The sequence below is a fragment of the Melitaea cinxia genome, chromosome 29 (assembly GCF_905220565.1).
Source record: "Melitaea cinxia chromosome 29, ilMelCinx1.1, whole genome shotgun sequence".
Taxonomy (NCBI): Eukaryota; Metazoa; Arthropoda; class Insecta; order Lepidoptera; family Nymphalidae; genus Melitaea; species Melitaea cinxia.
In genome coordinates this window covers 8,845,589-8,989,767 of record NC_059422.1, presented here as the reverse complement: position 1 = coordinate 8,989,767, position 144,179 = coordinate 8,845,589, and the positions used below count along the sequence as shown (strand labels likewise).

At 38.4% G+C, this 144,179-nt stretch overlaps 7 protein-coding genes across 7 annotated transcripts; 3 read left to right on the top strand and 4 right to left on the bottom strand.

Moving 5' to 3' along the window:
• The first annotated feature begins 3,014 nt into the window (after nucleotides 1-3,014).
• LOC123667811 lies at nucleotides 3,015-4,916 on the top strand. Its single transcript, XM_045601649.1, has 2 exons — nucleotides 3,015-3,483; nucleotides 4,474-4,916. Exons 1-2 carry the CDS (start codon nucleotides 3,015-3,017, stop codon nucleotides 4,914-4,916), a joined length of 912 nt encoding a protein of 303 aa, XP_045457605.1.
• Nucleotides 4,917-11,626: 6,710 nt separating this feature from the next.
• On the bottom strand, nucleotides 11,627-34,168 carry LOC123667964 (F-box/LRR-repeat protein 20). Its single transcript, XM_045601792.1, has 13 exons — nucleotides 33,783-34,168; nucleotides 30,134-30,247; nucleotides 29,177-29,260; nucleotides 27,165-27,272; nucleotides 26,258-26,355; nucleotides 25,484-25,550; nucleotides 23,374-23,476; nucleotides 22,608-22,693; nucleotides 20,165-20,347; nucleotides 16,575-16,676; nucleotides 14,293-14,380; nucleotides 13,212-13,336; nucleotides 11,627-12,098 (listed from the first exon to the last, which is right to left on the bottom strand). Exons 1-13 carry the CDS (start codon nucleotides 33,810-33,812, stop codon nucleotides 11,991-11,993), a joined length of 1,296 nt encoding a protein of 431 aa, XP_045457748.1. The 5' UTR covers nucleotides 33,813-34,168; the 3' UTR covers nucleotides 11,627-11,990.
• An 8,168-nt stretch (nucleotides 34,169-42,336) lies between these two features.
• Nucleotides 42,337-52,074, bottom strand: LOC123667810 (aldo-keto reductase AKR2E4-like). Its single transcript, XM_045601648.1, has 8 exons — nucleotides 52,071-52,074; nucleotides 51,789-51,907; nucleotides 50,752-50,934; nucleotides 49,760-49,876; nucleotides 48,649-48,816; nucleotides 47,151-47,248; nucleotides 46,456-46,558; nucleotides 42,337-42,558 (listed from the first exon to the last, which is right to left on the bottom strand). Exons 1-8 carry the CDS (start codon nucleotides 52,072-52,074, stop codon nucleotides 42,337-42,339), a joined length of 1,014 nt encoding a protein of 337 aa, XP_045457604.1.
• Nucleotides 52,075-65,759: 13,685 nt separating this feature from the next.
• On the top strand, nucleotides 65,760-77,456 carry LOC123667809. The gene is made up of 14 exons (XM_045601647.1): nucleotides 65,760-65,841; nucleotides 66,174-66,294; nucleotides 68,298-68,393; nucleotides 68,791-68,925; nucleotides 69,932-70,076; nucleotides 70,588-70,652; nucleotides 71,424-71,523; nucleotides 72,836-72,901; nucleotides 73,532-73,603; nucleotides 74,238-74,392; nucleotides 75,313-75,408; nucleotides 76,209-76,353; nucleotides 77,061-77,177; nucleotides 77,340-77,456. Exons 1-14 carry the CDS (start codon nucleotides 65,760-65,762, stop codon nucleotides 77,454-77,456), a joined length of 1,512 nt encoding a protein of 503 aa, XP_045457603.1.
• A 7,553-nt stretch (nucleotides 77,457-85,009) lies between these two features.
• LOC123667947 (LYR motif-containing protein 4B) lies at nucleotides 85,010-92,422 on the bottom strand. Its single transcript, XM_045601776.1, has 3 exons — nucleotides 92,173-92,422; nucleotides 91,850-91,970; nucleotides 85,010-85,546 (listed from the first exon to the last, which is right to left on the bottom strand). Exons 1-3 carry the CDS (start codon nucleotides 92,259-92,261, stop codon nucleotides 85,493-85,495), a joined length of 264 nt encoding a protein of 87 aa, XP_045457732.1. The 5' UTR covers nucleotides 92,262-92,422; the 3' UTR covers nucleotides 85,010-85,492.
• Nucleotides 92,423-92,794: 372 nt separating this feature from the next.
• Nucleotides 92,795-116,709, top strand: LOC123667946. Its single transcript, XM_045601774.1, has 9 exons — nucleotides 92,795-92,844; nucleotides 102,414-102,505; nucleotides 108,677-108,843; nucleotides 110,260-111,108; nucleotides 112,285-112,364; nucleotides 113,160-113,254; nucleotides 114,003-114,151; nucleotides 115,164-115,341; nucleotides 116,392-116,709. Exons 2-9 carry the CDS (start codon nucleotides 102,423-102,425, stop codon nucleotides 116,480-116,482), a joined length of 1,692 nt encoding a protein of 563 aa, XP_045457730.1. The 5' UTR covers nucleotides 92,795-92,844; nucleotides 102,414-102,422; the 3' UTR covers nucleotides 116,483-116,709.
• Nucleotides 116,710-130,020: 13,311 nt separating this feature from the next.
• LOC123667808 (fibrohexamerin-like) lies at nucleotides 130,021-135,183 on the bottom strand. Its single transcript, XM_045601646.1, has 6 exons — nucleotides 135,132-135,183; nucleotides 133,905-134,124; nucleotides 132,960-133,096; nucleotides 132,070-132,180; nucleotides 131,343-131,471; nucleotides 130,021-130,055 (listed from the first exon to the last, which is right to left on the bottom strand). The coding sequence occupies exons 1-6, from the start codon at nucleotides 135,181-135,183 to the stop codon at nucleotides 130,021-130,023; spliced, it is 684 nt and encodes a 227-aa protein (XP_045457602.1).
• Nucleotides 135,184-144,179: the final 8,996 nt, after the last annotated feature.

Sequence of the window (144,179 nt, the reverse complement as noted above, 5' to 3'; positions counted from 1 at the left end):
TTCAAAGTGAAAACTAGTGATCAAGAGTGGTACCAGCGAAACCTACGACATTGGCTACGACATAGGACATTGTTAGTGCTTAGTGTTTGAACCTAGTGCTTTGTGTTGGACCTAGTGCTAGTGAATAAAGTCTTGAAAAGAGTCAGTAGGTCTTTTTCTCCAAATCCTTCGAACCCTAACACGTAACAACTGGTGTCGGAAGTGAGATTTGGAGATGCCATTGACTCCGAGAGAAGACTTCAAGGACTTCAAGGGCGTCAGGACAAGGGCACAACGAGTTACGGAGGCCACACCTACTGGGGACCAAGCTCCGCCCACCGTGGACCAAGCCCCGCCCGCTGACCCCGTAGCTTCTACAGACTCTCAAGTGGCTCTTCAATTAGCAAGTTTAATTAAATTAATGGAGCTGCAAAAGGCTTGCAAATTCGTGGTGCTTTGCAAGAATCACAAGAGCAACAAAAGGCTGAAATTCGTGCTTAGTAAGAATCTAATGAAGTAACATTAAAGCTAACAAGAACAAGTCCTTTGGGTATCTGGGAGAGTGATGCTATGAGGGAAGCTCAAGAAAGAGATGACGACCTTCGGCACATCATCACATGGAAGAAACGGGGTGATGTAAAACCAATCTGGAGTGAGGTTGCACCCACTGGCGCTGTCACTAAGGCGTACTGGGCTCAATGGGACAGTCTGATACTTCAAAACGGAATACTCTACCGGAAATGGGAGAAGACTAGCGGCAGAGAGTTCCACCTTCAGATAATTGTCCCAAGAACGAGAGTACCAGATGTTCTCCGTGAAATACATGATGGCGTATCAGGAGGTCATCTAGGTGTCAAGAGGACGTTAACAAAAGTGCGAGAACGATTCTACTGGTTGCATTGTCGAGATGATGTACAGGATTGGTGCCGCAAATGTACTACTTGCGCTGCTGTAAAAGGACCACAGACCAGGAGCCGTGGGAATCTGCAGTTGTATAACGTCGGTGCACCGTGGGAACGAATTGCAGTTGACGTAGCGGGGCCATTTCCTGTAACGGAATCGGGAAACAAGTATTTTATGGTCGTCATGGACTACTTCACCAAATGGCCCGAAGTGTTCGCCATACCAAACCAAGAAGCTACAACAGTCGCTTCTAAGTTAGTCGAAGAAGTGATATGTCGCTTTGGCGTGCCTCTAGAAATCCATTCCGATCAGGGCAGGAACTTCGAATCGCAAGTATTCCAGGAAGTATGCAGAATTTTGGGCATGCATAAGACGAGGACCACCGCGTACCATCTGATGGAATGGTTGAGAGATTTAACCAGACCCTTGAGAGGCATTTGGCGAAATTGGTAGACGACAAACAAAAAGATTGGGACAAGTATATACCACTCTTCCTTCTGTCGTACCGAACCGCCGAGCATGAGAGCATAAAAGCTACCCCGGCGTATGTCAATTACGGTAGAGAATTACGAATACCAGTAGACCTATTGACTGGAGGGGCACCGGAGGGACCAAATACCGTACAAGACTATGTCAGCGATTTAAGGGAAAAAATGCGCTATATACACGCCTTGATTCGGGAAAATAGGTTACATTCAAGCGAGAACATGAAAACCAGATACGACCGGAAATCGAACACGAGCGGCTTCAAGGAAGGGTCACTGGTGTGGCTGCATAACCCAACCCGCCGGAAAGGGAAATCGCCAAAGTTGCAGACCAAGTGGGACGGTCCATACAAAGTGGTTACCCGAATGAATGACGTGACTTACAGGATTCAAAAGCAACCAAGAGGGACATTCAAAGTGGTACACATAGACCGTCTAGCGCGTTACCATGGCAGTAACAACGATGCTCGGGACGAGCATCTCTAAGAGGGGAGTAGTGTTAAGGGCACACAAAGAAACTAGCGCCATCTAGCGGCAACCATTGAAACCACGCAAAAACAGAGACCGCATGAAACTCTCTACTCAATACTAGTTGGCGTTAGAGGAACAACTGTGGAACTATATAGAAGTATAGTCTCGAAAACCGGGTACATGCGCGAACTTTCCAGAATGGTCTGGGCCTCGTCTCGGCCGATATAAATAGCCGCAGCGAGGCGAGTGAGCACAGTTAAGTTTGAGCGATCTTCGAGGCGACTTCAAAGTGAAAACTAGTGATCAAGAGTGGTACCAGCGAAACCTACGACATTGGCTACGACATAGGACATTGTTAGTGCTTAGTGTTTGAACCTAGTGCTTTGTGTTGGACCTAGTGCTAGTGAATAAAGTCTTGAAAAGAGTCAGTAGGTCTTTTTCTCCAAATCCTTCGAACCCTAACACGTAACAATACGAACATTTATTGTCCTAACTGGATGTTATGAAAAAATAATACACTTAATTATATATCACATAATTATACAGCGGTTAGACTCAAAAATCGATCGACAAATTTATTTATCAAAATTATTTTTTGTCGAAAAATACATTCGTGTGCAGGAAAATCTTCTAATTTTACAATTTTTAGCGTCTTCATACGTAGACGTACTCCTTACACACCGCGAGTTACGTCAATAGGATAAGGATGCCTATTATGAGATAGGCGCTTAATATGAGATAGCAAGGTATTGGTCAAACTATTCACGTCAGTCATTTGGCGCTAGTGTCGCTCGAATCAACACAGCACCGCCGCTAAACGTCTGCCAGTGCGCGCCGGCCACCAGCGATCAAAGAACGTGTACGTGTAGGTTATTACATTATCGTAAAATCAAATATTTTTCGTCAAATGTTGACAAGGTATGTAACAACTTTATTATTACGTTAAAAGCTCTTAATATATATTTAATTTGTAACTTATATGATCAGTTTTAAGGTGTAAATGCAGTTTCATTGTGTTTTCTTTTTGAAACAAAAAAAGGGCATCCATTTTGTAAAATTGTGTTTTTCCTAATATGAGATATGCTGGGGTTCCTAAAATGAGATATCTCATATTGTGGTACTCAAAAAGAGCAATTATTATAGGTATTGGGTTAAACCCTATATCTTTTGTTTTAGATGCCTCCCATCAAAAGGAAGACCTGGGACCACAATGCCATGATACAAGCTGTGGATGTAGTTCGAAGAAACGAAATGGGATACTTAAGAGCTGCAAAACGATTTGGTGTTCCTAAAGGTACCCTTGAGCGCTATGTAAAAAAGGATGTCCGTGCAGAAGATCTTGTCCAGGTTCGTATGGGTAGACGACCAGCCTTACCCATAGATTTAGAAGCCGAGCTGGAAAGTTATTGCAAAGAAATGGATAGACGATTTTATGGCTTACGCCTACAGGATATCAAATACATGGCGTTTCAATTGGCTATTAAAAACAATCTAAGGCATCCTTTCAGTGTGACTAAAGCCTCTGCTGGTAAAAAATGGTTACGTGGATTTTTGAGGAGACATCCTACATTATCAATTAGGACACCTGAAGCAGTTTCTGCCGCCAGAGTGAAAGGATTTAATCCGGTTGCAGTCGTCAACTTTTTTGATTTATATGAACCTGAACTTGCTAAGATAAAATCCTCTCCACACAGGATCTACAACGTTGATGAGACAGGAATAACAGTAGTTCAACATAAACGTTCCAAAGTTGTCAGTATGAAAGGCAAAAAACAGGTTGGTGCGTTGACATCCCTGGAAAGAGGAAAACTCATGACCATAGTGACCTGTATGAACGCTTGTGGTACCTACGTGCCTCCATTAATAGTTTTTCCAAGGAAAAATATGGCTCAAGAACTAATGGATGGTGCACCAGCAGGTTCAATTGGCGATTGTCATCCCTCAGGCTGGATCCAGTCACATCTATTCACAAAGTGGTTTCAGCATTTTATCAACTTTACAAAACCAAGTAAAGATGATCCAATTTTATTGGTTTTAGATGGTCACTACACACATACACGAAACATCGATGTGATAAATTTAGCTCGAGAGAATAACGTGATAATTATTTGCTTGCCACCACATTGCACACATAAAATGCAGCCAATGGATGTCGCATTTATGAAGCCACTAAAAGCTTATTACTCACAAGAAATTGAGACGTGGCTGCGTAATAATCCGGGACGGACACTATCAAACAAATATGTGGCAAGATTATTTGGTATGGCTTATGAAAAAGCTGCTACCATGACCAACTCTGTAAATGGTTTTCGCAAAACTGGCTTGTTTCCCTGCAATCGACACATTTTTACAGACAAAGACTTTTCAATATTTGATGAAGAGGATCTAGAGCAAGAGATATTCAATGGCGGGAACACAAATCCGGAGAATACAAGTTGTGTGCCTCCTTCGATTGAAAACCAATTAGAGCCAACTGAAGTGTTAACCAATAGCGGAAATTTAGATAAAAATCAGAGAAAGCAAAGCGGTTTAGTAGATGAAAACTTTCCTGATGAGCCTCAAGGATTGGCATCTTCTGAGGCATCACCAAGAGTTAGTGTTTATGATAATCCAATACCTAGTACATCATCATGTGTCTCGCCTTTCGTCCTTAATCCAGTGCCTAGGCTACATAAGAATAATTCTTCTTCTAAGAAAACTGGAGCAGCTTCTATAATTACGGGTTCTCCATATAAGAACTCACTAGTAGAATCCCTTAATAAAAAGCAAGAAAAAGAAAATAAGAAAACACAGAAGAAACGGTCAAATAAAAAACCGCAGACAAGAAAAAGAAAAGATTTGAAAAAGAAAAACGTTACAGAAGTTAGTTCCAGTTCCGAAGACGATGACATACCTGAGCTCGCAGATAGCAGTGGGGATGAATATGATGCTGAATGTCCCTTCTGTAACGGAAACTTTTCACAAGATACAAGAGGAGAAAAATGGGCTAAGTGTCAAGTCTGTTTTCGATGGGCTCATGAGGATTGTGGAGAAGTAGCATCGGATAGTTTTTTGTGTTCTTTATGCTTAGATATGTAAGACATGATAAGACATAGAATATTTTAGAAGAGATTTTGATTTTTATTACTACTTTTATAACTTTTCTTTCGATATTTGTATTAAAAATGCTAAATATGATTACAATAAGTGAGCAAAGCTCAAATCTTTGTTTTAAAGACTGATGCTAGTCTATAGTTTTACTATAGTTTTATGATTAAAGTACCAAAATATAAAGACTGATGTTTGTCTATAATATTTCATTAATAAGTAAAAATAAAAATGTGATTAAAATGACATTAATATTGTTTATTTTGTTTGTTTACCCCTAAAATTTTAAGGAACCTAATATGAGATACTATCTTATATTAGAAACCCCTAATATCTCATAATAGGAGACCATTGGCCTTGGGCTTGTTTTCTGATATTTTTCACTTTTTACAGGATAGCCAGAAAAATATTGTATTTAGCCCTAAATAGCTATTACACATTTAAAGTACATTAAATTTCCTATCTAAAATTATATCTCAGAATGCTTCAAATGTGACAGTTTTGTTTTTACAGTCAAAAATAGAAATGGTATCTCATAATTGGCATCCTTACCCTAGATATTAGGTACTTTCATAGAATATAACTCAATATAATATAGGTAGTAAAGTTTTCAATCTTCAGTGACTTCCCGTGTACACACGGGAACCAATCGTATTGGTATTTACATATAATAATACAATATTATTAATATTACAATTAGTTAAATAGTACTAGTGAACAATGAACACGCGACGTGGTACTTACAACACTAATTCGGACGAAGGCAACTGAAAAAGCATTTTTATTCATCTGTCACAGTGTATAAATATAATATGTATGACTTCGATAGTTTTGATACTTGAAACAAGTTGAACGGTAATTAGAAGTAACAATTGTCAGATGTCATCGTGTCTAGTTATATATTTACATGAATACATACGCATATAAACGCATAATACCTTTATAGACAAAATATCGAGTAAATAAGTCAATATGTTTAACATACTCACACGGTCGTGTGTAATAAGATAGGAAATTTAACTATTTAAATTTTTTTTAGACAAAAAACTAGACACAAACGTTTGTCCCTAGATTTTTGTTCGCCTTTTAATAGCAAAGATAGCTGTTATAACATGCATTTCTTTGTGTGCAACTTAAAGGCTCTCGTCAAATTGTCGGAATGAAAACTGAAAAACATACAGCAATAATAATAAACTAATACAACACTATTACTCATCAGAATAATAATAATTCAAAAAGGCAGTTGAGTTATTTATTATAAGGAAACTATTTGTAACGACCATTTAAAATGTCCATTTGCAAATAGATATAAAGCAATCAACACTATCTGTGTTGACTTCACATCACAGATAAAATAATTCTATTCTAATTATTATATACTAGTGTCACCCAGTGGTCGAAATTCGACCATAACTAATCTATACAAATAAATAAAATTGGAGCGTCTGTTTGTAATATTAAAACAAACCGCTTTTTACTAAATGCATATAGATGTATACGGTACGTATACCAAAATAATATTTTTTACAATTTTGGTTTGTCTGTTTGTTTGTTTCGGCTAATCTCTGAAACGGCTAGACCGATGTTGACGGGACTTTTACTGATGTAATAAGAAGTTATTTAGGCTTTTTCGAGCACAGCTAGTTTAAATTATAAGTTTGAACATTTTTAAGGTTGTGTTGTCAAAGACTATGCTTCTGTAATACAAAAGAGTCCATGTGGTTTAATGCATTTTTTATGAATAATTTTAAAAAAATATTAGCATTCTGCACTCCTTCTCTATATAAACTATAAGTATACGAAATTTTATACGCATCTGTCCGCGCAATTTTCGTAAAAAGGGGTGTAGTTTTTGATTCACGTATTAATATATATAAGTAGATATGGAGCAAAATATATGTAATCAGACTAAATATAAATATAGAATGTAAAGAGGACTCGAGTATTTGTCATATTTGTGGAATACTAGAGTACATCTAAATTTGGTTTACACAAGGATCCGCGCAACAATTAATTTTATTTCTTATTCTGGAGCGATATCTGGTAACACACCCTTCTAATTATACATTTTTTTGATTTATTTTAGGTATTTTTGGTAAGATACATAAGCAGCAGGAGATTGCAGCCGCTTGACTTTTTACTGTTACCTAGATTTGCAAATTTTGATAGAAACAAAATATTTTTATGTTTTATATAGGTATACATACATAAACCTCTTTTTCATATTCAACTTCTTAGATTATAATACACATAATCATCACATAAAAAAAAAAAAAAAAACAAAAAAAACCAATGTAAAGAGATTAAAGGAAAAATATAGAAAGGAAAAAGAAACAAAAAAAAAAAATAATAAAAATATGCATTCTTTATTCAATGCAAGTCTTGTAAACAATATGTATAATAACACACAATTACATAAATTATAAATATTACACGAACATGTTCGTGTCATCGACGAATTTAGAAGTTATCATCACATCTGTGGAGTCTAGACAGCAATAAAATTTTATTTACTTATGTATATAACAAAGTAATAGAAATTTAAATATGTTGAGAATTTTGAACTATTTTAAAGCAAAAATTTCTAATTCTATAAATTAGAAAAAGGAACGACATCGATCGAGCAGTCTGCAAGCAGAGAGGTCACGAACTCACTACTAAATATTTATTTAGGGCCATAAAATTAAATATAAAAAATATTTTCTTTCTGTGGAATAAAAAGACGGAATAAAATATTTTGCTAGCGACACCGTCATGTCACCTCACCCGTGTTTCATAAAATTACTATAAAAAAAAATTCAATTGATGTCCAAACCCCATATTCATTTTAACACAGAAACATAACATTTTTTTTTTAATATAATTAACTGTGTACCAAATTAAAATCACCGTGTCGACATATCGACAACCTCGCGACACTATCTCCTCCCCACCACTGTTATTGTCCGAAGAAAATTATATAAAACCTTATTTTTAATAAAAAAATATGTTCTTTTAGACATTTCAATTATTCTCAGCTTATAAATACACGAGGACGGGTCGAGATGAGGTTTATTAATAGTATAAGAGTCTGTAGCGACATCTATCTTGCAACATACGAACTAAGAACTGACGTATCCTACATTGCGATGTAAAGTAGTAGCCCACCAGACTTAACACCCGTCTGGTCGAAGGATCCTTTTGCGATAGTGGATGAGGAACTTTACATCCTGTCCCTCACAAACGCCACCAAACTGTCACCCCGACGTGATCTTCACACCCCCAAAAGTCTTATGATAATATTCTTGACATTTAATAACTCCCGATGTCAAACAAAATTTCAAAGAAATCAGTTCTTCAATCAGTTACTTTAACTATTATTCCTCATGCGGCGTCTTCTGATTTAATTTTACAGACACTAAATTTGACTCATTAAACAGTACGAATCATTTCGTCAACCTAATGTAGAATGTAGACGACACCAAGGAGATTGATCAGTACTGTCAAGATTACACGAACAATATCATTGTCATGACATGACATGACAATATTATGACATAATTGACATTGTCATGATATGACATTACAATCATTGTGACTCAAATATCAACATTAATGTCGATTAATAAATAAAGTTTATCAAATACTTATTATTAAGAAACCTCACTCGACTCAGGAACTTATACATGTTTATGGCATTTAAATATATAATATTATATCACGGGCTGAAAAAAGCGAAAAATTAACCTACTTATAATAAAAGTTAAAAAAATCAGAAAATACTTGTGTACTTTTATATATACGATGACTTTTTAAAATGTCTCATTTTACATTATGTATATATTTACCAGCGAAGCACGTGTGTACTTATTGTGATCGGTTTTGAAATTGATATTTTAAGCGAATTATAAAACTAAACGTATGCTTAGACCCTTTTTAAATGGGCAATAAAGAGTATCGTAGGCTACAGATCACTTCATTTATACATTGTATAATTATTTATAACTTTTATAAACTAAACGCTGATGTCATGACATGACATGCCATGACACGACATCAGTATTTAGTGTGTCAGTGTATTTAGTACGTCCAATTTCAAAGTCTTTTAAATTAAATTAGTAATAATTGAACTGTTAGTAACGCGTAACATTACAGTTAAAATGCTTATAAAATTAAAACAATTTCACTAATCTAGTAACTAACTTGACTATTCCAATTTTATATTTTGCAAACAACATTTTAATACAGATCAAAATAATTATATTAATACCAATTCAATTATATTCATTTAATAACCAACGAAGGTATGAATTCACTTGATACATATGTAGCTGGAAGACTTATTACTCTTTTAAGGCAAAAAAGCAGGCGCTTGATAGTAGTGTTGAAGTTTTTTGTTATATTTTTACACATCGCCGTTAAATTTTTATCTGGCAGACATATTAATAAGATCCAATTTAAATTGTACGTAAGAGATACACGAGAAGATAGAATTTTGAATGCAATTAAATTTCGTCTGACCAGCAACTCAATCAGGTAGCCTTTACTTAAGCAAGTCCCTAAACATTTAAGGAAAACACTATAAAACAATAATGGAAAGTAAACAAAGTCTTTTCTTATACTTTCCTTTTAATAATTTAGTGTAAATTTTGTTAAACAATTTTTAATGTCATATCAAAAATCGACCGCTCCAGCGGGGATCGAACCTGCATCTCCGACTTACCGTGTCGGTGCTTTAGCCAATTAAGCTATGGAACGATGTAACCGATAGATCGAAATTTTTGATATCATGATTTTATATTCGGTCTAAGCGACCGTGGCGCCGTCTATAGTGAGTCCTTTACAGCACTCATAACTATTCAAATCAAATCAATCAAATTTTGTTATTTGTACTCCTCAAAGAATGAGATTCAAATAGTAATTATTTTAACGGTAAATAAAATATTGTTTACATAATGTACAATTGGAGTTAAGTATATAGATCATAGTTTCTATACGATTACGTCCCGAGAAAACATTTACTTCACCTTGTATATGTAGTTATATCTTTACATTATTCCGTAATACTGACAGCACCTTGACATTTACAATTATACAAAAATATCACAATTATACATGATATAAAAACAGACATTCTAATTTCAAATTTTTTTAAATTACAAAGGCTGTTCTATCAAGACGATTGATATGAGATTATTAAAACTGTGCTATGACAGTTTAATAAGAAGTTTGTCAAACAATTACAAATAAAAAAATCATTCATATATTTATAATACAATACTTTCCATATCGTCCTATACCCAAAGGTTGAAAGAAATCGCTCCTTTAGCGATAAGACCGCCTTTGTACATCTCCCTCTAATTGTACTACTTTTGTTTGTTTCTTTTAATGGTGTGCAATAAAGAATATTATTGTTATTACTTATTTAAAATATACACAATATTCTTAGTAATTTCGTGATAAATAAAAAAGTATACAGCTAGTATTATTAGCAGTAGTTCAGACAAAAAAAGAATAGCTTTACAGCTGAGCTTCAACTACTGCGCCTGTTTGAGTGATGTTTTGTGTTAATGCCATTCGCTTGTACACAGGTATAATATCGAGGTGCTGCCCTCACAGTGATATTGTCACTTAAGCCCTAGACCTCACTAATATCTATATTAAAGCATCGCAGCTATTACGTCGTGTCTCCGTCGAAAGACATTCTTATAAACAATATGTCAGATAAGTGCCCCGACTTTTGTGATGTCAGTGCCCCAACTTTTGTGATGTCAGTGCCCCAAATTTACGAGACTAACTAATTTTATTTTTAATAATAAGGTATGTATAATGTTGCGCAAAGATTGTTACGGGCAATAAGTTATCGTGCTATAAGCACTTTGCAGTTAACATAGAAATCAGTACACATAAAAATATGAAATTAAAACAATGTTTCACTGACCCACTATGAATCGGATTTTTCGTATTAGAGACATCCTTGCGTTACATTTTGTATTTACTACAACATCAAGCTACTACCTCATTCCCTTGATATCTTTAATGAACCATCAATGAAATATGATTGTAAAAACAATTTACATATCATATAATATATACAGTCCTATGACAGTCTTGAAGTCAGAGCTTGATGTTTGGGGCACAATTTGACAAAACAAATATTACACAAGTATGAGTACATTCCCGACATTTCGTGTAAAATTACAACAAAACAATTGTGAACAATCGATCAATCACAAACAACGATTTTCATAATTTTGGTGTACTACGGAATAAGTGATGAAAATATTAAATTATAATTATTACTTGTACTGTATTTGTATAATTATATAGCTGTTTGTTACAATAAACTTACATTCGTTTTGTATTATTAGATTCGTTTACATTTTAATATTTAGTTTCAACTGAGTGAAGACAATTGAAACCGTGTTCACAATTAATCCGCTGTTTATCAAACACCTAGTCTTAGTAATTCCGTCTAAGTCGCTCCAGGTTTAGGGGCGTACATTTTTATTACAATCAATATTTGGTTAAAATAAATAAAGGATATTTGTATCATATTGTAAATAACGAAGGCTCGAGTTTTACACATATTTACTATTACTATGGATGGTATAGCTTTGAAAGAGTGGCGACATAATAAAAAAAATATCCCTAATTTGTTAATAAATCGAGCGCCGCAGTCATTTCACCTCACCTGTAGGGACGACATGCCCCCTTTTCGACAAAATTTTACATTGTATTAAATGTATTGTTGTACACATTCAAGTATTGTTTCGTTGTTTTACTTCGCTCATTCACCTCGTTTGAAACAAACAAGTCCAATCTGCCCCAACTTCTCCGACTCGGGCTTTACTGCCCCAGACCATACGGTATATAAATTTAGAACCTAGATAAGAAAGTCGTTATCACACTCGACCTAAAGTCCCCGAGGCCGAAACAGTTCAGTATACGCACCGTAGGGCCCGCGAGCGTTAGCCCCTGTGGGCCCACTGTGGGCCCACTGTGGGCACGATGCGGGCACACTGTGGGCGGGCTGTGGGCGCACTGTGGGCAGGCTGTGGGCACACTGTGGGCTACTGTGGGCTCTCATATGATGTTGCAGCAGCGGCAGTAACGAGGCCGAGCGCCACCTCCAGTGACAGGCGGCGTGACGGGCGCGAAGTACGCGTGTACTCGGATGTTGGGGAGGTGGTTCTGTGACATATACAGATAATTATAATTACTCTGTTTAATACAGATTTAAGTAGCTAGTTCTCACATTAAATTTTATAAATAAATTATTAAAATAGTGTTAAATTTTATAATTGAGGATCCCACCCATCAAACAAATTGATTTAAATATTAAAGTTCCTAAATATGTCAATAGATGTCACTAAACATAATTAAGTTACAGTAATAAGTTAGTTTCATTTTGACGTCGATAGGTCGCGCAAACGTTTTCTTTAAAGTGTAATAATATATAGGTCGAATTTAATTTCAATAAATCAGTTCCAACAGCAGAGGTGTATATTTAAAGTGAGTGAGTGAAGTGAAGTATTACGCAGCAACAACTCTTATAAATGATTAATAAACATCTTAAGCGTACACACGGTCGTCTGTTCCTACGGTAAGCAACTTAATGTTTGTGTTATAGGTAACCGCTGACTGATATAGCTATATATATATATTTTTTTTCGATAAATACATTTTTGGGTATACAAAATGTGTTAATTTAAAAACAACGTAAATAAACTGACAAATCAAAGTCCAGCGAAAGCTACCATTTTACCCTATCTCTCAGATAATAATAAAATTTTAACATTTTTTATTTATTTATTTCAAAGTGTTCTATTGGTCTGTTAATTCATACTGCATCTTTGGGACAACCATTCATCCTACAGAGCCAAGTCCGATAAACACAGCGGGAATGGAAAAATCTTTCAAATCCCTGTATTTGATGATATGTTCACAAATACCTCAACATGAGTCCGAACGTTATATATAAAAGAAAGTAATTTTATTTTGTCCTGCCTCGTATACTTGACACATTTTTGGTCATATCTAGCTCAAACATCTCAATTGCGATTTGTAACGAATGCCCGTAATTGAATCACCATGTTTTAACAAACAATACCCCTTTGTCCCACGAGATACACAACATTACCTTTAAAACGTGGATTATAGTTATATGATATTGGAGTCGATAACAAAAAATGAATTGCTTAACTTTTTTCTTCTTAGTCGTCATAAAATATCCACTTTCCGTTACAACGAAACAGACAAAACCTTTCTTTTTCGTGTCTCAAGCAGTTCAAGCCCCAATCTCACCCTCAGCTTTCGGATCGCGTTCCTGGTGACCATCTGGCAGTCGTAGAGCTCGATGAGCTGGAGGTTGTGGCACGAGGCCAGGTGTTCCAGCGCGCCGTCCGTCACCAGCGGGCAGTTGTCTAGGCCTGGGGGCAGATTGGAGTTGAGTTTATGTACGCAATATATTAAATAAACTAGCCGACCCGTGCCCACTTCGTTGGGCGTTAATTATAATCTTTGTGATGCAATTAATTATGTTGTGTTTCAATTTCGTCGACGTCTGCTACGACGCATCCTATCGTATAGATGAAAAAACAATAAAACGGTCATGCGATGCGCGGTACATGATGCGCAGTGTCCAATTGTCCCCCCACTTAAATAAATGATATCTTGCTCCCGTGTATTTATTATTTTAAATTACAGAACCAAATAACATACTTTAAAGAACACATTTTATAGCACTTAAATAAATAATATGTTGCTCCAACGCCATCTATCAAAAATCGAGAAAACGTCGTCGATAGACTAAAATAAGACTAAATTAATAACGTCGAAAGACTAATAAATTGTTTTCAATAGATGGCGCTAGCTTATTTACCATTTTGCTATTATATTTTAATCTTTTTCTTATTTACTGAATTTTTTGTTCAATTACAATAAAATATAGCCTATGTCACTCCTGAATAGTGTAGCTTTCTGTTAGTGAAAGAATGTTCATGATCGGATCAGTATTTGCGAATATTACCCCCTACATACAAACAAAGCTATAAACTTTACCTCTTTATAATATTAATATAGATAAACAAACGCTTTACACTCAACTGCCCCAGTAGGACTTTCTCCTGTGTTCCGGGGGGGGGGGGGGGGGGACAATATGTACACACAATACATAAGCACAAACGCCCAGGCCACGACAAACATCTATATGGCCAATACAAAACATAAATAATTGTCAAGTGCGAGGATCGAACCCGCGACCGCTAGAACAATAACCAGTACTATATAACCGCTGCGCCATCGGGTCGTCAATTCGACTCGAATTCGAGTTTTTACGTTAATTTTTTGTCAGTTTGGACGCATAATAAGAAACGTTGAATCTCACCGAGTACTGTAAGGTGCTCAGCGGCACACGGCGACAAGGACAGTTGCTTGATGCCGTAGTCCGTTATTAGTTCGCAGTGGGATAGCGTCTGAAATTATATTTAGCTTGTAACAGACAACACGTAGTACTGTGTGGCTACGGTACTAAGGAATATAGCCACCCCCTCTCTTCCCGTGGGTGTCGTAAGAGGCGGCTTAAAAAACCGACCGGTAGCGGGATAACCATCCAACTGCTGGCTTTGAAATAAACAGGCCGAAGACGGGCAGCGGCGTCTTCGGTGCGACAAAGCCAGCCCTGTGGTCACCAACCCGCCTGCCCAGCGTGGTGACTATGGACAACACACATTAGTTCACGCATTTTTGGTGCGAACTTGTGGAGGCCTATGTCCAGCAGTGGACTGTATAGGCTGTAATGATGATGATGATGACGATGATAAGACAACACGTTCTCATTCAATTCTTGTATTAGGCTGGTCACTTACCGAAAAAAAAAGTAAAATTTTAACAAATGTTTATATGTATAATACAGACTATGTTATTCTTTTTTTTTTTCTTTATACAACTAGGTCGGCAAACAAGCGTACGGCTCATCTGATGGTAAGCGAAACAATAAGGATTTGACCTTTGAAAAAATTCTTGTTTTGTTTTTGTATATTTAGTATTGTTTTAATTGCGATGTCCGTGACTCTTGTGATTTGTCACAACTGTCCGTCTTTCCAAAATATTGAAACAGATTAATTTGGTAAGTTTAACTAAAACATATTAGGTCTTTGTCTATGAAATTGCCGTTTCGTCGTCCTGGCTATGTCAAAAAAAAAAAAAACGCTAAGAACTCGAATTTCAAATTATTTTAAAAATATATATATATATATATATATATATATATATATATATATATATATTTTTTTTTTTTTATAATTAGTCATTTGTCTCATGGTTAGCGTTCTGTTTACACCGCATTTGTACGTTTTTCGTCATCATGGATATGTTAAAAATTCGAATGATTGTGGAGTATGAGTTCCGTCGTGGTAGCAAAGCTGCAAAAGCGGAACGCAACATCAACGACGTTTACGGTACGAACACTACTAACGATGGTACCACCCGTTATTGGTTTGCTCGCTTTCGTTCCGGAAGTTTTGACTTAAGAAATGAACCACGTGGTGGACGAAAATGTTGGTCGACAATGACGAATTAAAGGCGATTGTGGAGGCTGATGATTCTCAAACTACAGCTGAATTAGCAGCAGCTTTCGGAGTTAGCACTAAAACAATATCTGTCGATTTCCGTCAAATTGGCAAGGTAAGGAAACTCGACAAATGGGTGTCTCGCGAATTGAATGAGCGCCAGCGCAAAAATACACGTCGAGACGTGCCTTGCACTGCTGAACAGACACACAAACGAAGACATATTGAATCTCATTGTTACTTGTGACGAAAAATGGATTCGACAATCGTAAGCGCTCGGCTAGTTGGTTAGATCCTGGTTCAGTACCTAAACAATGCCCTAAATGAAAAATGAGCCTTAACAAAATGATGGTAACTGTTTGGTGGTCTAGCGCCGCTGCAATTCATCACAGCTTTTTACCAAACGGCATGAGCATTACTGCAGATGTGTACTGTGAAGAACTAGACACAATAATGGGGAAGCTCGCACGTCTCCAACACCTTTGGTCAATATAGTTATAATAATAGGTTTATAATAATAGGTGCGACCTCATACTGCACAGCAGACGGTCTCCAAGTTACAAGAGCTGGGGTTGGAAGTTCTCCGTCATCCACCGTACTCACCAGATCTTGCCTCTACAGACTTCCACTTTTTTCAGAATTTGGATAACTTTTTGACGGAAAAAAAATTCAATACCCGAGAGGCAGTACAAAATGCCTTTGAAGAGTTTGTTGCCTCCCGTCTAGCAAAGTTTTTCAAGAAAGTCATCAATAAATTACCACTACGTTGGCAAAAATGCGTTGATTCCATGGGTTCCAAATTACTTTGTATAATAAAAATAAAAAATATAGAAAAAAAGTGCGTCAGCTTATTTCATTAAAAACGGCAATTTCATAGGTAAAGACCTATTATTGGCGTACCAGGAATACGTCTAGAATCTTATATCTAGTACTGTAAAGTCTAGATTCCTTTGACTTTATTGCAATATGGCTTAACTGCCAACTGGCTAACTATGGCTTTTGCTACCACAAGTAAGACATTCAGAAGGTGTTCCAGTTCTATTCAAAAGTCACAGATATTATAAATTTGTGTTACAAAGTTAGTAGAAACAAGTCTCACCAATTTCTCTAGCCGCGGACAGCCCATCGCCAGGTGCACGAGCGTTGCGTCCGTTATCAGAACACACTCTTCGAGGTCCATGCGCTCTAACATTCTGCAACTCTGTGAACAAACGAACAGTTATTACAGTATTGGACAAGGGATGATCGAGTAGGATCGATTGTATTGGTGTTCCTTTGGTTAATCCACAGACACGGCCACGGTTAGTTTTGCAAAACTTTGACGTGAAGTCAAAATGATTCCGAGTAGCTCAGCAGCGCGCACTGCGCCAGCTCCAGCGTGGCCAGCGCGGGGCGGCCCACTGCCCACTGCCCACGGCCCACCGCCCACCGCCCACTCACCCGCGCCAGCGCCTGGAAGCCCGCGTCGCTCAGCAGCGCGCACTGCGCCAGCTCCAGCGTGGCCAGCGCGGGGCGGCCCACTGCCCACTGCCCACGGCCCACCGCCCACCGCCCACTCACCCGCGCCAGCGCCTGGAAGCCCGCGTCGCTCAGCAGCGCGCACTGCGCCAGCTCCAGCGTGGCCAGCGCGGGGCGGCCCACTGCCCACTGCCCACGGCCCACCGCCCACCGCCCACTCACCCGCGCCAGCGCCTGGAAGCCCGCGTCGCTCAGCAGCGCGCACTGCGCCAGCTCCAGCGTGGCCAGCGCGGGGCGGCCCACTGCCCACTGCCCACTGCCCACCGCCCACCGCCCACTCACCCGCGCCAGCGCCTGGAAGCCCGCGTCGCTCAGCAGCGCGCACTGCGCCAGCTCCAGCGTGGCCAGCGCGGGGCGGCCCACTGCCCACTGCCCACGGCCCACCGCCCACCGCCCACTCACCCGCGCCAGCGCCTGGAAGCCCGCGTCGCTCAGCAGCGCGCACTGCGCCAGCTCCAGCGTGGCCAGCGCGGGGCGGCCCACTGCCCACCGCCCACTGCCCACCGCCCACTGCCCACGCCCACTCACCCGCGCCAGCGCCTGGAAGCCCGCGTCGCTCAGCAGCGCGCACTGCGCCAGCTCCAGCGTGGCCAGCGCGGGGCGGCCCACTGCCCACTGCCCACGGCCCACCGCCCACCGCCCACTCACCCGCGCCAGCGCCTGGAAGCCCGCGTCGCTCAGCAGCGCGCACTGCGCCAGCTCCAGCGTGGCCAGCGCGGGGCGGCCCACTGCCCACCGCCCACTGCCCACCGCCCACTGCCCACGCCCACTCACCCGCGCCAGCGCCTGGAAGCCCGCGTCGCTCAGCAGCGCGCACTGCGCCAGCTCCAGCGTGGCCAGCGCGGGGCGGCCCACTGCCCACCGCCCACTGCCCACGCCCACTCACCCGCGCCAGCGCCTGGAAGCCCGCGTCGCTCAGCAGCGCGCACTGCGCCAGCTCCAGCGTGGCCAGCGCGGGGCGGCCCACTGCCCACTGCCCACGGCCCACCGCCCACCGCCCACTCACCCGCGCCAGCGCCTGGAAGCCCGCGTCGCTCAGCAGCGCGCACTGCGCCAGCTCCAGCGTGGCCAGCGCGGGGCGGCCCACTGCCCACCGCCCACTGCCCACCGCCCACTGCCCACGCCCACTCACCCGCGCCAGCGCCTGGAAGCCCGCGTCGCTCAGCAGCGCGCACTGCGCCAGCTCCAGCGTGGCCAGCGCGGGGCGGCCCACTGCCCACCGCCCACTGCCCACGCCCACTCACCCGCGCCAGCGCCTGGAAGCCCGCGTCGCTCAGCAGCGCGCACTGCGCCAGCTCCAGCGTGGCCAGCGCGGGGCGGCCCACTGCCCACTGCCCACCGCCCACCGCCCACTCACCCGCGCCAGCGCCTGGAAGCCCGCGTCGCTCAGCAGCGCGCACTGCGCCAGCTCCAGCGTGGCCAGCGCGGGGCGGCCCACTGCCCACTGCCCACGGCCCACCGCCCACCGCCCACTCACCCGCGCCAGCGCCTGGAAGCCCGCGTCGCTCAGCAGCGCGCACTGCGCCAGCTCCAGCGTGGCCAGCGCGGGGCGGCCCACTGCCCACTGCCCACTGCCCACCGCCCACCGCCCACTCACCCGCGCCAGCGCCTGGAAGCCCGCGTCGCTCAGCAGCGCGCACTGCGCCAGCTCCAGCGTGGCCAGCGCGGGGCGGCCCACTGCCCACTGCCCACGGCCCACCGCCCACCGCCCACTCACCCGCGCCAGCGCCTGGAAGCCCGCGTCGCTCAGCAGCGCGCACTGCGCCAGCTCCAGCGTGGCCAGCGCGGGGCGGCCCGCTGCCCACTGCCCACGGCCCACCGCCCACCGCCCACTCACCCGCGCCAGCGCCTGGAAGCCCGCGTCGCTCAGCAGCGCGCACTGCGCCAGCTCCAGCGTGGCCAGCGCGGGGCGGCCCACTGCCCACTGCCCACTGCCCACCGCCCACCGCCCACTCACCCGCGCCAGCGCCTGGAAGCCCGCGTCGCTCAGCAGCGCGCACTGCGCCAGCTCCAGCGTGGCCAGCGCGGGGCGGCCCACTGCCCACCGCCCACGGCCCACCGCCCACCGCCCACTCACCCGCGCCAGCGCCTGGAAGCCCGCGTCGCTCAGCAGCGCGCACTGCGCCAGCTCCAGCGTGGCCAGCGCGGGGCGGCCCACTGCCCACCGCCCACTGCCCACGCCCACTCACCCGCGCCAGCGCCTGGAAGCCCGCGTCGCTCAGCAGCGCGCACTGCGCCAGCTCCAGCGTGGCCAGCGCGGGGCGGCCCACTGCCCACCGCCCACTGCCCACCGCCCACTGCCCACGCCCACTCACCCGCGCCAGCGCCTGGAAGCCCGCGTCGCTCAGCAGCGCGCACTGCGCCAGCTCCAGCGTGGCCAGCGCGGGGCGGCCCACTGCCCACCGCCCACTGCCCACGCCCACTCACCCGCGCCAGCGCCTGGAAGCCCGCGTCGCTCAGCAGCGCGCACTGCGCCAGCTCCAGCGTGGCCAGCGCGGGGCGGCCCACTGCCCACTGCCCACTGCCCACCGCCCACCGCCCACTCACCCGCGCCAGCGCCTGGAAGCCCGCGTCGCTCAGCAGCGCGCACTGCGCCAGCTCCAGCGTGGCCAGCGCGGGGCGGCCCACTGCCCACTGCCCACGGCCCACCGCCCACCGGCCACTCACCCGCGCCAGCGCCTGGAAGCCCGCGTCGCTCAGCAGCGCGCACTGCGCCAGCTCCAGCGTGGCCAGCGCGGGGCGGCCCACTGCCCACCGCCCACTGCCCACCGCCCACTGCCCACGCCCACTCACCCGCGCCAGCGCCTGGAAGCCCGCGTCGCTCAGCAGCGCGCACTGCGCCAGCTCCAGCGTGGCCAGCGCGGGGCGGCCCACTGCCCACCGCCCACTGCCCACCGCCCACTGCCCACGCCCACTCACCCGCGCCAGCGCCTGGAAGCCCGCGTCGCTCAGCAGCGCGCACTGCGCCAGCTCCAGCGTGGCCAGCGCGGGGCGGCCCACTGCCCACCGCCCACTGCCCACCGCCCACTGCCCCCGCCCACTCACCCGCGCCAGCGCCTGGAAGCCCGCGTCGCTCAGCAGCGCGCACTGCGCCAGCTCCAGCGTGGCCAGCGCGGGGCGGCCCACTGCCCACCGCCCACTGCCCACCGCCCACTGCCCACGCCCACTCACCCGCGCCAGCGCCTGGAAGCCCGCGTCGCTCAGCAGCGCGCACTGCGCCAGCTCCAGCGTGGCGAGCGCGGGGCAGTGCGCGGCCAGCGCGGCGAGCGCGGCGTCCGTGAGGCGGCCGCAGCCCGACACGCACAGGCGCCGCAGCGCGCCGCCCAGTCGGCCGATGGACTCGTCCGTGAGGCTCTGGGGACCGGCGACACCGGGTTACCTAACTACTTCTAGCGGCTAATCTGTATGTTTAAGTCATTTTTTTATAAAACTAGGTCGGTAAGCATGCGTACGGCTCACCTGATGGTAAGCGGTTACGGTAGCATATACGCTACCCCTGTACAACTGTCACACCTCGAAATCCCGTGGTTAAATGTTTGAGGTTAGAAGAAGAATTTCGGAGCTTTCACGCATGATTTTCACATTTCACACGCGTTTTTTCACATTTCACACGCTATTTTCACATTTCACACGTTATTTTCACATTTCAGAAGTTATTTTCAAAATAAAAACGACCTTGACTCCAAGATCAACAAATGATACAACTTATGTTACTCATGCTCCGTTCCGTAGTTTTCACATGTTATTTTCACATTTCGCACATGATTTTAACATTTCACACGTTAATTTAACGTTTTCACACGGTTTTTTAACAAACGATACAACTAATGTTTAAAAACTGAGAAATAGATGTTTTAGAAAAAAATGACAGGCCACTTATCGTTTCGCTCCAAAACAATGTAGGCATAAATTCATTGTTTTTGTTTAAATAACTGTAAAGGCAAAGGTCTAAGACCATACAGCCTTGTTTCGTGTTATGTTTTTTAATTAAATATATTTTATTTTTATTTATTTACTGTTATAAAATTACGTCGATAAACGGTGTAATTTTTAAATTAGATACGTTAGGATTTTTTTTGTAACAAAACGATGTCTATAAGCGGTGTAATTTTTAAATTAGATAGGTTAGGGTATTTTTGTAACAAAACTATGCCTATAAACGGTGTAATTTTTAAATTAGATAGGTTAGGATTTTTTTTTTTTTTTTTTGTAACAAAACGATGTCTATAAGCGGTGTAATTTTTAAATTAGATAGGTTAGGGTTTTTTTAGTAACAAATCAATGCCTATAAACGGTGTAATTTTTAAATTAGATAGGTTAGGTATTTTTTTGTAACGGAATTATGCCTATAAACGGTCGGTTTCAGTCAGATAGATTATGGTAATTTTTTTCATGTCATGTTTTTCACTTCATTATATTTTTTTTAATTTATTTATTGTCATATAAAATGAACTAAAATATATGGTATTTTTCGTATATAACAGTAAATAAATAAAAATAAAATATATTTAAGTGAAAAACATAACATGAAACAAGGTTGTATGGTCACCTTTGCCTTTACAATTATTTAAACAAAAACGATGAATTTATGCTTACATTGCTTTGGAGCGAAACGATAAGTGGCCTGTCATTTTTTATTAAAACATCTATTTCTCAGTTGTTAAACATTAGTTGTATCGTTTGTTAAAAAAATCGTGTGAAAACGTTAAATTAACGTGTGAAATGTGAAAATCAAGTGCGAAATGTGAAAATTACATGTGAAAACTACGGAACGCAGCATGAGTAACGTAAGTTGTATCGTTTGTTGATCTTGGAGTCGAGATTGTTTTTATTTTTAAAATAACTTCTGAAACGTGAAAATAACGTGTGAAATGTGAAAATATCGTGAGAAATGTGAAAAAACGCGTGTGAAATGTGAAAATAACGTGAAAGCTGCGAAATTCTTCTTCTAACCTCTAAACTTTAACCATGGATATCTCCGTAACCATGGGGTTTCGAAGTGTGACAGTGGTACCAGGGGTAGCGTCTCCCCCCTTCCCCCCACGGTCCCGAAATTCGGTTTTTCCTAATCTAAAGCCGGCGAACCGGGAATAATGGGGCTGCCGGGATCTGAGGGCCGAAATTTTCGGCGCAAATTGATGGTTTTTTGCCCATAGTCACCACGCTGGGCAGGCGGGTTACTGACCGCAGGGCTGGCTTTGTCACACCAAAGAAGCTGATGCCTATCTTTGGCCTGTGTTAGGAAGTCAGCAGTTGGATGATTATCCCACCAACGGTCGGCTTTAACAGTTCCATGGTGGTAGTGAATCTGTGTTATCCCTTAGTCGCCTCTTACGACACCCCCGGGACGAGAGCGGGTGGCTATATTCTCAGAGTAGTAATAAATTGATATCCACAGTGCGCAACCCAATGGAACCAGTATGTTTGTGATGATCTCAAACAATCCAGCAATGTTGTAGAGCCCTAATAAAGAACCATATTATTCGTTTTCCTACCACATCATCACATCACATATAAAGTAACCACATGGTTCATCCTACACACACAACACAAACACAAGGACGGTCCCCTCATTCTCCGTAGTCAGTAAATGTATGGGCAGTGTAGTACTTACATCGCAGCCCTGCACGTTGAGTACCTCGAGGTCCGGGCAGTAGGTGGCGAGGCAGGACACCGCCTTGTCGTTCACGTTCTTGCACCCTGCAGGAGTTTTAATCATTCGTTTAGATCCAGCCAGTAACATCCCACTGCTGGGCATACAACAAAATATTCCCACTGCTGGGCATACAACAAAATATTCCCATTTCCAATGAAAAATTCAAGATTTTTATAATAGAAAATCGTGACACAGCATGTGTGACTGTGTGTGTCATACATTTATTTCAATACACTAGTTTTAATATTAATATTCTTCATTTGTAAATCTCTTTATCCAGAATTATTATAGACCATTATTGTAGTTTTTTCTTTTTTTTTATAAAGATATGTCCACAGGCTTATAATGTCCGTGCTTTTGTTATTCCAATTTTTATTTTTATCAAAATCAATTTATAATTTATATTATTATTATTTAGTGATCGTTATTTGGTACACTACTGCAGCTTACATTAAGAAAACCAATTATTCTAACTTAAGTGTCCCTCATGCAGACATAAGTCTACCGACCAAAATTACGCTAACTTAATTGATATCTTACATACAGAAAGATATAGATTTTTTTAATTTTTTTTTAATTTTCATTTTTTTTGTTTTTTTTTTTAATTTTCATTTTTTTTTTGTTTTTTTTTTATTTTATGTTACGCCTTACCTTAATTATTATTACAATTGTAGTTAGCAACACCAAATCTTAGATTAAATTAAATTTAAAAGTGCCGTCATACCTCTGCATATAAAGCTCTTAAGCTTGGGGCAACCCCTCGCGAGTGCCTCCACTCCGTTCTCAGTGATGGACTGACACCACGACACGTTCACGTGGGTTAGCAGCTGGAAATTGTGATTGTTTCAATATTTTTTTTTTAATTTATTTATCAAATAAACAATATTGTACATATTTAATATAAATAGCATTAAAAACCACGCAGGTTTATGACAATGCTATTTAGTAACCAATGAACTAAATATATATATAAAATAATTACATAATTATCCACCCTCCTATTAGAAGCAAGCTGGCAAACTCAAATAAAAAAATGCACACCACTAAATATGTCAAGTCACAATAGTATCAAGAAAGTAATTTTTAAGTTTATTTTTTAAGTTAATTGGTGTAATACTTTCAATCAATTTTGATGGTAAGTCATTTATTAGTCTAGGCACTAAATAAGCGGTAGTTCGCTCACCATATGTGTTGTGTATGCGCCTAGTAGTCCATAACCGGTTTTTTGCGATAGCACGGGTGTAAGTAGGGTGTTTAACATGTTGCCAGAATTTTTTATTTCAATAATTTTCCTTTAACATTATATACTTAAATTGAATATTAACTGGTAAGATATTACAATGTTTAAAAAAATTTAGGTCATCATCACAGTGTTTATGTCTATCCTTAAAATTTAAAATAGCTTCACACTTATAATTCACACTTATTATACAACATTAAATGAAAATACACCGCCGCGTTGGCGCAACGGTCATAGCCATGGATTATGCCTGTTGCGGGTTCGATCCCCGCACATGAGAAACATTTGTATTGGCCATACAGGTCTTTGCTGTGGTCCGGGTGTTTGTGCAGTCCTTGTGGGTCTCCCCACCGTGTCTCGGAGAGCACGTTAAGCTGTCGGTCCCGGTTGTTATCATTTACACCTTATAGCGATCATTACTCATAGTGGGGAATATATCGGCCAACTCGCATTGGAGCAGCGTGGTGGATTAAGCTCTGATCCTTCTCCTACGTGGGGAAAGAGGCCTATGCCCAGTAGTGGGATATTACAGGCTGAAGCGAGATGAAAATACATTAAAATAATTAACATATTTGGAGATAGGGGAAAGAATCTCTTGTACAATATGATACAAAAACAATATTTAAATTATTTTTACCAATAAAAGAGTAATTATACAACTTATACAAAATTATACTTACAAGTATTAATATTTCAGCAATAAAAATATGATATACTAATAAAAACACACTAACAAAAATTATTATTTAATTTATACACCGTACGGTACGGCTGATGGTAAGTGGTTACCGTAGCTTACAGACGTCTGCAACACAAGAAGCCCCATCTCCCCAATTCTCTCCAAAGCTCTGGCCACCTCACTCACCAACAGGAACACAATACTGCTTGAAAGCAGTATTATTTAGCTGTGATCTTCTGTAAGGTCGAGGTACTACCCCAGTCGGGCTGCTCCAGATTTTGAGCAGGATATTTCCCGCCGTACCCTACCTCAGTTAACTATCAGTTAGCTATCTGATTTTCATTACTCTGGACTCTCGTGTCAATGACCTTTTAATTTAAGTAGCTATAGCCTTGAATTGAATATTTTATAATGAACTGTACTAAGTTGTTACACAATTTTCATCTTTATCTACCACATTACCATTAAATAAAATCATTTTTACTTCTTTTAATGAAATGTAATTTTATTATGTATAATTAAGGTTTAGAAGTGCTTTTTGAAGCCGATTTGAATAAAGTAAATTTTGATTTTATTTAAACAAATATAAAAAAATTTGATACACTTACTTTTTCAGTTTTTTGTTTTATTTATTTATTTATTAAACTTTATTGCACACACAAAAAAGAAGATACATTTTAGAACGATTTGATACCAAAACAAATAATGTATGCAAAAGCGGCCTTATCGCTTATAACGATCTCTTCCAGGCAACCTTTAATAAAAGTAGTATAAGAAAAAATATGTCGGTAGTAGTGCGCTATCAACAACGCAAGTTTAGTACATATAATTAAATTAATTTACAATACATTTAAGCGGTATATACCTACAAAAACAATTTAAATTGTAAAAGTTAAGTAAATACAATGAACTCACCGGACATCCGTCCGACAGAGCTTTCAGTGAAATGTCTGTGACGCTGGGGCACGAGTCGAGGTTGATTCTGTAATTGTATTAAAAGAATAACATTAATTTTATATTATTGTTCCCTTAAAAGCTACTTTTATTTACAATTATGCTGCAGCTATATCAACGTAGACCAATGCTTGTATGTCACCTTTCGTCTGTTCCTATGGTAAGCAACTTAATGCTTCTGTTATAGGTAACAGTCGACTAATTATAACTAAATATTATTTTAATAAATATACATAGAAATAAAACGTATATAATTACATAGATAAATATAAATATTACACCCAGTTTCAAGCGGGATTCGAACTCACAACTCCTGGAGCAGAAAGCAGGGTCACTACAAACTGCAACGGACTAGTCAAACTACTAGAACTATGAGTAACGATCGCTATCAGGCGTTTATGATAACAAACGGAATCGACAGGACAGCAATATCCTATAGATGTAAGTGTATTTTTTTTTATACAACTAGGTTATCAAACAAGCGTACGGCTCACTTGATGGTAAGAGATTACCGTAGCTTATAGATACCTGCAACACCAAAAGCCAGCGTTGCCAAACCTTATCCCCAATTCCCCCATGAGCTCTGGCCACCTTAGTCACCATAGCGACACAATACTGCTCGAAAGCAGTATTATTTAGCTGTGATCTTCAGTATGGTCGAGGTACTTCCATATTTTGAGCAGGATATTTCCAGCTGTACCCTGCCTCAGTTATATTCTACTAGACAGTACGTACTTCTGCAACTTGGAGCACCGGCGGCCGATCGCCTGAACCGCCACGTCCGACACCTTCTTGCACTTGTTCAGGTTCAGGTCCTCGATGTTGGGGCACGACTGAAACACGATTTTTTTCAGCCTGTAACATCCCACTACTGGGCATAGGACACTGTGCCGCCGCCGATTTGATTAAAATTTTGTAGGTATATTTCAATGGGTTTGTAGTGTGTAAGTAAATGTTATATTGATGTTATATGTAGTAGTAGCGTAAGAGTGCCTTAATAAGTACTTATATAAGAACACTTGGGCAGCTAAGACGAACCTAACGATACCTCAATTATGTAAATCCGTTCAGTGGTTCTGGAAATATGAGGTAGTAAAGAATATTACATACATACAAGATACGCGCGAAAAACATAACCCTTCCTTAGCAGTCGGGTAATAATGTGTAATGTTTGCGATTGAGAGCAGTAATAAATCAGATTAGAATAGATCCAGTCGTTTCATATCTCCGATGACATAACCTTACAGGTTCATGTACTACTGTCGGTATGTCAGCGATCAAATGTGGTATCTCTGTTCCGGACAAGACAAAGTCTGCCGGTTACAATAGTTATAACTATAATCATCTTAGCATTTTAATCATTAACCACTTCCGGTCTCTTATTATTATTATTGTTAAACCTTTATTGCGGATATAGTTAACAAAGTTTCTTACAATTCATGTTGATCGACAATATTACAAAAAGGGTACATGCTAACGTATATCTGCGTGTCTTTGGGACACAAAGGCCTCCTCCAACTCCTTCCACTTCTCTCGGGACAATGCAGCCCTCTGCTATAATGGGCCTGCAACCCTTCTGATCTCATCTGACCATCGCTTCATTTAGAGACTTCCGGTCTCTAAAAGTATTATATACAAGTACCTGCGCTAAAGTCTTAATGGAACCATCGGCGATGCTCTCGCAGCCTCTCAGCGACAGTTGCCGGAGAAAGCCACCGCAGCGGAGTGAGATGTTCTCTATGACCGGACCCTGTGGAGTTAATATATGATGTGATGTTAATTGTTATGACGAGTGGAGTTTTTTTTTCGATTCTTATCTATAGAACCTACATTCCGAATCGGTAGTGGCTTCACTCTTAACCGTAATTAATATTTTAATTTTTAAAATGACGATTTCAAGGCTATGAAGCCTATTTAAATGAAGATGATTTTATGACCTGGTGTATATACGATTCAGCCTGTCACATCCCACTGCCGGGCGTTTTTTTTTTTTTATGTCACTAGGTCGGCAAACAAGCGCACGGCTCACCTGATGGTAAGCGATTACCGTAGCTTATAGACACCTGCAACACCAGAAGCATCGCAAGCGCGTTGCCGACCCAATCCCCAATCCCCCAGGAGCTCTGGTCACCTTACTCACCAACAGGAACACAATACTGCTTGAAAACGGTATTATTTTGCTGTGATCTTCTGTAAGGTCGAGGTACTACCCCAGTCGGGCTGCTCCATATTTTGAGCAGGAAATTCCTGCTGTGCCCTACCTCAGTTGGTACTACCCCAGTCGGCGTAGGCTTCTTTCTCCATGTAGATGAAGGATATATGTATATGAGAGTGAGTTATATAAAATAACATATTTAATATTTAAGTTAGTATGGAAAAAATGACACAATTTAGCTTTAAAACATGATCACCTGTGATTTTTTTATCTGTCATTTGTATTTAGAACTAAAGTTGTTTAAATATTAATCAGTAAGTATATAGTACATTTGACAAGTTAGAACAACTTTTCAATTTGTAAACGCCACTGTTATAAATACAAATGTTCTCTATATTTGAGTTACTCTGTACGGAATTGTATTTTTATTTTTTAATTATAATTAATAACCTCTAAGCTGTCCATGCCTCTCATCAAACATCAAGCATTACGCTTTACCTACAGGCGATTTATTACTCAATAAGTCTGTCAGAATAGTTGTTGACACGATTACCGGTCACATGGCTTCACACTTAATCACCGACTATTCATTATGAATGCAACGGACAGCCCTCTTTGCAGGGAATGTCTGGCTGATGAAGAAACAGCCGCCCACGTAATCCTGGAATGCGAGGGAGTGGCCGCACACCGGGCTACCATCTTTAAGGAAATAAGGACGCTCCGAGAAGCCTGTGAAGGCCCCAGGAGGCTTCTGAGCTTCTGAAAGTAGTTGGGCTGGCTGAACTAGTCAGCCATCTTTTCACGCATAACGGACCTTTGTGTCTAAATACGGAAAACCGAGCCCACAACAAAACAAAACAATAATTAAGAAGTCTTGTAACTAGTAAAAGTAGGACGCGGTCCGACGCTGACGGTATTTCACTTTTACAATGTTTTCATTATTTTGAAGTCAAACTTCTTTAGAACCGTTGTGATTCGAAACTCTGTGAAACTCGATGCGTCACGATAAAGACAGAAACACATAAATGTATAGGAGAGAACGAGATGGAATACATTACACTGTATTTTATATTCTCTGTGAAAAACATCTCTCGTAGGCTACGTTTCAGAAGTTCCACTTCTGCCGTGTGTGAATTGCACACGCACACTTTTTTTTGTTCTCGAAGTAAAACTTCTTTACGTACGTTTGACTTGGGGAGTAATGACGTATGACTGGTGAATGCGTGACGAGAGCGTTACGAGGAGTGTAATCGGGCGAGGCGAACGGAAGTTGAGAGGGAGATATAAGTTAGTGAAGATAGAAAGAGTCGGTAGAGAAAGTCTTAAGTCGTGTGGTCTAAAGAACACTTTTTTTATCTGTACATTTTCCTATTTTTTTTTTATTTTTTTCATTTAGTCCAAGTATAAGAATTGTATTATATAGATAACATCCTGCAGATATCAAACACACAAGCGGTATCAACTATCCGTACCTAATTAATAATAGCTAAAGCCCTCACCTCCACGTCCCGCTGGAAATCGAACAGGTCTATCCTCTGCCAGTTGGAGCCGTCCAGCGCGAGGATGTTCCATAGCTTTGACACCTGCAATCAGATTTAACACAAACCTTTAATAAAGATCACTTAACATATCTATATCCTTGTGTGTGTATGTGTGTTTCTGTAGTGATTAAAGTACACAAGTCGATAGTTTGTAATAGTGTTAGTGACATCAAGTCGCCTTTGTTACACTTACGGCACAGTCAGTTATATCAAGCCTGGACTCTTTGCGTCTTTATCCATATAACAGAGTTCAAATTTTGATAGCTTTTCTTTAGTACATTTTATCTAATATATAAAATTCTCGTGTCGCGGTGTTTGTAGTTAAACTCCTCCGAAACGGCTTGACCGATTCTCATGAAATTTTGTTTGCATATTGGGTAGGTCTGAGAATCGAACTACATTTATTTTTCATCCCCCTAAATGTTAAGGGTAGTCCAACCCAAAATATTTTTTTTTTAACTTTTAGATAAATTATATATATATATATATATATTTTTTTTATTATTATAATTTGGCGTTAAAAAATGCATACAACCCTAAATTTTCACCCTTCTACCACCAACTCCTATTTTTAAATAGCGTTTAGCGGCAAGACAACGTTTGCCGAGTCAGCTAGTATACATATAAAAATGCCAGTGACAAGGCATTTTGATACACTTAACACGCAGTCAAATTAAGTGCATGTATACAAATGTACGCATACACAAAACGACGAAAAAATATTATAAACACAAATCAGTACCAGCAATTACATCATTTATAAATTTATATTTAGGTTAGGTGATTGTTAAACATATCATAACGCCAATTGAAAACAATTTGAAACAAGTATTACAAGTGTTCACCTGTTCACAATTTATTGATACAGGTAAAGGTAAAGATACAGGTAAAGATAAAGGTAAAGGTTCAACGCACCTGAGCGCACCTGCACAGCGAGACCACATCGAGGTAGGAGAGTATCCTCAGCAGCAGCTCCTTGGGGAGCTTTTTGTTTATGTGGTTCTCATCGTCGCTCGAAAACCGAGCGATCTGGAACATTACAACAAATTATGTTACACTAGCCGCTCCCCACGGTTCCATACGTATCAATTTGGGGGAAAACTAGTCTAAAGCCTTCCTCGGGAAATACGCCTATTTAAAATAAAACGAATTTGTCAATTCGAACCATTAGTTCCTGAGATTAGCGCATTTAAACAACCGGGTTATAGTGGAGCAGGGTGGTGGATTGTTTCGATCCTTCTCCAACGTGGTGAAAGAGGGGCCTATCAATCAACTAGAGGCCTATCAATCTATAAACCAACATAATAATCTATGTATATATAAAAATTTCGTGTCACGATGTATGTGGGCAATAAACTCCGAAACTACTGAACCAATTTTTATCAAATTTTGTGAGCATCTGTAATTTGGTCCAACTTGGGAGATAGGGTAGTTTTTATCTCAGTTGGACCCGGTAGATGGCGCTGTTATCTGTATGTAAGCTATCAAATTTGGTAGCTGTTTTTCAGGACAACATATAATACCTTGAACACGTTAAAATTTAGTGCTCCCAAAAGCACATCTGTAACGACCAAATAATAAAATTAATAGCAGCCACAATGACCGAAATTAAAACAAAAAATTCATACAATAACAAATGGCGGCATCCACGCCACATACCGCACTTAATTATATACATTCTTAGAAATGAATACACATAAATAGCTGTTTTGTCTCGAATGGTTTAAAATTTACATTTTTTCCTTATAACTAAACGTTTAAATATTTTCATATTTGTGAAGTGAATATTATTTCTTGAGTTGTTTTTTTATTTTGTTATAAATTATGAATTTTTCGGTAGGTATATTATTTTTAACCGATTTCCGAACAATGATAAAGTCCTCAATTCCATCGATTTTTTTTTTATATAGGTACGTTACCTCCTACTTTTGTCTGGGAGGACTAATTTCAATGACTTTTTTTTAATCGAAAATGCGTGTCATGTGGTTCCGTTTAAGTTTAATTAAGATTGAGATCTTAATTAAACTTAACGTACGCACGTACTTTATTATTTATTCGTCGACCTACTTTGATGATTGATGGTTTTGATGATTCTTATTTTATTCAAATCTGATGCTTGTCTTGTGATCCTATTTAAATTTAATGGAGTAATCTTTGATAATGCGTATTTACTTGACTATTTTTTCGCTTACCTACGTTGTATTACTTGTCGATGTAATTGAAGTCGTTATTCTTAACCGATATATGTATGTAAGTACATACATTAAAAAAATACATATACATATATATATATATATATATATATATATATATATATATATATATATATATATATGTATGTATGTTCGGGAATAACAGCGTCGGTTATGAACCGATTTTGATAATTCTTTTTTGTTGGAAAGGAGATATCCATAGTTTGGTACCATGATAAGGAAACCAGGATCCGATGATGGGATCCCACAGAAATCGTGGAAAACTCTTGAAAATCCGCATAACTTTTTACTGAGTGTACCGATTTTGATAATTTTTTATTTAATCGAAAGCCGATGTTTCAGCTAAATAATACTGTTTTCAAGCAGTATTGTGTTCCTGTTGGTGAGTAAGGTGACCCGAGCTCCTGGGAGGGATTGGGGATTGGGTCGGCAACGCGCTTGCGATGCTTCTGGTGTTGTAGGCGTCTACAAGCTACGGTAATCGCTTACCATCAGGTGAGTCGAACGCTTCCCGACCTAGTTATATAAAAAAAACTTACGAAACTGCGCGGATGGAGGAGTATGAAATATCGCACCCTTATATAGAGGAGTGCAGAATGTTTTTTTTTTTTAATAATGCATAAAAAAGTACATTAAATCAATAAAAAAACACACATAATATATACTCTTTTGTTTATTGTTAAAGTCTGTGGTTAAATTATGGTCGAATTTCGGCCACTGGGCGACCACTAGTTACATTAAATCTGATGTACATATGACAAATTTTATCAGTAACTAGCTGTTTCCGCGACTTCGTCTGCGTGGATATTGACAAAAAATATATGGTTTAGTTCGAGGTGTTATAAAATAAATTTCTAAAATAAAAGTATCCTAAGTTACTCCTTATTACATCAGCTATCTGCCAGTGAAAGTCCCATCAAAATCGGTCCAGCCATTTCAGAGATTAGCCGGAACAAACAGACATAAAAATTATTTACTATCCAACATGGATATTGTTACATCACAGCATAATTTGATATGTATATTTATTTATCTCTTATCTTTATGTATTTATGTTTATGTACTGTCGAGTGTATGTTTAAACATCTTCGTATCTATTAATGACACCAATTTAAATAATTATTTTTGTCAAAGACATTCTTTGTCTATGAAGAGAAACTACTATTATAAAGAGGAAAGATTTGATTGTTTGTTTGTTTCTTTGTTTGTTTGCATTGAATAGGAAACTAAAAACTACACAACCGATTTGAAAAATTCTTTCACTCTTGGGAAGCTACACTATCTGCGGATAACATAGGCTATTTTTTAATATTTTAAAAAAATTAGAGAAAAAAAATTATTTTGAAATTTTTGTTAAATACCCATGCGAAACCTGAGCGAAATGCTAGTGTAAGGTATATGTACAATAGTAGCAGCATTTACTGGACCCATACGAGTACAAACAAAAGGCGTGAATTATTTTTTTGATTTGAGAGTATTTATAATTTAATTAATAATAATTTTATTAATTTCATAAAATATTCCCATTTTTAAATAGTAATCGTTGTGAAGGAGTAGACTCCAATGGCGTGTCAGAACTGAGACAAAAGCTTTTTTATTTATCTTATTCATCGCTTCAGCCTGTAATATCCCACTGCTGGGCATAGGCCTCTTTCTCAATGTAGGAGAAGGATATTAGGTCTTATTGATACAAGTTAAAAAAAATACTTAAAATTTACTTTTATAAGTAATTCTATGAAATGCCAATGATTCTTTTCCTGATAAAAATGGATATCTTAATTACGATTTAATGCGTTGTTTATAAATATCACAACGACGGAAATATCGACATTTAAATTACTTTATTGATTATTGATCATTTATTTTAATTAACATTTACGTTATTAAATTTTTATTTTATGATTTAATTAAAAAAAATAATGAGTGTTTCGGTCGTGGGAGACTCGTTATTCTTATTTTTTTCTAAACAATGGTTTCAAGTGAATGAATTTTTAGTGATTCGTCGCATAACGGTATCGCTACATTTCCGAGTTTGTTGAACCTCGGTCGTTACACTTTACAAATAAATTATACCTAATTGATTAATGCGATAAACATCGCCGACCTTAAAACAAAAAACATATCGCGTAAGAAACATTCAGATAAATTAAACACGTATAAAAATAGACGTAGCTCTATCATCGTAACGATCTCTATTTCATCCGTGATTATGGGTATTTGTGATGAGTGTAATATTTTATGATGGTTCTTAAAACGTAATAGAGAACAAAGGAATAGCAACATCGATAGCATGTCAGCTGTTTTTGACCCGATGAAAACACAAACAAAGTGGTCGGAGATCGATGGCTCACCTCGAATTTATTCCTTCCGGAATAAGTCATGCTCGGGAACGGCGTCACCTTAGCCACACTGTTGAATTTTGTACACACTCTAGTTTTCAAATTTAGGCACAGGTAAAATACCGCACAGGCAAATATGGAGGACTTTTTTAATTTTTTTCGCCGACCGATGGTGCGCGGTGTAGTATTTCGCTGTTGCACTTGCAGTGCGTTCTGAAATTTCACTGTTTTGTTTTCCTATCAGCTGTATATTTATTCGTAAAAAATATGTTTTTGATAAAAAATTAACATCAAAATAAACACATACAAAAAATATGATTTCTTTAAATTAAATTAAATTTATTATTTTTTAATTTGTCTACGTCTGAATGTACAAATAATCATTTTAGAACTGAACCATTACTGAACTGTTCTGACAGTACGGTACATGTACGGTAGCTTTTGACAGTTGCAAATTCACAGATTACATATAGACCGCGCTCCACAAAGCGACCGCAACGCCCGCAACGCTTATTCTATCGTTCCACTCCCTATGCTCCATGGTTCCACTTAGGGTCATAATCAAAAATGACCTCACTGTCTGCTACCACATCGCGCCCACGTCATCAAAACGTGGCGGGAATTTTAAAAAAACAACTGTCAATGTGAATATTATCTCTCATTCGATTCGTCAGAAACGCAACGTTAAATTCCTCGGAATCCATGTTGAATTAAGTTTTACTCAATCCATGCGAAATTTTCACTCACAACCCCCACAGCTACATGTTTTCAGTTAACCATGCCACTATATTGCGAGCACACAGCTGACACCCGACACCCAAATATGCGTACCACTTATAAACTTCGCCCACAACACCTGCGACGTATTTTTTACCTTAGTGGAATGACGTGGGTCTTAGGTGGTACGCGTAAAAGTCAATAAATTATTGTGAATAATAAAGAGCTTTTGCAAAGGAATATAAAGTGCATATAAAGTGACCAACTGTGACAAAAATTGTAAAAGCGAAAGTATTTTTATCCGTATGTATCTACCTATCCTCAATCTTTAATTTTTAGCGCTTTATTTGAAATTTACCTTCGTGCTACAGTGGCGTCTTCTATTTAATGACTTTGAACGGACACTTTCTGATATATAAAGATGATGCTCCTTTCTTCTATATGCATCTTACGAAGGCTGTCGATAGAGATAAAAGAGCGCGGGAAATTTAAAAATATTGAGATTTTGAAATTACAGTACTACGAGTATTACACTACAACTTTTACTAACTTATTTCAGTACGCTTCAGCCTGTAACATCCCACTATTGGGCATAGGCCTCTTTCCCGATGTAGGAAAAGGATCAGAGCTTAATCCACCACGCTGCTCCAATGCGGGTTGGCGGATATATTCCCCACTACGAGTAAAACAACTGGAACCGACGGCTTAAGGTGCTCTTCGAGGCACGGTGGGGAGACCCACAAGGACTGCACAAACACCCAGACCACGGCAAACACCTGTATGGCCAATACAAATGTTTGTCATGTGCGGGGATCGAACCCGCAACTGCCAGCGCAACAGGTACAATCCATGGCTGTAACCGTTGCGCCAACGCGGTGTCAACTTATTTCAGTGCATGAAAAATAAATTTAGGTCTATATAATTTTACTTCTCATAGTAATGTTAATAGATTAAATTGGTCAGACATCTGTATAAAACTAAAAAATAAATACTTTAGTGATATTTTTAAAAACTTAAAAATATTACGTACGTAATACGTAAAAAAAAAATGTAAGTTAGTGTGTGTATAAGCACATCATCTGTTAATTTCCGGGTATGTTGGAAGATATCAAGATATCGCTTGTACGGATAATCATATCATTTAAATGTTTGTATGATGCCGTGTTATATATTAATACTGTACGTTTAAATCGTTAAATAAATAAACATATTTTGTATTTATATATCCAAGCAATAAAGGCGAATTTACATGACAAAACCCTTTACGCCTAACAAATTTATATAAACCCGTTAAGGCTCAAAATGGCAATTGGCGTATCTTTTCAACCGTGCAAAATAAAGATATAACTATTTTTCACTTGCAGATTCAGTGGCGTAGCGTGGTTGTCGGCCGCCCGGGGCGGAAGAAAATTTTGCCGCCCCCTTATTTAGGTATTTCAATTTAAAGTATACTAAAACTTACTTAGCTGAGTGGCTACGATATATAGAATTTAGCCACCCCCTTTCATCCCGTGGGTGTCGTAAGAGGTGACTAAGGGATAGAAAAGTTCCAATAATAATAATAATAATGATAAAGCTTTATTTAATTCCATGCAAAATTCATCAATCCTTATCTCAATTTGCCCAAATCAAAATTTCAATCAATTAAATAACAATACAAAATAATTAATAGTACTTATTAGATTTTATTAGATTAGTGATCATTATTAAGACATACTATTTCATGTAAAATAAATAAATTAATCTAATATATAAAATTCTCGTGTCACGGTGTTTGTAGTTAAACTCCTCCGAAAGGCTAGACCGATTCTCATGAAGTTTTGTGTGCATATTGGGTAGGTCTGAGAATCGAACAACATCTATTTTTCATCCCCCTAAATGTTAACTGTAGTCCACCCCTAATTTTTTTATTTTTTTTTTATTTTTAGATGAATTATTTATATTTTTATTTTTTTATGATACATCATTAAAAAATACATACAACCCTAAATTTTCAACCTTCTACGATCAACCCCTATATTTTATTTGTTAATTATAAACTTTATTTTTTTGGCAGGATTTTTATATTTATTTTGTCATGACTTAGAATAAAAAAAAATATATTACTCTTAATTTTCAACCTTTCTACGATCAAGCCCTATTTTTCCATCGCAATTTTTATTTTTTATTATTTTTAATAATTTCCTTTAATTGTGATTTTTTTCTCAATTCAATTTAATCTCCTGCCTTCGCCGGTCGATAACTATCAATCAATCAGTTATCCCCGCTAGAGGTCTACATTACGTTGTCACCTCTCATTCAGCAAACATCACGGGGATGACAATAAAGCCGGTCTCCTGTCTTACTCACTATACTGTTTTCTGCCATTGTTTTTTTTTGGTTTTATTTGTGTACCGATCGTAGTAGTGACTGTTATACGTATTATTTTAATTTTTCTGTGCACTAAATAAAGCATACTTTCATTGTCTACAACGCTTTCGTTTATAAGTAAATCCCCGCACACTTATATTATAGTAGATAGTTTATTGGCAAAACAACCTTTGCCGGGTCAGCTAGTTAATAATATGAAATAGCAAAGTTCCAATACCACTGTGGAACTAGTGAAGCCGACCGATGGCGGTATAGCCATCCTACAGCTAGCTTTTTAAATACACAACCGAAGACGAGCAGCAGCGTCTTCGGTGCGACAAAGCTAGCCCTGCGGTCACTAACCCGCCTGCCCAGCGTAGTGACTATGGGCAAAAACCCTCATGAGTTCGCGGTAGAATTTTAGGCCCTCAGTTCTCGGTAGCCCCACTATTCCCGGCAGCGGCCGCAGTAACGGTGGGGCGGAGGGTGCTGAGGATCACCGGGATACGGGAGACTGCCACTCAAAACTACAGGTACTACGTACCGGTTACGTATAATGGAGGCATGTTACGGCTGGACCACAACCTTACCGAACTGGAAGTAAAATCGAGTCTTAAACTTAAACTTAAGTGAAGTATACTGGGGTTGTCTGAAGTTTGAAGAGAGGGCGAAGACACGATGATCCTGGACTCCGGGCACTTGTTCTGCTTCCGTGAAGGTGATGGGCTTTCCCAAGGTGGCGTCGATTTTCTGGTCCATAAGACTCTCACTAACAACGTTGTGGAAGTCAGCAATGTGTCGAACCGGGTAGCGTACCTTGTACTTAAACTCACTGACAGGTACTCCCTAGAAGTGATACAGCTCTATGCGCTGACCTCAGCACAATCTGACAATGAAGTCGAAGCCTTGTATGACGATATTACTAGGGCCATGCATGGGACTACTTCGGCCTTCTACAACGTTGTTATGGGAGACTTCAACGCTAAAGTGGGAATACAAGACCGCGACGAATCGAGGATCGGACCACACGGGTCGCAGGAGGCAGATGCTCGTCAACTACTACGAGTCAGAGGGGCTCTTCTTGATGAATTCAATTTTTTGAGAAGAAGCCCCAAAGGCGGTGTACCTACATGGCAAAGCCCCAACACTATGATGAGGAACGAGATAGATTCATCATAGCGGATAAAAGGCATATTCAGAGATGTCTCCTTGGTTAATTGGTTTAACACTGGCAGTAACCACCGGCTATTGCGGAGCACTTTAAATATATACCTCCGAAAAGAGCGGGCCCGCTTAGTGAAATCTACTCACCGACGTACGCTGCCCCAATTACTATGTGGCTCCGAGCAGTTTCAATGGGAACTTCAAAACCGATTCGATTCGCTGGAAACTACTGGCAACGTGGAAGAGATTACCGACAACGTGGTGAAGACGGTGTGTACACTAGGTCGTAGGCACTTTCCGCCGACGAAGTCAACAAAGCAGTCCAACTCTCTTCCGAAGCTTCGCAAGAACAGAGGGCTCTTTCCAAGAAGATACGAAAACGTGTACGCCAAGACCTCCACTGCTCAAATACGAGAGAGATTGCTACTCTGATTGAGCAGAATAGGGATGACGTAGTTGGGTCAAACACAAAAACGTTAAAAAAAGTGTTCAGGCTACATAAACTATAGATATTAATTATTTTATCGTGCAGGCATTTTTTAAATTCAAGGCAAAACTTTGGACGATTTGATTTCTAAAGTTTTTCAGATCTGATGACTAAAATATTAATTTAAGGATCTCTTTAGAGCGAAAATGTCCCCTTCTGTGGACTGTTCGGATAAGACGTCCTTCAGTTTGATAGTGATTTAAAAATATTTAAGGATCGATTAGTATCTTATCTGAATTAAAGAAACATTTGGAAACTAAGCAATAATTTAAACATGTGTTCTTTAAAAAATCATCGTCCCTAAATTACGAATAAAAACATATAAACATGTTGTTCTGATATTTATAGTCTTCTTCTGTAGACACGTAAAATAGACAATGTTTTAAAAATTTAGAACCCATCCGATATTTATTTTTTTATCGTATTGGCATTACTGTCTTCTCCAGTAGTCATTTCTTCGTAACTCTGATAAACGATTTTGGTATCGATGAAGAATATTTTTTTAAGGAGTTACACAAGATTTTGGTCGAGTTTGGTGAGTCTTTCCTGTACTGCGTGTATTTTAGTAAGTAGACTCTTTAAAAATAAATGAGACCTAAGCTTCTATGCATATTAAGTAACTGATTTCAAAATCTAAATTGTTTTTATTCTAACTTCAATATGTAACACGCCATCTTTAATATATTTACAATTGTCTTTCCTGTAGACATATTTCCTGTAGATAAATTTTGCACATTTTAAGCGATGGTCCCTTAACTCCGCAACAAGTCTATGTTTTTTTTAACTTGCTACATTATTAAGTAAAGAGTTTTCCGTTACAACTATTAATTGGCATTTTACTAAGCGAGGTCATGGAAAAGGTGCACCTGATGGTGTTGGTGGGTGTATCAAGCGCATTTGTGACAGTCATGTTGCAAAGAGAAATGACGTATCGAATTTAGATGATTTGATGGCATGTTTAAGCTTAAATTGTAGAGGTATATAGAAACTTATAAGATCGAAGAATCGAAGTTTCCTGAAATCGATTAGGTTTTGTATGAGATTGCTACACGTCCTTTTAAAGGAACGCTCGAAATACATCAAGCTTTGTGCTGCAGAACTCAAATATTATCCGTGCTAGATGACTAAGCTGTTTAAACTGCACAGCCCATGAAGAATGTTCGCATTACGAACTAGGATAAATTCAAATACAGTTTAAAGTCCCAAATTCCCTTACTAATTCTGTGTTATCTGAGCCTCATTTGGCCAATTTTTCGCCTGTTTCTTCTCAAGCAGGACCTTCTAATCATCACGATAGTCCTGATGGAGCTCACTCTATTCAGTATTCTGGTAGCCCAGGAACTAGTGAAGCTACTACTGAGTCAATAACACCCGGTTACTTTGAAAGATTAACACCTGATAACTTAATTCAAAACTTAAATTTACCAAGCCGAAGACCCCCAAATAGAGTACGTCGCTTCGTTTCAAAGAGTTCCGATTCTTCCGTAGAAATAAAACCAAAGAAACGACGCCAACCTATCATATCAGACGATTCTGACGATAAAAATATATATTTTTTCTTTAATTTTTACCGGAATTTGTCATTTGTAATGACATGACATGTGATGATTATTCATTATTTTCTAATATATACCAATTTTACAATATTATTTTCTTTACTATGGGCAATGACTTTATTTTGAACATTTGTTTTCAAGCGCATGATAACATTATTATTATGTAACGTTTGGCTTAATAATTCTGTAGAAAATTAGATTTTTCTGTATAATTTCGACAGGAAAGGTGTCCTCTTCTGTGGTTAACTTTTGATTATTTTTTAATATCTAAAATACACGTATTATCAAATGTTAACTATTTAGTGATGATAGCGAATATTGTTTTGAGCACATTTAATTAGACTTTTCAAATGAATCGTAATAATGTAAGTGCTTAAATAAGGTTTATGTTATCAACTGTACACAAGTAAGTCTTTTCTGTGGACAGATAAAAATAAAACTGTGATTCTTAGCGAAAGTGTGTAAAACTGATCTGTATCCATATTATTAACAATGATCAAAGAGTACAATGTAAATAAGGGCTGATTTTCAAAACGAAATTCGATGTTTTAATTTTAGGAAATTATGGATTACGCAATTTGTGTTTGACCCATAGTTTGAGCCATATCTATAAGCTGTTTTCGAGTGTTGTTACGAATCGTCTCGCCAGAAGACTCGACGAATTCCAACTACCGGAGCAGCGGGGATTCGAAATGACTACAGCACTGTAGACCACATCCATACTGTTCGGTAGATTATACAAAAGACAGAAGAATATAATCAGCCGCTGTGTATGGCATTTGTGGACTACGAAAAAGTCTTCGACTATTGCTTCTCAAAATGGAAAAACAAAAAATACTGTTTATCCAAATGTTTTGGATTAAGTTTTAAAATAGCCTAGCAATTAATTTTTTTTTGTATTAATAAGTGAATTTGATGTAAATTTTTTTTATTATTTCACTTTATACGTAGCGAAGCACGTACCGGGCCGCTAGTATTTACTAATTGTTTTTATTAATTAAGTGTTGTTCAATTTTGCCGCCCCCTAAAAAGTGCCGCCCGGGGCGGGCCGCCCCCCCCGCCCCCACTACGCTACGCCACTGTGCAGATTACTTTTATTAGACAAATAAGGAAACGAAGTATAAAAATGTAATTATTTATTCAGTCTTGCGTTTATTGTACAATTATAAATGTGTAATAAAACATTATAGAATTTAAAAATACAATTAAAACCTGCAATATAAAAATAATAAAAAGTTCAATTGTTAAATAAGTATAAAATGTACAGAGTATAAAAATTAAAAATAATTCGTGAACGAAACTTTGCTGGATTTCGTAGTATTCATTTTTTTTTTTAATGTATGATAAAGTAATTAGAATAGTTATTGAAAGATTGTGAAGTTTGAAAAAAAATACATGACATTATTGAATTATTATTACCACATTTTTATTCTTATTTAGGCTCGAAGCATATCAAAGTTTTCAAAGTTTCTGTCAGAAAAATAATAACACAAATCAGACGATAATCTGTAGACCCTGCAGACTATTATAAATCCTCTGAGAAGAAAGTTATTAAAGTAAGATAGAGTTACTTAGATTTAGCCATAAGGAAATTTAAATTGAATTGAAATAATGAAAATAAAGGAATTATATTAGAATTTAGCATTGAATTAAAGAAATACAATCAATAGCCTGTGTATTGTATAAAAAGGTTATAATACATAAAATTAAAAAAAAAAAAAAAAACTTAAGTATACAATTTTTATACGCGCCTGTTTCACCGGTCGTGGGTAAAGTTTATCCTGCAAATAAGTTACCAATAAACTTTAACAGTTTGAGGTTCATTTAATAAATATAAATAGCTTTTAGATTCACATTTGACAAAAGGAATGTCTCATTAATACAGTTCGAATTTAAAATAAAATATAATCAGCAAGTAACTGCGGAGTTTCTTGGCGATTCTTCTCTGCAGAATCTACATTCCGAATCGGTGGTAGCTTTACTTTTACAAAAATAATAATCAATTTAAAATTTTAATTTCTTCTCTTCTTCTTTAAAGACTATGGCTCCATCAGCAAAAATTTTAATTTGTAAAATGACGAAATTTTTTTAATTTTGATTTCGAATATTATATAAAAAAAAACTTTATCTGTTGAATTCCGTCATCTGTCAAATAGCGTTATCCACCACCCGGTGAAACCGGCTATAAAATATAAGTTTTTATTACTATCACAAATATTTCTAAGCAGAAAACATTGACATTTTAATTATTGAATTTCATTTGACAGATTAAAATTTACAGATAATATGTAAATTAGATTTTGGTAAAGGGATCTTCGATGGGATTATCCACCTTGTCGAAGGGGTAGTGGGGGTGATTCTGCCAGAAGGTGGGGGCGGTGAACCGCACGTTCCTGTTGAACTGACTGATCATCTCTATCTCCTCTTCATCTAGTTGGAAGTCGAAGATGTCGATGTTTTCTATTAGTCGGGAGTATCTTATTGTTTTAGGCATGGGAATTATTTTTCTTTCCACCTGCGAATAGAGATAGTTGTTATAAAAAAATGTTTACAAATAAAAATTAATCACCGAAAAGTTTCGATAACAAATTGAATAAATAGCTGTGTTAGATTTGATGTTTATGTCTGGACTCAATTTGTATCGTGCCCGCGATCCCCTCATAGGTGCGTCGGCGGAACACCCCAGAGGTTTTAGCCTGTGGACTAGGTTTGTATAAAAAAAAAAATAGACGTGTTAGCTATTGACGAAAAAAATATGGTTTCCTTGACTAATGTCTTCCGGACTCACTCAGTTCAGCCTATCGCAGTCCACTGCTGGACATAGGCCTCCCCAAGTTCGCGCCAGACATCCCGGTCTTCCGCAATCCTCATCCAGCCGACACCGGCAATCTTACGTATATCGTCGGTCCAACGGGCCGGAGGACATCCCACACTGCGTTTGCCAAGACGCGGTCTCCACTCTAGGACCCGTCTACTCCAACGGCCATCGGTCCTGCGACACAAATGACCAGCCCACTGCCACTTCAACTTGCTAATTCTGTAGGCTACGTCGGTTACTTTCGTTCTCTCGCGGATAGTCTCATTTCTAATCCTATCTTTAAGAGAAACCCCAAGCATAGCCCGTTCCATTGCACGTTGAGCGACCCTAAATTTGTGGACCAGTCCCTTCGTCAGTGTCCACGTCTCAGCTGCGTATGTTAACACAGGCAGGACGCATTGTTCGAAGACTTTTGTTTTCAAGCATTGCGGAATCTTCGAAGTGAAGACTTGACGAAGCCTGCCAGCCGCCCAGCCTAACCGAATCCTCCTATCGGCCTCCCTCTCGAAGTTGTTGCGGCCCAGTTGGATAGTATGGCCTAGGTAAATATAATCCTGAACAACTTCGAGAAGGGTACCATCGACCGATACCGGTATCGGTATGACTTGGTTGTTAAACATGACTTTCGTCTTATCCAAGTTCATACAGAGACCGACACGTCGGGAAGACTCGTTTAGGCCGGCCAGCATTTGGCCTAACTCATCCAGCGTCTCCGACGATGACAATATCGTCGGCGAAACGAAGGTGAGAGATGAATTCACCGTTGACGTTGATGCCTCGTTCCCCCCAATCTAAGGTCTTAAAAACATCCTCTAGCGCAGTGGTAAACAGTTTCGGTGATATTACATCCCCCTGTCTTACCCCGCGCCGGAGGGAAATTGGTCTTGTTCTTTGGTCATTGACATAAACGGTCATCGTCGCCGCGTCGTACATAGATTTCAGTACATCGATATATTGCCAGTCGATATGACATCTCTGCAGAGAGTCCAGGACAGCCCAGGTCTCGACAGAGTCGAAGGCTTTCTCGTAGTCCACAAATGCCATACACAGCGGTTGATTATATTCTTCCGTCTTTTGAATAATCTGCCGAACAGTATGGATGTGGTCTACGGTGCTGTAGCCATTTCGAAACCCAACCTGCTCCGGTGGTTGGAATTCGTCGAATCTTCTAGCGAGACGATTCGTAACAACCCTCGAAAACAGCTTATAGACGTGGCTCAGAAGTGAGATCGGTCTGTAATTCTTTAACAGAGACTTATCGCCTCTCTTAAAGAACAGCACCACCACACTCCTGGACCACGCATCCGGCGTGGTACCTCGGTGGATGACGGCGTTAAATAGTCTTGCCAAGGCTTTCAGGACTGGTCGCCCTGCGGCTTTAAGGAGTTCAGTGGTAACTCCGTCATCCCCCGGGGCCCTCCCGTTTTTAAGCTGCCCGAGCGCTGCACCAATCTCATCCTCTTCGAAATCCGGGATACACTCCGAATAATGGCGCAACAATGGTGCCCGTGGATCTTCGGTATCCCAAGTCGCAGGCTTGCGTGCGCTCAATGAGTACAGCTGTCCATAAAATTTCTCAACCTCTCCTCGGATCTGAGGGCGAGAGCAGACGGTTCTGCCATCCGCTGTTTTTACCTTCGCAAAAAGGCTTCTCCCCAATGGTCTTTGGAAAACTTTGGACCCCCTATTCTGCTCAATCAGAGTAGCAATCTCTCTCGTATTTGAGCAGCGGAGGTCTCGGCGTACAGGCTTCCGTATCCTTTTGGAAAGAGCCCTCTGTTCTGGCGAAGCAGCCGGCAACTCGCGCCTCTGCCACATCAGATCCAAGGCTTCGGGAGAAAGTTTGTTCTGCTTCATTGGTTTTGTTGGTGGAAAGTGCCTGCGACCCAGTGTACACACCGTCTTCACCACGTTGTTGGTTATCTCGTCCACGTCGCTAGTAGTTTCCAGCGAATCGAATCGGTTTTGGAGTTCCAACTGAAACTGCTCGGAGCCACATAGTATTTGGGGCAGCGTAGGTCGGAGAGTAGATTTCATCAAGCGGGTCCGCTCCTTTCGGAGACATATATTCAGAGTGCCCCGTACTAGCCGGTGGTCGCTGCCGGTGTTAAACCTGTTAACCACTGAGACATCTCTGAATATATGCCTTTTATCCGCTATGATGAAATCTATCTCGTTCCTCGTCACAGTATCGGGGCTTTGCCATGTCCACCTCCTTTGGGGCTTCTTCTCAAAAAATGAGTTCATCAAGAAGAGCCCCTCCGATTCGAGGAAGTTGACAAGCGTCTGTCCCCTGTGATTCCTGTGCCCCAATCCGTGTGGTCCGATCCTCGATCCGTCGCAGCCTTGTACTCCCACTTTAGCGTTGAAGTCTTCCATAACAACGCTGTAGAAGGTCGAAGTAGTGCCATGTATGGCCCTTGTAATATCTTCATACAAGGCTTCGACTTCATCGTCAGAGTGTGCCGAGGTCGGCGCATATACCTGTATCACTTTCAGGGAGTACCTGTCGGTGAGCTTAAGTACAAGGTACGCTACCCGGGTCGACACACTACTGACTTCCACAACGTTGTTAGTGAGAGTCTTGTGAACCAGAAAACCGACGCCACCTTGGGAAAGCCCATCACCTTCACACACAGACAACCCCAGTATGCTCCACTTAATGTGACTAAGTTCTACCTCAAGTTCGGTGAGGTGATGGTCCAACCGTAGCGTGCGTCCATTATACGTAGCCAGGAATATTTTTCTATGGCAGCCTCCCCTACCCCGGTGATTCTTGGCACCCTCTACCCCACCGTTACCACGGCCGCTGCCGTAGCCGGGAATAGTGGGGCTGCCGGGAACTGAGGGCTTTATTTTTAAGTTCGAACTCATGGGGGTTTTTGCCCATAGTCACCACGCTGGGCAGGCGGGTTGGTGACCGCAGGGCTGGCTTTGTCGCACCGAAGACGCTGCTGCCCGTCCTCGGTCTGTGCATTTGAGAAGCCAGCAGTTGGATAGTTATCCCGCCATCGGTCGGCTCCCCAAGTTCCAAGATGGTAGCGGAACTGTGTTATCCTTTAGTCGCCTCTTACGACACCCACGGGAAGAGAGGGGGTGGCTAAATTCTTTAGTGCCGTAGCCACACAGCATAGTCTTCCGGACAGCTAAACGGATTTATACAATTAAGATATCGTTAGATTCGTCTTGATGACCCAAGTTTTAGACAGGTGAAGAAAACCAACGTGATTGGACGCTGTACTGTCAACCTTTCTTTTTCTTTTGTTTTGTCTGTCCTTGTTGGTCTAAATACTTTGATTCGGTCGGTATCGGTTGTTAACATATACCCGATAGCAGTGACGTAGCGAACTCGCGCCCGGGGCAGGATACCCTTTTACCCCCTCCCCCCATTCCAAAACCATATAATATGTGCACCAATTTTATGTGTACCGCCCAGTGGATGATGCCCCATCTTGCCCCCCCTCGCTACACCACTGCCTGATGGCAATCGTTAATCGCGAGCAGTGTGGTGGATTAAACTCTGAACCTTATCCTCCATCGAGAAAACCTATGCCCAGCAGTGGTATGTTACAGGCTGAATCAAATCATACTTACAAACCACCTCAAAACAACCTGCGCGGTAGTTTTGTTGTGTCTCTCAGCGATCTGTCTCAGCACGGGGTCGTTGAACCGCAGCCCCGTGTAGTTTACACCGAACCTAAAAAAATGTATTCGTTAATTGACTGTTTCCCTCCACTTTATCATTTACTTTGACTTTTCCATTCTACGTGTAGTATATGTTAGAGTAACATCAATAAGTGATTTTGTTTTATACGACTAGCTACCCCTGTCTCTCTCCAGCAGCTCTGGTCACCTCGCACTAAACGGTTTGCTTCCTCGTTCCTAATACGCACCGCAAAAATTTGGAATGCCCTTCCGGCTTCCGTTTTTCCAACAAACTATAACTTGGGTATCTTTAAATCAAGAGTGAATAGGCATCTTCTAGGCAAGCGCGCACCACCTTAGGCTGCATCTTCACTTGCCATCAGGTGAGATTGCAGTCAAGCGCTAGTCTATATATTAAAAAGAAATACCTTGCTCACCAACAAGAACACAGCACTGCTTGAAAGCAGTATTATTTAGCTGTGATCTTCGGTAAGATCGAGGTACTTCCCCAGTCGGGCTGCTCCAGACTTCAATATATATCCTATTGTGCCTTACCTCAATATAAAGGCCCAGAGCAGAAAATATTGGTGAAGAGTAAGCATGTAATATTAACTCTTCTATTTCCCAATTATTAATTTACTTACCTCGTGACCATGGAGCCGAAGGGACTGAAGCCCATCACTACAATGCCCTGCGACTGCGCGTACTGAACGAGCTCCTCCTGTACCAGCTGAGGGTGTATCTGGTGGAAACAATTGGTCTTTTTTGGTGGTGGTTGGTATGAAGATTTAACTGAGGTAGGGCACAGCAGGAATTTCCTGCTCAAAATATGGAGCAGCCCGACTGGGGGGATACCTCGACCTTACAGAAGATCACAACTAAATAATACTGTTTTCAAGCAGTATTGTGTTCCTGTTGGTGAGTAATGTAACCAGAGCTCCTGGAGGGAACTGGGGATGGGTTCGGTAGCGCGCTTGCGATGCTTCTGGTGTTGCAGACGTCTATAAGCTACGGTAATCGCTTACCATCAAGTGAGCCGTACGCTTGTTTGCCGACCTAGTTGTATAAAAAAAAAATGAGGAATGAAATTGAAGGATAAGTCAAATCATTATCTCTTTGTGCACGTCTCCGACTGCATGTTGCATACAATTTCGAAGGACTACCGTTTTGATATTTTTAAGTGTGTGATTTATTTTGCTGGCTTTGTGTAATTATTGAATTTTTATTCGTTCCAGCCTTTTCAGTTGATTTAATGTTAGTTGTTCTTCACGCAGGTGGTTTTTTGTTTTTCTTTAATTATTATTTTTTAAGTTTGTCTACTGAATTGTATTTACCTATATGCATGCGGTGTTTACCTACATGAGTTGTGCACTTAGATTAAGCATAATGTATGTTCCGTTTCGTAATGAATGTTTTAGTGTAATAACTGCTGGTAAACCAATAAATAAATAAATAAATAATAAATAAATAAATTACACACATACACACACAGAAGATACACGCGAAAAACATAACCCTTCATTTGCAGTCAGGTAAAAAGAATATTCAATTAAATACGCATTATTAGAGACGACTCAAAAACTACTCATCTGATCTCGTTCAAAACACACCAGGAAGCACCAGCTTTCGAATTTCGATTAAAAAAAGAATCATCAAAATCGGTACGCCCAGTGAAAAGTTACGATGTAACACAAATTGAGAGCCTCGTAGTTTCGAATCGTTAAGACTTAATAACATAATGGAGTTCATAAATCGGCAATATAGGTCCCATGCAATAAGCCTAGGCATATACCTAGACATTTACCTGATATGAGCAGAACTTACTCAGCGAACAATATTTCCCCCTCTTTCCGTGGGTGTCGTAAGAGGCGACTAAGGGATAACACAGTTCCACGACCACCTTGGAACTTAAAAAGCCGACCGATGGCGGATTACCATCCAACTGCTGGCTTTGAAATACACAGGCCCGAAGACGGGCAGCAGCGTCTTCGGTGCGACAAAGCCAGTACTGCGGTCACCAACACGCCTGCCCAGCGTGGTGACTATGGGCAAAACACACGAGTTCACGCCACTTTTGGCGCGAAATTAGAGAAGCCTGTGTCCAGCAGCAGTGGACTGCGATAGGCTGAAGTGAATATTTACCTCAATCTGTAAAACAGCGGGTTTGATATTGCCCTCGTCTATGACCCTCTTCAGCTGTTGCTTGTTGAAATTGGATAATCCGATGGACTTGGCGTACCCGGCCTCCACGGCGTCTTCCATAGCGCGCCATGTCTCCATGTAGTCTGTGTTCGTGGGGGTGTAGTCGTCCTGGAAGTTATTTTTTATAATATTAGCGAAACTAGTGTACGGCCCAAATGATGGTAAGCGGTTACCGTAGCTTATAGACGCCAGTGACACCAGAAGCATCGCAAGCGCGTTGCTAACCCTATCCAGAAAGCTCGGGCACCTTACTCACCACAGAAATACAACATTGCTTGAAAGTGGTATTATTTAGCTGTGAGCTGTGATCTTCTGTAAGGACGAGGTACTTCCCCAGACAGACTACTCCTCCTTTGCCCTACCTCAGTACTTTATGTGCATAATATTAAATATTTGTATTTTCCCGTTAAAAAAATAGTGACTCACGTTAATTGGCCAATTAACTTAGCCACGCCCCTTGATAAATTAGATCAAAGTAAAGTAGATAGCTGTGTGGTTACGGCAGTAAAGAATATAGTTATCCCCTCTCTTCCCGTGGTTGGCGTAAGAGGCGATTAAGGGATAACACAATTCCACTACCACCTTGGAACTTAAAAAGGCGACCGATGGCGAGATAACCATCCAAATGCTGGCTTTGAAATACATAGGCCGAAGACAGGCAGCAGCGTCTTCGGCGCGACAAAGTCGCCCTGCGGTCACCAACCCGCCTGCCCAGCGTGGTGACTATGGGCAACACACATGAGTTCACCATGAGTGAGCCATTTTTGGCGCGAACTTGTAGTAGCTTATGTCCAGCAGTGGACTGCGATAGGCTGATATGATTAAAGCAGAAAGAGAGAACGAACGAAATAATTCACTTTCTTATTTACCCAAATAGAACTATTTTAAACTTTCTAATACTTTGTAAAAAGTCCCAAAGGAACAAAATTAAGAAAATTGCGCAGAAAACTTCAGAAAACGTAACCACTAATGTGTTTATCGTGTTTTAGTTCGCAAGTTTTGACGAACTTCGTGGTGTCAGCTAGTAACAAACAGATTACTCAGTACTCACATTGAGTCCAATGGGCCAGTGCATAAGGTACAGGTCAACGTAATCGAGTCCCAACTGACGCAGAGACTCTTCCAAGGCTTTCATCACTTGCCCTTTTCTGTGACGAGTGTTCCAGAGCTGGGATGGAGGAAAAAATGTCAGTAAATTGTCTGTTTCGTTACTGATGGGTAAATCCTCTACTAAGAGAAATGTCTATGATTCAGAAGATAATTAGTAAGCTACCGTTACTCATAGTACGGAACATATATATAGCAGCGTCATCAGTCATCCTTTTCTTAGTTCGACTGACTGAATAATTATAATGACTGAATAATTTTCACTAAACGATTTGCTTCCTCGTTCCTAATACGCACCGCAAAAATTTGGAATGCCCTTCCGGCTTCCGTTTTTCCAACGAACTATAATTTGGGTATCTTTAAATCAAGAGTGAATAGGCATCTTCTAGGCAAGCGCGCACCACCTTAGGCTGCATCTTCACTTGCCATCAGGTGAGATCGCAGTCAAGCGCTAGTCTATATATTTAAAAAAAAATGCGCTGAATCAATCAATCGATCAAAAAGGACTTATATCCATAAAATTTCTGAATGTAGAACCATTGCAAGTCTCTTAAGAAACAAGATAAAAGATTGAATATCGACTGTTACCTAACTAAATATCTTAATAGAAAGTGATTCAAGCAAAACGAGAAGTTCACGTTCAATACAAAAATTTACAAATTACAATTAAAAATGTAAGGTGGATTAAGCTCCAATCACCATTATACTAGAAGCTAACTGTGGGACATTATAGGCTTAACCAATACACAACCAGAACTTATCCACACAATTTCTGAAAGTAGGACTCTTTTTATATAACTAGGTCGGCAAACAAACGTAGGGCTCACCTGATGTTAAACGGTTACCGTACACAATACTTGAAAGCAGTCTTATTTAACTCTAGAATCATAAAAAAAGAGAAAAAAGGCAGGTGTTTACTGTTCCCTACCAACATACCTTGGTAGTGATGAAGACCTCATCTCTGGAGACCGTCTGTTCTGCGACCGTGATACGCACGGCCTCGCCCAGCTCCGCCTCCGTGTTGTACACGGCCGCGGTGTCAAAGTGCCGGTAGCCGAGGTCTATCGCTTGTATCACCACGTCTCTGAGCATTTTGTTCTCTGATTGTGTTACACCATGCTGCAATATTATTACATCGCTGAGTCATAGTTTTGTGAAGCTACAACCTATTCGAAATTCAGATGTTGCTGTTAATAATTAGTTGATATTTCATTCCGAAAAAAACGAATATAATTTTAATTTGTAAGCCCTAATAATAAAAGCTTCACACCCTACAGTCCCAAGTAGGAACATTATACATAAGAACAAACGCCCAGACCAGGACAAAGATTTAAACTTAGCTGTGTGTAGTACCTAGGTGACCGAGCTTAGCTCGGTATTTTTAATAAATCGTGTTTTTTGGAAATCAATTTAAATACGAATTACATATTGATAAAATATAAATAATATTTTCTGATTATACCGGCACAATAATAAAAAAAAAAAATGATCTGGTTATTTGAATAAAAAATCATGAGCGCAATTAGAAAAAACAATCGATCTGACATGGGGATTTGAACCGTGGTCTTCTCGGTCGATCCCGACCGGCCAATTTCCCACCTGATTGAATGAGCTATGACAAATTTATTGACAATTGCGAAATTTACCTTCGTATTCTAACGATATTGTAGCCATTTTTTCATTGCCTAAAAACAGGGATAAAACGACATTTTCTAAAAATGAATCCAAGCTATAACAATTTATCGCCCCCGAAATCCCCAGTATACTAAATTTCATGAAAATCGTGGCCGTTTCCGAGATAGATTATATACCTATATATTACATAACAAATAGCTTTAGTTTATAGGACTATTAAGTTTCAGGCCTTCCGAAGGTTTCCATGACACTGGTAACAAGGGCGTGATTTGAATCTCTTTCGACTTCTGCTGCGCACATTTTTTATATTTCCTTGCAAACTAAATGGTTGAATTCACCTCATCAAACCCGAGAAACGTCCCCAGCGCGATGGCCGGTATCTCTCGTCCATTGTTCATCTTGTACTTCGGCACTTTTGTCAGTACCATAAAATGGGACATCTGCGAAATAAATATAACTTAACGCTTTACATTCACATACAACACATACATTTTTTTTATGTCACTAGGTCGGCAAACAAGCGTACGGCTCACCTGATGGTAAGCGATTACCGTAGCTTATAGACACCTGCAACACCAGAAGCATCGCAAGCGCGTTGCCGACCCAAAATACATACAAACCCATTAAAATGGTTTTCATACAAAATTATCTTTAAATTAAGGCGTTTGATAAAACATTTGGCTGTGCACTGGATACAATATCTAAGTATGTAATGCACCTAATGTCAAAATGTTGCAAGTTTTTGATTGTTAGTTGATTCTGCCGCCATGACCTAGATTCAATATTCAATGTATATACTAGCTGCTCGGCAAACGTTGTCCTGTCCTACCTCGGAGAGCAAGTTAAGCCGTTGGTCCCGGTTGTTATCATTAACACCTGATAACGATCGTTACTCACAGTATGGAACATATTCGCCAACCCGCATTGAAGCAGCGTGGTGGATTAAGCTCTGATCAGCCGTGGGATATTACAGGCTGAAGCGATTACATATATCTACGTAAATGAATAGGCCACACATATAATAGGGTTAAATATTTTATAACATACACACACCCCTATGGAAAGAATCTCATAAAACATGGTCCAATGCAGACCAAATTCTCACACCGAGTTATAAGAATCTATCAGATCTCATGGACTCTCATAACCCAGTATGAGAATTTGGCCTGCATTGGTCCATGTTTTATGTCATTTTTACCATAGAGACGCTCGTCTGTTCCTAAACTAAGCAACTCAATACTTGTGTTATGGGAAACAGGTGAGGAAACAGCTGATACAGCGAAATACTTTTGTTGTTTCGATATATATACATAAACATATGACGTACATATATGAATCTATAAAAACAAATATTACACCCAGACTCAAGCGGGAATCGAACCCGCGACCCGCGGAGCAGAAAGCAGGGCCACTACAAACTGCGCCAACGAGCTAGTCTATACATACACGTAGATATATACGTAGATACAGATGTTTGTCGTGATATAGGCGTTTATACTAGTTGTTTGATTTTGAACCCCCGACACAACCATGATCACGTTTGTGCCTGTAACATCCCACTGCTGGGCATATGCCTCTCTCTGCGTGTAAGAGAAGGATCGAAGCTTAATACTGCTCCACTGCGGGTTGGCTTGATACAATATTTTCATCAATTTTGTCGGTTGAGTGTCGGTCGTTTATTTATATTTACTAGCGATCGATAAGCCAGCAATATTTACATTGTGTATCTTATCTGAGCATATTATTTTTCATTGCCAACTTGGTATCAAGGACTCGTTGCTAGGCAACGTAACTTACTAAATCAAAATGAAAAATAACTTTAATCAAATAAGTTTAAAGGCACATTCGAATCGTCACCTTACAAATTTTTTTTCATCGTTTAAAGTGGAGCTACCACCGATTCTGAATATAGATTTTGCAGATAAAAATCTTGAAGAAACTCCGCAGTTACTCTTTAAAAAAAAACCGTTTCCATGTTACATTGATTTAAAAAAAAAATTTTTTTTCTTTAATATTTTTTGTACCTTTGGGTATTTTTTTATGTGTTACACATAATTTATAACTTGTTACGAGTTATAAATGAGTACTTTATTTTTTACGTATGTTGAGTGTGCGTGTATTTGTGGGTGTGTGTGGGTATTTGTGTATTTGTGTGTATGTGTGTGTGTGTGTATGTGTGTGTTAGTGTGTGTAAGTTCGTGCGAATGTGTTTTAGTTGAATAGTTTTAGTAAAATAGTTCAAACAGATTCATCACTTCATCATCATCATCACTTCAGCCTACTACAGTCCAGTGCTGAGCATAGGCCTCTACAAGTTGGCGCCAAAAATGGCGTGAACTAATGTGTGTTGCCCATAGTCACCACGCTGGGCAGACGGGTTGGTGACCGCAGGGCTGGCTTTATCGCACTGAAGACGTTGCTGTCCGTCTTCGGCATGTGTATTTCAAAGCCAGAAATTGTTTGGTTATTCCGTCATCGGTCGGCTTTATAAATTCCAAGGTGGTAATAGAACTGTGTTATCTTTTAGTCGCCTCTTACAACACCCACGGGAAGAGAGGGGGTAGCTATATTCTTAATACTGTAACCGCACAGAATTCGAACAGATTAAGACTTAAATACTGAAATAATATACTAAAATAATTGTGTTTGCTCGCAAACGAAAAAAAACCGACTTCAATTACATCGACGAGTAATACAACGTAGATCGACGAAAGAATAGTCAAGTAACTACGCGTTATCAAAGATTACTCAAAAAGTAGTCATCAGATCTCGATAAAATTTATATGTGACCACATGATAAACATCAGCTTTCGATTAAATTAAAAATTATCAAAATCGCTACACCCAGTAAAAAGCTATTGCGGATTTTCGAGAGTTTCCCTCGATTTCTCTGGGATCCCATCATCAGATCCCTGGTTTTCTTATCATAGTACCAAACTAGGGATATCCCCTTTCCAACAAAAAAAGAATGATCAAAATCGGTATATCCAGTAGAAAGTTATGCGGTATAATACAACGTAGGTCGACGAAAAAAGCGTCAAGTAAATACGCATTATTATATTAGATATAACTCGAAAAATAGTTGTTAGATCTCAAATAAATTTAAATGGGACCAATTGACACACACCACCTAGTTCCTAGTGATGTAAAGAACTCACAATCATTACAAACATAGAAAAACTTTAAAACATTATATAATAATTGCTGAATATAATTAAAATTATTAGAAATATTAAATATATATAAAATAATAAATTAACTTAAGTGCCCTGAAATGCCATGCCACTTCTGTTCTGTGTTTGATCCATGTATTTTCCACGCATTTTATTGCTGTGTAAACTGAGTGATAGATTTCTACCCTTAGTTTTGTTTTTTTCTTTTATATTGGACTCCCAGTAATACTAATGTTAAAATTACAAATTTTTTATATAGTTAAATTTCTCATGTAATAGAATAAAGTTTCTATTGCCATAAATTCTGTATTTATCCTCGAGGTCTTCTTATATAGAGATAATATTACGTTTTGTTAGCCTGTTCGAGCATATAATTTACAAATAAACAAACATTACATACACACACGGTCGTATGTTCCTACAGGAAGAAACTTATTACTTGTAATCTTTGATCTTGTATTACTTGTGTTATAGGTAACACCCGGCTATGACAACATTTTTTTTTACAGAATAAAATGAATAAAATGTAAGCTGGCGATGTTCAACATATAGCATTCTAATACAAATATGATACATTTATTGTACTAGCAATATCTAGCAACAGACATCAATATTGATATAAAACATAAATATATAACTGGTTCGAAATAAAACAACTGTAGAACAAAAAATTATATTATAAAAATAAGTATCAAAAAGAAAAAAATATTGAAATATAGAATAACAGATTAAAAATAACAATATAACATAAACAACACTAACCTCCTTATAGCTGTGCCTCTATGTTATTTTAGTTAAAAACTTATTTTAATTTATCTTGTCATTAGTTAGCAAATTGTTATCAGCTCTGCGGTCACAAGTGCACTACAAGTTTGTGTATCTTTAATTATTTTATTTAGTTAACACTTTATTTACAAAGATTATATAATCCTTTTTATTATGAACCATAAGAAATAGAAGACAAAATATTAAAGGAAAAACTAAAAAAAAAATACAAAGGAGCGTGTAATAATTGTGATTGCTCGCAAACGAAAAAAAACCGATTACATTACATCGACAAGTAATGCGAGTACAACATAGGTACACGAAAAAATATATTCAAGTAAATACGCGTGATCAAAGATTACTCAAAAAGTAGTCATCAGATCTCGTCAAATTTAAATGGGCCATGACAAGTTGACAAGCATCAGCTATCGATTGAATAAAGAATCATCAAAATCGGCATATACCCAATGAAAAGTTATGCGTTATAATACATTGTAGATCGAAGAAAAAAAAGTCAAATAAATACATACCTACGCATTATTTTAGTTAACTTGATAAGTAATTATTGTTAGATCTCTGTTCTCTGATTCGAATTGAAAAAATATTTTGTGTTCGATAGTTCGTAGCATTGAGGTGAGATAGATTTATTGTATCATTGGTCTATACGCTCTCACTTCACTCACTTCAGCCTATCTCAGTCCACTGCTGGACATAGGCCTCCACAAGTTCGCGCCACAATAGTCACAGCCGCCACAAGGTCTATACTCTATAGTTATAATATTATAATAGATAGTTTACCATTACGGAAGAGTCTTCGCCGAAGACTATATTAGAGAAAAAGTGGTTAAATCGATTTTAATTTATTGGTTTACCAGCGACCCGCCCCGGCTTCGCACGGATGCTGCCGCTTTTTACTAAATTCATATGTATGTATGTATGTATGTGCTTAGTTTTATTTAACAATAAAATATTTTTCAGAAAATTTACTTATATTTAGTTTATAAACTTTTGTGGAAGCGCTGCAGTGGGCGCAAGCGCCGCGGCGTGCGGCAGTTGCTAGGCAACGATCGCGCGGGTAGCGATTGCGTCACGAGGCAAGGCTAGTTACAATAGGGGGGTATCCAATAAATACGTGAGCTATTTTTCGATCACTTTACCCCCCCTCCCGTCCCCTTACACGAGATTGATGCTGAATTTAATAGAGGTTGACGGGAAATAATAAACTGTTCAAGTATAAGTAGTTAATTTATTTAAATTAAATAAAATTCAAAGCAATAACTAAATGATTTTAATAGCCCTAAGATTTATTTTAGCGCGCAAAATGAACACTGAAAATATATTTTTTTAATATCTGTAATATTGTATATTTTTTGAAGTGAGATTTTCGACTATCCCCCTCGTTTAAATGAGATTTGGTGAGATTTCATTGGACCCCTCTCTCCATTCTGAGATCACGTAATTAATGAATATCCCCATATGGAATTTGTGTACCTGCTGTTGTTTACCTAGTAAATGGTACGGAACCCCAAGCGCGAGTCCGACTCGCACTTGGCCGGTTTTTACCCTATAGAGAGAGATAGAGACTTTTTGTACAACAATTAACTTAGGTACATTATTAAATAAACTAAATTGTTACGAAATTACTTAATTTAATAAAATTTTAATATATAATTGTGTGCTTGTTCTCAAATAAATAACATAAGAGTACATTTTACATCAACAAGTAAAAAAAAAAAAATCGTCAATGTAGTCGAAGTTAATTAAATATAATATTGGAGATAAATGATAACTCTAAATTATCATCAAAATCAGTACTCCTGTATAAGTTAACACACAAAAAAAGTGCGTGCGTACAAAGTACACATATCAGAAGTGAAACTTCTTTGGCGAACTAATTTTTAAGTCTCGTTATATTTCTACAAATTTAAAGCTTTAGATTTCCGTTTCAGCGTCATCTAGTTAGTTTGCAATGTAATACTATCGATATTAATGTAACAATCTTTGTAGTTTCTATAGTACACGCTAGGTGGCTCTGTTGTTCGACTAAAACGTTGCACATCTTCGTGACGCTAATATTATTATTATTTCATTTTATCCGTTAAAATTTTACCCTCATGCTCTTATAGAAGTTTTACTTCAAATAAGTCAATTTGAGAATCTTCTTCTTCTTTTTAACCGACTTCCAAAAAAGGAGGAGGTTCTCAATTCGACTGTATTTTTTTTTATGTATGTTACATCAGAACTTACTATAATCCGACCTAAAATCGAGGGAAACTCTCGAAAATCCGCAATAACTTTTTACTGGGTGTACCGATTTTGATAATTTTTAATTTAATCGAAAGCTTATGTTTATCATGTGTTCACATATAAATTTTATCGAGATCTGATAACTATTTTTTGAGTAATCTTTGATAACGCGTAGTTACTTGACTATTTTTTCGTCGATCTACGTTGTATTACTCTTCGATGTAATTGAAGTCGGTTTTTTTCGTTTGCGAGCAAACACAATTATAATGTCAGTTAGAAGTAAAATAAGATTAACAAAATATCATCTAAACATTTTTTGGGGCAATATTTTTAACTACATGTTAAGGCTTTAGCAAAATCTCGTTTTAGAACGAATAAAAATATCTACAGTAACAATTTTAATTTTAAAATTACGATACGAAGGTTCTTTCGAAGCTTATTTTAATAAAGTTATTTTTGATTTTGATTTTGTAAATGTTATTTATTTATAAACAAAAATAAATAAAATATTATACATATTTACAATTGTCGAAATCGGTCCACACGGTCAAAAGTTCTGATGTAATATACATAAAAAAAAAATACAGTCGAATTGATAACCTCCTTTTTTTGGAAGTCGGTTAAAAAATACAGTCGAATTGAGAACCTCCTCCTTTTTTGGAAGTCGGTTAAAAAACTTATATATCTTAATATTTCTTACATGATTGTGTGTTGTTATTTTTACTGTTTTTTTTTTAATATTATCTTTTTTTTAAATTATTTGTTTTGATCTTTTATTTATTTATTTATTAGTTCTAGTAATAATGTCGAGTACTATCGTGATTTAATATGTCATATAATGATCGAAGTTTTTTACTCGTAAAAATCAAAGCACCAACGAGCACGCACAAATGGCTTATCGCAAGGTATTCAAGAATTGCTTAAGAAGCCCTCTAGATCAGACATTTATTGTAAATATTTGGGATATAGATACACGACAACTAAAACTATTGAAATCGACGTATTAATCTATCAAAAAAAAGTATATTTAGAGTAAAACTTCGTATGACAGTCGTGGGTACATTTCAAACATTTTTATTAGAATTAACATCAAATTGTAACGACTAGAGTCATTTGTTTTATTACCTACGTTATAAAAATGATAATGAAAAAACATAATTTAACAAGTTTTAAAATAATATTTTATACGTACTTTGAATATCGAATCTTAAAATTCCGATTTCCGAACTGAATCTCAAAGTATAGAATTCCTTGTACTAAAATATCCCAGTACTTATTTTGTTAAAATTATACACAATGCACAGTCGACACTAATTTTTTAACTAATTTTGTAAAAACTATACATTTTTTGTTGTTTTTTTTTTACTTTTAAGTGATTAAAACTTTGTTAGGCGCGGTATTTAAATTAGAAAAAAATGGCGGTAGATAGAAGTACAATAATAACAGAGACATAGAGTACAGAGGTAAGGAAGACGATGCTCGAGTATAAAAGTGTACGTTGCATTAAAGTTACTAATTTACTATATTATCTCTGCGAATATTAATTTTAAATAAAAAATTATAAAAATAATCTATGAGTAATTAGTAATAATAAACGCAGGTATAGCATATACTGAGTTTGTTGCTAGTAATTTAATAATGTATTTTAAATCTTTCTCATATTAGTAAACATGAAAAGGCTTTTAGAATTTGTTTGTATGTAATATTTGGAACTCATCATCATCATCATCGTTCCCGCGTATCGCAGTCCACTGCTGGACATAGGCCGCCACAAGTTCGCGCCAAAAATGCGTGAACTTATGTGTGTTGCCTATAGTCACCACGCTGGGCAGGCGGGTTGGTGACCGCATGGCTGGCTTTTTCGCACCTAAGACGCTGCTGCCCGTCTTCGGCCTGTGTGTTTCAAAGCCAGTGGTTAGATGGCTATCCCGCCATCGGTCGGCTTCTTAAGTTCCAAGGTGGTAGTGGAACCTTGTTATTTGTTATTGTAATTAGTTCTTTTAGTTTTAATATAATGAAATTATTGCTAAAATCATTTATTTGTATTTGGTATTATTTAGTATTTATGTGATTTTATTAACCGACTTCAAAAAAAGGAGGAGGTTACTCAATTTGACCGTTATATTATGTATGCTCAGAGATAACTCCGTCGTTTATGGACCGATTTCGATAATTCTTTTTTTGTTGGAAAGGAGATATCCCTGGTGTGGTACCATGATAAGCAAACCAGAATCTGATGATGGGATCCCAGAGAAATCGAGGGAAACTCGAAAATCCACATAACTTTTTACTGGGTGTACCGATTTTGATGATTTTTAATTTAATCGAAAGGCGATGTTTATCATGTGGTCACATTAAAATTTCATTGATATCTGATTACAACTTTTGGAGTAATCTTTGATAATGCGTATTTACTTGACTAATTTTTCGTCTTGATATAATTGAAGTCGTTTTTTTTTCGTTTGCTTGCAAACACAATTATAATTTAACAATAATTGAAGTGTGCTGTGTGGCTACGGCACTAAAGAATTTAGCCACCTCTCTCTTCCCGTGGGTGTCGTAAGAGGCGACTAAGGGATAACAAGGTTCCACTACCACCTTGGAACTTAAGAAGCCGACCGATGGCGGGATAACCATCCAACTGCTGGCTTTGAAATACACAGGCCGAAGACGGGCAGCAGCGTCTTCGGTGCGACAAAGCCAGTACTGCGGTCACCAACCCGCCTGCCCAGCGTGGTGACTATGGGCAAAACACATGAGTTCACGTTATTTTTGGCGTAAACTTGTGGAGGCCTATGTCCAGCAGTGGACTGTATAGGCTGTAATGATGATGATGATGATGATGAATAATTGAAGTAATGAATAAAACACTTACCAATGTGACAAGTATGAGGACAACAAGTCGTGCGTCCATTTTGTTAAAGGTTTCGCATCAGACTGGACTAAGGAATTGTCAAGGAGTATTCACAAGGAGTATCTGATATCTTATCAATATATGTAAAAAAGACTAACTTTTTCGCATACCGATTTGTTTGGCGATGGGATATCTTTTTGATATCTGTACAAATAAATAAAATTGAAGTGTCTGTTTGTAATATTAAAATAACCGTGTGTTACTAAATGCATACGGATATAGACACGGTACATATACCAAAATAACATTTTTTTTTTTACTATTATTGTCTGTCTGTTTGTTTGTTCCGGTTAATCTCTGAAACGGCTGGACCGATTTTGACGGGACTTTCACTGGCAGATAGCTGATGTAGTAAGGAGTAGTTTTATTTTCTAAATTTATTTATTTTATAACTTTACAAAATAAAGAATGACTTTTTTGCTAAATTCCACGCAGACGAACTCGCGGTCACAGCGAGTATATATATATATATATATATATATATATATATATATACTTAATATCCAGTTTAATAACATGTATGTGTGTGTACATATGTGGAAGTATGTATCTGTTTCTTTCGCACTAGCTACGCCTTACGACTCGTTGATTTTGCGCACAGACCTTCAAGGTTTTATTTTTTTTCTAAATGTTTGTACGGAACAAAACTATTTTCTGTTTGCGGCCCCTGCACGATGCGCAAAGCGATCCCCACTCTGTCACCGAGCGCTTAATAATCGTGCCAATTATAGTTTTAATTTTTTTTTTATTTTGTATAAAAATGTTATCACTACATAGTATAAAACAAAGTCGCGTTCTCTGTCCCTATGTATGCTTAAATCTTTAAAACTACGCAACGGATTTTGATGCGGTTCTTTATAATATATAGAGTGATTGAAGAGGAAGGTTTATATGCATAATACATGCATATTATAGTAGAGGAATACTGGTAGTTTTTGCAACCGTGCGAAGCCGGGGCGCGTCGCTAGTTATTATAATAACGTTACCCAACCAAAACAGTTTCCGATATCACAACCCTCTAGAAACGACTTCCTTAAGGTTTTGCTACAACTATTTATTCAGCAATAAGTAATTCTATTTCTAGACAGTACACCAGCTTTAAGTTAGTCCAGCATCACGACGGTAAACCGCATCGAATTTCACATTAGAAATTTTGAGTTATGTCGAAAAAAAGTTGTGCGTGTATTTCTGTACACACGTAAGAAGTTATACTTCCATGGCTAGTTAACTTCACGTTGCTAATTTCTTCGTCGACTAGCTAACTTCAGAGTATTTATATAAGTATAACTTCAAAAACAAATTAATATCCTGCTTAGCAAATCAGATCAGTTAATGAATGCTACAAATGCCTGCGTGTTTTGAAGTGACTTCGGTTGACCTTTTTCAACATTGAGTTCCGGTTGCCACTGCGGTTCCATCTCGTCGCTTTGGTAGCGTCGCCAAAGTGAATTGCCCTTAATGACAAGAGCTTCATCTGACTCTATTTTAAATGAGGAACTGCGGAGTTCGTTGCTTCGATGTCCTTGCCTTTGATGCCTACTTACGCAAAGAGATTTCTAGTTTTGATTGTTTCTTTGATTTGTTTTATTTCGTTTTTAACTAATATCAATTGTACTGTAAGTATGTATTGTATTATTTTACCATACATCCAAATTTTCTGTGTCGTTCCGTGACCTCGCCTGGATACAATTATACAGCACCTAAAGAATTTATACTAATTCTACTTTGCTCATTATCGCGCAAACATTTAACAACTGTATATACAGACAGATTACGTACAGTAAACATTCTTGTCGCGATATTGCCTGCAGGTGTTTGAACTCTGAGAATTTATTCATAGTTGTCCATGACTGAGCTGATAAGATATATCGGAAAAGGGGCGAAGTTCAATAATGATTGCTAAGCATATGAAACTTACGATACGATACGATTCGTGTTGTAACATCCCACTGCTGGGCATAGGCCTCTTTCTCCATGCAGGAGAAGGATCATAGCTTAATCCACAACGCTGCTTCACTATGGATTGGCGGATATATCCATATACTATGAGTAACGATCGCTAACATATGATAACGGCAGATACGAAACTTACAGACCAGGAAAACTTAAACAGCCATATATTTTTTCGTGAACATACCAGTCGCAAATACCTACATATAAAATAAAATAAATCAATAAACGCTTCACATTCAACATTCCCCAGTACCTGATGAAAAAGGTACCATCTCCGTTGTGTACCGAATGCGGCATCATTGAAGATGCAGTTCACATTATGGTAGAATGTGTCCGAAATGAAGATATTAGAAATTATATGCTGCAAATAACTCAAAATTTTAAAGAGCTCGGAGGTTGTAATTCAATTTTGGCGTATCCTCTCTCAGAACCGGCTAAACTATTGTACAATATTGTACATATTGTTATACGACGACGACCTCATCAGTTTCATGTATGTAAATGTGTGATGTTCCTATGGAGTGGCGTAGTCCCTATGGACAAAAATTCCTTAAATAAAGAAAAAAAAATTCCCCAGTAGGATTTTCTCCTGTGTCAGGGTCTGGAAACACACACAAGCACGAACGCCCAGACCACGACAAACATCTATATGGCCGATACAAATGTCTGTCGTGAGCGGGGATCGAACCCGTAACAGCCAGCGTAACAGCCAGTTTTGTGACAGCTGCGCCAACGCGTCGTTGAAATAAAATAGGCACAATATAGCCCCAGTCGTCTGTGTTTTAACAAATGTTGGCTGTCGACTGTAGAGATAAAATCTTTAGGCCATTAATTCATAACGAAATCTCAAAGAGAGATCCTAAATAGTCGTAATTTTTTATTCATTTTTTTATTTATTAAGAAATAACTAAATTTTTAACTGAGGTAGGGCACAGCAGGAATTTCCTGCTCAAAATATGGAGCAGCCCGACTGGGGGACGTACCTCGACCTTACAGAAGACCACAGCAAAATAATACTGTTTTCAAGCAGTATTGTGTTCCTGTTGGTGAGTAAGGTGACCAGAGCTCTTGGGGATTGGGGATTGGGTCGGCAACGCGCTTGCGATGCTTCTGTTGTTGCAGGTGTCTATAAGCTACGGTAATCGCTTACCATCAGGTGAGCCGTACGCTTGTTTGCCGACCTAGTGACATAAAAAAAATAAGAAATAAGATAATGATTATACACGAATGTAACCTCTGTTTATGAATATTATAAATTGCTACGGGAGCCAAGTCGCGGGTAACAACTAGTAGCGTTATAAAAGAAATAGTAATTACTCTCACTGTTCGATAACTTACAAGTCTTAGCGAATTGAATTAATCAAAAACTTTTTCGAATTTTATCGCGGTTTATTGAGTTTTTAAAATTCCCGACGTTTCGGATACATCCTCCCGTGACCACGGTTTCTCTAAAGTATCCGAAACGTCGAGCATGTCAAAAACGTAATAAACCGCGTAAAATACGAAAAAGTTGTTTCATTATAATAAAATTGCATTGAATTTATTTTCACGAACTACTTATCTACTCGTACTACTAAGTATTATCTCTAAGTATTATCTCTTAGTATTACTAAATTTAACATTGAATGAAATAAAAATCATCAAATATACACTAAGGTAAGCATCTAACTATAAACGTAAAAAGTCTCCAAAAGATAACAGTAAAGGAACACAATCTCGCGGTGGTATACTTCTCCTCTCCGGATGTGCTCGTGGTTTATTTGTAAACAAAACTTATCGATGTAAACCTGCGGCGTACAATCACGAAGAACAATTTGAAAGTGTTTTAGAATAACTATTATTAATTTTATTGTATTAGATACGTCCCTAATTTTATAATATTGTAAACGTGAATGTAAGTTTGTTTGTTACGCTTTCACGCGAAAATGACTTAACCAATCATCATGAAACTTTGTACACATGTTCTTGGAGGTATTAGAAGTAACATAGGATACTTTTTTCGAAAAAAAACAAATTCAATGCAAGCGAAGCCGCTGCTAAAAGTTAGTAAGACAAAATAATGTTAATCGTTCGATAATGTAAGCCGTGGTAGTGGCCGGTTACTGAGATGTAGGCAAAGGAGGAAATACTCTGCTTAAAATTCTGATTATAAATTAGCCCAACTGAACACTGCTCTAAAATAGTGTTGTGTTCATGTGGTGAGTAAGGTACCAGGTCGTATAAAAAATCATTTATTGCTCTCACTTTAATATATACTACATGTAAAATTACAGCTAAATAGTACGCCTTTCAAGCAGTGCTGTGTCCCTGTGGTGAGTAAGGTGATCGGAACTCCTGGGGGAATTGGGGGAAGGGTCGGCAACGCATTTGCGATGCTTGTAATGTTTCAGACGTCTATAGGCTACGGTAATCACTTACCTACCATCAGGTGAGCCGTACTCTTGTTTGCCGATCTAGTGACATAAAAAAAAAAAAGACTTCAAATAAGCATTATTAGGAATAATTCGGATACTAAAATTCAAGTAAAATCAAAAGTCTGTTATATTTGTCTAAGATCACAACTATTAAGTGTTACAATAACATAATTGTGTTTGCAGGCAAACGAAAAAAAAACCGACTTCAATTATATCGACAGGTAATACAACGTAGGAAATGAAAAAATAGTCAAGTAAATACGCATTATCACAGATTTACTCCAAAAGTTGTAATCAGATCTCGATGAAATTTAAATGTCACTACATGATAAACATTGGCTTTCGATTAAATTAAAAAAAAATTAAAATCGGTACACCCAGTAAAAAGTTTTGCAGATTTTCGAGAGTTTCCCTCGATTTCTCTGGGATCCCATCATCAGATCCTGGTTTCCTTATCATGGTACCACACCGGGGATATCTTCTTTCAAACAAAAAAAGAATTATCAAAATCGGTTCATAAACGACGAAGTTATCCCCGAACATACATATTAAAAAAAAATATATATATATATATATATATATATATATATATATATATATATATATATATATATATATATATGTATATATATATATATATATATAGGTATATATATATATATATATATATATATATAGGTATATACAATATTGCTTAAGTTTGGTTTAAGACTTACGACTTAAACGATTGCCTGCACGACAGTACCGCCATGAACACTCCATTGTCTGAGGACTATCGACATTTACTTATTGCGGAAAAGCACACAGAACTGAGAGCACGGCGACCGCTAAGATCAACACAACATGACGTTGCGGTCTCTAAGGTTTTTGAGTTTGTTGAGTGTCGTGATGGCGGGACCGGCCACCGAGAGCTTTAAGGATCAGTGTAAGTTCTTTTTAAACGTTATAACGTTACGAGATGATTAATAAATTTCAATTGGAAACACAAGCAAAAACGTCCTGATTACGCCAAATATCTGTATGGCTATACAAATGTATGTCATATCCGGGGATTGAATTTGTTACCACCAGCGCAACAGCCATAAGTCTGTGGCCGTTGCGCTAACGCGTCGTCAAATGCAAGTATTTGTCTTAAAAGTCCCCCGCCATAGTGCAATAGACCGTTGCTGTGACTACGCTGGCCTATCATCTAAACACATTCCAATTATATTAATTGCAAAACATATGACATATATCAAGCTAAGCATGTATCCACAGTCTGCACGGACCCCCGGACTATGAAGAAGCATGCGGCTTACACGGAGTGGGCGGACGCTTACTCGTGCTCGAGACACCGCTGCCAGCCTGGCGGCCGCAATCTGGCCATCTACTCTGTAGGGTGAGTGGGTTCTTAACACTAAATCAGACAAAGTAACTATTGACTCAATTTACGCGCTGTCACACATGACAAATAAAGTAACTATTTACTTAATTTAAACGCCGTCAAACAAAAGGAGACTTACAAAAATGTGTAATGTGTATGCACATTAAGAAACTGATGTTTAAACGGCTCGTGCCCTAAGTGATATACTTAGAAAAATTGTATTAAAATAGGGCATAGCAGGAAATATGTTGCTCAAAATTTGGAGCAGCTCGACTGGGGATGCTTCCTTAACCTTTCAGACGATCAGTTGTGGCGTTAGGGTAGGGCGCGATGGTGTTGTATAGTTTTGTTATATATATATGTAATAAAAATAAGCTTAGTGACACACGTTGTAAAGTCACAATAAACAGCGTTAAGCAGTCTGTTTTGAAATTAGTGTCATCCATGCATCATCATATTTTGGCTATTTAAACTCAGAAAACTGATATTCAAATTTCTTATGAGGCTAATCTACCCGAACAGTTTCATTCGGATTGTTTTATAATTAATATCGTTTGTTCTCTAATCAAAAAACGTAGATTCGGTAAATGCAGATAATAACATAACATAACAATACACTTTATTGTACACCAAAACAGAAATAATACATATTATGGACTTAAGAGTATCATCAGGCACAAAGGGCACAGATAATGTGAGTTACAAATATGCCGCACTTTCTTAGAAGGATATAGAAAGCCAAGCTTTAAAAGCGCCAGTTTAACTGCAAAGGAATTAGCAGAAGAACTAAAAATTTTAGCTAGATTTAGCTTGTTAAGTGTCAAGCTGGTAAAATTGTCCTCGATAAGATTAACAGATATAACTTCTTTAGAAAATAATTTATAGTTGAATTTTTAAATTGGTACTTGGACACTATTATTTTCATATAATCGAAGAATTATCAGTTATACAGACAGACAATATCTCAATTTAGATTGATAAGCTTACTAAACAAACTGCTGGGTAAGTAAAATTTTGTGTAAGTTTTCGAAGTTATACTTTTTTCGGCGGGTTAGGGAAAATGATGAGAGTAAATTTTTACGATGCGCGCGCACACCGTCACAAAAAACGGGTACCTTGAAGTTAGCTAGTCAACGAAGTTAAGCAACGTGAAGTTAGCTAGCCAATGAAGTATAGCTTCTTACGTGCGTACATAAGTAACTGAGGTAGGGCACAGCAGGAACCTCGACCTTACAAAAGATCACAGCAAAATAATACTGTTTTCAAGCAGTATTGTGTTCCTGTTGGTGAGTAAGGTGACCAGAGCTCCTGGGGGGATTGGGGATAGGGTCGGCAACGCGCTTGCGATGCTTCTGGTGTTGCAGGCGTCTATAAGCTACGGTAATCGCTTACCATCAGGTGAGCCGTACGCTTGTTTGCCGACCTAGTGACATAAAAAAAAAAATAAGTACACACACACCTTTTATATATAAATGTTTATAAATGTATACGGACCGGTTACATCATCAAATCGGTATATTCTTTACCTTTTTACGTACGGCTCAAATCGCAATTAAGGGGCGCCGTAAAAATCTCTCCCAGGGCGCTGGTAGTGCTAAGTCAGCAGAAACAGAAAATTACATGCAGAATCTACATTCCGAATCGGTGGTAGCTTTAGTTTTACAAAAATAATAGTTTATTTAGAAATTTTTAAAGTTTTAATTTGTAAAATGACGATTCGAAAGTGCTCTTGGGGCCTATTTGGATAAAGCTGTTTTTGATTTTGATTTTGGTTATAATTAAATAGCGCTGCTGTCAAAGTGTTGTGTTCCATGGCAAGTAAAGTGACAACAGCTCCGGGGTGAAGTCAAGGGTAGGGTCACTGCTTCAGTATCGTGCTTGCAATGTTTTTGGTGTTGGAGTAGGCGTCGTTGGCTACTATAGCCGCATACCACCAGGTGGACAGTACACTTGTTTGCCACCCTTACAGTATAAAAGAAAATCAAATAAAAAATAAGTATGCATTATTTTTATTACAGCTGCAAGCGCGTGGAGGCCCCCGAGTCAGCGATAGAGTGCGAGGAGGTCGTGGAGGACACCAACATGCAGTTCCCGTACTGTTGCACACGGCTGAGGTGAGGTCACAGAGCTCTGGCTCACGAGCAGTGACATACGCTTCAGCCTGTAATATCCCACTACTGGGCATTAATCCATGCTGTGACCGTTGCGCCAACGCGGCGCCAGTGACATATCTTAAATTAAACGTATAACTTGGGGCGGCTCATTATAGACTGATTCAATAAATCAAATCAAATATATAGTTTCCTTTTTGAAAAATTATTTACAGTTACATGAATAAAGATTAAGATTAAAATTAATTTACATGACAGGACTTTATTTTATAATTAGTTCCCAAAAAATTATCAGACACTGCACTGGACTTAAAATTAAAAACATTCTCGTAAAATCGGCGTCCAATGCCATGATTAACGATTTATTACAATACATTTGATTAAAAAAAATCCTTATTAGATGTCTGGTGGTGGTGCGAGGCGAGGTTTGGACCAGAGTGCTTGGTCAGCCGTGGGAGACACTACCGGCGGCGCCCTGGAGCCACATGTACAAAATGAAGAAGCCGCCTCCTACTGACGAGCACTTTTCACCGAAGTAAGTCATTTTACTTTATTAGAAAGGACATTATTAATTTCGTATAAATTTATTAGAACAGACTTTATTAATAACAGAAATAAAGTGCGTGCGTACAAAGTACACATATCAGAAGTGAAGTTTCTTTGGCAAACTAATTTTTAAGTCTCCTTTATATTTCTACAAATTTAAAGCTTTAGATTTCCGTTCCAGCGCCATCTAGTTAGTTTGCAATGTAATACTATCGATATTAATGTAACAACCTTTGTAGTTTCTATAGTACACGCTAGGTGGCTCTGTTGTTCGACAAATACGTTTCATCAAAAAGTTGCACATCTACAAACGTTTCATCCGTAAAAATATTACCCTCATGCGGCCTATACAAGTTTCACTTCAAAAACTTTTTTTCTTTAGCAAATCACTCATCGCCTATTCATTTATTTTATCTACAATACTTGTCAACAACTTCATTGCTTGTGTAATGTTTTACTCTTCTACTTAATTTTATACTGACATTGTCTGACATGGCCACTTTTATTTTATATGATTTCTAAAGAACTTAGTCTGGTCTGTCTACTTTTTGAATTTGTCCATCAATGCTAAATAAAAATGCCAGTCAGCTCAGCCTATTGCAATCCACTGCTGGTCGGCCTCCCCAAGTTCGCGCCAGACATCCCGGTTTTCCGCAATCCTCATCCAGCCTACACCGGCCATCTTACGTAGATCGTCGGTTCAATGGCCCGGAGGACGTCTCACAATGCGTTTTCCAAGATGCGGTCTCCACTCCAGGACCCGTCTGCTCCAACGGCCATCGGTCCTGTGACACAGATGACCAGCCCACCGCCACTTCAACTTGCTCATTCTGTGGGCCATCGGTTACTTTCCTTCTCTCGGCCCGTTGGACCGACGGTCTACGTAAGATTGCCGGTGTAGGCTAGATGAGGATTGCGGAAGAGATAAACACTCTCACATAATTTGAAAAACATCGTGATCATGATTATAAGAATTATATAAACCTTGTGATCAGAAACGTCGCAGCGGGCCCCGTGTACGAGATGCAGTCGGAGGCGGAGGACAAGCCGCGCGAGAAGACGCTGAGGACGTCGAAGAGAGCGACGAGCGCGCCCGACTGCGAGCCCGTGTCACGAGCCGCGCCCGCGCCTGACATCGTGGTAACGTATTGTATACTAAAATTGAAAAATAGACACCTCACACTCAACGGCACCACTAGGATTTACTCCGTGTGTATATAGTACTGTGTGGCTACGGTACTAAAGAATATAGCCACCCCCTCTCTTCCCGTGGGTGTCGTAAGAGACGACTAAGAGATAACACAGTTCCGCTACCACATTGGAACTTAAAAAGCCGACTGGTGGCGGGATAACCATCCAACTGCTGGCTTTGAAATACACAGGCCGAAGACGGGCAGCAGCGTCTTCGGTGCGACAAAGCCCGTACTGCGGTCACCAACCCGCCTGCCCAGCGTGGTGACTATGGGCAAAGCACACGAGTTCACGTTATTTTTAGCGTAATCTTGTGGAGGCATATGTCCAGCAGTGGACTGTATAGGCTGTAATGAATGAATTAATGAAAATGCATAATATACTCGTAGTATAACACTGATAATTTTTGCAACCGTGCGAAGCCGGGGCGGGTCGCTAATTATCTTAATGCCTTTCACAGATAGCGTTGTCTACGGGAAACGATGAGAAAGATTCACTGAATCCACAAAAAAATGAAAATACAAGGTAATATTCATACAGTTATATAATAATACATTTTAACTCTTTACTGCCCACTAATAAAAAGTGTATTTATTAAGTCGTATCCTAACGAACTTTATTTATCTTAGAATTTCAAAATTGTAAATTATTTCACAAAAAAAACTTCTATCCAAAATTAGTATTTCATCAGTCAGTTCATCAAGTCTGGATCTCAATTATCAATTAAGATAAAATTGTTCAAAACTTTAAGTTACCTCAACCACACATAGTTTGTCTTAATGTTTAGTAGGCTTTAGATTAAGAACCCTTTTTGAAGTTGAAGAAACTGTCAAATTTTGAGCTTAGATAATTCGACGGTTCTTAATCTAAAGACTTACCCTGCTTGAAAGGCGTATTATGTAGCTGTGATCTTTGTAAGGTCGAGGTTATTCCCCAGTCGGGGTGCTCCATATTTTGAGCAGGATATTTGCTACTGTGGCCTACCTCACTTATAATGTTGTAGTAGTAGTAGTATGTTAAGCCGTCGGTCCCGGTTGTTATCATGTACACCTGATAGCGATCGTTACTAATAGTAGGGAATATATCCGCCAACCCGCATTGGAGCAGCTTTGTGGATTAATCCTTCTCCTACATGGGGAAAGAGGCCTATGCCCGGTAGTAGTAGTATGTAGTTTGATAATTAATCATTCAACCTACTTAATTAGGGTTAATTTTTATATAGTGGTTGTGAGAAAATCGATTATGAGTTGTTTTTTTACTTTGGCCGATTTTTCAATAATTTTTTTTGACCCTCAGACACAAGCACGTCAGAAAGCCCACGTCGAGGTCCGACGTGGCGGACGAGAACCGCGAACACAATGAGGTTGATTTTGAAGAGACCCCCCTGAATGTCAAGGTTAATATCACACTACTTACTTAAACAAATAAAATAAAACTAAAAAATTTAATCCTAATACCAGCGAAATATTGCATAAATTACTTTGCAATATTGGAACGAAGTTCCTTACGGCAGGCTTGACATTTGGCTGGGCGACCGAACTGACATAAATGTAAAACTAAAACCGTTAGAAAAATTTATAACGGAAGTGACGTAATATCAGTCACACGACTGTATAATATGACTTTTGTAAAACTAAAATATTACTAGTAAACTTTTTTTTAAATTATTTATGTAATTTTATACTGTCGACAAAAATAAATAGACATATGTTTTTTTATTTCACTTAATAGTTTGAATTCTTATTATTATTTTGTCTGATTATTATTTTACGGTATTTGTTATTTTCTAAAATACTAAAATTCCTAAATACTGTAATATGTACCTAATAAAAACCAATCAACAAAATTAAAAAAATCAAGAACTAGAAAATATATATAAAATTCAACATTTTTTTTTTCAAATTGTGTTGCCTATACACTATCCGAAGGAACTTCGGACCTGGTGTCCCACGACACCACATAATTTTTAAGAATTATAATGAACACAACTTATTGTAATATTAGATACTATTAATATTCACTGTCGGATTATTGCAAATACTTTGAAATATTTCCTAAACTGAGAATTATTATAAAAGCACCATAATTTAACAGTCAAAACACACCACCCCATTTAGTTAAGAACCATTGAAAAATTGCGGTTAATTTACTACACGACATAATAAGAACTTCTTCTGACATTAAATTTATAATGAAATTTCCTTAAGGTGGTTCTCTTTCCGGAGCAGTATTAACTCTAAATCTGAGTAGAACTTATTAAGATTTAATAAACTGGTCATTGATTACAAGGTTTCGTATGTTCTATCCATGGTCGGCTCATACTTCTCATACCTTTAATATCATACACTTCATCATCACTTCAGCCTATCGCAGTCCACTGCTGGACATTGGCCTTCACAAGTTTGCGCCAAAAATGGCGTAAACTGTGTGTTGTCCATAGTCACCACGCTGGGCGGGTTGGTTGGTGACCGCAGGGCTGGCTTTGTCGCACCGAAGACGCTGCTGCCCACCTTCGGCCTGTGCGTTTCAAAGCAAACAGTTGGATGGTTATGCCGCCATCGGTCGGCTTTGTAAGTTCCAAGGTGGTAGTGGAACTGTTATTCCTTAGTCGCCTCTTATGATATCCACAATCGTTTACCTTCAATATATTGGTACAAAAATAAATATGAAGTCGCACACTTGATAAATGACAATTGGTTGTGGATCAGGTAGCGGAGGTTTCGGAGGAAAAAATGTACGACACTGCATCCGTTACACAAAATGTACTTCCAAAAGTAAGTTTCCTTCATTATTTCTCTTTTCCTCCCATGGACGGACTGTTCATACTCGAACACATTGATACGCTTTGCCTGTAATATCCCACTACTGGGCATAGGCCTCTTTCCCCATGTAGGAGAAGGATCAGAGCTTAATCCACCACGCTGCTCCAATGCGGGTTGACGGATATATTCCCTACTATGAGTCACGATCGCTATCATGTGCAGGACGGCTTAACGTGCTCTCCGAGGTACGGTGGGGAAACCTACAAGGACTGCACAATCACTCAGACCACGGCAAACATCTGTATGGCCAATACAAATGTTTGTCATGTTCGGGGATCGAACCCGCAACCGCTAGCGCAACAGCCACAAATGAGTCCTGTGGCCGTTGCGCCAACAAAAAACTCTAACGAGATTTGTTGGGAATCTGTTTAAAACACGTATACGTATAAAGGATGAGTTTATCCCAAGACCTTCCCTCCTACTTTATCAACTAGAAAAATTTCAAAAAGTTTCATAAACACGTTATTGTCGAATTAGGAAAATAAACCATGTAACTATATACTTAGCACCCATAGCCGTATTTCAAAATATATGTAAAACTGTTTAAATTATATTAATGTTAAGATCAATAAATGCTTTTAGGCAACTTGGACAGACATTCCTCAAAATCTGTGGAACGAACACGATCCTGCGATGGACGTTGACAATTCAAGGGTAAAAACTAATTTTATTATATTATTCTACATTTGTTATAGAGGATAACGCTAATATAACTATAATAGTGTAAATATTTAATAATTTAACATAAAATACAATCATTGGCCTTAATCCGTCTATTGCAGACGATTTAGACAGTGTCTGAAAGACACTGTATTGCCTAGGACACTCTTCAGGAGAATGCCGAGCTACCTAAGCTCTTCGCCACCCTCTCGACCTCACTGGCTAGGCTCACAGGAACGACGAGTCGATACGTGTGGAGCCAGTTCGGCCGCAGGAGTCTTTCGCATTTTAGAGCTATGCCACTAATGCTTGACGGAGAACCCATTCCGGGTTTCAAATGAAGTTTTTCTTCTCCACAACCCTGACGATTTTGAGCCAGGTTTATCCCTCCCTCCCTTAATACAATACTGTAAGGTATAAAGCAAATCTTCGGGATAAAAAAACAAGTTAAAACAATCTATTTTATCATATATCATGAGTTTTAGAATGCAATTAATATGCAAATGCAATAATTTAAAATGAAATTGAGGACCTCCTCCTTTTATTGAAGGCGGTTAAAAACTGCAATAAATTAATCATTTGGTAGTGAGCACCAATATTTCAAGTCGACGTTATTTCTAAATTCCAGAGTCACGACGAAAAGAAAGACAAGCCGACGGGTCTGCAGGCGCTTGTGGACGCGATCGGTAACAGAATGAGGGACATTGAGAATGTGGTCCAGAGGATGAGCGAGAAAGTTCACAACAAGGGAAATGAAAACGAGTTGACCAGTTTAGAGAGACGGTTAGTACGACATTCGGATAAAGAATTATATGTACTGAAGTATAAGTCTGCTGTGTGGCTACGGCACCAAAGAATATAGCCCCCTCTCTTCCCGTGGGTGTCGTAAGAGGCGACTAAAGGATAACAAGGTTCTTGAGAAGCCGACCGGTGGCGGGATAACCATCCAACTGCTAGCTTTGAAACACACAGGCCGAAGACGGGCAGCAGCGTCTTCGGTGCGACAAAGCCAGCCCTACGGTCACCAACCCGCCTGCCCAGCGTGGTGACTATGGGCAACACACATGAGTTCACGCATTTTTGGCGCGAACTTGTGGAGGCCTATGTCCAGCAGTGGACTGCAATAGGCTGGAATGATGATAATGAAGTATAAGTGAGTGTCGTAACGCTTTGGTCAATGTGTCAAAAGCTTTGGAAGGAATGTAGATTAGGACTCTGGAAAGTATACAAGTTTTGAGTAAGTAGACTCTAACAACAGAACTTTTGGTAAATCATCATTACAGCCCATAAAGTCCACTGCTGGACATAGGCCTCCACAAGTTTACGCCAAAAATAACGTGAACTCATGTGTTTTGCCCATAGTCACCACGCTGGGCAGGCGGGTTGGTGACCGCAGTACTGGCTTTGTCGCATGTGTATTTCAAAGCCAGCAGTTGGATGGTTATCCCGCCATCGATCGGCTTCTTAAGTTCCAAGGTGGTTGTGGAACCGTGTTATCCCTTAGTCGCCTCTTACGACACCCACGGGAAGAGAGGGGGTGGCTAAATTCTTTAGTGCCGTAGCCACATAGCACTTTTGGTAAAATTCGCATAGAAAACTCAGTTTCCCAAGAAATGATTTTTGTTATATAATTCTTATTCTACACATAATACTAATATAACGTTTTAAAATAATTTATGATTCATTGTAAATTTAATTTATAGTTCGGACAGTGAAACGTCGAAACAAGGCCATAAAACTGTACAGGACGAATTAGAGAAACCAAAAAAATCAAACCCGGACAATGGGCACTACAAGAGGTGGGTAACTGGGCATTGCCTAACGCTCGCTTCACTTTGTATTCTGAGTGCCTAGTGCGAGTTTTATTCACAGAAACATGAGAGAAACGCGTTTATACGTGAAGATTATTTTGCATAGGAATTTAAACAGTGCAGCCTAGACGATAACGAATAGTATACGATACAATCGATACAGAGCCATCTAGCGGCAAACGCGAGAACTAGGTTGAAATGCCGAATTTCCCATACAAAATGAAGTTAAAATTTACGCCCGTTATTGCGAGACGGATTAAACAAAACTCGCACTAGGCACTCTGTTGTCTAAATAATTGATTTTTATCTCACTATTATATTAAGCACCTAATCTAAAAATCAGTACTTTTTCGGCACATACAAAAGTGATATTTTTTTTTAATATTTTCGATTAATTTGTGGCTCCTCAAAATGATATTTGCCCTCAAGGTAAAACATATCCTATGAAAGCTGTAGCTATTAATAAAAATAAAATAATTACTCCAATTATTCATGTATATTTTAAGTTAAATGATTCGTAATAAATTCCTCGTCCAATATGGAAATAGATACAAACAAAGAATATATACACTACTACATATATTACACCATAAAATTACTTAATTTGAATGATTTTAATTTGTTTTTCACTTTATGAATTTTTGCACTTTACGTATTTGAGTGGAACTTGTTCATTTTGGAATTAATTACTTATCTGTTAATGTTACACTATATAAATTATCTTCCTAGTTATAACAAACACATAGGTATTACTTCAGTTCCACAATAAACCTGTGTTCACGTCCCAGGTTCTCAGTGAAGAACCGCGGCAGCAAGTACCTGCGCGGAAGTGACGTCACGAGCGAGCCACTCTTCGTGGAAGACTCCAACATGAACATGAACGGCTACTTCAGCGACGCCAGTAACAGCGTCAGGAGAGCGAACAAACCCAAGGTAACACGGCACAACGACCAACGTGCCCCACTATTGGGTCAAATACGTATTTATTCGTATTGTAAAAACTGTCTAAAAACTTTTTATTAATTGCCTTTTGTTTTGAGTTATTGTCAACTTGTTTTCACTGGCTCCTTCATAATCAGTATAAAACATTATTATGTAAGGATTTTTCTACATAGACGATAAATTTCTTCAATTTTTATAAGCCTTTTTATATAAAGTAGACGGTAAACTAACTTACATAATAATATAACATAACTATGTTGTGTCTTAAGACGGGCAGCAGCGTCTTCGGTGCGACAAAGTCAGTACTGCGGTCACCAACTCGCCTGCCCAGCCTAGTGACTAGGGCAAAACACATGAGTTCAGCCTGAGAACATGGGGAAGCCTATGTCCAGCTGTGGACTGCGATAGGCTGAAGTGTGATATTGTGAACAATTTTTTAATATCATATCAAAAATCGACCGTTCCAGCGGGGATCGAACCTGCATCTCCGACTTACCGTGTCGGTGCTCTAGCCAACTAAGCTATGGAACGATGTACCCGCTAGATCGAAATTTTCGATTATTTTCAATCATTCAGTCTAAGCGACCGTGGCGCCCTCTATAGTGTCGGCGTCTATGTGATATTGTGCCTTAAAATGTATGTACAAACATTATAATTATGTTCAATCAATAAATAATATAAAATGAATCTATTTTAAGGAACCAGCACCAACATACATGGCTCCTGTAGAAAACCGACGCAAGTCACATGTGCCCGACTCGTCGGCTGAGGGCGAGAAGAAACACAAGAAACACGGACATAAGAAGAAGCGAAAGGTGATCTCATAACTATATATTTTTGCATTACAAAGAAGAATTCCTTCCTTTACAATCATATACAAATACTTTGCAACTTTGCATAATTCCGCAAAGTTGCAAATTACTTCTCTGAGATTGTAAAACTGTAGCATTATTTATAAAGTATTTAAATTATCACAGAACAAGGGCCACAAGAAACACCACGGCAAAGACGATAAGAGAAAACGGTTCAACAAGTTATCTTCTGGAGAGCTGGACAAAAATATCGTTTCTTTGGAAGACAGCAGCAATTTATAAATACTATCTTAATAACAGCTTCACCATGTTCTTCTTCTTTAAAGACTATGGCTCCATCAGCTTTTCGCCGATGATTTTGCCAATGACAGGTGTTGAAAGTGTATTGAAGTCCGGAGACAATCCGTTTTTGACAGTACAATAGTGGGTTAAGCCGCTTAAGCTGCGCTTAATTGAAAATATTTGAAATGATTATTTAATTTTATTTTATGGTAAATCATAGTTTTATATCATTTGTTCTAATAAACTTAGCTAAGACAACACAAAAAGGAGTTGGCACTAAAGTTAGAAGAAAACAAACACTAACCGGCCGCGGAATGTTTTTGGGAAACATATCATATAGTGATGCAGTTAATTTCGGACAATTAAAAAACAAATGACCGAGAGATCCTTCCTCCAAGCCACATTCACATAAGGAACTGTCACGAATGCGCAATTTAGCCAAGAACACAGGTGTATAGGAGAAACCCAATCGTATACGGATAATTATCGACGTAGCTATTTCACCTAGGTCGGAGTATTTAAAAAGCCATGGATTGATAGGAATACACGGCTGGATATTGCCATATTAAACAGCTTCATCGAAATCCGTCCAGAATTTAAACCATGTATCCGTCAAATCTAATATATGAAATTCTTGTGTCGCGGTGTTTGTAGTTAAACTCCTCCGAAACGGCTTGACCGATTCTCATGGAAATTTGTGTGCATTGGTCTGAGAATCGAACAACATCTATTTTTCATACCCCTTAAGTTATAGGGGAGGGGGGGGGGGTTAAGAGGGTTAATTAAATATTATGAAATTTTGTGTACATATTGGGTAGGTCTGAAAATCGGCCAACATCTATTTTTCACTTCCCTAAGTTATAGGGGGAGAGAGATTGAGAAGGTTAAAAAATATATATGTTGGGAATGAAAGTGTTTTTGAAGCCAATAATTAAGAAGTAGAGTTATTTTTATTTAATTTGATTTGATAATGAACTTAATAGTTTTTGTAATATTAGAAGCCCCGTCAATATATTCATGTTTTTGCACTATTATATATTAATATTAAGAACTGACTTTTACCCGCGGCTTCGCTTAAATATCAGTTTGCCAAAAAAGTTTCCATTCTGACATACGTGTACTTTGTACGCACGCACTTTTTTAAATAAATGTATCCTATGTTACGTCTAATACCTCCAAGAATATGTGTACAAAGTTTTGTGAATCATCACAATCGGTTAAGTAGTTTTCACGTGAAAGCGTAACAAACAAACTTACAATCACATTTATAATATTATATTAGGGATAAGGCCAAAATGTTTGTTTGTTTGAACACGCTAATCTCAGGCTGAACTGGTTTGATTTGAAATTTGTTTTTGATGTTGGATAGTCCATTTACCAAGAAAGGGTATAGGATAAATATTTTAGAATGTGTTTTCTTCAAAGAGAAGCGGATGAAACCGGGGTGCACAACTAGTATCAGAGCTTCAACCTGTAATATCCCACTGCATAGGCCTCGTTCCCCATACAGGAGAAGGATCAGAGCTTTATCCCTCACGCTGCTTCAATGCGAGTTACAGGTGTACATGATAACAACCAGGACCGACGGCTTAATGTGCTCTCTGAGGCACGGTGGGGAGACCCACAAGGACTGCATAAGCACCCAAGAACACGGCAAACATCTGTATGGCCAATACAAATGTTTGTCATGTGCGGGGATCGAACCCGCAACTCCAGCGCAACAGCCACAAATCAGTGCTGTGACCGTTGCGCCAACGCATGTCGTGCTAGTTTTAGATATACAATAATTTTCCAGATAGACTAAAAAAATGCTATCTCTATTTTTTGAATTATCATAGATCATATCTTTGTGATATTGTAGGTAATTATAAAGGGGTACGAACCTTTGGGGATATCTAGCCGCCGCAATCTTGGTTTTTTTCAAATCATGATGGCGGCGGCTAGATATGCCAGGCTCCATACAAAAATGTTCGAACCCATTTCAAATAACTATTAGAATAGCTGTTACTGACACAGGTGATATATTTTTATTTATTATGTTTTTGACGAGTGGTTTTATGTTGTTCCATAGTTTATATATTTTCAACTATTAATCACTCGTTGAATTTTGTATTGAAAAATATATTTTGTATAAAAAATACGTACCGTTGTTCCATATTATTGTTTATTTTTTTTTTTTTTTTTTTTTTTTTTTTTTTTTTTCCATAGGCTCTTGAGTGCCCATGCCTTTTTTTTATTTAAATTTTAATTTTCAAGTATTGAGGCGTATTATTTTCAACATTGCATTCGAATTACGAACTAAAGCTTATTTTCTCTATTTCGTAGTGAGTCCAGAACTGACCGTGAGAGATATATATATAATTATATAATAATAATAATTAGAATAATTATTAGAATTAAATTAAATAACAATTACTAGAATAATCACTTACGTCAATTTTTTTTTTGTTTTTTTTTTTTTTTTTTTTTTATTATGTTTTTTTTGTTTTTTGTTTTCTTACATGCTCCATTAATTTTATAATGCACTACATGCTTTATATTTTACATTGTTAATTTACCGCATTGTCGACGGCCACTCTCATTTTTCTAAACCAGCGCCCGCCGCCAGTTTCGCGAGCACATCCTCAATAACATTCGCATCCCTATTATGGATCGCCATTTTGAGGCTGTGCTCGAGAATCTGCCTACGGTTAGCCTCCACCGCCCTTCTGACGAAGTAGCCAATTGCGTCGTCCTTGTCGTCGGTGTAATAGACACAGGTGTTAGTGTGTCTAGTCACCGCGACCACCGCGTGCGAGACACTATCATGGATTCGAAGCCTCTCCGCCCTCGTCTGGATAACAATGACGTTTTCACTCGTCTGTCCCTGCGCCTCATGAATGGTCAGAATTCTCGACCCCTCCCCAGCTCCGTATCCCCGACCTATCAACGCCTTCTTCTCCTCTTGCGTGAAAGTCAGGTACAGGGTCCGGTCCTGTTCTGCTGGTATTCGTGAGTCGGTGAATCCTTCCATGCGCAACGAGTGGATGATCGGGCTCGAGCTGTAGATCCCGTCGTACACCTCACTGATGGCGAAAGCAACGTCTTTTGGGTTTCGATGCGTGCAGTACAGCTCGCATGAGATGCCTACTGTCAGGTAAGGTCTGCTGTACCGCATCTCGAACAGGTTTTCCCTGTCGATGTACGGCAGCTGGTTTACGTCTCCGATGAGGACCACCTCTTCTGCTGCCGATAGCCGGGCAGCCATGACTATGGCTCCGAAATGGTTCATAAGGGCTTCGTCTACCGTTAATCGGCTTATCTTAACGCCCTCACGAAAACCATTTGCCAGTATGGACGCCATTGTGCGCACCTTCGTTTTGGCCTTATTGCCATAGCGGTGCGCCAACTTCTCTTTAAGATCTTTCGCTGCCTCGATCGTGGTTGTGACTACGACTTCGCCGTCCTCATCGAAGTTCCTGACTATGTGAGTTGTCTTGCCGCATCCGGGTACCCCGTTTGTCCATCTCAGTTGCGGTAGCCTCCAAGCCCCGAAAGCGCCTTCGGCGTCCGGGTCACTCATGATGGTTTTAGCCATCCCGAGCACCCTATCACCCAGCATCACTCTCGTGCACTTGGCCACCACCACCAACGGGTCCCCTTTCGGTGTGTGAAAGGTCTGAATTTCGTCGTTCTGTCCCTCGTCCTCGACTGCGTCCACGAAGCCTGACGTGATGTTGTATGCAGCCATATATCTTCCCGACATGTTGCCCTTGAGGACTTGCCGGGTGTCGTTATTATAAATGGCTGCTTCGGCTTCTTCGAGTTCCACCTCCAGCAACTTTTCATGGTTGTACTGGTAGGTCTGCATGATTTTCTTGCATATGGCCAGGCTTACCTCGCGGTTAGCATTTGTTATGGCCAGGAACTCGATCAGCGCATTTTCCGCATGCTGTAGTGGTGTGGATGCTGGTCGAAGTCTGGGTGGTGTTACTTGCCCCATGTCGGCCCTCGTTCGAGTGGCTGATGGTGCTTGAGAGTACCTCGGACTTTCGTCCTTGGTAAATCTGCTTATTGCTTTCATTTGCAGCTCACTCGTTTCCGCCAATTTTGGGGAAAGGTGGGACAGTCGTTTACCTCTTTTGGGGGAGATGGTAGCCTGGACGAACTTTGCTATCGCCACCAGTCGGGGCTTCGCCTTTTGAGTATTGTCTTCGGGGTCGCGTCGTCCCTCCATTATCTTTTTCGCCTCAGCCTTTTGTTGCAGTCGCTCCGAGCCACTGAGAGCAGTCTCCTCGAGAGTCGGCCATGCAGGGGGTGAAAGTGGTTGTGATCTGGGCTTTAAGTAGCCCAGATCCTCCCCCCTGTCCTCATAGGCTATGATTTGGTGGTGTCTTGACGCTAGTAGGCAGCCGTATCTATCCGATACGCCACCTCTACCTACCTACCTACCTACTCACCACCTCTATTATTGTTTATTAATTTATATTTAGTACTGTCAGCTTATAATTTGTATATTCCTAAGTATATTGATATCAATAAAGGTTTTATATTGAAAATGGTTTAACTTTTTTCTAGTGGATTTATTCAAATTTGTAATTTTGCCAAATTTTTATGTAGGTATACCCTTCGTCTGTGGCGTAGCGAGGGGTGGGGGGGGGAATAAATAATTGCTGGGCATATGGTTTGCTGGCTTTGAAATACACAGGCCGAAGACGGGCAGCAGCGTCTTCGGTGCGACAAAGCCAAGTACTGCGGTCACCAACCCGCCTGCCCAGCGTGGTGACTATGGGCAAAACAAATGAGTTAGCGCTATTTTTGGCGTGAACTTGTGGAGGCCTATGTCCAGCAGTGGACTGTATAGGCTGTAATGATGATATTATATGGTTTTGGGAGGTGGGGCTAAAAACATATTGTGCCCCAAGCGCGAGTAAAGTATCTCAATGCCCTTGGTATATATATATGATGATATCTACAATAAAAAATTGCAATTAAATTTTTAACAATAAATAAAACATTCATTCGATGTAATTGCGCTGCTGAAAGTTCCAGATAGATCCAAATAAAAAACGATGATTGATGGGAAGTTATTGTTTTTTTTTTTATATCACTAGTTCGGCAAGCAAGCGTACGGCTCACCTGATGGTAAGAGATTACCGTAGCTTATAGACGCCTGTAACACCAGAAGCATCGCAAGCGCGTTGTTAACCCAATCCCCCCAAGGAGCTCTGGTCACCTTACTCACCACAGGAACACAACACTGCTTGAAAGCAGTATTATTTAGCTGTGGTCTTCTGTAAGGTCGAGGTACTTCCCCAGTCGGGCTGCTCCATATTTTGAGCAGGAAATTCCTGCTGTGCCCTACCTCAGTTAAAAGTGTAAATAAACATAAAATTTGATACGCTAAAATGCCATTTTTATCTGGGTATTTTTCCATACAGATAGATCTATCAGGATCCCCAACGGAACTTAACATTTTATATCGGCGTTTTTCCACGGAGTGCATGTTTCAAAAGCTTATTTGTTTGTAAGAGTTTATCTCAAGAGCTCCTGGAGGAAGTTTCTTATGAAGAATTATGATTTTGTAATGATGCACATCTATAGGTAGGTATCAAAGAATGATAAGCAATAAGAAGGATACTATAAATATTCTTAGTCTAAGACATAAATAAAACTAAATCAAATTGCTTTAACACTATTTATTAAAACATAACAGCATAACGGAACAATACACTATATACACTCATAATGCAAAGTATAATACAATATGATCAATATATTTTAGACATCAACAAACTGCAAAGAGACCATACTTTTTACCGCAGAAAATAAATACTTCAAAATATATGACAGTTAAATTACTAAATAAATGCAGACATATACTGGGTATTACGTGGGTACTATTAGATGCATACTATACAGGCAGCAACTGTTGGAAATAGAGAAAACAATGGTCCGGGAGCCGGGTAAAAATTTGGTCAATTATTTCCGCCCATTCGAATTGGTCATGAAAATCTGTCATTGGCTCTCGGACTAAAACTTGTCCAGAAATTATGACACACATTTAGTATTCACATCAATAAGATGACTGATAGAATAGCGTTGGCTGCAGTGATTTACTGACCATGTTGTTGCAGGTAATTTAAAGGACCTAGAAGATTTAGACAAATTTTTCCTTCTGTAATATAGGAAATATTGTAAATATGGCATTCATTTTATTCTTTTCGAGGATTAATATAGAAATAAATTTTTTATTGATTAAATTTTTTCCAGTAACATCTCACTGCTGGACATTGGCGGATATTACCTAACGTTCTCTCCGAGGCACGGTGGGAAGACCCACAAGGACTGCATAAACACCCAGATCATATCAATCATCTGTATGGCCAACACAAATGTTTGTCATGTGCATGAATCGAACCCGCAACTGCCAGCGCAACGCACAAATTAGTGCTCTGATCGTTGTGCCAACGCGTCGCCGTGTAGGTACTCATAGTAAGTTAGAGGCGTCATAGTAAGTCAGACATGTCGTAGTGAGTCATACGTCGTAAGTTCACCAGACCGGAAAGAAAATAATTGTTCGAAATATTCATTACGAGAGAGATAGAATGCGGAATAGTCGAAACATAGGCGCCTACACCGCACAAGCACAACGCCAGAGCGGTGTCATAGAAATATTTATACAAATAGTATTCGTTTTATTTTCAACAATATCATGTGTCCAAATAAAGTCAACAGAGCTAGAAAACATTCAACCAAATATGCAGATGTTTTTGTTTTTCTGTTTATTTAATATTTTAAGATAATGCTATCGGTTTGTCTTAATAGTTACGTTTGTAGTAAAAATAAAATTAAAATAAACTTCTAAGTTTTCGAAAACAATAATAATCCGTTAAACAAATAACGTACTAATACGTAATAAACGTTTCCTTTCTGGGTCATGGTATTCGCATGTATAATAAAATACCACAAACGATTTTGGAATTGTCTCAACATAAATTTAAAGTTTTTATTAAAAAAAAAATAATAGATAAAGCTTATTACTCGGTGCAGGATTACATAGTTGATAAAGATGTGTGGACTTAGTGTTGCTGTATTTCTTGCAACATGTTTCTAATTTTGTACTAAAACACAGTTTATGTATTATTTTCAAAAGAGTAACTGCGATTCGAAAGTGCTCTTGGAGCCTATTTGAATAAAGCTATTTTTGATTTTGATTTTTTGATGATAACATTATGTACTTATTACAAAGGTGGTATTTTGATACCACAAATGATTTAAGAACATTTTCTTGTTATCTATAATAATATTATAAAGCTGAAGTGTTTGTTGCAACGCGCTAAATTCAAGAGCAAGTGGTCTGGATCGAAAAATGGTTTTTGTGTCGGATAGTCTGTTTTTCTTGCTCAGATAATCGAAGCTCAGAAATCTAAAACAACTTGCTCTTTTCTAAGTTCTCTGTTACATTATGAAACATTTTTTGCTTTGTGCTTGTGATGGTTTTATTTTGCCACATTGTCACAATATATACATATTATGTTATCATGTTGTCACATTGTAATGAAACTTATACAGACATAATGCGGTATATTATCTGTAATATGCAATCCATATTAAATATGTGTTTGAAATATAAATATTAAAATTAAAATATAAAGGATAAATTGTCTTTTATACATTAAATTATTTGCAAAGGTGCAATTTGAGGGCTGTAATATTTACATTAATCTTTTGCGGAATAATGCAAATTAAGATATGCTTGCAAAGTTTATGAACAAATAATAATATTTATTTAATCAGAAAGTATTCTGATGAACTTGCCATACGCGAATTTTCGCAAATTTATATTTTTTTTTTTTTTCAAGTCAAAAAAACAGATCAACAATCTAAAATCATATCTTAAAAATAAATTTTGACAAATGTAAATTTAAATTTTTAACATAAATATTTTATCATTTTATATTAAAACTGATTGTTATCTCATCCAAATGAGATTTGATGTTATTTGCTTTTTACAAATCCTTAGGCATAGGCGTTAGACTTGAACGGTTATTTCATCACAGATTTTCTATTACCAGCTTTTCCGTTCTATACATGTCACCGATTACCACCTGAAATAAGAAAAAAAATTACTATATCTATACTCAATACAAATAAATACACCGCGTTGGCGAAACGGTCACAGCCATGGATTGCATCTGTTGCGCTGGCAGTTGCAGGGTCGATCCCCGCACATGACAAACATTTGTATTGACCATACAGGTGTTTGCCTCCCCACCGTGTTGGGTCTTCCCACCGTGCCTCGAAGAACACGTTAAGCCGTCGGTCCCGGTTGTTATTATGTACACCTGATAGAGATTGTTACTCATAGTAGGGAATATATCCGCCAACCCACATTGGAGCAGCGTGGTGGATTAAGTGCTGATCCTTCTCCTACATGGGGAAAGAGGCCTATGCCCAGTAGTGGGATATTACAGGCTGAAGCGATACAAATAATTAAAATAAGAGTGTCTGTTTGTAATATTAACATAACCGCTTTATACTAAATTCATATGTTTGTATAGACAGTACATATACCAAAATAACATTTTTTATAATTTTTGTCTGTCTGTCTATCTGTCTGTCTGGCTGTTCCGGCTAATCTCTGTTTTTGATGGGACTTTCACTGGTAGATAGCTGATGTAATAAGGAGTAACTTAGGCTACTTTTATTTTAGACATTTATTTATTTTATAACTCTGCAAACTGAACAATATCTATTGTGTTAAATTCTACGTGGACAAAGTCACGGGCACAGCTAATGTTTACATAATACCAATCACTGTCTTCAGTTATGTGTTATTTAGACGTAATTTTAGATGTATTTTTTGATTTGTAACAAATGTCAGTGACAAATGTACGGTAAAATTTTATTCTAAGCTTATGTTGTACCTTAAAATGAAATAAATTTCAAGATACATATCAACCATATTAAAACAAAGTTACAATCAATATTAGGAGCAATCAACAGGATCTCCACTTGTCTACTAAAAAGAATACGAAACATTTTATATAATTCATTAGTAAAATCACATTTAGAATATCTAATACAGGTTTGGGGATCCGCTACTACTTCAAATTTATTTTTTTTTTTTTAATGATAAATTGGCAGGCATTTGACCACAATCTCACCTGATGTTAAGTGACGATGCGGTCGAAGGTGGAGCATGCCTGCCTAATAACAGCCTATTCACTCTGGCCTTGAAGGCACCCAGATTGTATCATTTGGGAAACACAGACGCGGGCAACGAGTTCCATTCCTTAGCTGTGCGCATCAGGAAAGTAGTGCCAAAGCGTTTTGTGCGCGTAGGTGTGTATATCGATGACATAAGGATGGAACGATCGACCGCGCCTAGTGTCCCGATGGCGGAAGGTTGTTGGGGGAATTAGATCGTGCAATTCCTTCGCACACTAACCGAAATATATTCCTTAGAACACCGACAAACGAGCTACCCTACGCCGATGATCGAGACTCTGAAACTTAGTGTCTGTCAGAGTAGGGTCACCTATGAGTCTCTTAGCTCGTTTTTCCACCGAGTCCAAAGTTGCCAGTTGGTCTTTGGCGGATCCATCCATACAACTCCTCTACTAACAACTACTCCATACAAGACCGAACTTGTGCTTGATATAGTTGAAGCAACTGTTCTGGAGTGAAGTAACGCCTGACCTTAGAGAGAATACCTAGTTTTTTTTGCTGCAGTTTTTGCTTTGGACTCGATGTGTTGCCCAAAGTTCAGATTGGACGTTAGCTCTACACCGAGGAGCTGTAGGGATTCGGTAATTTCCACAGAAACATCCCAGAAAGTCGGAACCAGGTGTAAAGGGCTCCGTTTAGAGGAGAACACACACGTCTGTGTTTTTGTAGCGTTGAACGTGACCAGATTGGCATCGCCCCATTCGGAGACTGCCTGGAGGGCGACGTTCAAGCGGCTGACCATATCCTCTCGACAAGACTGGAAAATATCCATACTAGCCCTTGCACTCGAAAAGTATCTGTCTGTTACTGTGCTGTCATCAGCGTACCCAAAGGTACCGGTGATGAGCAGATCGTTAATATGCAGCAGGAATAGGGTAGCGGATAAGACTGATCCCTGAGGAACACCGGCGTCGATAGCCTTTTGGTCCGACGAGTACTCGTCAAGGACAACTTGTATTGAACGTTCGCTCAGGAAGTCAGAAACCCAAGTGCAAAGGCTAGGTGGAATACCATATGAAGAAAGCTTGCTTATAAGGCTCGCGTGCCAAACCCTGTCAAAGGCCTTCGAGATATCGAGAGACACGGCTAGTGCTTCGCCGTGTTTGTCAATGGCCTCACTCCATATATGTGTGGCATACACTAGAAGGTCCCCAGTCGAACGGTGCTGGCGGAAACCGTACTGCCGGTCGCTGAGGAGATCGTTACCTTCTTGTTCTTCTGCACGATAGCAGTCCGCATCAAACCATGGGCGAGCTTTTCCATTCGTCGCTACGTCAGAGTATGGTATAAAATATTCCATACCCTGGCGAATAACCGCGGTAATGGCTTCAGCGCAGCTCGACGGATCATCAGAAGAAAAGCATGCCTCTCGCCAAGGATAGGACGAGAAAAAGTGACGCATCTCATCCAAATCCGCGGCCTTATATCGCCACACCCGTCTTGGGCCACATGGGGATTCTTCGGGTAGGGAACAGACGGATATTGATTTTACCAGACAGTGGTCAGAAGTACCCAGTGGTGCAGAAACTGTTATTGAGTAACTGTCTGGATCAGTTGTTAAAAATAGGTCTAAGCAGTTGGCGGTATGAGAGTCTACGTCTGGTACCCTGGTAGCACAATTTACAAGCTGGGTGAGGTCCAGCGTCAAGGCTAGTTTACGCACTTCTCTCCCAGCATGGTCGGTCACCTGGTACAGCCACTCCTGGTGGTGGGCGTTAAAGTCCCCCAGGATGACTAACTGTGCCGAAGGGTAACGCTCTCGAGCCTTATCCACCGTTAGGGTAAGATGGTCACATAACTGAGTTGTCTCCACGTCTCCACTGTGCGAACGGTAGTCACAGGCATACAGGATTTTCTCCTGTCCTGTGTCCACCAGAACCCATAGGATGGAGTAACTGGATGTCTCAAGGTGCTTAAGACGCTTGATGCAAATGTCATCACGGACGTACACACAGACTCCGGCACGAGGTATGAACCTGTGCTCCAGAGAATACCCGGGGTAGCTGAGGTACGCCGTGTCAGCCGGACATCTGATCTGCGTCTCAGTGAGGAACAGCAGCTGCGGTTTTTCTGTTTCTAGGTGGTGGTGGACAGATTCGAGATTGGAGTGCAGACCTCGGATGTTAGAGAGGTGCACTTTCAGTGGGAGGACATGCAGCCGCTGTGTATACCTTTTTTTATTCTTGTGTGCTTTCATGGGGAGTGAATAGGTGCTGGGGAACGCGAACTGGACGAGGCGGCATCCTACCTATCAGGTGTCAGACTCAACACCGCCGCACGGAGGGAGCCTGACGCGGAGACCGCGGGGACGCCCGAGCCTCCCCAGAATGGCTACCTGGTCTTCCCTTCTGGTCACCAACCGGCAAGGTAGATCATTCTGGGATTTTTCGTCAGGTGGCGGGGCAACCTTTCACAGGTGGCTATCCTGCTACTTGGGCCCCCAACTTCCTACGGTCGGCCAGCGGCGGCACCGTACCTCGAATCCCGCTACCCTTCGAAGCCAGGCACCCGATGCGGCAGTGATGAGCAGACAGAATCGGTCACATAGAGTGCCACAACTACCCAGACACATCCCCCAAATGGCTGCTCTGGGACCCGCTCCCGGAACACGGCGATTACCGTTTGGCAGCGCGACTTTACCCAGAGGGTGGTAATTAAGCCACGGCCGAAGCCTACCACCTCAAGAATTTTGTCGGCTCTTACGACAGGCCTTCTTGCCGGGCCGTAGGAAATCGTATTCTACTGCCCGTCCCTACACGGGGAGAAAAATACTTTACAAAGAATACAAAATAGGATAATTAAAATTCTGTATAACTATCACTATTTTACTCCATCGACACAACTTTATAATAACACATAATTGTGTTTGCTCGCAAACGAAAAAAAAAACCGACTTCAATTACATCGACAAGTAATACAATGTAGATCGACGAAAAAATAGTCAAGCAACAACATCATTATCAAAACACGCAACAACAACACGTTATCAAACAACGCATTATCAAAGATTACTCAAAAAGTAGTGATCAGATCTCGATGAAATTTAAATGTGACCACATGATAAACTTCGGCTTTCGATTCAATTAAAAATCATTAAAATCGGTAAACCTAATAAAAAGTTATTGCGGATTTTCAAGAAGTTCCCTCGATTTCTCTGGGATCCCATCATCAGATCCTCAAACGGGATATTTATCAAGTTCCGTTTGTCTGTCAGCGGGTTTTCGACTCTAATTAATTGAAACTCAGTTTTTTTTTTTTGTAATTGTGTTTGCTCGCAAACGAAAAAAAACCGACTTCAATTACATCGACGAGTAACACAACGTAGATCGACGAAAAAATAGTCAAGTAATTACGCGTTATCAAAGATTACTCAAAAAGTAGTTATCAGATCTCGATAAAATTTATATGTGACCACATGATAAACATCAGCTTTCGATTAAATTAAAAATTATCAAAATCGGTACACCCAGTAAAAAGTTATGCGGATTTTCGAGAGTTTCCTTCGATTTCTCTGGGATCCCATCATCAGATCTTGGTTTCCTTTCCAACAAAAAAAGAATTATCAAAATCGGTACATCCAGTAGAAAGTTATGCAGTATAATACAACGTAGGTCGACGAAAAAAGCGTCAAGTAAAAACGCATTATTAGATATAACTCGAAAAGTAGTTGTTAGATCTCAAATAAATTGAAATGGGACCAATTGGCACACACCACCTTTCGATTAAAAGAAAATTTGTCGAAATCGCTCCACCGAGTCAAAAGTTCTGATGTAACATACATAAAAAAAAAATAAAAAATACAGTCAAATTGAGAACCTCCTCCTTTTTTGGAAGTCGGTTAAAAAATAATGAATATATCACAACTTTACACATACAATACATGCATTCTAATTAAAGAAATTAAATCAGGTTCCGTGCAGTCGGAAATGAGTATTTATGAGAGATCGCTTATTTCGAATTTAAGAAACAAATATAAACTTCATATTGATAATGTAAGAACTAATTATGGTAAAAAAACAATTCTGTTTGAAGGACTACAGCTGTTTAATAACCTACCAGATGTATTAAACTATGTGATAGTATAAACATATTTAAAACCAAACTAAATAATTGTGTTTGCAGGCAAACGAAGAAAAACCGATTTCAATTATATCGACAAGTTATACGACGTAGGTAGATGAAAAAATAGTCAAGTAAATACGAAATATCAAAGATTAGTCCAAAAATTGTATTCAGATATCAATAAAATTTAAATGTGACCACATAATAAACATCGGCTTTCGATTAAATTAACAATCATCAAAATCGGTACATCCCGTAAAAAGTTATGCGAATTTTAGAGAGTTTCCCTCAATTTCTCTGGGATCCCATCATTAGATACTGGTTTCCTTATCATGGTACCAAACTAGGGATATCTACTTTCCAACAAAAAAAGAATTATCAAAATCGGTTCATAAACGACAAAGTTATCCCCGAACATAGATAAAAAAAAACATATATACGGTCGAATTGAGTAACCTCCTCCTTTTTTTGAAGTCGGTTAAAAATCATATTATATCCTCAATATAGTAAATAAGAAAGGATTTCAACGGCCCAGATGTTACAACTGTATTCTTGAAAATGTATAAAAATGTCATTGTATCTCATTTTAAGTGAATGTTAAATTCTTATGAGAAATAAATTTCTTTAAACCTAAACCAAAATATGTACAATATTGTAATTATTTAATGAGTAAATAAAATAAAAATATTATTTAAAAAATAAATAGATCATCATCATCATCATCATTTCAGCCTATCGCAGTCCACTGCTGGACATAGGCCTCCACAAGTTTGTGCCACAAATGGAGTGAACTCATGTGTGTATTTTAGTAAGCATTTCTCTCAAATTAAAGCAGGTGAAATCGCGGGGCACAGCTAATCTTGTAATAAATAAATAAAGTGTTTCAAATAATCGTCATAGCATAAGTTTAAACAGGTGGATGGTACATAGTAACATTCCCTAATACAATACAATACAATACAAAAAGAAATAATATGAATTTAGACTCAATTTTAATTAGTAACTAGACAGCATTTGAAAGATTGCTCAATAAGTATTGTTATGTTGAAATACGTAAAGAAATATGATGAAAATTTTGCCTGTTTGAATATCAAATTGCGAAAAATGGTTGAGTTTACCTGACGTTTGATGATTTCCAGATTATTTTTACCGTACTCAAACTCTTTTTTTATCGATTTCGGATCTGATAACGACTTGTTTTCTTTGAAAGCGTCTCTTACTCTTCTTAAGGCATACGATCTAAAAAATATATGAAATACTTAATTATGTTTTACATCATAAAAAGTATAGTATATCTATATCTATTTAATCAATTAAATTTGTTTTTATAATAATGTGGTTAAATTACAGAGTTGAAACATTCAATAAACACACATAATTAAGAAAAAAATTTAAGGTTATGTAATAAAGATATTTTATTTTTTACATTAAAATAATTTACCTAAAGTTATAGTTTGCAAACTTGTGACTTTCCTTTAAAAGTGATTTATAAAGTGATAGGATTTGAGACTTTGGTATAGTTGCTGCCATTTTTTTTTTGTTTTATTCCGATTTCAGAGTGACTTCTATACTATATGATGAAAAATGTAAATAAATGTACGTTCCTAATTACGTAGTCTAAGTAACTTCATAACTTGAAGTATGCACTTATAGTTGTATTAGGTTTAAAGAATTTATAAATTGATACCAAAAGGAAATATATTCTACTAATTTAATTTATATGATCATCTTAAGTAAGTTATAATTTTTATTATTTCTTGCGTTCTATTTAAACTTCAAGTTCATATTGAGTATACTTCAAACATTACGTTTTAGAAAAGGAGTGTTATTGATGTTACCATAATGAGTAACTTACCCTATTATTGCGTTCCATTTAAGTTTTTAAAACTCTTAAAACTTTTTTAATATTGATCTTGAAATATTTAATTTTTAAATCACGCGAGTTTTATCATATAAAGATGCCACTTAATCAATTACTGCTTATGAAGAAAGTAATTAACACACTGATTACACAAAAACTTTAAAGTGAGGAAATATGGTAGCCCTAAAATGGCCGCAGTGGGCAGCCCTAAAATCTAATATCGTCTTCCTGCAGTCAAAAATTCGATCATCGGTTTGTGGCTGTTGTCAGTTTTCTTGTAAATATTTCTCAATATTTTAAGTTTATAATCAAAATCATATACAAAAGTTATGAATTAAGTACAAGTTAAACTAGTGCGTTATTATATTTTTTTAATCCAGCCAGATAAACGTAAGTATTCTTTAAATTATTATACGTGTTTACGTATATAAGTTTTAAAGTATAAGTTATATGTTACGGTGCCGCGAGAAAGGATGAAATTATCGTCGATTGTGTCAAATATCGTGTAAATAAAGGTGTTTGAGAAGATTTTTACATCTTAAATGTGTTTTATGCAATGTTTCACTCGTCGGTTTCGTCAATAGTTGTGTAAGCAACCGGATAAACGTATGTATTCGTTATTTTTCCATACATCTCGTTGTCCTTGACTTTTTCTCAGAGTTCACGAAGAGATGGCTTAGCTTTGGAGAATAATGGGTCTTTTTTTGAACGCGACAAACCATTGACACATTTTCGTAGTATCTATTCATTAGCATATTATTTTAGCGGTGATCTGCCTCGTTCTCTTTATATTTAGAATTGCGCTCAAATATTACGTCGTTATTATTAAATATTAAATAGACGCTAGATGTCATAATTAGTTATATTGTAGAATGTTCCATGGTATTTTTGTTTTGAGTTTGTTACAAAATAATATTTTTGATTGAAGACATCTTTTAATTTTTTAAGCTAATAGGTACTGGATTCTTGTTTAACTTAAATTTTGATTAAATATGATAAAAAAAAAATAGAATTTTATCACTAGGCAATATAAATACTCAAACAATATTTTATATTTCTATTTTATTCTATTAATTATATTGATGCAAAAGTTTGTGAGGATGGTAGGATGTTTGTTACTCTTTTACTCAAAAACTACTGAAGTCATTGTCATGAAACTTGTACGTAGATTGTTGGAAAGAGAAAGTAATAGGCATAGACATAGCCTACTTTTCGTTCCAACATTCTCATGGGATTGAATGATTGAAAAAACTGCAAAGCACAGCTACTAATATTCTATATAAAATATAAAAATGAATGTTTGTCTGTATGTCCTTTATAGAATCGTAAATTATGCATTTGATCATGTCACGATCTTCAGAAACCAAAAATAAAAGCATAGCAACCTTCGCATGGTCAACTAGTATAAGTATAAAAACAAAATAAAAAAAAGATATCTATTAATATTAAAAGGCTAAAAAGTTTGTTTGTTTAAACGCGCTAATCTCAGGAACTATTCGTTTGATATAAAAAATTTATTTTGCGTTTCATAGTCCCATTTATTGAGGAAGGCTATAGGCAATTTTTCTCCTCAAATTAACGTGTGAGAAGCCACAGTACACACAAAAAAACAAAAATAAATTCATAACCAAATTCATAACCTAAAATCACAAACACACGAACAGCTCAAATTAATACACACACACATCAATACAACATTAATACACACAGTGATTTTCTTAGACTTTTGTCGAAACAATATTTATTCATGTGACTCATAATCAGTAATCAATTACAGCTTCCGTTAATATTTGAGCTGATTACATCACAAACAACCGTAAAATTATTCACTTACAGCTCGTTACTAGTAAACAACATAAAATGTGTGTGTAATCTTTGTGCCATTGTGAGACAGTGAAGCTATATTTTTAAATATTTGTCATATACACATAAATCTTTAAGACAAAATTTTGTAGATACAAATTTATCAAAACATACAATTTATAGAGCAGTGGTACTTATCCTGTTGTTCTGTCTGGGAAAGCAGGATGCAGAGTCAGTCGTTCAAATGAGTCTCACTTGGTTAAATCAACGATGTGTTGGCTCAAGGGTACAGCACTGTGGCGCACCGTTGGTGGCTGTTGTGCTGGTTGCGAGTCTGTTCCCTGCACATGACAAACATTTGTATTGGCCATACAAATGTTTGCCGTGATCTGGGCGTTTATGCTTGTGGATTGTCTGTGTTTCTGGACCCCAACACAGGAGAAAATACCACTGGGCCCTGTTGAGTGTGTATTTTTTTTTAAATTTTTTCTTAAAGCAGGTGAAGCCATATGGCAAAGCTACTGTTACCAAAACAATTCTAAACATATGACGTCATATGAGGCTTATTTATTTAATGCTGTGAAGCCAGTTTGTTACTCAACAGCGCCTTTCGTATTGTTCTGTGTTTTAATCCACTTTGTTTGAACGCATCGCGGCTCACTTTGCTTGTTATGATAATGATTAATGCAACTATTATTAGCTAGGCGAGATTGTTTATATAAATGTTTGTTAACTGACTTCAAAAACGGAGGAGCTTCTCAATTCGACTGTATTTTTTGTAATATGTACGATTTTTATTTTTGTGTTACCCACAATTAGGAATTCTAAACATTTTTTGAATATCATATCAAAAATTGACCGCACGGACACGGTATGTCGAAGACGCGGGTTCGATCCCGCTGGAGCGGTCAATTTTTGATATGATATTCAAAAAATGTATTTTTTGTTTTTGTTACCTTAGTAGAGCTGGCAAGTGTCAAAATATTGTTAGTTTTAACTGAGGTAGGGCACAATGAGAAATTTCCTGCTCAAAATATGGAGCAGCCCGACTGGGATAGTACCTCGACCTTACAGAACCATAGCTTAATAATACTGTTTTCAAGCAGTATTGTTTTCTTGTTGGTGAGTAAGGTGACCAGAGCTCCTGGGGGAATTTTGGGATAGGGTCGGCAACGCGCTTGCGATATTTCTGCAGGCGTCTTTAAGCTACGGTAAACGCTTACCATCAGGTGAGCCGTGCGCTTGTTTGCCGACCTAGTTGTATAAAAAAAAATAAGTATTTTATAATTGCGTTTGTCGTGAAACAATGTATGTATGTACGTAAGAAGTTACACTTAATTAGCTAGCTAACCTCAGGGTGTCGGTGTTTTGTGACAGTGTGCGTGCGAATCGTAAATGTTTACTCTAAACATTTTCTTTAACACGCCAAAAGGAGCAATAACTTCGAAAACTGATTTAAATTTACATCGACAAAAAAATTACAATCGATAAAAATAATTGTGTTTGCTCGCAAACGAAAAAAAACCGACTTCAATTATATCGACGAGTAATACAACGTAGATCGACGAAAAAATAGGCAAGTAACTACGCGTTATCAAAGATTACTCAAAAAGTTGTTATCAGATCTCGATGAAATTTAAATTTGACCACATGATAAACATCAGCTTTCGATTAAATTGAAAATTATCAAAATCGGTACACCCAGTAAAAAGTTATGCGGAATTCCGAGAGCTTCCCTTGATTTCCCTGGGATCCCATCATCAGATCCTGATTTCCTTATCATGGTACTAAACTAGAGATATCCCCTTTCCAACAAAAAAAGAATTATCAAAATCGGTACATCCAGTAGAAAGTTATGCGGCATAATACAACATAGGTCGACGAAAAAAGCGTCAAGTAAAAACGCATTATTAGATATAACTCACCAACCCACCTGCCCAACGTGGTGACTATGGGCAAAACAAGTGAGTTCACGTTATTTTTGGCGTAAACTTGTGGAGGCCTATGTCCAGCAGTGGACTGTATAGGCTGTAATGATAATGATGAGATACAACTCGAAAAATAGTTGTTAGATCTTACATTACATACATACATTACAACCTATGCAGTCCAGTTGTTAGATCTTAAATAAATTTAAATTGGACCGAATGACATACACCACCTTTCGATTAAAAGAAAATTTGTCAAAATCGCTTCACCCAGTCAAAAGTTCTGAAGTAACATAATACAGTCGAATTGAGAACATCCTCCTTTTTTGGAAGTCGGTTAAAAAGTACAGTCGAATTTAACAATCTCCTCCTTTTTTGAAATCGGTTAAAATATTGAAATCGGTTAAAATATGTTTGCTTAGATATGATAATTTTTGAGATTACTTTAAGAACACACACTATATGTACCTATATGTACCTACTTATCAAATCTTGATAGTATGTCAGATGCGTCATAGTAAGTCAGACATGTCCATAGTAAGTTATGCGTCGTAAGTCAACCGTCTTTTGTTTGACCGTCCTTGGAGAAAGTACCTATTATAAAATCTAAATATAAAAAAGTTACAGGTCCTGCTTCTGTACATTGACGATATTTAAAACTCTCTCTTTGATACTAATGCCTTGACTGTATTTTTTTTTCATTTGTCTTACAGTTTGACTTACACGCGCATTACGCCGCTACTAACATTGCCACGATTATATTCTGTACCGAGATCTACACATTAGTTTACCAGTTAGTGCCTCGCTATCCTGAAATTAAGTATCTAAGTATGTATATACTTATAATTTTTATTGCAATTTATTCTAATTTATTATAACAATTATTTGTACACTTCCTAACCGCTTTTCTATGCCCTGTCCTGTACCCAAAGGTCGTTTGGAAGAAATCGCTCTTCTAGCGATAAGACCGCCTTTGTACTTCTTCCTCTAATTGTACTACTTTTGTTTGTATCTTTTAATGGTATACAATAAAGAATATTATTATATTATTATTATTACAATCCCAATGAAAAAAATAATGGAGGTCGTCGTTGTTGTATCAAATATCTACATAAAATATGAAATAAAATATTCTTACAATAATTCACCTTGAGCCGCCGCGCCAAAAGCACCTCCTTTCTGGATTGTCCTTTCCAATAACCTTTGCAAATCTATAATACCTAAATATAAAGCTTCGAAATGTATGTACACTCATATTGTTTGGCTTTTTAACCGACTTCAAAAAAGGAGGAGGTTACTCAATTCGACCATATATATATATATATATATATATATATATACATTGAACATATATATATATATATATATATAATATGCAACAATGCAACGCGAATACCTAATTTAATTTCATAAGAGGCTGCTTAACGCACGGTAACGATCCTTAACCTACACTAAATAAGGCCTGTTTTCGCGTGCTAGGTACAGAGTTAGACCCGTATTAATTGAATATGTAAATATGTCTTATAAAGTTACTTGTATGAATATTTGTTTTATGTTATATTTTACTAGCTGTTCCTCGTGATTTTACGCGCATTAATTTGAAGAAAAAGCGCCTCTAGCCTTCGTCGGTAAATGGGCCATCCAACACAGAAATAATTTTTCATTTAGTAGCACTAGTTCCTGTACTGCTAAATAAACTTTTCTAAATAAAATGTCCTTTAAACCCGTATGTATTGGGCTAATCTGTTATTGTAATTATATTGTAGTAAATGATGTCGTCTGTTACGAGTTTATCGTTACTCTTTATGATAAACTAGATCAGGGGTGAACAACCCGCGGCCCGCGGATCGAATACAGATTTTGTGCGGCCCGCTGGAGTTTTCAAATTTTCGAAACTGTCAATCTTTCTAATATATAAAATTCTCGTGTCATGGTGTTAAACATTGAACTCCTCCGAAACGGCTCGACCGATTTTAATAAAATTTTGTGGGCATATCGGGTAGGTCTGAGAATCGGCCAACATCTATTTTTCATTCCCCTAAGTTATAAGGGGGGGGGGGGGGGGGATTAAGCGGGTTAATAACATATATGGCAAAGAAACGTTTGCGGGATCAGCTAGTTTTATTATAATAATAAAGCACATCAAAATTCCATACTTGTACCATCAAGTCTTATTATTTTCCATCATTCTGTGCTTTTGGCCCGAATATCAATTTTTTCAAAAATTACGGGCCTCTACTAAAAAAGGCCTATAGTAGGCCATCATTCAGCCTTACGATTGCTTGCCGACCAAAAAAAAACAACAGCATAAAAGTTGTTACAGTTTTGTCATTAGATCTGTGTTGTCAGTAGTGCGTGTCGCCTCTCGCGACTTTACGTGTAATGTTACTTGTATGTAAAATAATTTGGTAATACAGATATAAAATGTTTTTAATTACTAGGACATTCACTTTTGAATTTCGTTGTACTGTTTTTAAATATATGTATATATGTGATGTAATAATTTGAATAATACTTGCTTCGTGACATTAATATATTGTAGAGTGTTGTGTACTCCGTAATGGGACACATATTAGATAATTAATAATGATTCAATTCTGCTATGTGGTTACGACAGTAAAGAATATAACCACCCCCTCTCTTCCCGTGGGTGTCGTAAGAGACGACTAAGGGATAACACAGTTTCACACTATGGAACTTCCGGTGGCGGGGGATAACACAGTTTCACACCTTTGAACTTAAAAAGTCGATCCATGGCGGGATAACCATCCAACTGCTGGCTTTGAAATATTCAGATCAAAGGTGGGCAGCAGCGTTTTCGATGCGACAAGGCCAACCCTGCGGTCACCAACCCGCCTGCCCAGCGTGGCAAAACACATGAGTTCACGCCATTTTTGACGCGAACTTGTGGAGGCCTATGTCCAGCAGAGGACTGAGATAGGCTGAAGTGATGATGTTGATGAACTGATGAATGATAGAATATAATGTTTCATATGTATTCTGTCGTGTAGGTACATACCTAAATAAATAAACAAACTTGTACATTAATGAGGGCATAGCAGGAAATGTCTTGCTTGAAATTGAAAGAATCTCAGGTCTGAGGATTTTCAAGTAGTGTTGTGTTCCCGAGGTGAGTAAACAAGTCAAAGCTCGATGATTTGGTGTTGTCTCAATAGGTAATATTTTATGAATATTTTTTTTTTTATATAATTAATTAAAAAAAGTAACTTATTTAGTTCTGACTTACGAATTCGCCAAACTCTCAGCCGAGAGGCGATCGGATTTTACACATGTTGAAATATAGAACTGAAGACTGAAGAAGAGATATTATCTATACATATAATAAAATGGTAAAAAAGTCAAAACTGTACATTGAATATATTTTTTAAAGAATACTTGGGGTGTGATCTACAATCGACACGGAGCCAAAAATATTTTAGAATTTTTGTCTGTTTGTCTGTATGTATGTCCGGGATAAACTCAAAAAATACTGCATGGATTTACTTCAAATTTGGCACGAATATTATTAAGGAATCGGGTCAACATATAGGCTACATATTATCACGCTATCACCTACGGGGAACGAGCAGTGACCTTTATTTCTTCAATGCACTCTGTAACAACGCGTAATCTAACGACGCATATTTGAATGTTGTTGTTATAATTTTAGTAATAACCATGCTAGAAGCTAGCTTCACACTATAAATAAAGACGTTCTGTAGTATATTTAGTATCAGCATTGCACCCGTGCGAAGCCGGGGCGGGTCGCTAGTTATACATATACAAAAACCACCAATAAAAAGCATTTATTATGTCATAAAAATGTCAGAAATAGGTGCCAATCAATGATACAATGAGTAATCATATTAATGATATTAATTAAAATAGTCGACAGATTAAATTAAACACAAAATTACACCAAAACAAAAAATTAGTACTTACTCAAAAAAAAAAAACAGACAATTTAGAAACATTAAATACAAAACAAATAGGCGTGCAAAGACGGCAATATCGCTTATAGCGATCTCGTCCAGGCAACCTTTAATGATAGTAGCTTAGGAAAAAGTGCCGGGAAGAGCGACAAACAATACTTCTCACTCTCCCCACCACGTTATCACCCACAGCGTAGGTTAAACAATGAATAGGTATGTAGGATGTAAATGATTTAGCTGTTTCCCGACTGGACACGCGGCCCTGATCACTCGTGCGCTTAATAGGCCTGTTTCAGTTTGACTGACTGTTAGCAATTTTGTGCCATCTAGCTGTGATTGATCTGGTTCGGTGTCGTGAAACAATTCTGCCGTGCTTGAGTACAAGGCAGTGAAGGTATCTCACTGCGTTTGTAAAATTTTGGCGCCATTACGTTTATTTGAATCTATACTGATATTATAAAGCTGAAAAGTTTATTTGTTTGTTTTTTTAAATGCGCTAATCTCTGGAACTATTGGTTCGTATTGTAAATTCTTTTTGTTTTGGATAGCTCATTTACCAAAGGAAAAAAAAAGCCGACCGATGGCGAAATAACCATCCAAATGCTGGCTTTGAAATACACAGGCCGAAGACGGGCAGCAGCGTCTAAGGTGCGACAAAGTCAGCCCTGCGGTCACCAACCCGCCTGCCCAGCGTGGTGACTATGGGCAACACACATGAGTTCACGCATTTTTGGCGCGAACTTGTGGAGGCCTATGTCGTGTATGATGGTTTTATGGAATCATGGAATGGATGGCGTAAAATAAAATGGTCAGCAGAAAATTTTCATCGAAAATAATCGATTATATATTAACACATCCCCAATCCATACGCTGTTTATACCGTTTTCCCTTAATTTATAGGGCGACAAATCAAAATGGCCCGGAGCGTTGAATCCTAATATACGCCACTGCTTGGTGTACAATAAAGAATATATATTATTACTAGCGACCCGCCCCGGCTTCGCACGGGTGCAATGCTGATACTAAGTATACCACAGAATGTCTTTATTTAAAGTTTGAAGCTAGCTTATAGCATGGTTATTAACATAATAACATTCAAATATGCATCGTTAGATTACGCGTTGTTACAGAATGCGTTGAGGAAATAAAGGTTCACTGCTCGTTCCCCGTAGGTGATAGCGTGATAATATGTAGCCTATATGTTGACCCGACTTCTTAATAATATACGTGCCAAATTTGAAGTAAATCCATGCAGTACTTTTTGAGTTTATCCCGGACATACATACAGACAAAAATTCTAAAAACCATATTTCGGTATCGATTGTAAATCACACCCCAAGTATTCTTTTAAAAAAATATTCAATGTACAGTTTTGACTTTCCTACCATTTTATTATATGTATAGATTATTCTTAAGGTCGAGGTAATTCCCCAGTCGGGCTGCTGTCAATCTCTCAGATAACCGAGCTCATGAGACTGGGAATTATCGCGAATTATATCGAGAGTTCGATAAGCGATTATCGCAAACATAACGTATTACAATAATGCCGTTTATGTCAGGAACTGCCGTCGATAGTGAAATCGTAGTCTTAAATAGAACTAAGTTTGATTGATGTGCTACAAGGATTGAGCTGTGCCCGCGACTTCGTCCGCATGAAATTTAACATAAAAGTTATTGTTCAGTTTGTAGAGTTATAAAATAAATAAATTTCTAAAATAAAAGTAGCCAAGCTACTCGTTTTTACATCAGCTATCTGTCAGTGAAACTCCCGTCAAAAACCCCCGCTTTTCAGAGATTTGCCGGAACAAACAGACATATAGACATACAGACTTACAGATAAAAATTGTTAAAAAATGTTATTTTGGTATATGTACCGTGTAGACATCCATATGCATTTAGTGAAAAGCGGTTATTTTAATATTACAAACAGATGTTCCAATTTTATTTATTTTTATAGATTAAAGAATTTAAGAGTAACTTACTTTCCAGCTGATTGAATCCACTTTCCGAATCTGTAGTAGCCTGAACATTAACTATAGCTCGTTAGTAAAATGAAATGTGTAAAATTAAATTTTAAAAATGCTTTTGAAGATTTGAATGAAGATATTGATTGATTGATTTGGAAATTATTGACCGGTATTAATGTTGCTTGTTCCAGCATCGCTACATGGCCCGCGATGTCCACCAGCAATGGGATGACGACAGCTACTCGGAGAGGGACAGCGATGAGAGCCCCATTCACTCGAACAGGTAACACTAAGTGATATATCATATCAAACGGGATATTTATCAAGTTCCGTTTGTCTGTCAGCGGGTTTTCGACTCTAATTAATTGAAACTCAGTTTTTTTTTTGTAACTGTGTTTGCTCGCAAACGAAAAAAAACCGACTTCAATTACATCGACGAGTAACACAACGTAGATCGACGAAAAAATAGTCAAGTAACTACGCGTTATCAAAGATTACTCAAAAAGTAGTTATCAGATCTCGATAAAATTTATATGTGACCACATGATAAACATCAGCTTTCGATTAAATTAAAAATTATCAAAATCGGTACACCCAGTAAAAAGTTATGCGGATTTTCGAGAGTTTCCTTCGATTTCTCTGGGATCCCATCATCAGATCTTGGTTTCCTTTCCAACAAAAAAAGAATTATCAAAATCGGTACATCCAGTAGAAAGTTATGCAGTATAATACAACGTAGGTCGATGAAAAAAGCGTCAAGTAAAAACGCATTATTAGATATAACTCGAAAAGTAGTTGTTAGATCTCAAATAAATTGAAATGGGACCAAATGACACACACCACCTTTCGATCAAAAGAAAATTTGTCGAAATCGCTCCACCCAGTCAAAAGTTTTGACGTAACATACATTTAAAAAAAATACAGTTGAATTGAGAACCTCCTCCTTTTTTGGAAGTCGGTTAAAAAGAGTAACTGCGAAGGTTATTACTGATTTTTCTTAAAGAAAGAATCTACGTTCCGAATCGGGGGTAGCTTCACTTTTGTCAATAATTAAAATCCTAATTTGTAAAATGACTTGGTTTGGATGGTTTGGTTTGGTCATGTCGAGAGAATGAGTGAAGAACGATTGACGAAAAAAGTGTATAAGACGAATGTGAATGGAGGGGTTGGAAGGGGTAGACCTAGGCGGACGTTCCGAGACCAAATAAGGGACGTCTTGAAAAAAAGGCCAGGTCAAGAGTACCCTAAACCGAAGAGCATGTATGAAGGGAATAATGAAAGTGGACGAAGCAAAAGAAGTATGTAAGGATCGTAGCAAGGGGAAAGAAGTGGTCTCTACCTACCCTTACGGGAAAGAGGCGTGATTATATGTATGTATGTATGTAAAATGACGATTTGAAGGTGCTTTTGAAGCCAATTTGAATAAAGCTATTTTGATTTGATTTGTATGACGGGGTCTCAGCGGCAGACTTATTTTTCATCCATTTTATCATTTTAGCGCCAATCTCATATAACGAAACAGATCTTAACATAAGACATATAATACAGAAAATATATATATAAAAATAACAAAAGACAGTTTTTAAAGCAGTAACGGAGTTACTTGCAGATTCTTCTCTTCAGAATCGCTTCGCATCGCTTCAGCCTGTAACATCCCACTGCTGGGCATCGGCCTCTTTCCCCATGTAGGAGAAGGATCAGAGCTTAATTCACCACGCTGCTCCAATGCGGTTTGGCGGATATATTCCTTACTATGAGTAACGATCGTTATCAGGTGTACATGATAACAACCGGGACCGACGGCTTAACGTGCTCTCCGAGGCACGGTGGGGAGACCCAGAAGCCCAGGATTGCCAACCCAATGCAAATGTTTGTCTGTGTGGGGATCGATCCCGCAACCGCCAGCGCAATATGCACAATCTATGGCTGTGATCGTTGCGCCAACGCTGCAGAATATACATTCCGAATCGGTGTTAGCTTCACTTGTAATTTAGTTTACATTACATTAAAATACATTAAAAAAACGATAATTTTAATTTGAATTATTATCCGCGTAACGCCGTCACTTTTGGAATGTTAAAGAAGTTGAAACCATCCAGGCTGTGTTATTGGTTATCTTCGTTATTTTTGACATATTTCACAATCTTAAACAGACAAAGTTTTTAACGTCAATGGAACATTAGTGATATCGCTAGTTCGCCGTTCGTTTATCGGTAGTACATCCTGTATTTTAATGTGACAAAAACTACTACAAAATGCAAATATTAGTGTACGTTAAAGATATCAAAAGATTACTCTTTTACTAATTACTGAGGTGGGGCACAGCAGGAAATATCCTGCTCGAAATCTGGAGCAGTTCAACTGGGGAAGTACCTCGACCTTAACGAATATCAAAGCTAAATAATACTGCTTTCAGTGCAGCACTGCTGCGTTTCTGTGGTGAGTAAGGTGAACAGAATTCCAGGGGGGGGGGGATTGGGGGTAGGGTCGGAAACGCGCTTGCGATGCTTCTGGTGTTGCAAGTCATAAGCGACGTTAATTCCTTGCTATAAGGTGAGCCGTACGCTGGTTTGCCAACTTAGATTTACATTTTTTTTAATATTTTTAATTTTAATTATTGCATTAGGTATAGTTGTATGCAATTGTTATGCATGCAAAGATAAACCATAATATTACTGTGTGGCTACGGTACTAAAGAATATAGTCACCCCCTCTCTTCCCGTGGGTGTCGTAAGAGGCGACTAAGGGATAACACAGTTCCGCTACCACATGGGAACTTAAAAAGCCGACCGGTGGCGGGATAACCATCCAACGACTGGCTTTGAAATATACAGGCCGAAGATGGGTAGCAGCGTCTTCGGTGCGACAAAGCCAGCCCTGCCGTCACCAACCCGCCTGCCCAGCGTGGTGACTATGGGCAAAACACATGAGTTCACGTTATTTTTGGCGTAAAGTTGTGGAGGCCTATGTTCAACAGTGGACTGTATAGGCTGTAATGATGATAAACCATAATTTTTTTTTTATATCGCCATTGTTTTAGACAAAAGAGATGTCATTGTAAACATACGTTATTCGATATAGTAATTAATGAATTTAGGATGAATAAATAAATTGCACACCTTGTCAGTCATGTAAATATTTTTTAAATTTTTATTCATTTTATTGTTATTTTTATTGCTTTTTTTGTTTGTCTTCTCAGAGCTTGCATTACGATTTGATGCTAACATAAATTAGTGCCTTTTTCATCGTTTACTGATAAATGATATCCGACATAGCGTACATTTTCTTTTAAAAGATTTTATTAATATTTCTAATTAACAATGATAAAGCAAGCATAGTCAAAGCAGTATTCCAATTCGACACTGGATGAAAATAGACGTCGCGTTGGCGCAAAGGTTGCATGGATTTTACCTGTTGCGCTAGCGGTTGCGGGTTCGATCCCCGCACATGACAAACATTTGTATTGGCCAACAGCGGCTTACGAGTTACGGCAGCGGGCGCCTAGAGCGATGAATAAAATCGTAATAATATCGTGTATTTATTATTTTAAATTACAGAACCAAATAACATACTTTAAAGAACAAATTTTATAGCACTTAAATAAATAATATATTGCTCCAACGCCATCTATCAAAAATCGAGAAAACGTCGTGGATAGACTAAAATAAGACTAAATTAATAACGTCGAAACACTAATAAATTGTTTTCTAAGTGGCGATAGATGGCGCTAGTTTATTTACCATTTTGATATTATATTTTAATCTTTCTCTTATTTACTGAATTTTTTTGTTCAATTACAATCAAATATAGCCTATGTCACTCCTAAATAGTGTAGCTTTCTGTTAGTGAAAGAATTTTCATGATCAGATCAGTATTTGCGAAGATTACCCCCTACATACAAACAAAGTTATAAACTTTACCTCTTTATAATATTAGTATAGATATACATATATATTTATGTATGTTCACATATATATATATATATATATATATATATATATATATATATATATATATATATATATATTAACTAGCGACCCGCCCCGACTTCGCACGGGTGCAATGCTGATACTAAATATACTACAGAATGTCTTTATTTATAGTGTGAAGTTAGCTTATAGCATGGTTATTAACATAATAACAACATTCAAATATGCGTCGTTAGATTACACGTTGTGAAGAAATAAAGGTTCACTGCTCGTTCCCCGTAGGTGATAGCGTGATAATTTGTAGCCTATATGTTAACCCGACTTCTTAATAATATTCGTGCCAAATTTGAAATAAATCCATGCAGTACTTTTTGAGTTTATCCCGGGCATACATACAGACAAACAGACAAAAATTCTAAAAACTATATTTTTGGCTTCGGTATCGATTGTAGATCACACCCCAAGTATTCTTTTAAAAAAATATTCAATGCACAGTTTTGACTTTACTACCATTTTATTATTATATGTGTAGATGTATGTTCGGGAATAACTTCGTCGTTTATGAATCGATTTTGATAATTCTTTTTTTGTTGGAAAGGGGATATCCCTGGTGTGGTACCTGGAGGGAAACTTTCTAAAATCTGCATAACTTTTTACTGGGTGTACGGATTTTGATTATTTTTAAGTTAATCGAAAGCCGATGTTTATCATGTGGCAACATTTAAATTTCATCGAGATCTGATTACAACTTTTGGAGTAATCTTTGATAATGCGTATTTACTTGACTATTTTTTTCGTCTACCTACGTTGTATTACTTGTTAACCGACTTCCAAAAAAGGAGGAGGTTCTCAATTCGACTGTATTTTTTTTTATGTATGTTACATCAGAACTTTTGACTGGGTGGAGTGATTTCGACAAATTTTCTTTTAATCGAAAGATGGTGTGTGCCAATTGGTCCCATTTAAATTTATTTGAGATCTAACAACTACTTTTCGAGCTATATCTAATAATGCGTTTTTACTTGACGCTGTTTTCGTCGACCTACGTTGTATTATACCACATAACTTTCTACTGGATATACCGATTTTGATAATTCTTTTTTTGTTGGAAAGGAAATATCCCGAGTTTAGTACCATGATAAGGAAACCAGGATCTGATGATGGGATCACAGAGAAATTAATGCAAATTCTTGAAAATCGCAATAACTTTTTACTGGGTGTACCGATTTTGATAATTCTTTTTTTGTTGGAAAGGGGATATCCCTGGTTTGGTACCATGATAAGGAAACCAGGCTCTGATGATGGGATCCCAGAGAAATCGAGGGAACTTCTTGAAAATCCGCAATAACTTTTTACTGGGTGTACCGATTTTAATAATTTTTAATTTAATCAAAAGCTGGTGTTTGTCATGTGGTCACATATAAATTTTATTGAGATCTGATAACTACTTTTTGAGTAATCTTTGATAACGCGCAGTTACTTTACTATTTTTTCGTCGATCTACGTTGTACTACTCGTCGATGTAATTGAAGTCGGTTTTTTTTTTTCGTTTGCGAGCAAACACAATTATCGATATAATTGAAGTCGATTTTTTTTCGTTTGCCTGAAAACAATTATTATTTAGTTCAAGCAAATAAAAACAAAAAACAAGATTAGACGACACGGCAAGTCAACCATTTGACGCTTCAGGACATGTGTGTGTCCGCTCTCTCTGGACATCTTCCAACTTGCCCATCGCTGATTACATAATCTTAGGCCCGGTTCCTATATTTAAAGAACTATGCGTTTTTCTTACGAACAGGTAAATGAGGAACGCTCGATGTTGTTACCATGTGAAGAAACACTGTAAGGCCCCATGACAAAAGCACTATCTCTTATTTCTCTATTTATTTTGTTTACAAAACATTACTTTAGATTTATACTTTGACGTGAAAATAATATCAAACTCACCTACCTTCTTGTCTAACAATGGCCACCTCGTCTCGAACCTTCTTGAAATGTATCCAATTTATGATTACCAATAGCGCTGTTCCTATATTGAAAAACGACTCGTTTTATGAACCGTTCGATTTCGAAAATAAATAGCCGTTTGTAAAACGAATAGTTATCTAAAAAAACTGATTCAAAAGTGTTATTTGTGATGGTACGTTCTAGATACGACAAGCGGCAAGTTTCTAGACTCAAAAAACAATTTCCTTTCTCACAAACCGTTCAATTTTGAACGCAACTAATTGGGAGTCTAATAATCGTATATAGCAACCAGGATGGAGTGACCCATAGTGGGACAAGATGAGGCATTTGCCCCACCTAAACGCGATATAATATTTTGGATTTTATTAAGAAAATTTAAGGTTAATATCTGGAAGCTATTATTGAAGTAGTTTGGATAGTAACGATACATGAAAGTCTAGACTACTTTTTTACATTTATTCGTTTTGCCCACACTTACAAAATCCACCCTTGAAAAATTCTGACTACGCCCATAGCAATAGAAGGGCTTAATAGAAGATGTTTTCTGATATCAGGTACGATAAACGTCGCTACCTACCTAGGGAGCTCCGCTTCGAGCGCGAACGTCGCTGGGCGGTGACGGCGCTTGCCAAGTGCTCTCTGTTCAGCACGGCCATGATCCTGTTCTGCGTTCTGCTCTACATACCCGTGTACAACAGAGCCAACGACCAGCTGCCTAAAGGTAAGCTTGGAGCACGGTCACCTTTACCTGTTGTATCGATTGCTGTTTTAATCTGATTGGTTAAGGTTATTACTGTTCCAAATTAATAAATGATATTTATTGCGTTCAACGAGCCGAGATACCTACCAAACGTAAACAATACAAATGCGAGATCATTCAACTATGCAGGGCTTTGTAACCTTTTTTTTTACTTACACAAATTTTTAAAATGGAAATATATTTATATTTTGATAATTACTTAATTAAATATAATTAATTATTTATAATTATTTCTATAAGATTGGATACTCCTTGAATAATAGTTATCAAAATATAAAAATAACCCCGAGCGCTTCAGGACATGGAATGAAATAAAAATAAATAATACAAAACCAAAGGGCCGTCGCGATCCGAATGTTTTCAAAGCCATTTAAAGTAGCGTTCGACCTTGCAAAGAGACGCGCAGCGGATAGCAAACAAACAAGATAGAAAGAGATAGACTATATTTTGTTTGTTCCGTCTTCGCTACGAAAAAATGCTGGGCTTTGTTTACGTTTGGTATCTCTTCTCGTTGAGCAGAAATTAGATGGGGAGTAGGAGCACGGTTACCCTTACCTAGAACATCATTTACTACTGCAACCTAACCGATTAAGGCAGTCAAAATGTTATAATTAATCTGATGATGCAGAGGAGTCGAAACAGAAAAGTCTGAAATCAGTTTTCAGATAAAAATATAATGATATTACTAACCTAAGCCTAATTCATTTCGTCACAGCATTCAATATAGGCAGTAGTACCTTTACTAGTAGTTAATGCTAGATAATACTCATTTTCTGATTTTCTTCTTATACGACACGATTCGTTACGTTTTGACTATAATTGTTGATAATAAACATTTTTAGTCTTTTAGACGATATATGTTGTGTAATTGCGGCAGTAGGAATATAGCCACCCCCTCTCTTCCCGTGGGTGTCGTAAGAGACGACTAAGGGATAACACAGTTCCACTACCACCTTGAAACTTAAATGGCGGGATAACCATCCAACTGCTGGCTTAGAAATACACAGGCTGAAGACGGGCAGCAGCGTCTTCGGTGCGACAAAGCTAGCCGTGCGGTCACCAACCCGCCTGCCCAGCGTGGTGACTATGGGCAAAACACATGAGCTCCCACCATTTTTGGCGCGAACTTGTGGAGGCCTATATCCAGCATTGGACTGTATTAGGCTGAAGTGAGTGAAATGAGACGATATATCGGCTAAACTTCCAACCAAAGTCTCAATTCTAAAATCGCAAATTTTGCCCAGAAGATTTTCTATGATGCGGTGACGAATGAAACGGTGATTTTAAAACAACTGTTTTAGCTATAGTTATCATAAATACCAATATATACTGCCTGTGTTCTTTGAAATAACAAATTATTTTTTGTAATTTTATCAGTGGCGGTAGCAGGATGGTCGATCCACACGAACAGAGACACAAAGATATACGTGCAGCCAGACAACGTGACCACAATACACGAGCCAAAGGACGTATGTCCGAAATCAAACAGAAAAACTAGAAACAGTCTCTTCCTTCTCATAGTGGTCTGTTCTTCCACGAGCAACTTCGCCCAACGCCTAGCTATCAGAGAGACGTGGGGTAGCTACGACAACTACCTCCAAACAGCAAAAATATTCAATACCGTTCGAGAGAAATATAAAAATTATAACTATACCTATGATCTGTACGAGGATCACAAAGTTAATTTAAGTGTAAATTTAGATAGGAACAAACGAGATATGACCGGTTTGAACCAGTTATTACCGGAACTGGCGAAAGCTTTGCAGAATAACGTGGTTGACGTGGATAATGTGACGCCAGAGAAGAGGTTCGAGGATGAAAAAGAAGATATGTTACCTGAGTTCGATATGAACAAGGAATTAAATGATGAAGAAGACTTAAACGTGGATTATGATTACGATACTAACATTATGAAAATTCCGCCAAAGGGATACGAGGATAACCCAGATTTGGACAAAGTCTTGACTCTTTTAAAGAAGTCGAAGGATTTTCCTAAAAATGAGATTTTGCAGCACGAATCTAGTAACACTGATGTTGATTTTAAATTGGTGTTTTTATTGGGGTTGCCATCGCAGGATAATGATACGGAGATCCAGGAGAAGATTGACGAAGAGGTAGAGAAATATGGAGATGTGATTCAGGAGGGGTTCATAGACTCGTACAACAATTTGACGCTGAAGTCCATCATGATGCTTAAATGGGTCACCAATAATTGCAACGAAAGTGGTGAGAATATTTTAATATTTAATTATAATAAATTGTGGAGAAAGATGAGCTTGAGAATACTAACTAGTATGATTTTTATTTATTTATTAATTTATGCATAAAAAACTTGAAATTAACATTACAATGAACCCAATGCGTTAGTTAAGTCGATCACTAATTCTATTTAGTCGTTTATCTCTTCTTTAGCTGCCATTTTATTATTATTTATTTAATGTGTTAGGCTTCAAGAGCAAAGCTGGGAAATTCATTTTTGTATCATGTGTTTTAAAATTTTAGACTTTGTTTTTTTATGGTTCGATCCCCGCACATGGCAAGTATGTATGAGACATACTGATATCTGTCGTGCTCTGTGCATTTATGTTTGTATGTGTTTCCAGATCCTAACACAGGATTTTATTCTACTGGACGCCTTTGAGTGCGAACAATTATTAATTTTTTTATTTTTTTCTACATTGCTACGTGTTAAAAAATTGTTCGTTGGGTTAGAGAGTCACCCACAACTCCTAACACGAGACACAAGAGAGAGAGTAAAAAAATTCCTACAGAATCTTATTTTTTTTTTTTTTCAAAACTCACTAAAACAACTACACTAAAGCAAAGCTTATACCATAAAAAACTACAATGACTCACCCACAACAAATCGCACTCAGATCCCAAGACGGCGAGAGAATCCAACCCAAAAAGAGAAAAGAGCAAAGAGGCCCGCAAACACTCGCCCTGAGGCTTATATACCCTAGCAAACCCCCCGCGCGTCGCGACACAACCACCCCCCAAGGCGAACCGCGACGCAACACAATACGAGGGTATTCCAAAATTAAATCAGTCGCCCAGTAAAAGCAAATAGCAACGCCAATGCACAACCGTGCCATTTATTATACATCAGCAGGAACGAAACCAGGCGCTATTAAAAATATATGCTACAACATTATGTCCTCAAAGTCATTTTGATACATATAAAAACCACGTAACTGACTGTGCAAACAGTAAACAAAAGGTTGCTATATTCGAAAAACGGTTTGTTTTCTCACCCGCCCGTTATATTTCAAACAAGACGTATTCTAAAATTAACAATTCGAAAGCAAAACGAATCGTTACCTGAATGTAGCAACCGGGCATAAATAGCCTACTTTAAAATGTGATTGTACAACAAGGCACTGATTCTCAACCTCTCCCCAGTGCGCTACATCCTGAAGACAGACGACGACATGTACGTGAACGTGCCGCAACTTGTTCAGAATCTGCGGAACAGGTCTAAGGTAAACATATAATTATTACTGAAATACTTACTTGAAATATTGTCCATGTTTTTAGAGTAATTTGTATGCACTCAACGAGTTTTGGCTAGGCTTTTCGAAACCCTCTCACCAGGATAGTGGAAAACGCCGACACGAGATTTGAACACATAGTGTTATCAAGGTAGGCTGGTATGTTAGCTATGAGACAACTTTACCGTTGATACCAGGGTCGAAAATCTCTTACCTATAAGTAAACATTTTAAAGGCATTTTTTTTAAATAATGGAATACTGCATTTATACAAGGTCTCACCTCAAAGTCCTCGAAGGCCTTTTTTTAATACGTTAAACGCTGGCTTGATTTTTTAGTTTTTCTATTTGGGCCTTTGGGGGGGGTGGACACCATGTAGTCGACACACAATTGTTCCGTTGGTGCCGCGGCGGACACCACATAATCTCGAGCCAGAGTCAACTTAAAACGTATGACTTAGTAAAATAAGGCATATAGTGTAAGGAAAAATAAGTAAGATTTTTAAGAATGGGTATGGGAGTGCAATAAAAACTTATCATAATTTTTTTGTAAATAAAGACTTTTAGACTGACCCCGGACTAAACAAGTGAGGCCCAACTGGTGTCCCCCATGGGGTTCAACGTGTTAAGTTGTGGAAACGAAATAGTCTAAATCGTGTATTCCAAGAAAGCAAATTTCCAACATTTGAAGCTAACATCAAATTTTACATAGCCACTACTAAACCCACCCATCGCTATTTCTTATGTGTTCTAGAACTGCGTTTTAATACTAAACATATAATTCCTAGGTCCACGATACCACCACGCCCCAGGAGAAGGAGTATCTACTGATCGGGGACCTCATCTGCGGTGCAAAACCAGTACAAGATGTCGGGAACAAGTGGTAAATATGGTCTATCACCTAAGCGTTAGAGAAAGTTATGGGTATGTGCCTGATTGAGGGCATAGCAGGGAATATTGCTCCAAATTTGAAGTCTTTTAACCGGGGAAGTACCGCACTCTTACAGAAGATTGCGTTAAACAGTTGCTTAAAGTGCGTGGCCAATTATTAGAGGCAAAATGCTGCTGCTCAAAATCTGGAGAAGATCGCAGTTAAATAACACTGCTTTCTAGTAGTACTATGTTCTGGAGACAGTAAGGTAACCAGAGCTCCTGGGGGGGGGTGTAGGGTTGGCAACGCTTGTGATGCCTCTGGTGCTGCAGACGTCCATAGAATACGGTATTCGATTACTATTTAATAGGATAGTTGAATTATTTGAAACTATATGCCTTTTGCTTTCATTCATCGATTTGCACAATTAGCATTTTTTTAATTGGTCAGCGATTTAAAAAATTAAAGCTATAATATCCGGTCGATAACTTCATGAAATTATAAATACGTGTATTTTTTAGCTACCCGTAAACACAGTTCGGTGCAGTCTCGGTAGTACTTCGATACATTTTCGGTACTGTTTCGACATTTTTTTGGTATAACCTCTGCACCGTTTTGGTACAGTTTTAACATTATTGCGACACTGTTTCGGCGCTATATCGGTATCGTATCGACACTGTTTCGAAATATTTCGGTATAGTTGCGGTACGATGTCTGCATAACAATCTTGCAGCCGGTTGTAGTACACACGCCCCAACAGGTACGCCCCCCGCTACATGTACGGCGGGCGCGTGTACCCGCGCTACCTGTCGGGCACGGGCTACGCGCTGTCCGCCCCCGCCGCGTCCGCGCTGTACGAAGCCGCTCTGCGGACCGCGTACTTTCACCTCGAGGACATCTACATCACCGGTGAGTGTTATCACCATCACCGACTTTATCATGGCTTCAGCCTGTAATATCCCACTACTAGGCCTCTTTCGGGCCTTTTAGGGACCGACGGCTTAACGTGCTCTCCGAGGCACGTGGGGAGATCCACAAGGACTGCACAAACACCCAGACCACGGCAAACACCTGTATGGCCAATACAAATGTTTGTCACGTGCGGGGATCGAACCCGCAACCGCGAACGCAACAGGCACAATCCATGGCTGTAACCGTTGCGCCAACCGGCGCGTCATATTTTTACATCTTTATCATCGACTATATGTAAATATTTCAAACTCAACTGCCTCCCACTACCAGGATTTACTTCTTAGTGGTCCGGAAATACGATACATAAGCACGAATGTCTAGAACACACCATACGTCTGTGTCATCATCATCACAGCAGCCTTTCGTAGTCCACTACTGCATAGGCCTCCACAAGTTCACGCCAAAAATGGCATGAACTCACGTGTGTTGCCCACAGTCACCACGCTGGGCAGGCGGGTTGGTGACCGCAGGGCTGGCTTTGTCGCACCGAAGATGCTGCTGCCCGTCTTCGGCCTGTGTATTCCAAAGTCGGCAGTTGGATGGTTATCCCGCCATCGGTCGGCTTTTTAAGTTCTAAGGTAGTAGCGGAACTGTGTTATCCCTTAGTCGCTTCTTACGACACTCACGGGAAGAGAGGGGGTGGCTATATTCTTTGATGCCGTAACCACACAGCATACGTCTGTGTACTGTCTACAAATGTCAGCGATTATAGTAACAATGATATGAGCATTTTTTTACTAAGATTTAATTGATCGATGTGCACGTCCGTGTGACGGCCATCAGACACAATTTTCTTAACTGAGTAGGATTGATTCACGTGTCTTAAAGCACACACAACACACAAGCACACACGCCTAGATAACACCAAACGCTAGAACCGCTCATACAAACGTTCGAGACAGCGCACCAGCCGGAGCTGTCCTATACCCCATGAAACCGTTCGCCGCAGGTATGTGCGCGGTCAGAGCCAAGCCGCGCATAGTCCCGCGCGACGAGCCGGGCTTCTCGTACAGCGCGGCGGGCAACGACCCGTGCGCCGCGCACGCGCACCTCACCGCGCACCGCGTGCCGCCGCCGCGCATGCGCCACGTGGCGCAAGAGCTGCGGCGGCCGCGCCGCGTCGACAGGTATAGCGGGATAGTGCGGGCGAGTGTGGCGTGTGTGAGTGAGTATGAGTGCGACACGTGCTGGCGAGTGCGGCGTGTGTGAGTGAGTGTGAGTGCGACACGTGCTGGCGAGTGTGGCGTGTGTGAGTGAGTATGAGTGTGACACGTGCGGGCGAGTGTGGCGTGTGTGAGTGAGTGTGAGTGCGACACGTGCTGGCGAGTGTGGCGTGTGTGAGTGAGTGTGAGTGCGACACGTGCTGGCGAGTGCGGCGCGGCTGAGTGAGTGTGAGTGCGACACGTGCTGGCGAGTGTGGCGTGTGTGAGTGAGTGTGAGTGCGACACGTGCTGGCGAGTGCGGCGTGTGTGAGTGAGTGTGAGTGCGACACGTGCTGGCGAGTGCGGCGCGGGTGAGCGAGTGAGTCTGAGGACGACACGTGCGGGCGAGTGTGGCGTGTGTGAGTGAGTGTGAGTGCGACACGTGCTGGCGAGTGCGGCGTGTGTGAGTGAGTGTGAGTGCGACACGTGCTGGCGAGTGCGGCGTGTGTGAGTGAGTGTGAGTGCGACACGTGCTGGCGAGTGCGGCGTGTGTGAGTGAGTGTGAGTGCGACACGTGCTGGCGAGTGCGGCGTGTGTGAGTGAGTGTGAGTGCGACACGTGCTGGCGAGTGCGGCGCGGGTGAGCGAGTGAGTCTGAGGGCGACACGTGCGGGCGAGTGTGGCGTGTGTGAGTGAGTGTGAGTGCGACACGTGCTGGCGAGTGCGGCGTGTGTGAGTGAGTGTGAGTGCGACACGTGCTGGCGAGTGCGGCGCGGGTGAGCGAGTGAGTCTGAGGGCGACACGTGCGGGCGAGTGTGGCGAGTGTGAGTGAGTGTGAGTGCGACACGTGCTAGCGAGTGTGGCGCGGGTGAGCGAGTGAGTGTGAGTGTTACACGTGCTACGGTTACTTAAGTTCATTTGAGAAATTAACTCATGTTATCTTACTAGTTTGGGTGAAACACCACAAAAACTAGGAAAATAAAATAGGTTTATCTAATACAGCCTATAATCTAATGGAAGAAACACTTGCCCACAGGTGTGAAAGGATACGGCTGACACAGGTAAGAAAAGCCCGACTGAAGCCGAAAAAACCGCCCAAAAAACTTGTAAAAGTACCTCTGACGTAACAACAGTGTACACAGGCGCATGACATACTTATAACATGACATAACTTGTAAGAGTTAATTATATATCTAGAGTTATATGTAAACAAAAAAAATTATGGTCTGACATGAGAAGTAAAATTTAAAAAAAAATTGGTATCCCTAAAGCAGTACGAGTATTATTCCTAGCATTGACTCAGTTTGATACTTGATAAGTAAAGTTTTAAAATATTGATTAATTCAGAATTGTCTTGTATAATTTTTTGTTAGAAAAACTTATTAAATAGCGTTCTTTTGAAAATGCATATTGAAAACTTTTAAATAAATAATAGTCTTGTTTAAATAAATTTTGAATTTTCCGATATAGGATCAAACTTAACTAAGCGCTCTAAAGCTTGACCAAAGCTCTAGTTATAAATTAAGTTATACTTGTATGTGTCAGACTGTATATAACGTGCGAAAGGGACAAGGTGGATAGTCTAGAACAGTGGTTCTTAACCAGAGGCCTACCACAAGCGAGGTGCAGTGTATTTAATGAACTTTCAAAAGATACCGCAAGATACGCTTAAAAGAATTGTGCGTTATTATTTTGGTATTTATTAAGTCTCCAGTACTCCAGATTTTACTCCAATATATATTAAATGTGGTCAAGAACCACTGCTCTGGAACACTCGAACAGTGACGTAGCGAGCTTAACTCGCGCTCGGGGCACAATAACTTTTTAGCCCTCCCCCCCCATTTGAAAACCATATAATATGGCTAGTTTTTTTTGCGGACCATTTGGCGCTCCTTTGTGAGTAGCGCCCGGGGCATGATGCCCCCCCCTCCCCTTACCCCCCACTCGCTACGCCACTGCACTCGAAGGAACCGAATTGTAAGATGTAATATCATTAATTTTACATTTATTAAATGTAATTATTATATGGATCAATTATATTAACGATCTCGAACAAACTTAGATCTGATTTATTTTATAATTATATAATAATAATAATTTAATTATTTATACGAATTACTTTATACAGTTTCTTTTGTTGTCGTTAACAGTTTGTGATTTTGTTGTTTTATTTGTTGTTATAATTTTCTTGTTGTGATATTATGATAGTTGTGTAGAACAACAAGGGTCCCTAGTATAGCCTGATGATACGTAAATCTTTATTAAAATCGCTAACTTCTTTAATTATAATAAGTACAAAGAAATCGTAACAAATCATTATTAATATAAACTTTAATAATTATTATACTATTAATATTGTATCAATTAGCTTGCATTACAATCTCATTGTTACCGAAAGCCTTATAAATAATTAATGAACAAAATATAAAACGAAGTCATAGCTTTATGAATAGTTAACTAGAGGCCTACATATATAAATAATTATATATATTTTTAAATATTAATAATAGTCGCCACACCGACATATATCTTGGAGCTTAGAAAGAAATAACGAATTAATGATTAACTATATAATAGTTGTCATTAATGAAATATAAATTATTATTAAATAATAGTCCAAGAGCCCGCGAGCTCAGATCTTCGTCATTTCATAAAAGCTGAAAGTTGTTCAGCGCGTGCTCCCAAAAGTTAAAAGCAACGATCAAATATGAATACGCGAATTCACTCATTACAATGTTATGTCAACAACATTTTCGAATTTTATCGTGGTTTATTTAGACTGACCATGACCATGTGACCTTGGTTGGTCGGGCAAATAAAAAACTTAATAAACAAGTCCAGAAAAGTTGTTTCATTATAATGGTCAAATATGAAGTTAACTCATAGTGGCAATGGCAGACACCAGGTATTAAAGGCGTACTCTATGGCGGTATCGACCAAAGCTATTTTCAACTTTTATTAAATGACGAGAGTGTGGCCTCCCGGGCTCTTGGTCTATAAACTACAAACTAATTAAAGAAATCGTCTCAAATACTGTTATAATACAATAATTTATAATATCACTACATATAGAATATAAATAATTATTTTGCCATAATTATATAAATTTAATGATGTTATTATTGTACAGTTCAAGTGTGTTTCGTTAGGCCTTGTTTCCTGTTAATCTTGTAGGTATGCTTGTAGTGTGTACTAGTTGTAAGCTGTGTGATAGTACTCCTGCCAAGGGTAACGAGCTGCGAGTGCCTTTAAACGCGTTAACTGACGGGATATTAAAAGAGTGTAGTGTGTTGCGATGCGTTTCTTTAAAAATACATGGTGTTTTTTTTTTCAATTTTACATAAATACTGATTCCCAGGTGGGTAGTGTATAACGGGTGGGATCAAATGAGAGGCATTCGATCAAACCAAATATACTCCATAGCTGACAATATCTTTAAGCTACACACACAACACCAGTGCACAGCAGCGGTCGACGTTCAGTTGTGAACTATCTCTTGACTACACGACTGCTGTGGACTGTGTTGTGTGTGCAGCTGAGGAGTGGGCTGTAGTGTGTGTGTGTGTGGGTTTGTTTAATGACTCTGATTTGTAGACACCGCTGTATTCCTGTTCAATTCACAGACAAAATTTTCAAACAATTATATATATATATTTTGTAATTAAAGAAACGCCTTGCATCGCGTATATAGTTTTCCAGACTAGCACTTACAAATCCTTACTTATATATAAGTACATATAGTGTTATGTATCAAATATTTTATGAAATATAATATATATAATCTCGTATAGTTCTCGAGTCGCCATATTTAAAAGTTTAGTTCAAAAACGATTTTTTTTTTTATTTTTTATTTTTTTGATTTTGTCCTTTCTCCGCCTTTCAGATGAAAGAACGACATAGCGGAAAGTACGTATTGTACAGATATCTGCGGTTACTCGTCGACATTAAATGCTAAGGATACTTACAGACAGAACCAGGTAACTTTGTATAAGGCACAACGAAAAAAAAAAAAAAGTTCCTTTCTTTATGACAAATAATATACAAATATAAATGTGTTATACGATTAAAAACATATTATATATATAATATGTTTTTAATCGTGCGTTATTCTACAATTGTTTTATATTTTGTGCATGTTTATATATAATCAGAAACATGCGCATGTTTTGTTGTTCTACGTATTTTACCTGGTTTTGATTGTAAGCAGCAGCGATCGGTTTTAAATGACAGGCGGTTAAGAAGGTTATTGTTAAGTTTACGTCTGCATGATTATATTAAATACATATTACTATAAATAATATTTTAAAGAGCATACGCGATAACTTTTACATGATATCGAATAACATGTGTATTATTATAATCATAAACATGTTGAAAAATGTGCATGCAGGCGTATTTCGTGGTATTATGAAAGTTATTTTGAAATGAATTTTAGTGATTTTTATAAAAGACTTTATTTTTTACACGTCTTCCTATTAAAACGACTGTATTTGAATTTATATGAAATATTTTTATGAACATTTGATATTGATATTCTAAAATGGTCGCTAATAGAATAAACAAATAAAATCTGAAATTGCTCAAAACTAGTTGACCTTATTATTTGTATGAATCTATTTAAAAAAGGATTTAATTTTGCTTTTCTCATATTTTTCATACTTAGTATCTTTTATGACTATTTTACACATAAGTATTGTATGTTCTTTACATACGTAGCTATTATTAATCCTTTGAAATATTATTGAAAAAAATGTTAATCTAGCTATATTAGCTTGTTTATTTGCCTATAGGCTGTAAAAGATAACACGTGGTTCAATAAGTCCCGAGACTAAGTATTAAAAAAAGGTCTTTTTTATAAAATTAATTTTTATTCATCAACATAGTCTCCTCCAAGAGCGATACAGTCCCTCCAACGCTTTTCTAACTTTTCTATCCCATGTGTGTAGAACGATTTGTCTTTGGCTTCAAAATAAGCCTCCGTTGCTGCGATAACTTCACTATTTGAGTCAAATTTCTTACCCTGAAGCATTTTTTTGAGGTCTGCAAACAGCCAGTAATCGCTGGGGGCCAAGTCTGGCGAATAAGGGGGATGAGGAAGCAATTCGAAGCCCAATTCGTTAATTTTGGCCATCGTTCTCACGGACTTGTGACAAGGCGCGTTGTCCTGGTGAAACACCACTTTATTTTTGTTCATATGAGGCCGTTTATCCGCAATTTCGTACTTCAATCGCTCCAATAAGCACATGTAATAGTCACTATTTATATTTTGCCCCTTTTCAAGGTAGTCGATGAAAAGTATTCCATGCGCATCCCAAAATATAGACGCCATAACCTTACCGGCCGATTTCTGAGTCTTTGGACGCTTCGGGCGGCTTTCACCAGCCGCTCTCCACTCCGCTGCCTGCCGATTGGATTCCGGAGTGAAATGGTATATCCAGGTTTCATCCATTGTTACATACCGACGTAAAAAATCCTTTTTATTATGATTCATCAGCGCCAAACATCGCTATGAATCATTGATACGTTATTCCTTTTGATTAGTTGTAAGCAAACGCGGCACCCACTTAGAAAAAAGCTTTTTCACGGCCAAATTTTTATGTAAAATAGTGAAAACACTACCAGCTGAAATCTTCACTATCTCGGCTATCTCTCGCACTTTTACCTTCCGATCTTCCAATACGATTTTGAGGACTTGACTCAACAAAATATTAACATATTTTGTTGAGTCACTGCTTCATTTGGACGACCTGAGCGTTCCCCATCATTGGTGTCCATGCGACCGCGTTTGAAGTCGGCATACAACCGTCAAATGGTTGCTTTAGAGGGAGCTGATCCTGCATAACATTTTATAAGCCATTGCTGTGCTTCAACGGTATTTTTTCCCATTAAAAAACAATGTTTTATCAACACGCGAAACTCGTTTTTTTCCATTGTATCGAAATTACAACCGTAGCGTCACTTAAATGTTTCAAAATCAATAATTTTATTGTTCCATTTTTAAAAATTTGACACATATTCTTGTATTGATAGCCAGTACTTTTTAAAAATCAAAAGAGTTTTTAATATATGCGCCATTTCCAGGTTAGTCTCGGGACTTATTGAACGATCTAGTACAGGTTTGAACCTTATCACCTAAAACGTCTTCCAATCTATCGATAAAACGAATGAAGCTGAGGGGTCAGCTAGTGTTTCTATTAGCGACGATTAAGTTTTTACTTTAAATTTTTATTTTAGATTTATAATTATTTTTTTTTTCGACTAGTTTTTATGCGACTGGAATATATTTTTTCATTAAAAAATGGCGGCTCGGACTTATGATCGTTTGATATCAGTAGAGTAAGATGTTTCCGTACAGACAGACAATGAAAACTTTTATGTATATATTTAAAAATATTACGCATTCAGCCTGTAATATCCCACTGACGCACAGACCTCTTTCTCCATGTAGGAGAAGTGTCACGATGCTCCGTTTGCGGATATGTTCCTACTATGACTAAAGATCATAGTAGGAACATATCCGCATCATCTGACTCATAGTAGGAAATATATCCGCCAACCCGCATTGGAGCAGCGTGGTAAATTAAGCTCTGATCCTTCTCCTACATGGGGAAAGAGGCCTATGCCCAGTAGTGGGATATTACAGGCTGAAGCAGTAATGAGTAACGGACCGACGGCTAAACGTGCTCTCCAAGGCGAGGTGTCTATATCCAAAGCGGAAAGAAATATATATGTATGTACAAATACACATATACATCCCGAGTGGGAAACGAACCCGCAAACCGTCGGTGTTTTGGGTGATATTCGCACCACTACACCAGAGCGGCTGTTGATATCGAGTTAAAAATATTAAGTCTATATACAATCAAAATTATACTTTTCAATCGTCATAATAAACGTGAATACCTTCAACGTGTGTACGCGAATAACTTCTACAACTGCACAGAATTGAAGAATTTATTTTTTGTGTTTGTTATTGCCAGCACAAAGTGTGTAGAAGGATAAAAAAGCCACATTCACGAAATAAAAACATGACGGTATGAATTTTGTCTGTAACTCAATATATGTTTTCAATGTCTGTCTGTACATGTGTTAGTTATAAGTGTGAAGATGTATTTTGTTATTCGCGACGTGTTGTACGTACATTAATTATCGTGTTTGTATGAATTTAATTGAAATTTATGAATTATAAATTATGAATTCCATTTAGTTATCTATATTCGATTATTATGAAGTGAGCAAGACGTCGTGTTATAATATATACGAAGAATTGATTTCGATTTGATATTGATTTTTTTTATGCGTTGAATAAATTCGTTATATGTATATATAGGCTTGTCGTCAAAAACTGCATTGCTAGTAAACTTGAACATCCGTCTGATAACACAATATCCTAAAAACAGTGTTGAGGATCCATATTATTATTATTATATTTCTGCCTCTCTTTCTGGCCCTACCTACCTCTCATACTATTGCTTTCTCTCTCCCACATATGTATCTATCTCATACTGTTGCTCTCTTTTTAACATACACATTTGTCATACTTTTAAATTAGTATTTACATTATATTTTACCTAGCTCATATACGTAACTAACGTCTATTATTCATTTACATACATTGGGGGCCATTTGTTGACGAATTTGGAAATAAAAATTATGTCCGAAATTGATGTGTAAAATTGTGTTTTATGTGACGTACCTCTAGGTAATGGGTATCATAATCATCTGTGACGAAGGGTTAAAAAAACGGGAAATTCTTTTCACGTAATTTATGGATCGCCCCTTATCAAACGTGACATTTATTCTTGACAATACACAGCAAGCAAATAACCAAAATCAAATTCAATTTCTTTAACAAGAAGGCTTCAAAAGCACTATTTGTCACTTATTTGCTTACTATTAATTCTTTACTAAGGTATTCTGACTTTCTGACCCACCCGTGTCTAATACCTATATATTTATATATGGCTGTCTTTATTGTGTATGTCGTGGTTAGTATCAATTATTAGTAATTATTTGTTTCAATCAATTTATTATAATTAAGCGAAGCTATGACAGAATGGGAATGTAGATTCAACCCAGTAGAATCGGCAAAAAAAAATCCTCTAAAAAAAAACGGTGTTGTGTTATATTAGTGATTTCAAACGAGTGTTCATGTTAACTGGCAATTTATGCTCGATGACAATACGAATCGTTGTCTGTCCGTCGTTATATCTGTATTGCAGAGGAAACAAAGTTTCCGTCGACCTGTGAGCGGGACCTGAAGTTTGAATATCATAGTTTGTATCTGCCATTCTAGTGTAGGTGTCTGGGACGGAATCGTGTGCTTTGGTAGGGAGTGGGGGGAATTTCTTGTATTTCTTATTTACTCCCCTATTCTTAAAAAGTCTTATTTCTATTTAGTAAAAGTATCTGAGCTTAACTTGCAATCATACCAGTTACTTTTAGGAGGGTAGTTGAAGAAACGTACAGTACGCGACAATACTATAGCTCACTACGCGGTTTTCATTATATCTTAATGAAGATGATTGTTTTTTCTTTTCGATTCTATGATTAAAGAATGTTAACAAGGCATTCAAGCAAAGATTAGAAAGAAACAGCTATTACTTACCCGTAGGTTCCGAGTACGGTCATGTCGCTCGAACGGCGCGACAAAGCTAGCAGATTTAGGTTAAAAAAAATCTAAAAAACTGATGAATATTTCTAATTTTTTGTTTTAGTAATGAGTTCGTTCCCTACTTTTTGTAACTGCAGACAGTCATTTCGGCAGCGTCTCATATAGGTTATTTACATAATCTTGATCCAATTTTTTCCAATAATCTTCGATAGCGTTTTTTGATTGTTCAACATTGTTAAATTGTTTACCATTTGAGGACACATTACGTGTTAGGCTTTTCTTTTTTTTTAACGTGTGATAATGCGTTACACAGGCCGCTGGGGAAGCGACCGGGTTATGTGGGACTCCTGCCGGCTCACTGGCAGTCTACCCACTAAAACCACACGGTGTCCACCTTCGTCGCCTGTGCCGGGGTCGCTGGAATCCAGACTCTTCTGCAAACCCCGGCGACGTGCCTCATCAGGCTCTTACCATTTGGGTGACGCGTGGCGGACACCGCACGCGCCTACCCGACAGATTTGGTGGACAGCCGACTTCCCCAAGTCGATTTCCCTCTGCCTGGCGTTTAAGGGGGAATCCGACGCCCGGTCCTTTTGTTGCGGAGAGGGAGGTCGGTAGTGACCTCCCTCACCCGCTCCGCTGCCTCCTTATGCGCTATCACCCGCTCGCAGAAGGCGAGGACGGCATCCCAGCACCTCTCACTGCCGGTCATGGATGAGATCACGGCCTGCTGTGACAGGTCCGGTCCTACTACACCTTTGAGCGCCTTGCGCTCCACCTCCCCTGCCGGACACTCTTCCAGCGCATGTTGCGCCGACTCGTCGGAGCAGTCCTGGCAGTGGTGACAACGAGGCGAGGGCTCCCTCCCGGCGACCCGACACAGGTACCCCCCGAAGCAACCGTGCCCCGAGAGGACCTGCGTGACGCGGAAGGTTAGGATGCCATGTCATCTGTCCAACCACTGCCGGAGGACTGGCCGAATCGCTTCGATCGTCTGATGCTCCGCACTCAGACGCCTCTCCAACGATTTCGCGATCGCGGCATCCCGCTCTCGCCTGAGGTGGTGTTCCAATCGTGATGCTGGACTGAGGACCCCGGACGCCAAACCCCGACGCCGCCGGTATGACGACGCCAGAGAGACGCCGCCGCAACGCTGCGTCCAGGTGTCAGGGCAGTACGCACGCTGCATCCCCCGAGATGGTACGGTACCCTCGTACGACTCTGACCGCCATCACCCTCTGCGCTCTCCGCAGCAGGGCGACTTTCTCGCTGTCGAGGGCGACTGCCAATATGAGGGCACCGTACATCGCCATCGCCCTCCCTCACGAAGTCGGTGTAGAGCCGGCGACAGCTCACCTCGGGACCACCAACGTTTGGCAAAAGCCAAGAGAGCGATGCTCCGACCTTGAGTAAGCGCGGGACCTACTGCGTGAAATGCGCCCTAAACTTCCATCGGCCATCGAGCACCAGGTATCCCGGCTTCCACCCACGATGAGATGGGCGTCGTGAGGAGGCGTCCTCCTCGGGCCGTGGAAGACGATGCCCTCCGCCTTATCCAGCGCGACGGTAAAGCTGAGACGTCGGATTCTTGCCACGACCTGCGCGACGCCAGCGGTTGCCAGCACTGCCGCCTCCCGATACGTCGGTCGACAAGCCAGCACTAGCGTGTCGTTGGCGTAGCACACGACGCTGACGCCCCGCAGCAATGAACCACGCAGGACCCAATCATACCCTAGGTTCCACATGAGTAGACCGAGTACCGACCCCTGCGGAACACCGCATACAACCTCCCTCCTCACCATCCCGTCCCTTCCGCGGAAGACTACCCACCTGTCGGAGAGTTAGGCACCGACCACACGACGAAGGTAGGTCGGCACTCCGTGGTAGCGGAGCGCCTTCCTGATGCAGCTCTAGGGCAACGTGTTGAAGGCGTTGACGATGTCAAGAGACACCGCCACGACGACGTCGCTCTGGGCCACCGCGTCCTGCATCTGGGCTTGGAACCACAGGATGGCACCCACAGTAGAGCGGCCACTGTGGAAGCCGAACTGCAAGTCCCAGAGGTCGGGTCCCCTATGCCCGAGGTGCGCCACCAGACGCGCGGCCACAACGCGCTCGAAGAGGACTAGCCTGCCTTTCTTTCACCGCTGTGGGATTTAAGGCTTGAGCCAAACAGGCAGAGAATAGCCCTTGAACTCGCGATGCCAAGTGTTGATGCGCCCCATTGACCTGGGTGCACCACGAGGAGGTCACCGACGAGCACCCCATCACGTGCTAGCCTATCCTAACAATTTTCAATAGATCAGTCCTTAATCATAGAATCAAAAAGTAAAAAAAGAATCTTATTAAGTTGTAATTTTCAGTTATAAAATTTTAAAGCAATCTCTCTAGTTTCTATTGAAATTTAATTTCAACATTACAATATTTATAAAAAAAAAAGTTTTAAAATTGTGTATAATGTCCCCACTCCCTCAAATCTTCCGTAATTAGTTACATAAGGTGATGACTGCTGGTGTATAAGACGCGTCAGTTTGAAAGTAACTTAATTTCAAGTAATATTAGAATTATGTTATTGTAAATATAATATCATTATTAGTGTCATAATACATTGAAAACGAACAAGTTTTAAGATGTTTGAACAAGTGTATCACTGAAGTATGTAAATTGTACCGTCATTATGATAGTAGTTATAGCAAAATGTTTAATATCATATAATTTAGTATTTTTATCAGTATATATTATTATTTTATAGATAATATGTACCTATATATAAAATGCGTGTTCCCGACACATTTTTAGATAAATCGAACAATCCGCAGATGAAACTGCCTGTCGTCTTGGAGTTTTAATTATTCATCGAATATAGATTTATGTATAATGATTTGATTTAATGCAACCCGCGTGAAGATCATTGTCAATCTGTCTGTGATTTTTAATAGATACTTGAAATAGTATTAGAATAGTCTGTAAAAGTCCCGTTATCTGGGAAAGGAGCTTCGAACAAGCTCCAATAGTCCAACAGTTCTAGATTTGTGTTTCCTTGAGCATTTTTAAACACAAATTACATTAAAACCTTTATTTAGTCTCAAGACTTACGCCTTCCATACACTCTGTTATTTCCAATTCTTAGTTGTTATATTCATTGTACCTTGTCAACTAAAATACTATGTTTAAGTGCTAATAGTATGGAGATAGTGTTAGTCAACTTAGGCCCTTTCAACTCTACTAATAAAGATGAGAAGCTTTTAACCGGGTTAGTCTTCAGTCCTTGTACTTTACAGGAGGGGACTTTTCTGAGCTCTTGGGACTTTTATAGACTGTTACAGTAGTTTGTTAAAATTTCACTTGAACAGGCAGAGAATTCATAGAATCATAAACTCCAAGAATCGTTTGAAATTTAATATTCTTTTTTAATGTAATACTTTCGTCTTTTTTTAAAACATCATTATTAAAATAAAAATTTGATAAGCTTTAACATGTAATATAATTTATTAATTATTTTGTGAAATATTTTTGACTATGAATTTGTAATCTCTTAATTTGGAATCTCATTTGCTTGTTATGAAATTTATATGTACATATGAACGGAAGAAAATTTTAATGAAGTATATATTTGTTTTTTTTTTTTTATATATATTGATTTATTTCCCATTATACGTATCGGTAAGAATCTATCAAGAAGTTAGTTTGTATTGTGACCCATACACGAACAGTAAGTTTTGTAATATTAAAGATAATTTGGTTTAAAATTATCCTACTCTGATGGCCAAATTTTCAAAAGTAAATTTTAAGTAACTTTTATGTATTAAAAATGTATATTAGAAGTCTAAAATTATTGTGTATACCAGGTCTACTTTGAAGTTAAAATTAACTCACTGGGCGTGTCTGTGACAGTCCAGTAAGTAGGTATTACACACACAAATGTATCCTAATTCTAATACAATATGATCGGATGTAACAATAGCGAGGGCTGTGCTCTGCCTTACATACTATATTTCTAACAGATGATATATAGCAGATTGTAAATAATATATTTCAGAATGTAAAAGGGTACTGATCAGTGACAACTATACATTCTACTGTTGACATTTGACGTTTAAATAGCACATGTCAAGTTCAAGTGTCAAACTCACTGGCCAGTATGCTGTTTATGTTTCAAAAACTTCTGTTGCCATTTTCTCATTATAAGATGTGTCTAATTATGTATCTTTAAAAAATATTCCACAGTGGGTTCAAAGTTGCAAATATTCGTTATGAAATAGCTTTGCCTTAAACAGAGTCTCTCAACGCATAGTGTTCCGAGTTGTGATGTCTTTTATAAATAAAATTATGGAAAGATTACACCTTGTTTCATTTATAACACTAATTGAATAAAATTGATTAATTGGTTCAGCCTGTAACATCCCACTGCTGGGCAATAGGAATATGTCTCCGTGTGTCTCGAAGTGTCGGAGCTTATCCCAAACACTGCTGCATTGCTGTTCGGAATACATTCTCTACTATGAGTTACGATTACGGTCTTACAACAACATGTGCAACAACAGTAGTGAGGTACGTTGGCTTAATGGCTGCCCTATTATTTTCAACTAGTTTTTTTAAAACAATAATATTAAAATTGTTATATATTTTAAACAATAGTTGTTTTTCACGTTCGCTCGGTTCTAATTTTTACCGTTTCCCTCCGGTTCGATGAGATTAGTTAGTAAATTTCGTATTCACATATTTAAGCCAGCTCAAACGAAACTTGTTTTCATTAGCGTCAGACATTGTTGATCTCGGGTCAGGTCTCATGAATAATTCGAATGCATTTATAACTTTTTTATGAAATTCTGTTTTTAGTTTTCAGCGAACACGCGCGAAACCCGCATAGATTATGATAGCCATCTCCAATATTTGATGGGTTGAAATTTTAATTGAAGACGGCTACTGTATTACAAATATTAGTTGAAAAAGTGAGAATTATTTTTAGGCGTTTCGGTTTAAATATCGGGTTTTGAAAATAGAAAACAGAATATTACGATTTGTTTTCGTTTATGAAATGTTTAATAGGTTTTGTTTAGATGAAGTTGCCTTGCTTCATCATTATCATTACAGCCTATACAGGCCACTGCTGGACATAGGCCTCCACAAGTTTACGCCAAATATAACGTAAACTCATGTGTTTTGCCCATAGTCACCACGCTGGGCAGGCGGGTTGGTGACCGCAGGGCTGGCTTTGTCGCACCGAAGACGCTGCTGCCCGTCTTCGGCCTGTGTATTTCAAAGCCAGCAGTTGGATGGTTATCCCGCCATCAGTCGGCTTCTTAAGTTCCAAGTTTTGCCTTGCTTAGTTTATTATTATACTTAGTTACTATATTATACGTAGATGGATGTTAAACTTTATTACGTTTGTTAATAAATTTACTTACCTTTAGTTTTTTAACCGACTTCCAAAAAGTAAGAGGCTACTCAATTCGACCGTGTATATATATATAGTATAAGAGTTTTATGTAAATCTCTTCTGAGTGGTGTGCAATAAAGTATATTCTATATATATATTTAATATATGTTCGAGGATAACTTCGTCGTGAACTGTTTTGACAATTCTTTTTTGACGGAATCTCAGAGAAATCGAGGACAACCCTCGAAAATCGTAGTGATGACTAGAACATTTGTTAATTTTTTTCGTCTACTTACGTTGTATTACTTCTCGATGTAATTGAAATCTGTTTTTTTTTTTCGTTTGCCAGCAAACACAACGACAGTAGAACTGACATTGTATTATGATTTTTGTAAGTAACAGGTCTATTTTTAGTTTAATCTAGATAATTAATTTATAAGAAAATATTTGAATGTATAGAAAAATGTATTTTCTCAGTCTTCAGAAAGACATATAAGTATGTATTGGAGTCAGGCTAGACATATAAAGTAATGATATAATGAATACCTGGAACTGTACTTATTATGTATCTTAAATCGCAGAATCCTTATAGCTTCATTGTATATATTTACTGTTAGGTACTGAATTGACAGCTCAAAACGAGTCAATAGACGTGTTTGCATATAACCTAGCTACATTTTAAGAAAATAACTGTTAAGTTGGTAGTCTTAATCAAATAATTAAATAAGTAAATATTAAAAATATAATGTAGGTACTATGTAGGTATTGGTCCGCAACTAAACGACCTGTTTTTACCCCGAAGTTGATGTTTTACAGCCCATAAACTTCTATAAATAGGCATCTATACAAATACTTAAATAAAATTGAAGTGTCTGTTTGTAATATTAAAATAACCACTTTTTACTAAATGCATATGGTAAATTTACAAAAATAACATTTTTTACAATTTCGTCTGTCTGTCTGTCTGTCTGTTTGTTCCGGCTGATCTCGGAAACGGCTGGACCGATTTTGACGGGACGTTCACTGGCAGATAGCTGATGTAATAAGGAATAACTTAGGCTACTTTTGTTTTAGATTTTTTTTTATTTTGTAACTGAGCTGTAACGAACTGAAAAATAATTTTTATATAAATTTTATGCCGACAAAGTCGCGGGGACAGCTAGTTATTAATATAATCGGTTCAGGAAAAGCGAACAACGCGTTTCCTTCGATAACAGCTTTAAAGAACGAACATACTCATGTTTCGAACAATACTAGTCTTCCCTATGGAAAAAATCTCAAAACATGGACAAATGCAGACCAAATTCTCATACCGAAGAGCATAAGAGATCTCGTAGACTCTCTGTAAATAAACACGTTATATATTACTTACTACCGTAATCACACACCATGATGAAAAGATGTGTTAACTTCAATATTTTTTTTTTATATCACTAGGTCGGCAAACAAGCGTACGGCTCACCTGACGGTAAGTGATTACCGTAGCTTATAGACGCCTGCAACACCAGAAGCATCGCAAGCGCGTTGCCGACCCTATCCCCAATCCCCCCAGGAGCTCTGGTCACCTTACTCACCAACAGGAACACAATACTGCTTGAAAACAGTATTATTTTGCTGTGATCTTGTGAGGTAATCTTCTGTAAGGTCGAGGTGCTACCCCAGTCGGGCTGCTCCATATTTTGAGCAGGAAATTCCTGCTGTGCCCTACCTCAGTTATATTAGAATGACAAATACGCATATTTAAAACGGATATTTCTAAAATGTGAAGTGTTTATTAAGACGTGATTCGTGAAGTTGTTTTAGGATTTCAGAAATATAACTTACATTGAAACAATTTTTATTTGAATAAAGCACTACAAAATTTGTAAATATCGAATAAAAAAAATTAAATTATAAATCCGAATAAACAATTTTGGTTATAAAAAAAACATCAAAGAATTAATATTATTAACATAAATCTTTAGAATATATGTTAGTAGCTTCTAGTAGTTACATCCAAAGTCACATATGACTGAGTTGATGAAGAAGCGCGCGAGTTGATTGGCGCGGTAGAAGAACGCCTCCCGCTCGTAGATGTTCATCAGAGTGAGGTCCGTAGACAAAAAGTTTGCTGTTTTTTGATCTGAAAAGATGTTTAATTATAAACAAATTCCCTCAAATTACTTTTTTCAGACAAGTTTAATTATGAAAATTTAAATTAATTCTTCTTAATAGCTTCTAAGGTATATTATACTACAGTTCGGAGGACATATTCTTCTAAGATGACTCGGACAGAAACTACCCACACTTCTAAAATGAAAATCCTCTTTTTATACTAAATAATGTGTCTCGTGTGTTGGATTGTCTGGAAGAAATGCCTAAATAGCGATAAGTCCGCCCATTGTACTTCACAGTCTGTAAATGTTTTTTTAATGTGTTTATTGTTTAAAATGTAGTTGTGGTGTACAATAAAGTATAAAAAATATTTATTTATTTATTTTACACATAGTTTTAAGATTATGGCTATATAGCCATTTCTTCGAGACAACCCAAATGAAGAAATGGTAAAATATTGTTTTTATAATCTTAAAGTAAAAACTGCTCTGTTGTAGTGGTGCCTGTAGTGGCCTAAACACCCACGGTTGCGGGTTCGATTCCCGCTCGGGGTAAGCTTAAATTAAAAATACGCATTTTGAAATTAAAGTAAGGGATGCAGAGCCCTTAAAGAAGTGCAACATTACCATTGGGGTTGACGTTGAATATGGGCAGCGCGGTGACGTCAGCGAAGGTGGTGGAGGAGCACAGGTCCAGCTTGTTGGCGTGAGGGAAGTTCACAGTCAGTCGGATCAGGGCTAGGACATTATTATCATTATAACAAAGGTGAACAATAGTGTTGTTAGTTTGATTCTACTACTGCATATATTATAAACACAAATGTTCATCTGTGTGAACAAATTGATGGATAATTATTATACTCTTTCGCGAAAAAACGACTAAAATGATCGTAATCAAACTTTGTACATAGATAGCTGGAAATGCACAGAAACACATGGACTGGAAAATGCGAAATATGACTCAGGGGCGGATACAGCACTCGTAAAGATTGTGGTCGCAGCCACCCAAAAATCGGCGGAGTGCTAGTCGGAGTACGAACTCGCTCATGAGCAATCATGACTGATAAACAACTTTTGAATTTAATTCTTTCCTTGTTGCCTCGCATCTTAGATACGGAAATAATCGTAGGAGGAAGTCGGACCTGATTTAGGGTTGTTTGATTTGCCACTCTATGAATTAAGGAAAAAAGGAATTAAACATTTCGGCTGACCTGTTTTTTTTTTGTCTTTCCGCAATTTCATAAAATAATCGATGGAAATATCTGGAATATATTTCTGCTGAACTTCTATTTACGTCAGTCACTCTATAATTCCAATAATCGAGTCCATGGAAAGTAATGGGGAAACCCCAAAGGAATTCAGATGCTGAAGGTTGTGAGCATGCCCACCGTGCCCACAACGGCGAATCCGCCCCTGTAGCTACTAGTACGTGAATATACTTCCAGAGTAAGATAATATAAGATGAGCGCCTATCCGTATATATATGTAAGATGTGCATTGTTTTGCATCATACTCACGGTATAGTCCCTGGTAGTTGAAGCTGTACGTCGTGTCCTCATGGTACGAGGAGTGTTGCACGAGTGTACGCGTAGATGAGAAGTCGAGCAAGGGGCAGTCGAGTGAGAGGACGCCCGCGTCAGAGGCTAGGTTGAAGCTGAAATTTTACTTACATCGCTTTATACACTTACTTGCCTTACAGGTGCAAGTATTGAACGCCTCCGTGGTGGCTGTGCTTTGTTTACCCATGTACCCGAACTTATAATTTACTTTTTGTGTTATGTAATGTTCTCATCAGCAAATCAAATTTGAAGACAAAACAAAAAATTTCAAGCAAATTGGTCCAGCCGTCTTAGAAAAGTTAGGTGATAAACACATGTACAGAAAAAGTATGCATAATGCATTCGTAATAACAGTTCACCTTGACAAAGAGTACCTGGGGATCACATTTTTGGTTTTTTTTTAGTGTTTTGCTGGCACATCATTATTACATCAGCCTATCGCAGTCCACTACTGGGCATAAGCCTTCACAAGTTCGAGCCAAAAATAGTCACCACGCTGGGCAGGCGGGTTGGTGACCGCAGGCTGGCTTTGTCGCACCGTAGACGCTGCTGCTCGTCTTCGGCCTGTGTATTTCAAAGCCAGCAGTTGGATGGTTATCCCGCCATCGGTCGGCTTTTTAAGTTCCAAGGTGGTAGTGGAACTGTGTTATCCCTTAGTTAGTGTTTTGCTGTAATGGTTATAAAATATTTTTGAGCAGATTACGAGAGTTCCTATCATTTTAAGTTTAGTTGATGTCAGGAGATCGGAGAAGCAGCGTCGTGATTATAATACAGTTTGCTATTGTCACAAGTGCCATGAATTATAAGTTATTGTAATTAAAGTGAACGTTCAATTTTATGAAATTTGATTTTATTCATCAACTTTAGGACATAAAATTCGCAGCATATCATTACTATACTTACAAAAACTCTGAAACGAAGCAGTTGTTATGATTTTTGATGATGAGGTTGTTATCGATGTAGGTGGCGTTGAAGTAGGGCGCGTGGAATTTGAACTGATTGATAGTGTACTGGCTGGGAACGAACCCGCGCACCTTGGGGTTGCAATGCGAGTTAGGCGCCAAGTTATCGCGGACACATTTGTTGTCCTTGACGTTGCACGGGCGGACGATGTTGGACGGTACTGATAGTTGTAAAATAAAAGAAATAGTTACTGATTACTTGCAAGTATTTTTTGCTTAAAAAATTGCATTATTGCATTATTATTTGTGTGATAAATACGATGGATATATATATATATATATATATATATATATATATATATAGATATATATATATATATATATTTTTTCAATAATAGATTTGGTGTAGTAACTAGATGATACCTGCGAACTCGTTTGCGTTGCTTATTGTATTAAGTACGAGTATAAATGTGCACAGAAAGAAGCATGACATGGTCAAAAGGAAAAGTATACTGATAGACTGAACATTTCTTGTTGTGACAACGTGTTGTTATTGAAAAATCATTCTTAAGAAATTTATATCTTTATATAAAATAAAGTTTATTTAATTTAAATTAAATGTAGGTTGCGTAATAGGTTTTTCTTTAAATACGAATTACGAACCATATGTGCCGAGTACATTAATCCAAAATGACGGCAATATAGACCGTGACGTGAAAAATAGAATAAATGCGGGATGGATGAAATGGTGACAGGTCTCTGGAATAGGTTGTGATCCATGAACGCCCCTTAAACTTAAGAGAAGAATCAGAATTTTGGACAGCGAAAGTGACGGATGAAAGAAGAATGCATGCAGCTGAGATGAATGGGAGGAAAGATCAGATTAAAAATGAGTATATAAGGGGAAGTTTGAAAGTAACACCCGTGACAGAGTCGTCGGATGAACGTCGAAGGACGGAGAGCGATCGGCAGACCGAAAAAGCGATGGATGGATTGTGTGAGTGAGGATATGAGAAAGAAAGGAGTAAGCGCTGAAGCGACGAATAATAGAGAGGAGTGGAAGAGGAAAACATCTTGTGCCGACCCTACATAAGTGGGATAAGGACAGGGAGATGATGATGATGTGCCGAGTAAAATTAAGAAAGCGTCAAATTGAAATCCAATATCGAATGAATAAAGATTTTATTTTATCTATTAATTTTTATCTGGATAGATTTTTCACACTTACCAGCAACACAAGCTGTGACCGTCAGAGCGACGAGCAGTACCTTGGCGATCATTGTGACGACGACCACACTACTGGCCGCGAACAAACAATGTTCATTCAACATTAAATTTAATATAAAGAGAATTAATTATTATTTGCGCAGCTGGAACTCAAGTATTTCCATTATTTAATTTACTTAAACACGTAATTTACTGTATTTTTCCTACATTTTCATTATAAGCATGCCATAAGGTTTTACTTGAATTTATATTTATAGCTACTGATGAAAATCAATAAGTTGTGGGATTACTTTTACCTATATTTATATTTTAATTTTAACCTATAGTTACTTTTTTTAACGTGGGGAATGACCCTCATAGATACCCTCCGGCGTGGGGGCGTCAGAGGGTTATGTCAGACTCCTGTTGAGTCAAAAAACCACTACGTGTGAACAATCGTCTGCCTGGGTGGGGCAAGATGGGGTCGCGCTAGCATTCGCCACCTCACCTCGTCGGAACCTATATTTACCTGAGGTAGCGGAGGGAAGCGGGTGGTTGAGGAGCAGCCCGAGTAGGGTAGTACCTCACCTTACAGAAGATAACAGCTAAATAATACTGCTTTCAAGCAGTGTTGTGTTCCTGTTGGTGATTAAGGTGACCAGAGCTGCTGGGGGGATTGGGGATAGGGTCGGTAACGCGCTTGCGATGCTTCTGGTTGTGCAGACGTCTATAAGCTACGGTAATCGCTTACCATCAGGTGAGCCGTACGCTTGCTTGCCAACCTGGTTTATAAAAAACCTATCTTAATCATCGTCTCTACACCACTTCTGGTTGTGAAAGAATAACAAAAATCTGTTCAGTAGTTTTAGGATTCGTTCACAATAAACAAACAAATCTTTATTTTTTACTATATTAGTATAGAAAAATGAAGTAAATATGTTTTTGATAAAATTCATTGTAAAGCTTTTGCGTTCTTAATGAACTCATTGTTATTGTAAATTTGTTTTTATAAAAATATCGACTGACTCAATACACTATATTTATAAAACACGTCAAGACCCAAGCATGAAACCGATGCGCAGGGTTAGGAAAAAATAATGAAAAAAACACTTCACATGAAAAATAACCCCCAGTAGAATGAAAATGCCGTTTCGTGGGTCCGGACACAACGCAATCACAAACGCTCAGACCACGTCAAATATCTGTATGACCTTACAAATATTTGTTAATGGAATTGACACCACGACCGCTAGAGCAACAGTCAGTCAAATTAACACTATCAAAAACTTTTCTCATTTCGACCTACTTGAAGACATGAAAAATATAATTCAATTAAACCGAAATAGTCCTGTGAATGTCAACATTAATTATGTGCGCATTTACCTTAGGGCCGAAAGGACCATGGCCCAAGTGGCCCATACTAGCCTCCATACTAGAGATGTAAAATATTAATCGATTTTTACATCAATAGATATGGGCGACCTAAAAAATCCCTAATACGCTACTTTTTCCATTTCCCCTAAATTTATGGGGCGGCAAATTAAATTTGTGCTTAATTCGCCACGTTGACTTGCCGTAGGACGGTATTATGTACCCGGGGCGAGGTGGCGAATGCTAGCGCGACCCCATCTCGCCCCACCCAGGCGGACGACTGCTCACACGTGCTGGTTTTTTAGTCAGTAGGAGTCTGAGAGTATATATATATATACTAGCTGTGCCCGCGGCTTTGCCCGCGTTGAAATTAGTGTGTCACAAAGTTTTGCCGCCAAACTTCCAGTGAAACTCTCATCAAAATCGGCTTAGCCGTTCCGTAAACCTTCCTCTTGCCAATGGTGGAGCCCTCTCTACAATGGTGTAACCGCATGAAAATCCGTTCAGTAAATTTTGAGCGAATCGATCACATACACTTTTGGGGACTTATAATACACTAACTGTTGCCCACGATTACGTCGTCGTGGTTATGAAGATATGTATTACTATTAAGATGTTTAACACAAATTATTTTTTTATTTCAGTCACTTGAAATGCTTATCAAACTGAGTAACTTTTTAAAAGGCACAATTTAGTATAATTTAATAGTTATTTTTATAAAACCTCTCTATACACCACATTTTTGGTTTTATTTTCAGGCTGTATATATTTCATACAAACTATCAACCCCAATTAAACCCCCTTAGCGATGGAATATCGTAAAATCCGTTCTTAGCGGACGTCTGCTAACTATAATCTACATCCCTGCCAAACTTTATCTTTATCCAACCTGGATAGATAGACCATCCAGCGGTTTTTGAGTTCTCGTGATGAGTGAGTCAGTGACCTTTCTCTTTTATATATATAGATTACGATGCATTATTTGGACACCTCCTCACCATCTATAGAGCATATATTATAAATTTCAAGTCTCTTACTTCAAAAAAATAAGACTTTCATACAAACTTCCGACCCCCGTTTTATCCCCTTAGGGGTCGATTTTCGTAAAATTAGTTCTTAACGGATGTTTACACCCCATAAGGAACCTAACTGCCAAATTTCAAGTTTGTAGCTGTTATAGTTTCGGAGGTTTCGTGATAAGTGTGTCAACCTACCATCCCCCGTTTTAACTCCAAAAGAGAGTTGATTTCTAAAGATACATTATTTGGTCACCTTTCTACCATCTATAGAGCATACATTTTAAATTTCAAGTCTCTTACTTCAAAAACATACGACTTTCATACAAACTTCCAACCCCCGTTTTAGCCCTTTAAGGGTCGAGTTTCATAAACTCAGCTCTTAGCGAATGTTTACGCCCTATAAGGAACCTACTTGCCAAATTTCAAGTTTGTAGCTGTTATAGTTTCGGAGATTTCGTAATGAGGGAGTCAACCTACCATTCCCCGTTTTAACCCCAAAAAGGAGTTGATTTCTAAAGATACATTATTTGGACACCTTCTCACTATCTAAAGAGCGTACATTTTAAATTTCAAGTCTCTTACTTCAAAAACATAGGACTTTCATACAAATTTCCAACCCCCGTTTTACCCCCTTAGGGGTCGAATTACGTAAAACCCATTCTTAGCGAATGTTTACGCCGTAAAAGGAGCCTATCTGCCAAATTTCAAGTTTGTAGGTGTTATAGTTTCGGAGATTTCGTGATGAATTTTCAGAACATACTTATAGGTAAATAAAACGGAAAAAATTTAAATAAAATTCATTATTGGCTTAAAAATCATTTTAATCATAACTATTGTACATTAATAATATTTAATAATATTAATAGTTTTAAATAGTTACGAGTTTACAGCGAACACACGCACGCAAGAAGCGTTACTAATATAAATGCAAGTTACAATAACGCGCTGTATACGCTTCACATTGGCCGAATATTGCTTCACTTTGGCCAAATGCATTTGTCATTCGTGGCCAAATGTCAAATTCTGACACGCGTCAAGAACTGGGCACTAAATCTTTGGCGTAATCGTTTTTACATTGCGTTTATTTTGAAATTTATTATTTTAAATATTTTTTTATTTTACTAGTCAAGTCACTAATTAACTTTGATAAATAAAAAAATTGCTGAAAAATGATATTTGTCAAGAGTAATATTTATTTGCATAACTTAATAACGAATATTTGTGTCTTCAATGAAATTTATTTAATAATAATTTATCGATATCTAATGATTTTTCACTGTTTCTAAATATATATAATGTATCCTCAATAAGTTCTTGTATGCAAAAAAAAAAAAATTGAAAAATACTTAAAATAATAAATTTCCAGTAATAATTCTACGCCCATACAATAAACACTTACACAGCGCGTTATATCGAAATATACATCCCATGCCTTAGCTTAAAAACATTAAAAAGAAACACAATTACACGAAAAAAATAAAATAAAAATAATTTTTAACCTAAAACACGGAATGTATACAAAAAAAAAAAAACAGTAGACAGATTTCAATTAATCTATATATAGAAGATACATTTGTAATTTTAAACTAACACAACTAAAAAATAAAAAACAATGCAGCGATACTAAAGGTTAACTCAACGAAAGAAAATGATTATTTGAATATGTATTATTATTATTATTATTAAGAAAAACATCGAACTTATTAAATAAAACAAATTGAGATTCGCAACATTGAAACCTGCCTACTTATCAAACCGACCGGAACTTCTAGAGTCGATCCATCTCCCTCGCACCGATACAACATGAAAGAGACAGACGACCGGTCAGCACAAAATTAAAAACGGTAAAAAAACATATTAGTCACTATATTTAAAGCGTTAATGAGAACGAAATAAAATAAAAAAGGCAAAGTTCGTATCCCCTAAACAGAGTAGATATTTTTTTAAGTATGAAAAAGGAGGGTATACAAAAAAAAAAAACCGAATTACAAAGAACCGATCTCCGATCCACTCGAGACCGAACGACTGTTTGTATACAACACTACAATTAAACCTACATAATTTAACGCATTACTTCCATTTTTTTTTTCATCATCGCAACAAAAGCCGTCAACTAGAAATCACATCACCAACGTGTTTATATAAGTTTTATATACCGTTGTTTTAACACTTTCTATGTAATACATGATATATTAATATATAAACAGAATAAAATCAATGACCAGAATGCTTTTAGCAATTGATAGCATAACACAAGATGCTATTGAGTTCCAAGACATAATTTACAAGTTTTTTTTTTTTTTTTTTTTAAATAAATATTTATCACTATATTGTGCATTACAAATATATTATTTAACATAGTTTTAGCATAGTTGAAGATTGTTTAGTCCTAGTGGCGGATTGGAAGCCATATTTTGGACAACCCAACCAATCCAATCCCATTTTCTGACTCAAGAAAAAATAACATCCTATGTCACATAGAGAATGTTACAAGCAACGATATAGGATTATATATAAAAAACTGCTATTAAAGTTACGCTAAAGTAAATTAACACTTTCTGAACCAATATTTGGTCAACGATCACGTAAATTTCGCCAAGCGCATTCAGCGAACGTAAAAACATATACATACAATGTACATTACAGATACATACAAACATACAAACCGACGGACGCACGCGGACACGAAATCCCGATGATAGTTATTGTATTACTTGGAATTTTTCCTCTGAATTTGCCAAAAATTATACAAATATCATATTGCCAAAGTTCCTGTAATTGGGAGCAAGTTCTGACTTGTAATATTCAAGACTATATCTCTTTATATGACACGCTACAGTTATAAGAAAAGTCTTTAAATCAATTGTCCCGCTAAGGTAAGGCATCTGCTATTTAGGAGTTATAGATCTTAAACCAACTTACGTCTTTACAAAAAAAATCGGCGATTCCCTACAGATTCTTGTAATATAGTTAATAAAAAATTTTTGACGTAATATTCTTTTGATTACCTCTAATCATATACAATAAAACATGAAAGTTATTTACATAATATTACCCAAACATTACAGACCAAAATTCTTATCATTGCAAAAAAGTATTGCAATACGACAAATCTCTTTGTACTTTTGGCAAATTCAAATTCAAATTGCTAGTCCGATTTTAGTGCAATCCGTCGCCTACCTAGAGTATTATACAACGCAACCGAATATGCAAAGGCACGATCCCTAAACGCCATCTCGATAAAACTTCACAATCCGGCTTGGAATGGTCCAATTTTTGCTATCTCTTTTCTTTGTATAGCGCCATTTCTTTCTAGCATCGTTATATTAACAAAGGCGTATATAACTTTTAAAATGTTTTCTACAGACGAAAACAAAAGTTAAGTCATTGAAGACCTGTAATTTCAAAAAATGTAGGGATTTTTTTTTTGTCGAAAGCACCCAAAAATCCGAAAATTTCCATTTTTATCAATAATTTTATATACCTAATCGATATATTACAAATGTCTTTTAATTTTTTTTTCGGACAATTGCAACTTAGAAAACGCCCGTATCGTAATATACGCCACAAGTCTTTAAAAAATAATTTGTTAGTCTTGTTACAATATGGAAAACGCACCGATTGTCGAATTAAAACATCTAGCTCTCGAGAAACAAAGTCTAAATCGTTTCTACTACTCGGTACTTCTAAATATACTTGATACACGTCAGACGCTCGGGAAATTTACGAATAAAATACTTGAAAAGCTATTTGGGAAAAAACTCGTGTGCAATTCACACACACGGCAGAAGTGAAACTTCTGAAACGTAGCCTACGAGAGCTGTTTTTCAACGAGAATATAAAATACAGTGTATTTATTCCACAAATCACGATTCTAAAGAATTCAATAAGATTTTTAGCTGTTTCTTACTACTTGAATGTCTCAATTCGACAGTATTTATTTTAAATAGTGTACATTCAAACAGACTTAAATCAACTACACAAAAAAATACTAAATATTTAACACTGGTAACCCTATCAATAAGCAGCATGACGACATTTATTTATAATGTTGGCAACACCAAAAAAATCTTATTTTTACCAATAAATAATTTTCCAAATATTTTATTCGTTAATTTCGAATTGCTTGCAGAGAAGATTGATGTTATATAAAATTATTTTAACGAATTTGAGTATTTTACTTTTTTTAATCATAAAATCCAGTGCGTTTCTTTCATACTTATTTACTAGAACGATTTTGATGTCGTGCGGTCGATTTGTGGGTAATGTTTTAGGAAAATGTTTTACAATAATGTTTTACAATTTCCGTACTTATTACAGATGTTTCTTTATTTTTTAATTTGATTATTTAAAAAGTGATTTTGAAGCCAACTTGAATAAATTTAATTATTTTGATTTTTTCTTAGTTAAATATATGCATAAATTAAAAGAGAAATGTGAATACTTGACTGATTTAACTGTTCCTTATATTTTTTAAATTGGAAGATTGTTGCCACTATTGTTTGACTGTTTATTAAATGAAATAAAAGAATATTTAAACTAAAAAATTTCAATTTTGCATTAAATCAGTTCATTTAACCAATGAGAAGACTTGAGTGAGATCCGAGCCAATAATTGGCGGGAAATCGCGCAAGATCGTGCGAAGTGGAGCAAATATTCGGAGGCCAAGACTCACTTCGGGTCACTGAGCCAGATGACTTAGTTAACCAATGTAATGGTTCCATTTTTTGTACATCACATTCGTAGTTAGGTGTGTGTCAGGGCATAGTTTTGTACGTGTCTGTACACAAAGCGACCGCACGTACACCACTGTACAGTTTCATCTCTCACAACAACTACACGAAGTTTAAGCCATGGGAGACTTGTTTGTAGAAATTTGAATGACTTTTGTTTCATTATTATTGATTCAGTATGAAAAATATATATTTATAAAGGAATTTCTTTTAGAATATTTCCGACGTGTCATCGTTCTCGTAACCTTTTTATATTGTTATTAAAAATCTTGTAGCTCTTTATATGTCAGCAATTAATATTGAGTTTTTCATTCCTATTTACAGAAAGGTATTTGCGGCTCGTTTTGTACTGAACACCCCATTACATAAAAAGACGGTCTATCATCAGGTCAACTTAGTTTACTGTTTCCACGTCGAACTCTGTCGATTAAAATATTCCGATGGAATATATCATACAGTGTCAAGCGATAATATCACAATCGTCACTTTAGAAATATTTCTAACAGAAATCTCTTCAAAACCAAATATCTTTCTCCAATAATTTTACAATATCAAAAGCATTTTCGCTACAATTTTACCATATCCAATACAACTGTCATCGAAATATTAATAGCTTCTTGTATTTTGTATATGAAATACATTAAATCAACCCACACACTACAGACCACTTCTCAGCCACACACAACACCAGTCCACAGCAGCAGTCAACGTTCAGCTGTGAACTGTCTCGTGACCACACGACTGCTGTGGACTGTGTTGTGTGTGCAGCTGAGGAGTGGTCTGTAGTGTGTGTGGGTTGATTTAATGTCATTCGCTTGTATATTATACATTTTAATATTAAAAGTCATTCAAATTCCAACACCAAAAGTACTATTTTATTTAAAATAAAATCGAGAACGCACCTATCTTTCGTCTAGCATGTCCCAAATCATAATTTAAAAATACTAAACGGTATTCTATTCCACTGAAGGTTAATCCACACTAAAAATACAAAGTTAAAAAGTTTGTTTAAATGTTCCGAACTTAGGAACGACTGGTTAACGCATGTAGAACCGCAGGCCACAGCTAGTATACATATATTTGTGACTCGTGTGATCTGTGTAATTTATATATGATTGATTTTAATGACACAACAAAGTTTATGGAACTATCTGAAAGTAATCAGGAGGTACAGGCACCGGCGCGAATGTTGAGCGCTCAGCTTAGATTGGGATTGATATATTTGATATATATTTATTTATATTTGACGCCGCGTTGACGCAACGGTTACAGCCATGGATTGTACTCGTTGCGCTGGCGGTTGCGGGTTCGATCCCTGCACATGACAAACATTTGTATTGGCCATACAGGTGTTTGCCGTGGTCTGGGTGTTTGTGCAGTCCTTGTGGGTCTCCCCACTGTGCCTCGGAGAGCACGTTAAGCCGTCGGTCCCGGTTGATATCATGTACACCTGATAGCGATCGTTACTCATAGTAGGGAATATATCCGCCAACCCGCATTGGAGCAGCGTGGTGGATTAAGCTCTGATCCTTCTCCTACATGGGGAAAGAGGCCTATGCCCAGTAGTGGGATATTACAGGCTGAAGCGTATTTATATTTGATTTCTTTTTTTTTTTTTTTTTAATATATAGACTAGCGCTTGACTGCGATCTCACATGATGGCAAGTGAAGATGTAGCCTAAGGTGGTGCGCGCTTGCCTAGACGATGCCTATTCACTCTTGATTTAAAAAGTAAATGAATTGTTTCTAATCCTCAGTAAGCAATTCGTAACATAATTTTAACATTTTCAATTGGAGATAAACAATTTTGAAATTAACCTCATGATGTGGAGGAATTAAAAAAGAAACAATTTTATTAAACTTGAGTAGAGTAAGAGAGTTTACTCACTAACTCATTTTTAAAATAAACTTTTTGTAATTTGAAGTTACTGAAAAGAGACATATATA

What these genes read in the sequence shown, in the direction of transcription:
- LOC123667947 (XM_045601776.1), bottom strand. Translation starts at nt 92,261, where the DNA reads ATGGCAGCAACTATACCAAAGTCTCAAATCCTATCACTTTATAAATCA. An exon ending in TTTGCAAACTATAACTTTAG is followed by an intron (nt 91,971 to 92,172) that starts GTAAATTATTTT and finishes TATATTTTTTAG; the next exon opens with ATCGTATGCCTTAAGAAGAG. An exon ending in TGGAAATCATCAAACGTCAG is followed by an intron (nt 85,547 to 91,849) that starts GTAAACTCAACC and finishes TTCTTATTTCAG; the next exon opens with GTGGTAATCGGTGACATGTA.
- LOC123667809 (XM_045601647.1), top strand. Translation starts at nt 65,760, where the DNA reads ATGACGTTGCGGTCTCTAAGGTTTTTGAGTTTGTTGAGTGTCGTGATG. An exon ending in CGAGAGCTTTAAGGATCAGT is followed by an intron (nt 65,842 to 66,173) that starts GTAAGTTCTTTT and finishes ATGTATCCACAG; the next exon opens with TCTGCACGGACCCCCGGACT. An exon ending in CACAAAATGTACTTCCAAAA is followed by an intron (nt 72,902 to 73,531) that starts GTAAGTTTCCTT and finishes AAATGCTTTTAG; the next exon opens with GCAACTTGGACAGACATTCC.
- LOC123667810 (XM_045601648.1), bottom strand. An exon ending in TTCGGCTCCATGGTCACGAG is followed by an intron (nt 46,559 to 47,150) that starts GTAAGTAAATTA and finishes ACATTTTTTTAG; the next exon opens with GTTCGGTGTAAACTACACGG. An exon ending in AGGTTGTTTTGAGGTGGTTT is followed by an intron (nt 42,559 to 46,455) that starts GTAAGTATGATT and finishes CTCTATTCGCAG; the next exon opens with GTGGAAAGAAAAATAATTCC.
- LOC123667811 (XM_045601649.1), top strand. Translation starts at nt 3,015, where the DNA reads ATGCCTCCCATCAAAAGGAAGACCTGGGACCACAATGCCATGATACAA. An exon ending in GGTTGCAGTCGTCAACTTTT is followed by an intron (nt 3,484 to 4,473) that starts TTGATTTATATG and finishes CATCATCATGTG; the next exon opens with TCTCGCCTTTCGTCCTTAAT.
- LOC123667808 (XM_045601646.1), bottom strand. Translation starts at nt 135,183, where the DNA reads ATGATCGCCAAGGTACTGCTCGTCGCTCTGACGGTCACAGCTTGTGTT. An exon ending in GGTCACAGCTTGTGTTGCTG is followed by an intron (nt 134,125 to 135,131) that starts GTAAGTGTGAAA and finishes TACAACTATCAG; the next exon opens with TACCGTCCAACATCGTCCGC. An exon ending in AGTCATATGTGACTTTGGAT is followed by an intron (nt 130,056 to 131,342) that starts GTAACTACTAGA and finishes TATTTGATTAAG; the next exon opens with ACTACCAACTTAACAGTTAT.
- LOC123667964 (XM_045601792.1), bottom strand. Translation starts at nt 33,812, where the DNA reads ATGACTTATTCCGGAAGGAATAAATTCGAG. An exon ending in CTCTGTCGGACGGATGTCCG is followed by an intron (nt 23,477 to 25,483) that starts GTGAGTTCATTG and finishes CACAATTTCCAG; the next exon opens with CTGCTAACCCACGTGAACGT. An exon ending in GTCCGCGGCTAGAGAAATTG is followed by an intron (nt 14,381 to 16,574) that starts GTGAGACTTGTT and finishes ATATAATTTCAG; the next exon opens with ACGCTATCCCACTGCGAACT.
- LOC123667946 (XM_045601774.1), top strand. Translation starts at nt 102,423, where the DNA reads ATGGCCCGCGATGTCCACCAGCAATGGGATGACGACAGCTACTCGGAG. An exon ending in CAACGACCAGCTGCCTAAAG is followed by an intron (nt 108,844 to 110,259) that starts GTAAGCTTGGAG and finishes TAATTTTATCAG; the next exon opens with TGGCGGTAGCAGGATGGTCG. An exon ending in CGGCCGCGCCGCGTCGACAG is followed by an intron (nt 115,342 to 116,391) that starts GTATAGCGGGAT and finishes ACTTGCCCACAG; the next exon opens with GTGTGAAAGGATACGGCTGA.